The following is a 123,254-nucleotide window of genomic DNA, read 5'->3' on the forward strand; positions in this document are numbered from 1 at the left end:
GGCTGGAGAACACGTGCCTTGGCTAAAGCACATCTTCCAGAAAGACTCAAGCTTTATTTGAGGACATTTTTTTGGGCACTAAGCATCCTGCCTGTCCACATGCAGAACCTCCATATCTCTGCCAGGATGACGGGAGGAAAGCTCTGCAGCCCTTCTGACAGGGCCAGATCCTGAATCAGCCAGCAAGACGCAGAAAATTTTTCTAAACCCATTTGCAAACAATTTTCTCTAAACACTTCCGTAAACCTTCTGGGCTCTGTAATTCAACACTGACTTTGAGCTCCAGCCTTTTACTGGTGATGTATCTTGGCTTGATCTCATGCTTCCAACACTGGAAGCCAAGTTTTGAAAATTAAACTGTTGGGTTGACTATGGGTTAGATACACTCTTGATCCAAGTACAGCAGTTCTTGAATCTGTTTGTACTGATTTACAGTTAAAATAGTCTTTCAACGGCTCTTTGCAGTTTTTCCTCTTTTTCTGTCAGAAAAAGAAATAAAATAATTTCCTTCAAACTGCTTTGCTTTCTATTGAACTCTGGAGTCTTTATGGACATACATAGTTTTAACTATTGTAAGACGGACATTTCCAGAACTTTTAGGTAATTTTTTTTTTATAATCTCTGGACCTCAGGTGAGACCTCCCTCAGGTCCCTCCATGTGTTCTGTCATTGTCATACAGCCACATTATCTTTTCGTTTTATCCTTCTCTCAGCCAAGAGGCCACCAATTTGCTCCCAGCCCTCGAGGCTGCTGAGTGTACCGGCACCAAATTCAGCAAAGGGGACTTCCTGTGCCCTTAAAATAAAAGGCAGACAAGAGGCAAACGATGAAAGATTTGCCACCTGTGTCACGGGGTAAGAGTAATTTAAGTCAAATAAAAGACATATGTACGTACAAAATATGTACATGCATTTCTGGGGTTTTTTTACTGACTTGTGTTACTCCCTTCATTTTTGCCTGTCTAATAATAAAACAGCGTGTTAGTTTAAATCTAACTTAGGAAACTATGTAGCATCAGGGACTCATAACTTTTTATACTTCTGGGAACTGGCCCGGGCACTCACAGTGTTCCCACAATAAGGTGGACAGTGTGTGCTGGTGAGGCATCACATGGCAACTTTGCGATGCCTATCACTCATCATGCCCATTTTCTACTTTTTTTTTCCTAACAATTCATTATATCTCTTGGGAAAGTTACTGTACCTTAGAAAACTGTTGTGAGGGTAGAACAAGATTATTTGGTCTGGAAAGTGGAAACATGGTGTTTTGACCACTTTTCCCACCTGAAATACCAATGAAACTCAGCAGAGCCCTGCACAGTCAATCATCCTTATTAATCAGACAGGTGCTGCTCTGCTTTGCACTCATTTAAACCAGGATGTGTTTGTATTTCTCATTAATTTGTCAGCTTCCATTTGGGAAGCACTCTTGTACAATCAATGGAAGTCAGTAGGTAAACCTAAATATTTGCAGAGGCTCTACCAAATGAGATCACTTAGGCAGCTGTTGACAGTAAATGTCACTAGGATGGGAGTCCATCCTTGGAAAAAATGGATGCAAGTACATGCACGAGCGTAAGCACGCTCCTCAAACACTCACACACTCCCTCTCTATTCTGCTCCTCAGAAACCCTGGGCCACATGGACACAGCACACGTACAATACAGGAATGACGCCGAAGCTAAAGTTAAGCTTCCACGTATGAATAAAACTAATAGTACTATTTAAGTACAATAAAAACACGCAGAGCTGTGTTGCCAAGTTGTGCAAGGTCACATTGCAATGTGTTGGCTGTAAAGATTTCTAGGGAGCCTGTTTTCTTGAGTAATAGCAGTTGGAGAAATGCACTTATCTGAAGAATGAGACTGTTATAGGTTTCTGTAAATCAAACTTTAGCCAAAGAGCAGTTCTTTAATATCCATTTTCCACTTCACCACATTGACCACAGCATGCACACTGGGCTAAATCCTGCTCAGTTCCCTTAACTAGCTTGCTCAAATCAACGCTGGCACGACTGGTGCTGTGTAAATGAGGAAGATAGGTTGAGTGACTCCACGTGGGTCGGAGCAGGAGGGTTTGCTGCTGTCTGCACACAGATATTGATAATGGCATGCGTGGGCACACGAGTCCCACAGGAGGGGAGAACCAATTTTTGGGATAGATCCTACTAGTTGCAAATCTCTCTGCCAGATAGGCTTGAGCTGTGCAGAGTTATTGTCAAACCGAGCTGATGAGAGGCGATATAAAGCTGATGGGTTGTAGTGTAGAAAGCAACGAGTGCACAGCTACCACCTTCTGGGGTTTTATAACCTCTCCTACACCTTCAAGCAATGCAGACCATTAACGGGTGCTCTTGTGGTTCACAGTCACCTGGGGGTGATGGCTGAAAACCCTTCAGTGTGCTTTTGAGATGGCTGGAAGTTTTTTTCCCTTAAACTTTTCACTCGCGGTTGTCAGGACCAGGGAAACAAGGCTCCAGTCCAGCACAGCTTCTTGCCACACATGTGTGTGAAACCACCTCAGCCTCCTCCAGTTTGGGGAATACCAGGGCACGTTAAATGCAGTTGCTTCAGGAAACCCCCTCCTGTACAGAGCTACTGCAAGAAGAGGTAAGGGGCAGCTGGGAGGTGGTGCAGCAGGGTCTGACCCAAGCCCCCAGAGCCAGGAGGTTGCACAGGGAGCAGGACCCACCTCCCAGCACCGTGCTGCTCCGCAGCACCACACCGAACGCCCATGCTCTCACATGTGGGGCTGCCTTAGTGACTGCCCAGCTGGCCTGCCTATAGCCTAGCAAACAATGTGGGCATCTGTAAAGTGGTTTTTAGAGATTCTATTAAATACTATTATTCACAGGAAGCCTTAGAAAAATCTAATGCTACACTCACTTCTAAGATGTAATAGACGTGAAGTCTTTTTTTTAAATCATTTTAATGCGATCATTTGTTGGGCCTTAGGGTAAAATTACATTTCACAGCTCCCTTGTTCCCATGCTATGGTAAAAAAGAGATTGATGTCTGAAATTTCAACTGTATTTGTCTTACAAATTTGTCTGACTCCCTGGAGAATAATTGTCTCATATCATTTGAAGGCTGGTAATTCCTTTGGAATGACCTCTGTGTTATAATTACAGCAAGAGTACTAGCATGTAGCTAGGCAAAGCGAAAGTTAATGTTCTTGGTTTCTAGCTTTGTTATTTTTATTAAACTGTTCCCCTTTAAAAGAAATACCTGGAGATACGGAGTCTTACTCAAGAGGGCTTTTTGCAGATAACACAAAATGTCTTTTTTCCTGCAAAACACTTACGTGCATTAACAATTATCTGAAGGTTGCAATGCATTCTTAAAGTCATTGTGCCTTTCTGCAATATATTAGCAGAATTGGAGACCTTAACATGTCATTTGCCTCAAGATTATTTATTTTATCCCACTTCAAATGTTTTGAAATTTTCTGAATATATATTCAGCTATGGCTTATGTAATTTTTCTATCATGATATGAGACTGAACTGCCAATAACCTAAATATATCTTCTCCTTAGGAAAGAAAATCCTGTGGAGCTAGGAAGAAATCTAGAGAAAATCATGACCAGATCAAAAGACCAAGAAATTAGATGTGCACTTGCAGAAGTAACAAAAAAGGTGATGCAATTTGGCATACCACTTTGTCCTATTTGTGCTGGTCTCTGTGGACCACGGGAAAGTGCCTCCCAGCCCTCAGCCTGAGCAGTGCCAGGGCTGCTGGCAAGGGGGTGCACAGAGAAAGCCCTCCCTGCAGCCACGGGACCAATCTCACTGCCGTGCAGGCCCGGGAACATAGAATTACTGTTACTGCTGTAACCATTTGCATGCTTAAATCCTGTTGCCTCAGCAAAGTGATAAATACCTCAAAATATTATACATTATAGGTTCTATTCTATTATTGACTTACAAGGTCAATTACCTATACTAACCTCTGCTAATGTTGGTGGGAATTTATTTTATAAATATTCAGCGCACCCAGAAAGGACAAGGTGGTCAATCTGGCATGATTCTTCTCTCTAGGGGCACAACCAGCCTCTTACTTCCTTCAACAGTGGCTCTTACGCACATATTTTTGGTGGTATTTGAAGGTAAAAACAGAGTTTAGTGGATGAGGCAGCATGCTTCATTTAAGAAGTATGCACAGATTCTGCTTAATACATTTACTGCCTTATAGTTCTAAAATGGGAACATTTATCAATTTTTATAATAATATCTGAGATATTATTGGTATTTTTTTAGCCTCTGCCCACTGTGAAGCTGTGATATCTTATAGTGGACATTCATTATTTATTAACGTATTACGGCCTCAGACCAGCCCAGTTACAACATTGTCAGTGCTCTGAACACTGGAGTTCTCAAACGCTAGACTTGCCCATCTTCAGTATTAAATGATACATATCTTTAACTGTTTAATAATTACTAAAAAAAAAAAAGTAATACTCCATCTATTTTTCCTTTGTATTTCCTTGAACAATGTCCTTGAACAACATTTTCCTTTGTCCGACAAGCAAAAATTCACAATTGAGACATTCGAAACTGTCTCACGTATCTTTAGGGACAGCCCACATGACCTTATGCTTGTAGGTAACAAGAAAGTCTTGATCCAGTTTCCAGCAGCTGAGCTCGTCTCTGGTTTTTTTCTGTGTATTTTCTGATGATCCTAGAGGGTAATGCTTAGTTTCCAAGCTAGTAATGGCAGTATATAATTTTACATTTTTTGGCTGATTTAAAGCATAAATGATTTTTCTTAACTTAGAACAGGAGGGGCTCTAATTTGTGTCATAAATGGCCTAGAACACTCACAACTGTAAAGGCACAAAGTCACTAAAAATAAAGCGTCTCAAAGTCCTTTTAGTTAAATGACTTGATATATTTGTAAAGCAGTCTTGCATGGAGGCAGTCTGGTGACAGAATTACAGGAAAATGAGAAACTTTGTTGAAGCGTAATGAGAATTAATGTTTCGGCCGTTGCACTTGATGGATATGTTGGAAAAATAGTTAAAGTGCTTGCTGTGTTAATGTCAGCTGACATAACAATTGTTTCCAGAGAACCAGACTTCTGAATCCTCATATAAAGCACTGGGGAACTTGAACAACACAAAAGAATGTAAGGTTTGGAGGGAATGGGGGCAGGGGAAGGAAAGAAAAACATTATATAAGTTTAGCTACTTCCAGCTCATTTTTCCCCATTGAAATAATGAACATGAGGGTCTATCAGCAGTAACACAAGCCAAGTTTGGAGAGAGCTTCAAGACTGCTGTCTTGAGCGTAAGAACCATCCCATGTACTTATCAAACCACACCGAAAGAGTCTTTAACCGATGCCTGTACTCCTTCCTTGAAATTAAAACTGGTTTATAGGGTGAAAGGTAATAAAGACCTTGGGAAAAAAAATTAATCCCTTGACTAGTTGAAGACATCTCCCTTCACAGAGCTTGGAGGGGCCAAAAGCAGTGCAAAGAGGCTGGTGCTGTGCATGCACAGCCGCGAGGCACAAAGGCAGCCCTGACCTTTTTCTGCAGCACGAGCCCACTGCTGTCCCACTTGGTGGAGACGGACAAGGCAAGCAGTATCCCTCGGCAGCTACAGCCTCAGGCCAAAAAAACCCGTTACCTTGAAGTTTTCAGTCGTCATCCATGCTGGTGGGTGCTTCAACACCCTGGCACCAGCCATGCCCCAGGGGCCTCCAAGGGCTCCCAGAAATCCCAAATCCTTTGTAAATGCCTTTCTGTAAGGAAATGTGTCTTTTTTTAAATAAGTGCATCATATAGTTCAAGATGCTACAGAACAACTTTATTTGGTCTGGATCGACTGGTGTTTGAGCTGGCAATAGCCCACCGCGTTCCTTTGCCATAGTTATCATGTTGCACGCACTCATTAACCTCCCTGTATAAAATAATGGGCAGGATATGCATAACATTACCAGTTTTTCACAAGTACAAAGCCCACAAAAACTCAGAAGTCACCAGAAAAGAAGTTTACAGTACTGGGATAAATTGGAAGACACTATTACTATGCCAACACCAAAAAGCAGTAACTTTTCATTGTGAGGAAATAAGTGTTCATTCACACACCATGCGTGCACAAAAGCATCCTAATGGTTTCCCATAGACTGAAGACTTATTAGTGGAAAATACGGGAAAATATATCATCTCTATTGTCTCTTCCCCCCTACACATTTTGCTGAAGCCACGTAGGAGCCTCCATGTCATTTATTTGGAACTGTTCATATATCACAGTGGTGGGGGGATCTAAAACACACATTTTGTGCAAAGAAGAGCTTTGTAGTTCTTGCATCAACTCCAGCATTCAGCTCTTGTGATCCAGCACAGCTGAGATGGGGGTTTTGATGGGATGACCCTTGGTTGCCACCCACTACTTAGGCTGTGATGTGCAAGATTTTTCTTCCAGTTTATTGCAGTGGCCCCCAGAGGCAGCTGTGAATCATTGTGAAGTAGAAAATGTCCTTACTGCATGTTTTTTGGAAGGTCTGACCCAGTGAGGGCAAATCTTTCATTACAGACTTTGGGTTTTAAAGCTTTCCTGGTTCTCAGACATGGGAACCCTGTAGGCTACTGCACTCCCAGAGTACGTGCTGCTGGCATATGATGTCCTTTCATCAATTTTAAAGTAGCCAGTCTCCTTGTTCAAATTGCTTAAACACCCACAGCCTGTATTTCACAAGATAATGGCTCCGATTAGCCCCAACTGCATATATGTTGTTTTGATAATGGAAAGTCTTAGTCATCTCTAAGCCTGATAGCAAACCTCATTTAGAGGGGGTTCACCTGCCCTGTCTCTAGCATGTCCATCTTTCTTCACGTAGGAAACATGAGGAAAACAGAAGTCTGTTTCCTTGCATGGGAAACAGACTGCTGGAAAAACCAAACTCTACAGCAGCCTTGCAGCAATTCCACTCACCAAGAGTGGAAGATCATTCCTGTTTGGCAAAGGTCCTGCTGAACATCAGGCTGCCCACACCTTCTCCTTTCCTGTTTGGTACCGGTTGAATGAGCAAGACACAGCCATTCTTGTACTGCTGATCCCTCTTTCAGAGGGGTGGTGGTGGCTGTGACATTGCTAGATTCAGGCTGCAAGTTCCCCAGGCTGCCATTAGAGACTCTCTGGAGGGAGAAATTCAGGAACAATTTAGAAATTATAGACCAGATCATAGAGCTATCATAAAGTTTTCATCAGTCAATAAAACAGGCTTTTCTTTTCATAAAAAATGACTCCAACTTTTTTGTCTTATAAAAAGAATATTGATGCTGGAACCCTGAAAACTTTGTCTGAACTTTTATTCTCTCTGCTTCTCTTTTCATTTCCTGTTTTGCTTTTCTTTGTATGTGGTGAATGCTTTCATGAGAGCTTTAATGCTTTTTGATCCACTTACGGGTGAGGTGCCTCAAATAACACCTCCATGTAGCCTATCTCCGATTTCCACCAGCAGGTCACTAGACAGCCATGACCTCTTAGAAGTTATGAGAGGGATGTCCTCATTGGGCCTCTGTTTTCTCCAAAGGAGATTAAGAACATGAGATTGAGTGAGGAGAAAGATTACACTTCAAGCTCCTGCAGCATTTTCAAGGCCTCTGGAAAGAGCATCGTGAGTAGCACATACACTGAATGAACTTCTTGCTGGCTTTGCAAGAAGAAAAACATCCTTTCTGTGAAGCGCTTGTGCCGATACCATCACAAGGTTCTTTCTGTCAGGCTCCAGCCAACACACAGAGCAGATGCTGTAATTTCCCATTTCAATTAATTTCTCCTTCCCAAGTGGAAACTAGAAGCTGCTCCTGGCTGAGCCCCACCTTGCCTTGCACTGCAGTCTGCAGAAGTGCTGGTGATTTCACGGCTGAAGCTGAAGCCCCGGGACCGACTGCAGGGTGCGTACATTGTGAGTGTCTTACTACATGGAGGCCTTATTCAGGAAAGAGTTAGCAATATTTTCCCAACCTTTGTATGCTGGTTAAGCTCTTTGCAACTTAAATCTTTGTTGTAGGTAAAAAGCCAGTGTTTCTATCTGCTTGCTGTCAAGTGTCTGCTACTGACTGCAGACATTCAAAAATTAATACAGGAAATAACTGCAGAAAAGTATTAGAGATATTTTCCTCAAACTGGTGCAGCACAGGTAAGGCAGAGAGTGTCTCATATGATGTGATTGCTGTTACATACTCATTTAGCATCAGCTGACACCCATGGACGCTTCATGCACACATGCTATTCTGAGTTTTGCCCACATAAACATTTTGGGACTATCTGTCAAGAAGGTATCTGGGCAAATCAGTATCGGTCCATGAACAGAAAAAAAAAAAGAAGATGAATTTACTGCATAACTTAAAATGAATAATTCGGCCCACTCCATCTCTATCTCTGCACAGGCAATACTGCACAGCAGCTGACAGCTCTGGGGGCGATGACAGTCAGGAAATCAGCTCTCTTCTTATGACTCAAACTTTTACAATTTAATAGTAAGAGATCTAAAATTATTGCTGGGCAGTTGATTGAAAGTTGCTGTACCTGTTTTCAAAACGTTGTAAGTAAAAATTGATGTGATTTTGAAAATGGAAAACTATTGTATGGAACTCTTTAGCACCAAGAGAGCTTCCTGGACTACGGCCATAAGCTGCATTTGTTCAAGTCAATTTTGCATTAATCAGTGTGCCCTGAAGATTACGTCCTATGTTTTTTTATTTAGTGGGTCATATATTTTAAAAAGTGCCTTTAAGTGTTTTGATGAAACACATTAAAAATCCACTGTAATGCCTAGGTGGCTGACAGTGTTAATATATAGCAAGTACATTTGCCTTTGCAGTTTAAATAATCTAGGGGAGATGCTTTATTATTTATTTTTAAATTTTATCACCAAAGATCCATAATACCTGAAAATCAAATTTATGATACTTGTCTCCAATACCTTCAAAAATATTAACAAATGTTTTCCAGTCACTCAACCACAAAATCAGACTTTTAAACGAAGTTTTCCAACTAGAAATTATATAAATTATCTACTGTCCCTGTGCTCCACCAGGAGAGCATGAAAATTAGCTGAGGCAATTTTTCTGTTGCCTACAGATCACACAGACAAAGAGTACTCCAACATTTAGCAAAAATGCAAAGAGCAGGCCATAGTGGATTCCAATTTTCTAAGTATTTACAGGTCTGATGCTTTTTCTATGGCCTATCTAGACATTTTTCATTACAAAATACAGCTGGACTTCTCACAGCAACCAGATTTCATCTGAAATTTCTCATTTTTGCAAGAGTTCTTGCTGCCATGGATAGTCCTACTGTCAGCAGAAGCACACAGTCTCACCTCCACTCCTGCGTGTAAAGTTGAGTACACATGAGAATAAACGTTTCAGAGTTCAACCCTCCATTTCAAAGTTATGATAAGCATGTGTGAGTAGAGACACTTCCTCTTGAATAGAAAAAAGACAAGCACAAAGGGCAAAGCAGGGTACATCTGCCGCTTTAGCCAGAAAAAAGGTCCCGGCACCTCACATCGGCAGGGGTTGGCAATGCTTCACCACAGCTCTCCTGTGCCCTAGCTATGGAAGGAAGAGCTCCCTCTCTCACCCCAACCCAGAAGAAAGTAAATTTTCTGCCCTAGGTAGCCAGCTGCAGAGGCATAGATGGACCTCTGAAGAGGGCCTTGGAGATGACATCTCTTGGGGCACAGAGGAGATGTGTGAGCAGATGAGAGGAGCAAAAGAAAAGCAGAAGTAGCAACGGGAAGAGATGCGTACTTCAATCACCATTTACCAGAAATCCAGATACTTGGTGTATTTCTGAGGGCTCTTTAATAATTTAAAAAAAAAAAAAAAACAACAACATTTTCTCAGGCAGAAGACCAGCCCCAGGTCCCACAGTGAGAGCTGCCTTGTTCATGTCCCAGAATTGCCTGTCTGCTGAACTGAGCTCCTGTGGGGAGGAAGCCTTCTTCTGCGACGGGGCCACCATGGCAGGAAGAAAGGATGGCTGTAGGAATTCTCATGTGCTTGAGGCCAGGTAGGAGGGGCCCAAGCTGTGAATATGAATATTCAAAAAAAGTATTTCCACAGCTAAATGCAAAGGACCCGGCTTCAGCTCAGTCTAGGTTTTGAGCACAGATTTTGTTTCATTGCTAGTCTATCCAAACTAATCTGTCCATCTCTAATAATATTGCCCAGTGGGCCCCACCTCACAGCTTTTTAGTCTTTATTCAGGCTATATGCCCATTGACCTCAGCTGGGCCAGGATAAAGATTGAACGAGGACCACAAGATTCAGGCTGAATATCATAAATACCATTTGGATGTGATTTCCTATGAAAAGATCTCAAATTTTCTTTAAATAAAACCATGGAGAAGTAGGAAGATGATAACAACTTTAGCGACATAATTCAAGATAATCACTTCTCAAATGTACCCGTGAGGTGGAAGATAGGAAATGAACCTTTTGAAAGAAATACAGTCTACGTAACACACTGGGAGTGGTCAATGAGTAAACAAGTTCTAGCAGCAGCAAATTTACGTGAATACACAGGGATTATTTAGTACTTTCCCCTGACTATGAGCAGGACCACACAAATACAGGCCTGTCACAAATATATATGCAGGGAATGATGACTCCAATTCATTATATTTAGTGGGATTCCATGTGTTTTGCTGACCTACTGCAACAGTATTAAAATGCACTGGGGTGCATTTTTTAAATTACAGAGGAAATATGAGAGGAGCCTTTAAAAGCTTTGCATGTACAGCCAAGTCCACCCTTGGTGTAACTCTCCGAGTCCATACTTCCACTAAGGCTGAGACAAGCCCTGGGACTGGAGCAGACATGTTCAGTGACTGCTGTCTCATGGCAGTCGTTACAGCAGGTTTTCAAAGCTGCTCTCTAGTCATGTTTGAGTTGCTCCGATTTTGCATTATTATGCAGTATCATATCGCTCCCCATCCCCAGCAGCTGCTAGAGGCTTTGCTGAACTTGGTCAGCAGGATGGGATGGGAGAAAAGATGAGAGAGCTGCAGAGAGGGGCTTTGAGGAAACCGAATGTGAGAGCTGGAGCTCTAATAAGCTTGAGCTCCCTTATCTTGGCCAGCTCTGAAGTTGAAACTTGTGGAGTTTTCTTGGCCTTCCACGTAGGTCTGACCTATCCTCTAAGAGTATGTGGATATTTTTGGCTTTTTAGAATATACTGCACAGATTACAGATCAGAAAAATTACAGCTGGCAAAAACCTTACCTCATTTAGACTGTCTGCCTGTCTGTGAAGGATCGTTCCCTGGAGTCTGCTTTTGTAGTATTCGTAACACAATCTAGAACTAGTGAAAAGGGGAAAGTTTGTCCAGAGAAGTCTGCCATTTAAGGGAAGGGGTTGATGAGCTTTTTTGGTATTTTAGTTTGTCTGGATGAAAGACAGTAGAATTTAGACAGCTCTCCAGCACCTCTCTCTATACCTAGGCACAACAGAAGATTTCCTTGACTATTTATTTTTATGATAAGCCGTGTTTTGGACAGATCAGCTGCTAACCACCATCTGAGCTGATTTTCATCTGAGGTGAGAATTAAAGACTACTCAATGAGATGTGTATAAGGCAACACAATAGAGACTGCAATTTAGTGTTTACACTGCAGTGGCTCTTCCCACTTAATCAAAATATACAGACACACGTGAACAGCCTCCAAAATGAAACTAGAGCAATAACATGGCAATAGCAGTTCAGACAGCATAGTGTAAAAAAAAAAAAAACAAACCAAGCTCAAAACACTTAAAACAAGCTCCGAAGTGCATGCAGATGCCTCTAGCTTGATTGCTTCTAGATCACTCAGGCATCACAGGAATGCAGCAGCACTTCAGGTGGGCTCTTACAGTGCCTGCCCAGAAAGGGAGAATGTAGGCTGTAGAAATGCCTTAGGTAGCCTGCTTGTGGTGTGTGCTTTATCCCTGCTTTCCCCTACCATGTGGAGTTTGCAGGCTCAGCCCTCTGGATCCTGCCTGGCAAGTGGATGGGTTACAGAACAGCGTACCCTCCATTTGATTGGGGCTGAAGAGGGGAGTGATTTGTGCAACCGCTGTCATATCCTCAGAAAATTGTATTAAACTTCCTTTTTGCTAGGTCAAAACTCAGAAAAACTGAGAAAAAATAACATCTGTATTTCTCCTGTTCAAAATCGTCATTCAAAAGGATAACATAACATTGTACAAATTGCATGAGTCCGATGTTGTAGCTGTTTTTTAACAGGTTTGACTCTGCTTCTTTAACTGGCTTCTTCTGACATAATGCTTTCACCCATCAAATTTACCTGCTCTTAGCTGCCTTGAAAGAAACTCCAAACTGTGAGTAGTAGTTAATGCTTCTCTCTATACCACATCTGGTATTGCTTAAGGTTATACATAGTCTCTTAGCAGAGTCATTTTCCTTTCTGCAGTGCAAAATGAAACATATCTATTATAATTTGTTTCCACTCCCTTTTATCTTTTTTTTTACTGAAAACTTGGAAGAAAATATTCAAAAAGTATTTTTCTCTGTTTTTTTCTTAGTTTCTGTAACAAACAAATGTATATGAAAGGTAACCTTGAACGAAGGCAAAAGGATAAGTTTCATTGTGGTTTTGCCAAAAGCATGTTTTCCCTTATGAAAATTCTCTAATAATCTCAAAGTCTGGATAGAGATCTTACAGTTTGGGCACAGAATATAAATCCAAGCATCCCTCAGAGTCCTGCAGTGTTATGAACCAATCTAATGTTGCTGTTGGGGTTGTCAGATGATTTTGTTAAGCATGTGCTTAGCTTTCAATAAGGTGGACTAAAGGGCTTGAGTCAGGAAACGTGTTACCGACAAACGAGAGCAGCTGCATAACTCTGAGAATATATAAAAACTCAATGAAGTCAACGGGAATTACTTTTTTCCTAAAAAAGAGTCTGCAAGGAAAAATCAACAAGTGACAAAAGTTCCTTCTCTCCCATGACACTCTGTAACTGTTTGACTCTGGACTTGCCTTTCAATTTTTCCTTGTTTTGTCTCTTTTTATTTAAACTACAACTGATTTTAGAATCTGATCAGCTTCTGTAACAGAGCTGGCATCCAGATGATTAAAAAGAAAAGAAAAAGAGTTTGCTTATTAAAGTACTAAGTTTATGTTACTTTCCATTTGGAATTAGTTGGTTTTAATATCTTTCGTCCTCTAACATTGGAGGGGAAAAAATAACAAGACCCTTCCAACAATAATCCTCAGCCTAACATGGCAACACTACCCAGCTCCTAGGTCAGGTGTCTGCAGCAGAGACTCATCTGACCCTGCAGTGCAATATAGTCCAGGCACTTACGGCCCCTTTTTGCCTTCTTCATTTTTCTCCTTTAGATTTTCCACCTCTGCATGCTCCAGCCGTATCCCTGGTCCAGATGACGAATGAGGCTAAAGCTGCGGCATGTGCCATGCAGGGTACCTATCCCTGACACAGCCTGAAGGACTGTTTTAAACTCTGGTAAATTAATGAAGGCTTTGAGCTGGGTTTTAAATGATTTTCTTCCATCACATTAGCTTCAAAAGAATTTCCCTAATGGTACACCTTTCTCACTCTTTCCACAAGCAGAAGAGGTTTCTTCCAGCCCACTGCCTACACTCTTCAATGGAGTTCTCCAAACTATTTTCCATTTCTATTTCTTAATCTGGTTCTTATTTCTCCCTTTCTGAAACAAGCACTTCTCTTGCATCAGATTCACGCCATCATCAGTTCTCCTTCTCCTCCTTGCTTCTATGTTTTGTTCTGCAAGCAGATTCCCAGATGGACCTTGGGATTAGGAGAGGGAGAGAGTGACTGACATGGTCTTTCACATGGTAGATGGTGTTTGAATGTGCTTTGGGTAGCACATGGCGGTAAGTTCAAATGACGGCACATGACGGCAAATGAGAGTAAGCAAAACACACAGTAAAATACCACAAAAATGGGAACTGCATCTTCTCAATTAATTCATTTGCTTCTGCCTTCCTTAGCAAATATGAGACTTAATAACTTTATTAGGGAGCAGGGTTATTTGAAAACAGCTTCCTGGCAAGGATAAATAACACTGTTGGGATGCAGCTGTATTATTACTTGGCCCCATGGCTGGTGATTTTCCATTTCTAATGACCCATCCAAGGTTTGTCTATTTTGATCTCCAGTTTGCTCTAATAGAGAGAAAGGCAAACACTCCTAACACGTGATTTTCACAGAAAGCAGCTTCTTAATGTTGTTAAGTTTATCTGAAAAAGAAAGATAAACAGTGAATGAGGCCCAAATGCCGTTCCGGATGACCTTCATGGAATGGGGAGTAGGAGCATCCGGTACAGAGGGTGTGTGCCTTCCTTTCTACAGTGAAACTGCATTTCCTGAATATACTTTTCATGGATATAAGACATTTAAGCACCACCAGCATTACCCTGTGGTTCGTTGCATTTGTGGTACCACAGGATGATGTATTCGGAAACATCTGCAGGGAACTAAGAATTATCAAGAGGATTTCACAGAGGAAAACGAATTATTTAAAGGAGCAGCTGAAATGTATTTCTGTTCTGAATGTCCCCTAGAGCTTGGCTAGTAGGGACATTCAGCCCATAAATATGGACTAAACTCTATTTTCATAATTGATTTGCAGTTCATCTTTAAGTGCTAAGGAGGCCAGGTGGTTCAGCAGAGACTGCAGCTTGATTCTTGTACAATAAAAAGTCTGTGCATGCTGCACTCGGGCAAGTTATACCATGGACAGTTGAGGCCAATAGGAATCCATGTAATAATTCTCACTCCATCATTTTCGAACATTAGTGACTTACAGGCCCTGATCTTAGTTCTGAATTTGCCTTCGTTTTCATTGATTTTGTGATATATCTCATGCCCATTGCAGTAAATTACCGAGGTCATAAATGATGACTCATGAAGCCGAGAGTGAAGTCAATGCCATTGGGGTGAAAGAAATTAATGGGTGCTGTTGGATAGTCTTTGTGCTTTTCTGTATCTGTTTTTTGAACCTTTTCATTGCACATGGGCCTCGGGAATTTGGGGATGTGATCAAAAAAATAACTCTATGGCTCAGAGTTCTCTTGCACCTTAGTAAATGCACGGTAGGCTGAGGAAAGGAGAGATGCCAGCAATTTTAGCCATTTTTTTTAAACTTTTGTGTTTCTTAGGTAATAACTTGATGCTGGCCCAGTCATTATGGGATTACACTCCTTACAGAAGTAGGTCAGCATAGACTGAGATAGCATTACCTAAGGCAGTTATAAACTTCTAACAGTAACAATAATAATGTTGACCTGTATTTAGAACGTTTCCCCTTTGTCTTCTGTGGCACGGAAAAAGAGTAATTGCTGTCATATTTATTGACAGTACTGCTGAAGCGCTCCTCAAACTGCCTGAATGGCTGGCATTATCTTTCCTTAGGGGACTAAGCCACTCACAGGAAACAATAGTGGATCCTTTGAGAAATACTTTCCATATTGCATAATATACAACTTGGGAAAAACGCTTCACTAACTTCAACCACAGTATGTTTTTTAAGGAGGAAAGCATACTCCAACTAGGGGTAAAGGAGCTTGCATGGATTTACTATAATAAAGGGCTCTTTGATAGAATTAAGCCAGTATTATTTGTTGGCCATCCAAAGGCTGCCTGTTACCACGCACCACAGAACAGCATCATTAGTTATATGATGTGCAGCAATACGGATTGCATTGGTGACTGTGAAGTAACGATCAGTGTTTGGGTGGCTGAGGGCTGCACTAAGACACAAGACTGACTGCTGGAGTCAGGGCTTGCAGCATGAATGTGACATAAATCTTTCATAATTCTCGTCACATCAAGAGACCGTACCAGAAATGACGCCCAGTTGCCTCCTGCCAATGACAGTGTCCCAGTTCTAACGGGATACTGGGTTTTTAAGTATTATAAGGTCAGTCATAAGGCTCAGCCACGTGTGTACCCAGCAGGGGCAGCAGATCAAAGTAACTCCAAGGACAAAAAGATGTGATGTTTAAGCAGGCAGACTATTTCTACAAAGCAGGCAAAATACCTGAAAGAAGCAGACCGAGAACTGAAATGACACTATTCCTTGCTGCTTTCGGTATTTTGATGTAGCCGCTATTGCAGTGGCCAGCAGCAAAACAGCACCTGAGTGGGAAAGCGCTTGGTCACACAGTGAACCTCTGATCAAATACAATGCGAAGTGCAGCTCCTGGGATTTCCAGCATTTATAAGCCATATAGAAGAAGCATTGTTACAGAAAACTTGCCAAACCTATAGGGCCTTTTAAATTCTCAAATAAGAAGCCTAGGAAATTTATGACTGTGTTGCTAGATGTGTAGGCCAAGTAAACTGACAATGTTGATCTTAGTTGTGTTTAAATTTCTCCTGCCTTCTGGCACTTTGAGCCATAGTGGAAAGAAATCATTTACTCCTAGGAGAAACAGGCATTTGGAAACACAGGGGTACCATGGAAGAGCATTGCGAACATAAATTATGTCACACAAGTGGTCCCAGAACTGGTGGTGGGTACGTTTCCTCCCAGACACTGCGGACCCATAGTGACATGGGTGGGCACAGAAAACAAGCAGCCCCTGAATGAAATGTGCAGCCAGCCCCTGGTTTACCAGACTCCTGCATCCGTTTAAAACACTGTCGCAAGCAAAAAAAAATAAAGAGAAAACGTGAGCGTCCAAACCTCGTAGTTCCTTGCTGAAAACATGATTGTCTTTGTTAGGTGACTGGTATTTAAAAGCATTCCTTGTTTATCTGTACATACAAGTCCATTTCAACTGTGGTTAAGTTTGGGATGGAATGCAGTATGTGGGCTTTCTCTTTCTGCGCTTTTAATTGCTCTGCAAGTTTCATGTGCCAGCTCGGCACCCCCGCCCCGTTAGGGATCAGAGCTTACCGAGTGCTCGCAGAACCCGTGGAGCGGGGCAACAGAGCAGCGAGGGTGCAATCGCTTTCTCGGAGGCAGTCTGTGCCGGATGGAGCCTCTTAGAGCAGAGTAGAAGTAATCCATCTCCCTCGGAAAGATTTTGGTTAGAAGAAGCTTATTTTTCATTCCTTTATGGAGCATTTAATTTTAAACGTAGGGTAAAGACTGTCAAAAAGTCCCAAGTACTACTGTGTGTAAGAACAGCAGCCAGATGATCTATCATGTGGAAGATTACCTTGATTTAATACAAGGCAAAATGTAGTATGTTGAACCCAGAGACAAATGAAGCACTTATCTGAAAAGTAATTTTAATGAAAAAATTACGTGTGATAGATACATGTTCTTCTGGTGAAGCTTATTAAAGTCAGACAGTAAGATTTCCTGGTAGAAAGTTTCCTTCTTGTTTTTACGAACACTCAACTCTATTACCTTCTTCCCTTCCATTTGCATTTTCTTTTCACTTATTAAAAGTTTGGATCTTTTGAAGAAGAAAAACTTAATAAAGATTAGGGAGAGAAAGAATTAGAATGAGTGCCTGTGTGTGTACCAGTACATACAAAGGGAAGAGAACTTGCACTTGTCATCCGTAAGTTACGTGGATCAGCAAGATGGTACACTACAGGAGACACTTATTAAGAAAAATATGTTAGACAAAGATAGTATAAAAAATTATAATAGGTTTTGATTGCTTAAACTTGGCCTAGATCTTTAGTAAAGTGTGATTAATTTACCTGTGCATCAACTAATCTCTTAAAATCTTTACAAATCGTGCTACATTTTCAAGAATGAAAGTAGTGAAAACATCTATTTCCGTGCAATCAGGATTTTTTTTCCCTGTTTCTTTCTTTCCCTTTCATTTATTTTCTTTTATTTCCTCCTCCCCAAAAATTACTTTAGCTTGAAAAGACATGCTTGTCTTTCCTTGTTACAGACTCTTGTTCTTGTACTACACACAAGGCCTTAGTAACAAAATCTGAAACAAGAAAAATGCTCTTTATTCTCTGACCAAAATGTCGTGTGATTCTTTTCAGGAAAGACTAATCGCTGAAACTTTATTTTTTAATAAAATGAGACCTACTGTTTTTCTTTTTATTTAGTAGAATATGCTAAAAATCTTCATCAGCATGGATCAGTTTATCCCATTTCTGAGAATCGGTTTATTAAAACACATTATTATGGTTAGGCAGAATCACAGATACATTTTATTTGATATTGAGATTGAATAATCTTTCTGAAAGTTCTCTGCATGTATCGTGTGAGCAAGAATATGATGCCTGCAAAAATAGGCCAGTGAGGAAAGAAAAGGGTTTGGTGAGGCTGTGTTTATTGTTCAATAAATCACAGTCACTAGAAGCGACCTGCTGACTTCAAGTTCTTTAGGTCAAGGAACCCTTTGCTATTCTGCAACTTCACCTCTTTGCTGAGCCTCTTAATCAAAAGTGTAAAGCCAGAAAGAACATCAAACAATCAAGAGCTGGATGATTGGATTGGTTATTTTAAATGACTACAGCTATGGTTGTGACAGATTTGGGGATAGATTGCATCGTCTCAGGCTCACTAAGTAGGTTGAATAGTTTGAGCATTTTGTGAAAAACAGCCACCTCCCACAAAAAAAAAAAAAAAAGAAAAAAGAAGCCATCACTCCAAGGTACTTTGACAGACAATTAATTTACTCCATATGTAAAGCTGCGTAAATTTAAAAAAAAAAAATCCAGTATAATGACACTTCTGCTTTGCCCTAACATAAATGAATGATAATTTTTAATAGCTTTACTATATTAACATATATTTGGTGTGCTATTTATTAAGGCTTTTATCCTAATTCAACCTGGTAATTTGTCTTGGTTCTTGTGATTTTGCCTCTGCTGTTAATGACATATTCAAAGGCAAGAGGGATGTAAACCAAACTATGGCACAAAGAAGTGAAGATTAACCATGTGTAAACAGTGATGCAGATTCCTTCTCTCTTCTGTAGTTTCTGAAATGTGTGGTTTCAGTGATGGTAAATATCACAAGAGAAAGCAAGAATTAGGCAGATAAAACCAGACTCAACATCTGGGTCACTACCATGGCATTGCTTAACTTGTTTTTGTTAACCAGCTAATAATAGAAAGCAAGTTGTGTTGTCCTTTACTGGGATGGAAGCAGACCTACGAAGTTTTATGTCTGAAGGCAGTCTAGAAGCATATTGAAGCAGCCATGAGTCTGTCATGGGATTTTGTGGGCAAAAAGCCCTTGTGCTTAGGCTGCTGGAAGAAAGGGACATGGCCAGCAACCATATTCAACACAGAAAAATTCTAAACCAGAAAGGTAGCAAAGAGAGGGAAGAGAAAAGCTACACATGGCTTAAAACTCTTCTGCAATCTACAGTATGACTTGTTAATACACATGATATACTGCACAATGCAGTACCTTCATTAGGACTTGACTTGGAGTGAATTAAGACCATATGACCATGCAAGACTGAAACAGACAGATGATCTTCTCAGCCACAGTAAAAAGTAAAACAATCATTTAAAAATCAACATTGTTACTAAGAAGATTACACATGAGAACAAACTATCCCATGCTACAGAGAGCCATGATTTGTGGTACACAAATGGCCATAATTTTTTTTCTCTAGTAATTAGACCTCGGCAGGAAGCATCTCTCAAAATATTTTTTTGATAAAAAGGAACTCTTGAGGAAGAGGAGTCATGCACAAAGCAGCCCATTTTATGGAGACATTTTCCTAAATTTTATGTAAGAATTTTTTTTTTTTTTTACTTCAAGCATGACCTCTGCTTTTCTAGAGAGTAAATTCTGGGAGTAAATGAAAAACAATCATCTGACCAATCTTTATTGAAAATATGCACTTGGAAGGTCTTTCTCTAGGAACTCTACTATTAGCACAGAGCAAAGGAAAACTAGTAAGATGGAAGGCAGATACAATATGCTTCTAAATTTCCTTCAGAGCTTAAACTTCCCAGACCTACCTACTTCCCATTAAAAACAGATCAGCCTCCTTTCTATCATTAGCTGATTAAATAAAAACAAGTTAAACAACTCAATGGTAATGAATCAGATACTGGGTTCAGTTGTATCTGCCTCCCTATTTGTGGAACATATATCTTCATCACATAAGCAATTTCAAAAACTGAGATGTAAGTTACATGGTGTTCTTATCACTGACTGATCAGACATTACTGCGACATTTCATTGTGCAGAACTATGGTGCAGTATTACAGCAATATATTATCCCGATTCTTGAAGATCTTATGTGTAAGCAGAAGAAATTGGCTTTTATGTTTTTAAAAAAAAAGAAAGTGAAGAAAGACTCAGACAAACACACAGATGTTACAAGTATGGCTTAGTGTACACATTTAATTATGCTTTTTTTTTACTCAACAGAAAGTATTTTCTGTATGAAAGTTCTAATTTACTGGCTATCTAACTACCTTTTATGCCATTGGAAAAAAGAGAAAATTAATAAAAGGCCAATTTAAAAAAAAAAAATACTAAGGAGCTTCCAGAAGAATATTTGATCACTGTGTGCTGTAGGCCAAAATGTTTTTGGCTCCCAAAAAAAAAAAAAAAAAAAATCCAGGTTGAAGGCTCTGCATAGCTATTATAGTTTGACTCATTCTATTGAGGCTGAGATTATAGAAAAAAAAATATTTCTATGACTTGTTGGGCCAACATAAACAAATACAAGTTCTTTCCTTAGTCATTTGCAAGCTTATTTGGAGAAACTGTAGAATGAGGAGAATGATTGAATACAGTAATGTCAGAGGGGAACAGAATAATAAAAGTGTAATAGATGGAAATGATGAGAGCCAGGATGAGAGAGGAAGAAGACTAAAGATTGGAAAAAAATTTAAATCCATGGGGAAGTACTGCTAAGACTTATCTGCTGTGGATGATAGAGAAAATTACATTTGGTAGAAAGCTACAGTGGTCCAACTATGGCTACAAAGGATTCACTAATATGGATTTCCAAGACTATGGGTGTCTCTCTAGCCATGTTATCTGTAATAAAAACAAAAATTAAAAAAAAAAAGGTTTGTTAATGCAGTCTTCAAAGGTGAAACCTACTGAGTTGAGTGCAAAGATTTTGACCCTTTTTGTGATAGATTACATGTTCCTTTTCCCTCCCCATGTCATTGCATTAATTCCAGTCGTATTTGAAGATCTGTGTCTCCTATAGCATTAGTTTATTGATGGCCTTACTTGCATGGATGGGAAACCACTTGTGACTGTGTTCAGCTATCAGTGGTCTTCTTAGCTGGTTTTATGCCCATGCAAATGATTCAGATTTAGAGCAAAGAAGCTGCATATGGCTATCTCTTGACTAGCTGGTCAGAGATCTACCTCAGGATGGCCACCAGGAAGTACTGAGGAGCAAGACAAAACCTCCATCCAATGCACCAGCTTGTACAGATCTCATTCTTAGGTACCTAATTATTGTTGTACATCGGGTGGTGTATATTTCCATTTCACCAGATAACTGGATATCTTAAGCACCCTGCATTATCAGTCTACTCCAAAAAGCTATCAAATCCCCTGGAACCATGGCAGATGAGATTGATCAAGCTTGCTGTCAAAATGTTTTCCTGACTGTCCTTTAGCAAGTAGGAAATGAAGTGAGTCTGAGGCTGGGAGAACTGACATTCAATTCATGGATGTCAGAGTGCACCTCCAACACCTGTGTGTCATCAGTTCAAGCATAGCTTAGGCTCATAGTGTTAAGAAGTCATTTGACTTGTTTTAACCAGTAGATGTTCAGTGGTGGCAAGGAAGATACTCAAGTAGCTGATCTCTATATATTTGTTTGGAGGTAAGTGTCCACTTTATCTGGATTTTAAAAAACCCCAAACCAAACAACGTATTTGATGCTGCCTTCTCTACTGGTCTCTTGTACTTTAGTACTGGATTGAATCTTCCCTAGAGCTCAGTGCACGCATTCAGGGACAAAAGTAAGAAGGCAGAAAACTCCTAGCCCTAAGCCCTAAAAAAATTCCATAAGTGAATTAAAAGAAAAATATTAGCAGACTTGAGCCTCACCTCTTCTAAATCATCCACCCAAGGAGTTGCAAGAAGGTAGACCGCAGGACTCTCTTATATCGTAGATTGGGCCATCAGCCAAAAGACTTCTCCACCCGCCACCCCCCTTAGACATTCGTGTCTCATTAGCTCATGACAGATTATGTGGGTTTGGCGATATAATCCCATACAGCGTGACTCAATACAATTTCTTGTTATAAAGAATTTTCTTGGATGTATAGAAACTTGCCTTCTATGATTGACTATCACTGCTACTTGCAAACCAGCAGGCAGTCTGCTGGCCAATTTACCTGAGTATTTTCTCAAGTACAGTAGTTTTGCACAATTATTCTACCATGGTGGTTCTCGTGCTTATGTAAAAGGTCACATAACATGAAAAATGACAGAAACTGACATATTTTTCTCATACTCAAATGGTATTTTTTCAAGTGGAACAAGGAGTGACTTAGTAAACTAATCGCTGCTCTTTGACATACACAATGACAGTGAAATAATGTTTAAAAAGGCACTGAATGTCCCTTGCAGTGAAGCATGGTTAGGGCTTTTAGCTTTGGTTTTAGAACGACTTCTTAAAAATGAGCTCAGGTATCACATCAACTGGAGTTTTGAAATTCTGTCTTAGTCCACTAGATGGTGATCCTTGTAAATCAGGATTCAGGTACCTAAACAAGGCTCGGGCCATCAGCCACGAAAAACCCACTATCTAGTATGCCGAATAGAAAACTTTGATTACAATATGACGTGGTTTGCATCATAAACCTATACAAACAAATTCCAAAACATGTTTGCAAAATTGCTTGACCGTAGGACTGCACTGTGCCCTCAGCACTACATCAACAGGAGTATTGAGACCTAGTCACCAAGAAAATGGATCTTGATCTGTTCTCTTCTCATTGCAAATCAGTCTGCAATATCTGGGCTGCAAACGGCTTTTGGAAGCTCATAATGAAAACTACAGCAAGGCACTGTGATTATTTGAGGCTGCCTTCAACGCACATGCATTTAAGCATATTTGGTTTTCTGTGTAGCATGCACAGAATCCCATACGTAATCTTAACATAAAACAAAGGCTTAGGATATGGTAATAGAAATGTTTTATTAATCAAATATATTTACACTTCTTTGTCATCTTTTTAAATGTGTGCCTATTATTTTCCTTTAAACACAATGTAATCTTTACAGTTGATATCACAAGAATACAGCTACATGCATGACTTAATTGGTCCTTCGCAGTAAAAAAAAATGCAATTTCATGAAGTTTAAAAAACGCAAGCAAGTTGTTTACCTTTCTAATTACAGTTTCGTTATTCTTTTTATTACAACAGAGGACCCCTTCAGCATACTCTACATCTATTGGGTGGATTTATGCACTTTTTCAAATTGGCTTGATGATGTCAAAACTTCCAAAATCTAGACAAAATATAAAAAAAATATTTCATGCAGTCCTGGAGTATTTTATTTACTGGAATCTTATCCACAGAAAGGACTCTGATGGAAGAGAAGAGTGCTTTAATTGTCATTTTAAAAAAAAACATCACAGCAATTGATGACTCTGAAAAGCAATGAGGACTTATTTTTGGACTTTCACCTATTTATTCATCAGAAATCACATCATTTTGTCAGCTATAAGACAGGATCATATACTGTAATGGCATCATAAAAATAATAAACAGTAATTAAAAAGAGAGATGATGTTACCAAAAGAAAAGATATACACATCATTGTTTGTAAGTTTCTAGTGTGTAATGTGCTGTAACTATTACATTATTCCCAACTCAGCTTTCTATCATGGGAAGACAAGAAAGTTGTATTAAAAAGATCATATTTGGGGTCTATAACTGCATAAAGGACCTAATGTCTTTCTATAAGGAATAAGTGTGTGAATGTATAAAGTTTAATTCCTCGCTGGAAAAAATCAGAACTAGACATAGTTTTAAAATATGACTTCCAATGTGTTCAGGGTTGGACCAAAAAAAAAAAAAAAAAAACCAAACAAAAAAAAAAATCCCCCAAGCTTGTGTTTATTTACCAGATTACAAAACAGAGATGCCAAGTGTTTCAGAAATTCTGAAATGGCAAGCACATAATAACTACATTTAAAGATAATTGTACTACACTTACTGCTTCAGTTTACTGTGTGCAAACACATACTGTATTCATATTAGACCTAAATGTATGGTTGTTCTGTCAATACATGAACAGAAATTCAGCATTCGAGAAGTGCAGATGGGAACTTGATTCTGTTTAGTCAAAACCTAGGATGTATTTTAGCTTGTTTTACAGTTGCTATATTGTAATAGAATACCAAATGTTATCCTCAAGAAAAACCCACTATGAAATCATGGGTTTTTGCTGAATTGCTTTTGTATGCTGCCAAATCTGTTGCAAAAGTGTCATGTATAAAATAATACAATTGTTCTTAGGCATCTGGCACAACATTGTGATTTACGCAAGAAAGAATTCTTTGGAAGAAAAGAAGTAAAATTTGCAGAAATCCTGTTCTGGTGCATTTTTTAAAAAATCCAGCAAAATCTTGAAATAATTGATGTTTATTTCATGCCCATTCAGAAGAATATTTAGACACGTTTAATTAAAAACATATGAGTAAGCCTATCTATATTGAGCAGTGAACTTGCAATATCTGTAAGCACATACTTACCTGCTATTTGCATAACAGGATTCAAATATAAATCCCTTTCTGCAAGAGGCTGAGTACTCTGCGCTGCCACTAACCACATCCCCGAATGGGAGAGCACAGTTAGATAATGCAACAGCACAGTCAGTGATCTAACAGACAGTTCACACTTGCTTTTCAGAGCATGATGTATCTCTTTTCCCACTTATTCTCTCTATAAATGTCTGCCTTTTTGGGGGGTGAGAATATGTATTTGCTTGCAAAAATTATCTACAGCTGCTGTTCAAATGTTAACTACAAGCTGGTGCCTTGCCAAGATGTTACTTTACATTAAGTCTCTTAAATAAGGGAAGGTGTGAGCTACCAAGCATGAGGGTTTGAAAGGTTTAGGATCCGATTTGGGTTTTTTTCTGTTTGACTAGCCTTGCTGGGAACAAAACAATGTTCAAATAGTCACCTTTAAGTTACATTTCTTCCTACCCAGCTTCCCATGCTTCTTTGAACCTAAAAAACAAACAAACAAACAAACAAACACATTTATATAGTAGCTAAGAATCTCTCATAGTTTGGAGGATAAAATCAGGCAAGTGACAACAGAATTGCTCACTCCCCATATCTCCACACTGAGAAATAGAGCTGAAAACCTCACAGGGCCGAAGCCTCTTTTATGAGATAATCTGATATTTGCTAGAACAATGATAAAAAAAAATCTTTTTTTTCCCACAATGTTTTACCTTTTCAATGGCCAAACACAAGTACAGTAACTCTTGAAGTAATTAGCTGCAAAGCTTTGGAAACTCCAGATTCTGCAGGGTAGTTTCTGCAATATAGTAAACTAACATCCTGAAATGAGCATATCTTAGCTTTCAAATTCCTTTTAAATGCATTTGAATTTTACTGTATACTCTTTTTCTGCTTGAGCTCTTTGCTGAATTCATAAATGGTCTGAACCTCTTATTAAATTTGCAGCTGATTCTGTCTAGCCCTTTACAGAAATAGATACTTAATTCTCTACATATTTAAAATCATCCCCATAAATGGTTTAAAAATATTTAATATAATCAACGGAGCCCTTATGAGCCACCCAGCACTTCAGTTTTGGTGCAAAACTGAATGAATCTGTTTTAATCCCCATAATCTCCACAAATTTATTTTGCAGTTTTACCTTATGATATAGCATGACCTCAGAACTGTTTATGTTTTGCTTCTGGTTGGTGGTGGTTTCTTGGTTGTTTTTTTTTTTGTTTGTTTTCTTTTTTGTTTTGTTTTTTTTTTTGTGGTTTTTTTTGTGGTTTTTTTTTTTTACATTTTTATCAAACTACAGCTCTAGCATTGAGACAATCAATATATAAACAAACACTGTTGGTCTCTAAAAGTGAAAACCATTCTTTGATTAGACAAAATCATGAAATCTGAAATACATCAAGGATAAAAGCTTGAAAAAAGCCAATATGGAAATTGTTAAATTGAGCCAACGTAATGACATCTGAGCTTCTTACATTGATGCTGAGAATATTTTGGCTTCCTTTCATTCACGACTGTACCAGGCAAATTTCCATGAAGTGAATACTATGAAGCCTCCAAGCCATTTACAAAGCATCTGAATTCAGGTCTAGCTTTTGTTTTGAAGCTCAGCCCAAGTATGTTGAAAGTTTAATCTAATACAGGAGCATTTTCAATTTGATCCAAACCAACAGAGTAAAAATATCAGTGGACTACAGCTTGGATTTCTGATCAGTTTTCCTAGAAATCAGCAAGCCATTAAATCAATCATCCAGACAAAACCCATCATATTGGTTTTTTGCTCCTCATAACACAATTTACACTTAGACTGGAATCTTAAATGTTTAAAATACTTTCTACTGTCTCTGTCTTTCATAGCTATTAGGCTGAATTTGAGAGCTCTACTAGTTTAACGTAGTTTTCCCACTGGCTTCTTTATCTTCATATAATGTATATTTGCAGATATATAATATTCCTCTCCCCCCCCCCCTTTCTTTTTTTTTCTTTTTTTTTTTTTTCCAGAATATCTATGCCAACACAATGCTGTTGAATGAAACTACTTGCATGAAAAAGTGCACACAGTGTGAGGCATGAGACTATGGAAATGAAATGCCCTTTGGTCTGAGGAGGCTGATACTGACCCAGATATAGCTCTTGATCACTTCCCATCCCACACAGCAATTTCTATTACAGCCATGTCAAGATCAACTTAGCCCAGCCCAGCCAAACGTACAGATTACATCTGGGTCCTTTGAGTCATGCTACAAAAAAAGGTGCAACAATAAACAAGTCCATGTGCATTCTCAGTCATAACTATGGGCAGAAGAACCCTTGAGATTCCTCACTTTGGTATTAAATAACAATTATAAAGGCTTTTAGAATTAAAGCAATACATGGTGGGACTTGAAATGTTAACAGTCCCAAGTAACTTGTCAATTGAAATAAGACTCATCCCTAGTCATAAATAAATAATCTCTTTCCTGGTCTCACTTCCACGCCAGGATCAATATCTCTTAACATCTTACTTATTTTATTACTGCTTTTGGTTTTCTGGGACTGATTGAAAGTTGCTCAGAGGAAATCTTTGGTTTTGCTTAAGTGTCCGTGACATTTAATCATGACTTTTCTTGCAGTTTAATTCCAACCAGTCAATCAGTTAATCCACTTCAATTGATTCTGTGCTCTCTGTTATTGGCTTGCACTCATTGGGCATCCTCTGGTGTCGACTCAGCTGGGTGGCTTGTGTGAAGCTCCTCTCACACCTCTCGCACCTGGTGAAGGCAAGAGAGAAAATTGAGACCAGGGAGCTGCTCTAGGGGGGGTGATGGGCTTTGTCTCATCCTGCCTAATCAGAACAGACACTCAAAAGTGGCTTCAGATTTTACTGGCTCAAGAGGTTTAATTGGTGGCTACTTCCAAGGCCTTGATGCCTATGATGGGACAAGGCCTGTCTGATTCAGAACAGAGGAATCTGTCAATAGACAGGGGGAAGGTGATTTCTCCAGAGAGGCCTGTCCTGCTGTAGCTCTGATCACTGTCAGTTCAAATAGATAAAGAACAAAAAGAGATTTTTAGGAGTGAGCCATCAAAGAAGCAGCTTGTCTGCAGTTTTCTGCTCTGTAACCCCTAGGAGAAATTGATGACAAATAGAATTTCACCTTCTGCTAATTTAAAGTCCACAATTGCCTATTGGAGGAAGAGAAATCACAAAGAAATGATCGTTCAGTGCTAGAACAAGAGAAAACTCTTTGTTTATCTGATCTGACTATGCAGTGAGATTCATTTTAAATAGGCACACAGAGTTAGTTGTTACTTAATTATCTGAAAACATCCACACTATTTGAGAAATCTGTGTCTTGAGCAAGAACTCATAATAGTCATCAGTGTTTGCTTCACTGTCTTTTATGTTGTTTCTCTTTTTGCCCTGTCCTCTCTTTAGAGAAACATAATCTGCAACAACAATAACATGTAAATGAATTAACAAAGTAATTGAATTTCAGAGAGGATAGGCTGGCAGTTGTTGCTAGCTTGGAATGGATCCCCTATCCTTGCTCTGAAAGAGAACCTACTGTATTTAATTTCCCAAATACTGCCTTCCTAATTTGCATTCTGAACACTAGATAGGAGTGTTTGATGAGTCACAAATACAGATGCAGCAGATTCTTCTTGTATGGCACTTGTTCCAAAAGCCTCTTTTGACTTAATGGCGCTGTGTGATGTTTTATCTTCAAAGAAGTTTATCATAAAAGCATCACTACGATGAATTCTTCACCTTCAAAGGAGAAGTGAGGAAAACAAAGGGCTCAGCTAATTCATATTCATCTTTCTCTCTTCACTGATGTGAATGATAGAAAGTGAACTGTCACTGATCTAGCTGCTTACAAACAACAACAACCAAAAAAAAAGATAAAAGAAAGATATTTAGGCATATGCAGAATCGTGGAATGTTCTTCACATTAGTAATTTTTAATAAGAAAGTTCTTCTTCAAGGACATTCAGCACAGACATTACAGAGTCATTTATCCAAACTACTGTACCAATCTAAAATGTCAACATTTTAAAGTTGTGTTTCTTTGATTGTCTTTCATGGAATATTTTTAGCAGCCTGTTTCACTGTTAAAAACTGCACTGTGATCTTGACAAATGTAAAATGTCAGCTTTAATGTATCAGACCTATCAGCTCAATGAAAATAACTCAGAAGTATTGATTACTTAATGATTTTTGGAGTATTCATTAACGTCTATGTGCAGATCATCCACTCTCCAGAGCTCCTGAAATGCTGATGACACATTAGTGTACTGCTGATTGTTTATTAGAAAACTGATTAGTTACTGGATTAGTGTGTCAAAATATACTACCTTTCATTGCCTGACAAACTTGCAAATTATTGTATTATCCTTATATACATATATATATATCTATCACAGAGGCATTATAATCAATTTTAAGGCTGGGGGGTTAACTTACTCTGTATGAGATATTGCCATCTACTTGAACTTGATAGTTTTGGTTTTTTGACATCTACAAAGACAAGCACTTTGCTTGCTGAGTAATAGGAGGCTTGGATCCTTGACTAACCAAGCTGCAAATGGTACAGTTGTAAAATAACCTACAAAATCAGGTGTGGCAACACCTGGCTTGTAAGTGCCTGGCCAAATAAATGAAATATGCTGTATCAAGATGCCTAGGGGCCACATGTGATCAGAGAAAGACTATAAGGTGATCAAAAGATGGAGCTACTCATTAAAAGTGCTTGCCACGAAGCTGTGGCAGACTTACTTTCTTACCATTTCTGGAGCTTGCCTCGGAGGCTAGAGCTGGGCACCACATTCACTCAGCACCTTGCATTGCTCTTGAAAGCACTGAGCAAGGCTTGCTGTCTTTCTTTAAAATGTGGGTTCCCCTTCTTTATCCACACGCTGCTTCTGCCATGAAAGTGTTCTAACGTCCCAGCTACAGGTTCTTCTGGGACACTTTCATACACACATAGGAAAGAAGGATGCTAAAGAGAGACCAGAAAAGGATAAATCTCTTGCCACAAGCATCTGCCCTTTGGAGAGGAGGGATGTGGGAGCCCAGCACTGCCGCTGGTCAGGCTGCGCTGTCTGCACTACACAGACCTTGGGCAAAAGTCAGAATAAAGCCTTTGGCAAGGCACCTAATTCCCCTGGCATTCTCAAGTAACCTTCAGATACTGCCCAAGGTGCCTACTATTTTCTAGGCACTCGCAAAAGTGTGGATGGTGTTTTCAGGACTGTAGTTTTGGGTATATAAGTACCTGGCTTACAGGCAGGGGCCTGTATTAGGCCCCAACTCCTCTTTTCAGCGTGGTCCAGAGAAGTTGTTGCCAGATACAAACTGATAGGAAACATGAAGACAAAAGTGTCACAGCAGTCAGCATAACTATCTTGTGGTAAGTAGGAATGGGAGGAAAAGCAGGAATATTTTTTATTTTGAATTACGATGTACTCTTTCCCAGCCTGTCATAGCAGAATCACCACTGCGACGACCTGCATCTATGAGACTGGTGAGATGTGCATGCATGTTTTTGTGTGCGTGTTTCTATACTACGACCAACACGTTTAATGTTGTGTGGGAAGATTTACTAGTACCCAAGCTAGTTACAAAGGAAAAAGAGTCCACCTCTCATGCAACCACTCACAAAGTAAATACAGGGCTGAGCCCAAGCCTGGCCATTAGACAAACATAAAATTTTTGGTTTAAGGTTAAGTATTGGCAATAATGATACCTATTAACTGAGAGACAACTGAATTTCAACTTAGCCCTCTGATGGCATTTGAGAGCAATTTAAACAGCACCTGATGTAGTGTAGATCCAAAGAAGCAATTTTAAAGTCCTCACAGAATTAGATGACATCAGTGAAAACTGGATCCATGTTACCCATTTTTTCAATGTGTGGTGCTTTCATTTTAATTGTAAGGAGCAGTGTTGTACTACAACATTCAACCTCTTCAAACACAAGACTTCATTCTACCACAAGGTTTCCCTATTTGTTTGGGTGGGGATGGTAAACAAAATGGTTCTTAAATTCGCAAATGCCATGAACATCAATGAGGTCTGGATATTTCTAAAGTACTGGGTTTTCTGAGTTTGATTAGATAATCCTCATTGTCACTGGTTTGCTTGTTTGCTTCACAGTGCTTTCAAAACACTGACATTGAGGATTATAGACAGGATTGGTTTAATTCCCAAGTTTATATTAACCTCTGTGAAAGGCTTTGGGTGAAGAAAATGCTGGGGATCTATTTTAGGAAAAAATATCTTCAGTTGATATTTTAAAAATAAACAAAGATTTTATTCAAGAGCTACATTTAACACTAAATTTTAAACTCATTTGAAAGGATTAAAAATCCCCCAAATCCAGGATGTCACTGAGGTGCAACATCTATATTCAACATGAACTGAATGTTCCCCAGTTTTGCATTTCAGTAAGAAACAATGAGAAACACCTGCATTATCCCAGTCTGAAAGAATCTTTAATTCTTTTCAGTTGACTCCTGAATATTAGGTGTTTGCATAACCCTGATTCTGCATGCAAGTCCCTTAACTGATCTTTGATTTTGCTGAAACGGAAGAAATTGAGGGGGACAATTTTAAGAAAACAGGGATAGCCAAAAATTTTCCTTTTCCTCCTACGTTTAAATTTACTTAGGAGCTTTGTTCCCAGACTAGCAGCCATAGTGGAGACTTCAGTAAGATAAGAACACACAAAAACTTTACAGTGGTGAGGCTGACTTGATAGCCTGTGATGACATGAAAAGAAATCCCTTCTAACTGGACCTGCAAGTCCAGGCAATGCAGCTAAAGTTTTAACTACAGATAACCTCACTTAGCATTGTTATCTGTAACGAAAAACAAATAGAAAAGTCTTCCACCATACATACAAAGTTACCTAGGACCTACAAAGAAAGTGCCTTCTCACAGAAAAAGCTTTTTAACCAGTTATGGATTTCCTCTTAAATAACAATTAATTTGGAATATTTTAAAATACTGTCACCCTATGTTCACCATTTTTAAAACCAACTTCTGAAAATACTATGCATACGAACTTACACTTAGTGTTAGACATTGCCTGCTTCATCCATACGCACTGTAATTTGTCCAAATACCACTTACAAACATAACTGCCTTACTGCATTAGAAATAGTGAGACTGCATTCACAGTAGATGCAAGTTAATTGTCCAGTTCACTGCCCATTTTCACCTATGAAATTCAGCTTAGTAATATCTTTAAAATTATGCCTGTTATTTTTAAAATAACTTTGTAGAATTTAAATAATTTAGCACTCTCCATGCATGGTTGTTCTTGCTAATAGTGAAAATATTATTCAACAGAAGTATATATACTACCACAAATAAAGACTTTTTTGAAGTACAGAATCCCTATCTCAATGGACTTTTCAATTTTTCCAAATGTTTTGCACTTTTTTTTTTATAAGTGTACATTCAAAATCCCTTTGTAAAAAAACACTTAAAACCTAAATTGCATGATCAAGAGGCATTTGTCCCATTTATGGTTCTTGTTTGCTAGAATTTGTTGATGTTTTTTCCCCAGCTTACTTAATACTAGGTCTTGGACCCCTCCTTTTCAAAGAAGGATCTAAATGGTAATGAAACATCAAGATGAGCTGCAGCTATCTCCTTTTCCTTCAGCAGAGAGGGTGGATCAACTTCTGGATAAGTTTTCTGCCTATCCTCTCTCAAATGCAAGCAGTCCTGCATGGGAGGCATATCTGCCCTTTTGAACAGCTTGCAGGACCGGGGCATATGTGTCCCTTATCTGACTAGCAGGGATGGGAAGATCTGCAACTCCTCTTTTAGCTTCATGTGAAATTACTAGTCAGCTTGCTGCAAATACTTCAACAAGTCTTCCAGAGAGGAACTGGTACTACTGTTTCTTAAGTTTAAGGAAGAAACTAAAATAAAAATCCTACAAGAATGAAATTATGCCATACATCATAAAGAAGCAGTACAAAGCATCTACATTTTTTTTTGTTGCTGTGCCCCACAGCTCTAAGAATGGGCAGATACATCCCAGAATACTTAAATGCTTCAGCATAAGCAGGGCCAAACAAACAAACAAATCCCAGTCCAGTGGTTAATTGTAGTACATGCATTAAGCCCTTTCACAAATGAAATTGTGCTGTAGTCAAGACCATTTTGGAAAAGGGGAAAAAAATTACTAAACCAAAGGGGAAAAAGAATGACTCTAAATGGTGCAAAATAGCAGATCTATTGGAAACATGACAAAAACAGGATGTTAAGGAAAAAAATTAAGTGGAGTCAACAAGGTTACACATAAGTAACACCTTAACATTAAAAGAAATCTATTTTCCATTTTGACCCGGAAACCTCTTCCATTAATTACTAAAATCTATTTACACAGCAACTAGATAAAATCAATCTGATTGCTCTCACTATTTTTGGCTCACTTTCTATGGGCACTGAGCATTAAACAGACTGTCTCTGCAGGAGTCGATGTTTAGATGCTCGGAGAGTCTGTGTTTTGCCACCTACAACACTATCCCAGCCATGATTTCTGGTATGCAAGCTCTTCTGTGCTGGACATGCAGTATTTGGTTCCTGACTCTGTCCCCTTGCCCCCAGTAGAGACATGTATGGAGGCCATGCTTCCTTTCAGCCATATATGGAGGCAAAGCATTTCTACCGGTATCTCTACCAAGCTTGTTATGAGGGGTTCTGACAGGCCCCATGGCTGAGCTCTCTTACATTAACCAGACCAAGAGCAGAGTAACGGCAAAAGCAGAAATGGAGAAGAGTAGACAGAGGAAAAACAACCCTTGGAGAACTGGGAGAGACACACACCTTCTTCTACACTTATTTCCCTTCCACCTAGGAACATCAGGTAGCTTCCAATATAAGTTATATCAATACCTTATACACTGATATCAACACATCATTTTTCTTCCAAAGTCGGATTGTTCCAGACACAATATCTATAAAATTTGTGCCTGACAGTTCAGTAAAGACACAGACACAAATACAGAACATTTTTATTCTCTCTTGGAGAACACCTCCTGTTAGGTAGGCAGCGTCTTGCATAACAGAAGGCGAAATCCACCTAGATTAGCTGTGCTGTGGCTGAAGGTGAGCACAGAGGAAAAATTTCTGAGACTAAGGGGTGTACTTGGCTTTACTTTCAGTAAACAGAAACTGCAGAAACAAGCAGTCTCTGTTTAGTTAAAAACCATCCTGACCAGGTTATTTTTTTTGTTGTTCTTATATCTTGGACAGCTGAACAGTATCAATTTATTACGATCTTACCAAACATATGCCACAAGATCTTTACTATGATTTTACAGAACTTATGGCACAAGCTAGAGTTGCATTTTCTATGTAGTGATTCTAAGACTAAAAAAAGATGCATATTTTTTCCCCATCTTCAACCAATTCAAATTAGCTTTTATGTGAGTCTCCATCTCCCTCAGCATATAGACATCAAAGAATTGTATCAATGTCTTACAGCATAGCTTCTCCCAGTCTTGAGCATATTTTCAGCTATGGTTTGCTGGCAGCAGCTTGTCATGAGAACAATCAAGTTCTCACCAGAGGACAGAAAATTGCTCAGGGCTTGTGAGGAACCCAAACCCAAGCACAGTTTAATTCTAATTTTAACCACACCACTGTTTTTATCTGGTGGTCTGACCTTGGTTTTCAAGGGAACCTCTGCCATGTGCTGGTATGGAGCGGTGATGTTAATGACCAGCAGTGATGCATTTCCCCCTCTAATCTCAGCTGGCAAAGGCTGCTGGCTTTGGGTACTTACTTGAAGGGCTTTTCCCCAGTGTGCGTCCGGATGTGATTGTTGAGTGTGGTGGCACCAGCAAAGGCACGACCGCAGTAGCCACACTTGAAAGGCCTGTCACTGGAGTGTGTAACGACGTGGTTCCTCAGCTCTGAAGGCTGGGAGAAAGACTGGGAGCAGTGGCCACACTGGTAGGGCCTGCAACATGAAAGAGAAATACCTTGTCGTCAGTGCTTTCTATTGATGTGAGCAGGAAACCATATGGGCATGAACATCTCATCTTCCCAGTAATTTCCCAAGAGAATTGCAGATGCACTTCTCTGGGGTTTTCTTAGGAGACACATACCCAAAACTTCATGACCTCTTCAGCAAACGTGAAAGGCTTCTGCAGGAATTGACTGAGAGTCTGTGAGCATCGTGCACCACAAAACATAATTCAGCAAGCTGGTGAGCCTGCAGTTCACATTGTATGTCTGTCTCATTTCTCCCAAACTCAACATGGTACTCCTTAGTCGCAAAACCTCCTCATATACTGAAGCTAAGAGACTCCTGACATCCCCTGTCTGTTGGTGCCAGCTACAGTCTCGCCTGCAAATGCATGTCTGACTGTTACACTTCTAACCTAGGTGGATTCTGTGACTGTTCACAATTAAATTCTTCATACTGCGTTGGAGGAATCTAGGTTTTTTGAGATCACCTTTTTCATTGAGAGATACTGGAAAAAATAACCACCACATTACAATTAGCTTTCTATTCTCTTATCACTATTGAAAAATACTTGCATTTCATTAACACATTTCTCCCATCCAGACTGAAAAATGCCTTTTTTGTGATCTTGAAATGAAACCCAGAACTTAGGTTTTCAACACCACAGTTCATAAAAAATCAAACATAACAAACAAACAAAACAGACATATGTTACAAACTCAGAATCATAATAAAGAGACTGCAAACACAGAAAGAAAAGGATACAAGACAGCAAGGTGAGACAGGACTGCTGAAATGCAACAACCTATGCTAACAAAAATAAAATGTGAAGTTACAATGTCTATATAATTGTTTGGTAAAAGTGATTTAATATCAACATCCTATAGGGTTTTTTTTCCTTTTCCCATTTGATGTAAATTAGTGACAGAGTCCTGTGTGCTCATCAGGCTTTTTGTTGAGAAAATTAAGAATTTTTCTAGAGGGATAGTAATGACTTTTACCCTGCACAACATTTTAAGGCACAGCTCTTGATGTCTGCATTTCTAGAGCCAATGGCCAACACCAACTTAATTGCTCTGTCTTTAATAAATGTGTATGTTTAAATGGCTAGAAACCAAAACTAAAGGGAAGGAAACAATGGTGACCAAGCATGTACAATTCAATTAAGTGCAAAATAAAGTGAACTATCTCATTTGTCAAGTGAACTGCTTAATTGTGGCTACTTGCATCACTGAACACAAATACTATTATTTTACAGTTCTTCAGAGCACTGAACCCTGATTGTAGAATTTTTTAGCTTGATTAATAGCTCAGTATTGGTCAATAACTCAATAGCTTACAATTTTAATTACTTACATTTGAAAATCTAACTGGTCTCCAATAAGTTTGAAAGAAATATATAGAAGCTGGGGAAAGGTTACTTAACCTAGATGATGTGGCCCTTTAAAAAATACATGAATATATGTAAAATAATATTTTAAGAAAAAATTAAGTGCTAAATATCTGTTTCTCTTATTGGAAGACAAGTAGTAGCATTCCCAGTCTTCTCCTTTCTTGAAGTGCACAGTTAATTTGCACAGAAAATATTAATCAAACTTGACATGAAAATTCAAGTGCTTGTAAAAAAAAGATTATTTGTGAATGCAGACTTATTTGTTTGAGTATTTTCCAATCAAACACTTTTAGCAAAAAGAACACATTAAGATATTCTGTATCCAAGAAACATTGATTTTTTAATAGTGAAAGGGACCATTAACATCTATTAGCCCCTGGTTATCTATTTTTAACAGCTACCACAATAAATGATACAATCCCTACATAAAACCTATTAATCTTTTATTTTTTTTTTAACAATCAATGTGATTGTTACACCGTAACTTGTCTATAAAGAGTCAAAATTCCAAATCAGTTTTAACGAAACATTGTGATGCCAAGCAAAATGTTTTTACCCCCTACATTGGCTCAAAACAAATTTCTTATTCACAAAGGATATTAATATATGTACTCAGAATATATTTCACTGGCTGATGCTCAAGAAAGAGTCCTGTAAAAAATCACCTATTGTTAGATCACTTTGACTGTACTGTTTCCGTTCATCAGTATCTTGGGAGAACAACTATTAAAGAAGTCAACCTCTTTGCAGTGGATCCTTTTCTCCAGTTTACACGCAGGCAATTCTGATTAATACTAAAATGGGCAGAATAAGTAATTTTTTCAAGCTAGACACATGGCATACAATAAACAATGCTCCTTTAAAAAAGAAAGCCTATAAATGAATTGGAATACTATAACAAATTAAAAACACCGTATCTAATTTGCACTATTGCAGATTCAGATATGACAAATTTTGACAACTTTTGGATGCCATTTTTTCCAAGAGCTAAAAAAGTCAGTCAGTAAACATAAAAGTAATCATTTTTGTTCTCTCGTAATCATTTTACTGTGCTCAGAAATTTTTCTTGGCAGAAAATAAAATCAATATGTTGTTTTTTTAAAAAAAACGTGGTGCAGAAGGACTGAACATGAGCAATGTTCAGTTCAGTGAGTACAGTGACACAAGCAGAGCAGGCCTGTCTTTGATGTAGTAGTTATGGCTTCTGCCGTCACTTTGGTCTGCACTGGGACAATGAATTAAGGTGGTGACTTCTTTATAGCAGAGGTTTGTAGACAGAAGGAACAGGGACACAGTGACAAAAATGGTGGTCTTCATAGGCTGTATTTTCAAAGAGGTGTTGCTACACTGAAGGCAATCCCAGCCCAGAAAAACTCACTTCCACTGGAATACTCCAGAAAATTAATGTTTAAACAAAATGGCTTTCACATGTGAAAGCCTACATAATGAAAATATTCCTGTGCAGATGTACAGGCAGGTTTGCAAGTATGGAAATAATCAGTTGATGAAACAGGTGTACCAGGGCCTCAACGTACATGCAGACTATCTGAACAAATATTTTTTCTATAAAAATTTGTTCTTCAGCTATTATGTAGCAGAAACAACATAGTTTTTAATGTCTTCATCATTGCACTTTCTACAAAGGATCTTGTAGATCTTCCAAATATAAATAAATCTCATCAAAATCTTTTAAGCTACATTTAAGAACAGCTAAACTGATGTATACCCATGTGCAAATGAGAATGATATGCTGACAGCCATCAAAAGCAGTTATGATGTTTTTCATTGAACACCTAGCTACACATTTTTCTACTTCTCTGTCTTTCTGACTGAGCTTAAAGAAAGGAAATCTACTTACCTAGAAGCAAATTCTCCTGTCAGAAAAATTATACTGTTATCATTAAACTCATGCACCCTTGTGCTGGTTTTGGCTGGAATAGAGTTAATTTTCTTCGTAGTAGCTAATATGGGGCTATATTCTGGATTTGTGCTGGAAATAGTGTTAATAATACAGAAATGTTTTAGTCACTGCTGAGCAGTGCTTACACAGAGTCAAGGCCTTTTCTGTCTCTCACTCCACCCCACCAGGGAGTGGGCTGGGGACAAGAAGCTGGGAGGGGACACAGCAGGGACAGCTGACCCCAACTGATCACAGGGATATCCCATACCATATGGTGTCATGCTCAGCATATATAGCTGGGGGAAGAAGAAGGAAGGGGAGGACATTCAGACTTGTGACATTTGTCTTCCCAAGTAACTGTTACATGTGATGAAGTCCTGTTTTCCTGGACATGGGTGACTACCTGCCTGCCGATGTGAAGCAGTGACTGGTCTTCCTTGTTTTGCTTTGCTTGCATTTGTGCCTTTTACTTTACCTATTAAACTGTCTTTATCTCAATCCATGAATTTCTTTCTCATTTTTCACCTTCCAGTTCTCTCCCCCATCTCACTGTGGGTGGCTGAGCGAGCAACTGTGTGGTGTTTAGTTGCTGACTGGGGTTAAACTAGAGCAAACATCAATTAGCTATCTAGGTTTAGTAACACATAGAGTCCACCAGCTTTTTCTAGAGACTCTAGAGCTCATGTGATGGCTCGCTATAGGAACACAGGCCACTTAAAGTTAAATTCAGAAAGGGGCAAGCATAATGTAATAGTTTTCAGGTTTTGTAGTTATTTAGATTTTAAACTTTTCCAAGTTATCCAAGTTACATTTTTTTTCAAAATGAAATCAGTCAAGGATACTCTTTTCTCCCTAATTTAGACAATCTCTTGAATTATTTTGCTGTTTGGTGATGTCTTTTCCCATCTTACAATTTTCTCAGTTTTGTAGCTGGCTTTTTCTGGGTGAAACTACATTGTATATAGGTCCGGTACAAAATCCATGCTCCCTTGTAAGGCCTATTGAACCTCATCAAAGCTCATGCTTTGTGCAGGGGATGGGGATTCCTTAACATGCTTTGTGCATGCCAGGGTATAACAACAGAAAAATCCATATCTTTGCACGTGGAATAGCTGCTGGCAGACATTTAGATGGATTATTTTTAGATTTTTATTTGGCAAAAGTGAGGTAGCCTTTAACTATTTATCTTATACTATTCCTCTGCTAGAACAACATACTTTTCAACTTATGACTCCTAAGTATGTCCAGCCAATATAAACTTATTGTCTACATGATAAATAATTAATGGAGCGAATTATCAGTATCCTGAAAAAATCCTATCATTATTTTCCACTGAATTTTTAAATTCTTTACTTTATGATGAACAGGTTTTTAGTGAGGCCTCTTCAGAACTTAATTTGCTGTTTTCAAGGGGAACGTGGAATCCCAGCACAATCCTTAGAAGATGAATTGCTTGTAAAGGTGAGTTCCTGAATACCTGTAACTCTATAATTGAAACATTGTCAGATCAAGAAGACAAAACAGCACATTGCTGTAATTTTTCCCTTTAGAAAAAGCTAGAAAAGGGTCAGCTGAAAGCAGAGAGACTGACATGCAGTTGAAAGTGCTTCTTTCGTTGCTGAGGACTAAGAAGAAGTAAAAAACCAACTTGATTGATGTCAAGGTCTCAAAGTGTGGGACACAGGGTTCCATTGCACCCAGGGCAGGATGTCATGGTGTGGTAATGGGAAGGCCTCTGCAAAAAAAAATGAAAGCAGGGCATGTTGAAATGGGGCCAGCATCAGCTTTCAGGGCCAGGCCTTCATACAACACACAGCATTAAAAGCACAGCTGCAGTCAGAGGAGTTAGGTCACAGTCGTCCTAGTGGAAAGGTATTTTGGAGGGATGCCTTCTTCTAGCGAGTTGAACTAAGAGGCTGGAGAACAAAGCAGCACCTAAGGATAGTGGTGTCTTGCACAGCATCAGCATGGCCATGGCTGAGTTACATTTACTACCTCTGGACTTTACGTCCCCTCTGCCTTGGTGATCCCCTTAGGCAGCACAGCTACTGCCCTGAGCATTTCAGGCACCACGCAGCTGCAGTGATGGCAGAACTGGACCCACTGGGAGTTCTGGGATCATCTCTTACAAATATTTCTGGAGGAACCAGCAACAGCAGAAAGTTAGCACACTTTAAGCATTTGTGAAAAGGTTATGCAAGAATAAACATTAAATGCAGCATGATGTTTACTTTAATTGAGCAATATTTTATAGCCGCTCTACAGACGAAAACAAACAACTCTTGCTCACAACACTTACTGGTTTTAGGTCTGGTTTGGGAGATATTTAAACTAATTAATGGATTTAGGGAGAACATCAAGGTCAAAGACACAAAACCTATAAAGAAAAAGATAAACACAGAATGGGCTGAGCCATGATCTCAGAGAAAAGGATTTACTAAATTGGCAACTTCAAACTTCAAGCTCCTGTTTTTAAAAAAACTCTCACAATTTCATATTGAGGTGCTACAGTAAAACATGAGTACAATAATATCTTTTGAGTAAACAAGAATTGCAATGGCCAGATAACATTCACAATCTATCAGACATGGACACACTTATAGAGTGGATTTTCCCTCAAATTATCTGCTTAAATGCATGGTAATGAATGAAAATATATATCACACTGATGTACACATTGTACATGAAAATGTGCCACAGACGGCTCTTGGGAACCGCAGGCATCTGCCTTCTACACATCCTGAATCTGGTTGTCACAGTGAGAAAGAAGAAAGAAGTAATTAAAAGAGATTGTGTCATTATCAGAAAAGTGGTTGCTGTTAAAAAAACAAAAAAATTTAAAATATTGCTCTAAAATTGATTCACTGTGATCAAAGGCTTTTGGTTACCCCTTTCTGGAGCCCCTCCAGATAAGATTGTTGGTATTTTCTGCAACAGGGGAAAGAAAAAAAAAAAAAAAAAACAAAACCAACCAACCAACCAACCAAAAAAACAATGCCCAAAAATAAAAATAGAGGAGAAAATAGACTCCTGACTCCTGCTTCAAGAAATAGTTGCTCAAACTGCCTCTGTCTTGGCAAGGCTTAAAAAAAAGTCCCAAAGGCTCAGCAAGTCCCAGAATTCAAATATCAATGGATTTAAATCTTCACCTCCCACACTCACTCCAATTCCAATTACCATTAAGTTTGTAGAGAAGCCCTACAAAATGTAACAAGCTAAAAAAATCTTAGTGGAAAGGAACAAGTAAATTACAAGTAAACTAGTAAATAATTTTTAGTTAAATTTAATGTAAATTAAAATCATAATCTTAATCTAAAATAACAAACTCAGGAGATTATGTTAATTGTTCTCCCTATTTTGCATTAATAATTTTTAATTTTTTTTTTTAAATTAAGTCATCTGCCTGTTAACTAGGACCACTTCTTTCTTACTGCCTAATAGAATAAAGTATATTTTGGCCTTTTTTTAATATCTGCTCTCATTCAGATGTTTTCTGAAACTAAATGGCTTTAAAATAATTTTATTTTTTTTTAATTTCTCAAGCCCTGAGTAGTTTGCTTTTCCCAAATTTCAGTTCATGAATTGGACTCCTGTATAGATTCGAAGACGTTTTCCCTACACCTCATGCTGTAGGTAATCAGCATTGCTGAAAAACGAATACCAAGCCAGAGCAGATAGTCTAAAGTCATTTCCTAGAGAAGACAGACCCTGCTGCTTCAGTCACATCAAAGATACAGTGGCTGGTGTGCTCACAAATTGCTGACAATAAATGGTGAGCTGTTTATCAGCCAGAGTGGTGCTGCAGATATAGTCGAGAAAATACAAACCAGAGAGCTGCACCCAGTACTTCAGGCTGGCAAGCAGGTACTCTTTCACAAACCATACCCTATTTTGTTTTCTCCAGGAAATTTTGTACAACACTTCAGGAATTTTTCATCTGGAGAAATGCAATATATCTAAGGAACCAAAGACAACTCTTTTCCAGCCACTGTATAATCAAATAGCTGATCTACTGGTACCTGCTAAAAGACAAAAAGCTGCCTGTAATGTAAGCTCAACTTGTAATGATTTCTAACTAGTGATACGAGAATCTGGATCCTAGAGCAATTATGATCTGCAGTAATTGTTATTCTGCTAATTTCAAACACTGAATGAATTACAGTGAACTTAAACAGATTCACATGACTGACATCCCACATAATACTCTAAAGAAGACCTATTGGGAAATGCTTTTACAGCAATTATGTTGATGGCACACCTCGCAGGAACAAAGGTGGCATTACAAAACTGGTTTCCACAAGGAGTCTGCACAATTTTTTTAATGAAAACACAGAGATGTAAGCCATTTTTTCAGCCCAGAGGAAACAGATTTCACAGAACAGAGCACTCCATTATCTAGTATTTACACAACAGATTAATCATAAGTATGTATTGCAACCTCATTTAGATTTTATGCTCTCTATATAATACAAGAGAAAAAGTTTCTTAAGAATCAGATTCACAAAACCCAGCAAATCAAAGAGGAAATCAGCTAAATTAGCCAGTATCAATATTGATAAAAAGGCGTTAGCTATTATTTTTCACATATTCCTGAAAGCTTCTAGGATTCAACATTTACAACTCAGTCTTTACTTACCTCCTCTCCACCCAATCCTCCCCAAATCTGATGAATCCTTTCTCTAATCACCCTTTGCTCTCTTTGCTCCTGGGGGATCCAAGTTGTCTTCTGATCTAGATAATTTTCCTACTATGCTGTAGGGTATTCTGAGCTAAATATGCTCTACACTTTCTTGTTGAAGCTGTTCTGCATGGACAAATTAGGTAGACATGGGAGAGACAAAACAGTAAGATGTCATGAATCAGTAACCTACTGATAAGGATGTTCACTTCTAAGGAGGTATACTTAAAATCCAGCCTGTGTTCCAGGCATTATTTGACATAAGATACTTAGGAAAAAATAAATAAAAATTTTAAAATCAAATCTCTCACCTCCAAGATGACAGACCTAACTGTAGGATAGACTTATCTTCATTTTCTCTCTCCAACAAAATTAATATTTAACTATCCCTTAGAGTGCAGAACGGCCCCATTAGGAGAGACTCTTCTTGCATTGACTGTTATCTGCAGCTTGATTCTTCAGAAAGGAAAATACAAGTTCTAGTGAAGGAAAGGATGAAATCTAGGTGACAGACCTGGTTGGATGAATCACTAAAAATGTATGTGTGTGAGCCTCACAACATACTTCTTCTAGACTCCCTGACACAGCATTGTATGCTCTACAGTATGCTTAGAATGCCTTAATACTGGAAACATAACAGTCCATGTAACTTAGAAGAGTGGACCTTTTGGGACCTATATTCTTCTTTGCAGCACTTAAACTGGTGGTTCTGTCCTACAGCTTCCTGAGAATGGCATTTGTTTCTGCTAAGGGCAGAATAAAATTCAGAAAATGTTGAAAGGACTCAGTTGCATTCACAATATTATCAACTCTTTAAATTCTGTGAAGATTTGCCCCTAGCATGCTTAACATTTCTTTCTGGAAAACTGGGTTTATGCTCCAGTATCTCCACACCCACAGAGTCACACAAACATATGTGTACACGTAGATAACCACGTACACAAAAAGACACAGACATGCATACAAGCACATGCACAAACTCACTGTTGACTATTTTTTGGTAGTGTTTTGGTTACATGTAATTCACAATTAAATGCTGCTTTTAGAACAACCTTCCAGGGATTCAGCTGTTCTGATCAAACCTTCTTCACAGCTGAAGAAGAGACAAAACATGGGCAGCCTTTTTTATTGAATTAATTTGATTTTTGTCTTTTGTGCTGCTAGCTATCAAAATTGTCAAATAAACCAGCTTTGATTCATAAATAATGGTTCCATTATATTTACTGTGCCACCAGTCAGAGTACCTGAAATTTTAATTCACTTGTTCAGCTAAATTTCATCCTCAGTTCACGGCCATAAAATTCTGTATTGACAAACTTTCAAACCAACTTTGACTCTGAGGTATCTAGTCAACATTTTTCTTCTGTGTGGATATTAGTTTATTGAATAAGTGGCATCTGTTTTCCTCCACATCACTAGTAGAGTAGGTATTTCCTTTTGACAGCTTTGCACGATTTATGGCTTTGCATGCTCTGAAGAAAAATAGTACTAAGCAAAAAATTCCAATTCATTACCTCTTAGTACTTAATTAAGTTCATACACATTGCACACTATAGGTGAACCCTGAAATGACTGTGACAGCCATTGAGCAGCAAGTTAGATTATCTTTGGAAGACAGAGAGACTTTTAATTATCTTGACCTCATTTTTCCATCTACGATATTCATAAATTTTCCTTCTATTTTGCTGCCTCTATCAGATGTACCAAACCATTCTGAAAACAAGATTATATCCTTAGTTATTTCCTTTTATCTGCACATTTAGGCACCAAATGTTTTTACAAATAGTGAAGTCAAGCAATGTTTTTTATCAGCTTACTTCACACGGCTGCAGATGAATTATGTCGTATAGGGTCCTCCTAATAATGGTTTGGTTTTGGAAATGATAACAGCTTGATAAAAGAAGAAAGCAGTGGATCTGGCTATCAATAGATAGAGAAATAAAGAGAGCCTGGGCTTTACCTGTCAGGGTTCTGCGTACACACATGCATCTGTAAGAGGATCCGCTGGGTGAAAGTCTTAAAGCATTGCCCACATTTCCAAAGATGCCAGTCACTGAACTCAGAATTTAGTTGGCTTGTTGAAGTTGGGCTTGCAAGAACTCGTTGGTTTTTGACACTGATCTGGTTAAATCCTGACTCGATGGACCCAGACTTATCCAGGAGAGAAAAATTTCTGCTACACGGAGTCTGTGGAAATACTACGGATCGCTGTGGAGTGGCAGGGGACAGTTTGCTACTTTTATTAAATGGTTGTAGGGTGTCTTGTCTGGACATGGCCTCCATTACAGTCGAAGGGACATTCACTGGGAGAAAACAAGAAAAGTAAATAAGATCCTTTTTATGCCTTTTTAAAACTAATACAGTGTTCGGAGACACCAAAAAAATACCAACATCCATTTTCTTGACACCAGAATTAAGTAAATTTATTTTAACAATGCATGAAAAATGGGCTTGAATGAGACAGTGATCTGAACAGATGATGCTGATTCTGTGACACTGAAATGAAAACTCATGCAAAGGGATGTCTGAGACTGAAGGGACTCAGAGAAGCGTGACTGTGATATACTTTTATTGCACAACGCAATTGTCATCTGAACGAAAACGCTGCTGCACTTGTGATACCCTGACTCTGCATGTTGCAGTTAGCATGTCTAATTGCTATATCAACAGACAAGCATGAATTTTGAGACCATGGGGAAAAACATCCTTGCTCAGGTTCCTTGAGACACAACAGGGCTTAAATGTCTGCAGCAGCAATAGTTCCCTTATCCTTTTAAAGGACAGCACTAAGGATACCATACTACTACACCTCACAAATAGTCACACAGCCAATACAGTACAAAGCCAGTGACTTCACCGTGACTCTTAGGATTGAGGCTAACAGCAGTTAGGTCACCACAAGACAATGCAAAGTATAGGAAGATATATCTTTCTGTACCAATTTCACATCTACAAAACAGGAACAAAAATTGTTTGTAGTCCCGTGAAGGTCTTAGGATCATCAGTTAACTATGGCTTATGAGGCATTCAGATATTTCAGCAATAAATGCAATATGCTGTTCTCACAAAGAAGTAATTTAGTGCTGAATTTGGATGTTGCATGATAAGGAAAGCAGGAGGTCAAACATAGAAGAAAGTTGAACAGTTGCCTCACTCCTTGAGTATCATCTAGATCACGCAGTGAATTAACCAGGAGTTCTATGGAAAAATGGCATCAGCTAATAAAAGATCGTACTACAATGCAAAAAAGAAGTGTAATTTAGGCCACCTGCGCCCAATCTCTTCTCAAGATTTCTAATTTTGGCACATCCAAACTCAGAAGATAATGTTTTAACTGAGATTTTTAAATTAAGTATGTTGTATGCATATGTCTATGTCTACATACGTTCATACATTTAGTTACTGTCACAAAGTGTTTATATGTGTATATCCACACATAGGTACACAGCACCTACTAAATAGGCGACTAAAAACTGCAACTCTGTTTAGGTAAGTCATGATGATAGAATTCTAAGAGCAAATATGATAATTAAATTTCAGTTGGGAGCTGGAGTCATCCAACATTATTTAATATGCAACAAATATACAATACAAACTAATGTTTTGGTAATACTTTAAATAATGCCAGTTACTTCACAGAGTTCTGTTCTAATATTTTCCATCAATCATCATTACTCCAATATTATAATACTGCATGCTATTTAGTTTACTTAAGTTGAGGTCCTTCATAGGCTATTCTTTTCTGTAGTATCTGAGGACGTGATTTCTAAGTAGTTACATCCATGAGACTGTCTATCACAAGTTTCCAGACATGTAATGTCTTCTATGTCTCTTCAGTTCAAGAGGCAATTTGTATACTTTCATTTTGCCCCAACGTTCTCACACAAGAAGCAGTTCACTTTTAAAAAAAAGTTGTATTCTAAAAAGTCCACAGGAGCAATTAGATCAGGATATTAAAGACCTAAGGAATATAGACAGAGTTTGTACTGGGTGAAAATATGCCTATGCAGAAGATAAGCAGAAGGTCTACTCTGAGGGCTTAAGTGGCTGGCTCTGTACAGAGAGATGAATTTCATCTACTCATGTCAGTCTCTCTGTGGATGGAACTCTGGTTTCTCTCACAGCAAAACAGCAAGTGACAATATTTAGAGATTTTAGCCATAATGCTTTGCTTTTCAAATAAAGGTTTTGTAAGCTTCAGCTCATGAAAGAAAAAATAATATTTCTATACTGTACACTGCAGAGCATGAGTTTTATCAGCAAACATTACTGCCAGTAATTAAATTTCTTTTAAACTTTTCTCAAGCCCAGCAGATTTGAAAACTCAAGATGAAAAAGGATGCTTATTTTTGACAGTTTAATCCCTGCTATCCTGCTGTTTTATTGCTGCATGGCTCAATATTTAAGTTGCTACGTGACAGAAGTTCATCCTAGCATTACTGTTTAAGTATTCAAGTACTTGACCAAAAAGATATATGTAGATCTTATATGCAATTGATTAAGTGTGGGCAGCCACATGGTTACTTTAAACCAAAGTCAATCAGGTATCCATATTTGGTTTCTTCCACCACATAGGTACACATAGCTGTCAAAATGGAAGAGAAGTCTTTGATGCAAGTTCTAATCAAGTTACACACACACACACAGTGAAACTGAAGGACGTGCTTGGATCACCCATTCAAATTATAGACAAAGGTATCCAGCACTAGATTGCACTGAGTCTGTTATAAATTACATGCTTGATTTTGTGATTATTCCAAGCAAACTAAAAATAAAATATTGAGAAGGGATAGAAGAATGAATGGAAATGCAGATGGCCAGGATGGAATGGAGGTTCATTGTCACTTCAGCCTACTTAGACTCAGCTTGTATTTAAAGAAGCTGACTTTTACCTTTTGACTACAAGGATCTCATCCCTACAATCGGTCAGACAAAGCTTTTCTCGACATACTCAGTGGTAATAGAATGAAGAATCACCAACAAAGACCTCATGGGCTTGCAATGCATTACTGCTTTGGCAAGACAGTGTCTTGTGATAGGTCTGATAACAATGGAGATAGTAAAGAAATTGGTTAAGAATAGACTAGGAATGAATCACTTATAAGGAAGAGTTGTTCTACACACTACCACGCTATGTAGGTCTGCCATAGTGGGAAATCTGCTATTGAATTGCACATAACTGCACATTTCCAAACACCTCCTTTTATTTACATAACCATACCATGATTTTGCACAGCTTAATTGTATCCGCTTCAGGGTTTTATTTTGTACATATCAGGCTTACCTTAAATATATAACCACTTTCATTTAATATGTCTTAAAATACTCTAGAAGTATAGCTGATTAGGTATGAAACTGAAATTCTGGATTACACCGGTAGCAATGCAAGAAAGAACTTACAATTTTCGTCTTGTGCAATGCACTGGAGAGGGATTCCAAAGAAAGATGTGTAGCTGTCATTGTACCACACCAATAGCTCAGTGCCCCTAGGGATATCTATACAAGCCCGGTAGAATATATTCGACCTAATTGAGAGAAGAAGAAAAAAAATGCCTAATTTAGGAACAGAGCATCCTTTCTTATTGTACACAGTATTACAGTAGAAATCCATTGTTTTGGAAGCATTTCTGCATATAACTAAATTAATAACTTACTGTTTACTTTAAAATCTAATCTATCCTTAGGGCAGGACTTTCTTCCAGTAGCACAGGATAAAAAAGAGCTTACAAGCACTTTGTACCTAGTGTATTTTAAATACTAGGATTTTACAAGCACCAAGATTTTACAAAAAGACAGGTATTTTCTTGAAACGTCCTTTTTAAAGTGATTTTAGAAATTATACATTTTGCTTACACAGTACAAGCATCAGAGTGGTGCACACAGTTCAGTAAGTTCAGCCATTTAAGCAGCTTCGTATTAGTCATCTAAGGCAAAGTTAACATATTTTAGGGGTAAATAGACAACAGTTCTTTCATCTGAGTAAGTTTTTCTAGCAGAAGGTTTGAAGTAGCATGACATGGCCTTTCATTACAGCAATAAGCCACCAAAAAGAGAGATATTGGAGTTCTGAGTAAAATAGACTTTAGCTTAGGGAAATAAAAAGATTGGGTTAATCTGAACACACAACCATAAAATCTTCCACTGTATGGAACATGAGGGTAACATTGATGATCCTTCAGTGAATACAAACTAGTGCTACCGTAAATGTGATATCTTATCACACCACTCTGTGGGGAAAGACTGTGGATATTCCTAGACCACTGAACTGGGAGTGGAGGGGAAAAAAAGGAAAAACCTCAGCATCTCTATCATAAAAAGATATGCCATATCCAGATCTTGCACTGATGGAAATAGCTTCAGAGTTATACTTCTACATTTACCAGGTTTACATGGGGGTAAAAACTGTGAGAGATTAGAATCAGGCACTAGATAAAATAAAAATGTTATCAGTTTGTAGTGGCTTTTCCCTTAGGCTTCACAAGCAACAGTAAAACACACTCCTGTGAGATGGATAGAAATTCAATATATACAAGAAGAACACTCCACTCTCGCTGAAGGATTACATACCAAAATGATACAGTCAAAGCACCAAGAAATGACCATTTTTTATACCAGCTTATGTAAGGCAGAAAAACATCTATAGACCAAAGAAAAAATGTTAGGCCTCAACCAGTTTTCTGAGTGAAGAATTGCTACAAACGTTAGCCTGAAGTTCAAGATAAAAGTGTTTAGGGTTGGTAGGCCTTAAATTTAGACTTTCTATAAAGAATTGGCTGTAGCGATGCAATTTGTTCCTTGTATAACACTGCAGACATAAGGAGAATCTTTTACCACATTTTTCATGGCAGTGAGATATGCACTTGTCAACATATTTTGTCACCGCAAAGTGGCTCTTGGCAACAGGATCATAAAGATCAATAAAAAAGTGCAGATTCTCAATATTTTACTAGCAGCTGCAAAAATTTCATTTATCTTGTTATTTTCCTCGCTTACTGCCACCCTGTCTCAGGAGGGCACTGCTAGCTAAGCAGAATGGTTTTCCTACCCTTCTATGAATATCTGACAAAAACTCTCCCTTTTGTGTCTCCCCCTCTCCTTCCCTCCTCCTCCTCCTCTCCTCTTCTCCCTCTCTTTCTTCCCAGAGTTGAGCATTTCGTTAATTCTTTCCACTGTTACATAAAAATGAAAATCGGAGCCACGCTATAAATTACCAGCATCTCCTAACTTGAGAAAAATTGAGTCTACTTTGTACTTCACCCTTGTAACATTTCATCTCTCAGTTTGGCTTCCCTTAACATAAACACAGCAGCCCGGCAAATGAATGTGCTAAAACCAAATGACACACTTTACCGCTGAAAGAGCAGAACTGTTTTTGAGCAATGGGTGGTCTGTGAGGCTTGGAGTAGGCAGGGAAAAAAAAGTGTAAGCGTACACCGTCCCTTACAAGCGTGCAGAGCTTCCAAAACTTGCAGAAATCTCTGCATGCTGAAGTACATCAAAGGGATTTTTGCCTTTTTGGATAATATTTCCTTTGCTGACATGTATTTAGTATTGTGGTTGGATGACTCATAAAGATAGCTTCATGGCGTCCCAACGCAGTTGAAGCAGAACACATGCCAACAAACATTATTGTCAGCCTCAAAATAAAAACAAAACGTTCAGCTAAGGGTCAATCAATCAAGAGCACTTTGAAGAAAATTCCATTTAGATATTACAAATCATAACAGAATGAATTTAAACCAGCTGACTTTCTGTGAGGAGGACGTCCATGTACAATAAAAATTAAGCCGGTTTTTCAGTGTCCAACTTTTCTATTTTCTTACACTTGGATGCAGTCACTGCTGATGGATGCCAGTTTTTTAAATTGTGTTTTTGTAGTTCATTTTATAAAGATCTGAAGTAATCGAAAACAGATCAACAGAGGGAAGTCTAAGAAAAAACTCCATCATGAAAGGAGAGTTGTAAAATCCACTTAATATTGACAGATGTGTAATGACTTTCTCATGCTCACTTTTCATTTAGGTTTGTCCTCTATATATATAGGTTTGTCCTCTATATATATGTACATACATATTTTTTCCTTATTTATGTATATATGTGTGCGCACACATCACCACACTGAGAAATAGTTCACAAGATTTCTACAAAAATACTCTTTCATCACAGCAATCTTTATTCATTATCCAGTGTGTTTATTTAAAATCCAATGGGATTTTAGCTATAGATATCAGAAATTTAAGGGTATAATAAAAGATTTGTAATGTATAAATAGGATTGTTATTTTTTAACTGCAGTATTATTTAGATAACTGGCCAGAGAATAAAAAAGCCGAAAATGCAATTGAACAATTTTACCATTGTTAAATTGGAACCCTATGGGATAATCAAACTTTATATATATTTCATTTTACCTTGCTTTTTTATGGTTTATTTTTAATTTTAAAGGTACTTTAAATAAGCTTAACAGTCTTCCTAAAGAAAAGGAACTCCTCTCTCCAAAGCAACTAGTGAAAATCCGAATTGCTCACTGTGACTGGTAAGGCCAGGGCATTCTTTGATGTGCTTCCTACCACGTTTAATAAGGCCAAGCAGTTACTTCTGATTCTGATGCAAAAGGTTTGTTTATAGCTGAGATCATGTATTTATGTAATGCGTTGTCTGGGTTTTCTGCATCTGTTTGCAAATACAAAATAAAATGCACTATAGTTTCTTTGCATTTTTCTTCACATTTTAACCTTCTCTAGCCAGTGACATAAGAGGCACGAGCCACAGCAGCCTCAACTAGCAGGTGCACTCAACATACAAGCTTTTGGTGTGTAGACGTCTCATGACTGACTCTCAGAAAGCCTTCAGCTTCAAAACTCCTTTCTGGCCATTTTTCCCCTTCCTTCAGCACATGCATCTTTATTAAGGGCGGAAGATTGCTTGCATTGGCTTGCTTCTGATCAGACCGTTTGAAAACGTCCAGAGGGCTCTGCACAGTATGGCAAGCACACGAGTCACACACGGCTGTACTGTTTCCCAGGGCTCCAGGTCTTCAGCCCAGGGCAATCAAAGTTAAGCTCATCCTCACTACATTCTGCAGCTTTTGTATTGTCCTGAATGAGGGCATTCACAAAAGCCCTGCTACTGTCTTTGCTACCAAAGACAATAGTCGTGGTGACAGTTACAGACTGACTCTTCGCTAAAAATATTTTCATTTTGTCGTATTGAGTAAACCAAAACATACTTTACCTGTACTGAACCACTGTTAAGTTCTGTTCCCCACAGTGCCTTGCACATCGGATATACCTCATCCAGCTTGACTTACTGGGTTCTCCACCATCAATAAAGTGCTGCAGTGTCCCATCTTGGTCATATATCTGGGGAAGATGTCACAAGGTCAAGTAGTTAGAACAAATCATCAGCAATCATTTTCACTGCTTTGCTGGTGTCTCTCTGAGACTTTTTCAGGAATCTATTGCCATGAGATTTGTCATTGCGTATTGATGCTCTTAGAAATCTACTTGGAACAGCAGAAAGGGGGATACAAGTTTATCATGTTTCTTTTATCAAGCCAATCTTTTTGTATTAAACATACTTGTGGTGTCTCAAAGATGTGACCATGTTTCCCAAAGAATATTTGACCTATTTTGTCAGGCTGGCCTTAAATAATGAACTGCCAGATAAACAAGAAAATCTGGATTTAAAGCCTGCGTTGAAATGGCTGGAACATCTGAGCGAGGGGCAGTAGTAATCCCTAAACACGCATCCCTTCCTTTACATCGCAATTGCAGCAAGAGCTTGTATTTCAGCAACCTCACATGATACATCAGGGAGTTGTAGGATTCATAATACCAAAACAAATGAGACTAGAAGGAAAAAGAGAGTTGAAGATGCCTTTAGAAGCTCCCTCAAGACATATAAATTTTTTTTGAAGTAGTAAATGAGAAATCAGTCCTGAGAGAATCATGGTTTTCCTAAACATGACATCCTTGTTAAGGACGTGAGAGTCAGTTACAATAATTTTTTTAAAAAGAGAGTATTATGTCTCTATTTGGCACTGGATGCTCCCTCTGAAGTTGAAGACCTCTGAGGACTGTGAAATGATGAGATGCATGTTTCATGCACACCTGTCATAGTGACTGCTTAAAAGAACGTTATCTTGGAAGTGCTAATCCTCGTAAAAGCACATGGTCTCACAAAATTACCTGTTAACTTAATTATTTTGTAAACTTCAGAAATACATCTGAACAATTAGGTGCCTATCTGAAGAAAAGCTATTCTTCAGATCTTTTCCCGCTCCACAGGCACCATTTGCTTTAATAACCCTACGCCAAAAATGCCATCCCTTTTGAGATTGTCTTCTTGAAAGTACTAATTCTGCTAATTAAAGAGGAAGCACCTTTATTACATTTAATTGAATATTTATAAAGCAAGTAAATTAACAATCTTGCTTTTCTATTTCAATATCAAGAGAATAATCTCAGAAATTATGTGACTATATTCAACATTTCTCATTCATTAAAATAATATTTCCTACAATGTACACAAAAACATACACAGGAATCAGAATCTAGTTCTTAGCTCCACCACATGAGAGTCCCAAATTCAGGATTCAGCCTTGCTATTGCTTTTGACCAAGAACTGTGAGTAATTAGGACCAATATATCCATTGCTAAAGCATGAGAGACAGGGAAATCAAGTGTCTACAGAGATCCTTATCATTTGTTCCCGAGTGTCTGTGACAAGGACCAGGTGGAGCCCAGCCAGATGCTCCTAGTTTGGAGAAGAAAGATGCTACCCCGGCACGCACTGAGCAGTGGAATAAAGTCAGAGAAACCAGCAGTCCTCAGAGGCAAACAAATACTGCAGTATTGGGGATTTCATTTATTTTTCATACATGGTAACTTGTTGATTATTAGCAAGGACCTATTCGTATGTAAACATGTTAATGTGTGTTAAATACATGAGCAAAATATGCTAAACAATAAAAATCTGTAATGGAAATCGAAAAGTTTTACAGGAAATCAGCTTACAAAAAGGAAGAAAATTGAAAATTAATTACTAACAGTGCTTGGCTGGGACTATTTTGGCAATATTTATCCAAACAGTCTCAGCACAGTGTTTATTATCTACTCATTTGCATGGTGCTTACTAACATAACAATATATGGCTTAACCTGAGACAAAAACAATTCCCATAAATAAAGAGCTGACAGCTTCCTAGACCCCAGATGATATGAAACAAGAAAGACAAAGACAAATACAACTGCCATAATCAGTACTGATAGCCATACCTGGACACACAGAACTTTGTGTATACGGACAGTCATGAGCTAACACGAGAAATTAAAACCTGCCATGAAAATGCAGGACTTTCTTAGGCCTTGGCCTGGAGTAGGAAGGACTACTCTACAAGCAAGACTAAATATTTTCAACTGCTTTATTCTTGCACGTACTGATGAATCAACATCAACATGCTTTCATCTCCTTGGGGATATTACTGACATTGCAAATGGAGCTGCATAGTCAGAATCCATCCCACAGCATTCTTAACCCTGTTCTTCCACAAACGGAAACCCAGCTGTAAGGAAGCAGAAACCTTAACCTTAGAGGGAAATAGCAACATTGCACTGTATGTGTTTATTTGTCAAATTGCATCATACAGGTTAAAATCTGAAAAAAAAAAACAACCCTTAATTGATATGGTTATTATTATTCATATTGCCATCATGCACTAGTTCTTATTCATGTTACAATTTCCTAAGTCTGGCAAACACTATATAATTGCCTGAAGAAACCATCACAAGGGAGCAAATATGACCTCCCATAAGAGGAAAAAAAGCAAACTTGTAGTGCAAGTTGTGAACTCAGACATTATAACAAACTTCGTGGCTATACATATTCGCCTGCACCTGTATTACACATACATATGTACTTAAATACTCATAGTCTCTATTAAAAAAAACTACTGCAGAATCCTGTGATAAACTGATGTTGCTGAAAATCTTTTAATACCTCAGTGGATCGCTATATCCGTCTATGCTGGCATAACTTCTAACACATTGCAAGAGTCTCATGAGGCTCTGAGCAACCTGATCTAGTCAGGGATGTCCCTGCTCCTTGCAGGGGGGTTGGACTAGATGACCTTTGAAGGTCCCTTCCAACCCTAACCATTCTATGATTCTATGATTCTATACCATTTCTCCCACTCCCTGTGGAGAATGAATGTACTCTTTTCTGTATCTCACAGTAGTCATTGATCTAAGCAGTGGAAACAAAGTCAGCTATTTCATTTTTCTACGTTGATTTACTTGGAAGTGTTACTTAAACTGCTTACTGGATCTTTTTTCTCTTGTGACCCAAAGTACTTGTTAACAGTTGTTTTTGCTGAGTTTTAAGGGTTTTTTTGCTTTTGCTTTAAAAGTTTCAAAGCTTTAAGATTTCTTTTTTATGGTCTGTTCCAATTTTTGAGGAATGCACCAGACTACTGGAAGACACCAGAGTGTTCCTCCTTAGTAGTTCCCTGATAATTAATTAACTTCTTAATAGGTTCTTGACTATTTATGGGTAGTTTACTGCTTTGTTACATATCAAGAGACTCAGAATGTGGAGCATATTATTCCATGAATTTCATCCTTTGACTTTAGAATACAACAGAAACTGCTTTATTTTCCAAGAATGTAAGTCCAAAGTGTAACCAGCACAATTCAAGTTTTCTTTTTTCCATTTTTTATATCCCTTTCCTTACAAACATCAGTTTGCTCAGTAATCAAGACACAAATTCAGAAAGGCATGAGGTATACAATTAAATTTCTTATAGGGTGCCACTGTTATTCTTCACGACCTACACATGCATTCTAACTGGGAAATATGGGAAAAAGCAGATAGGATGTGAATGTACTGATACTGGTCAAATTAATCTTGTAATGGTATGCAAATATAGATTAAATATGAAGGACTGGATTTATTACTTGTTGGATTGGTTATTGACAATTATTTGGAGGCTGTAGATACTGAAACTTATAATGATAATTACAATAGCAACACATAATGGCAAAAATAATATCATTTTTAAAGCACGTAGAGTCTCATATAAGTGACGCTCTAAAATCTATGAATGACCATTACTAAGAAAAATAAACAGCAGTTGCTGGAACTCTGGCAAAATACTAAGTCTAGGAAGGACCATGTAAGGCTTAAGGAGTATTTGCAGATAAGGCAGTGCACTAAAGAGCCTCTGAGAACTCTCCATTACTTCAGTACTGACATAGTCAGTATTGCTCACTTGGATAGATGGGGACAAACATAATTCCAGCACTGAAGACTGTTGTTCCAGTTTCTGGTATAAATGCCACAGAATGTAAGAGTAAAGGAACTCAAATGTAATATCACAGCTGCAGAGAAAGCCAAGCTATGAAGCAATGAAAAATAATTTCTCAGAAGAGACAGGGAGAGCAAAAACGGTTAGCTTGTTGGAGTTCTTTCCTCTCTATCAACTCTTTCCATGGCCTACTAAAGGATTGCGCCTTTAGAAATTATGCCTGCATTTTATTTTTCCATTTACTCAAATAAAAAAGGTATTAGCATACAATTTAATCGACCTCTCATTTTCCTTGCAGGCAGAGGGAGAAAATACTGGTCCTAGAAGTGGAATTTTTCTTTGCGTGTACATTTGTATTGTACAAGTAGCTATTAGGATCATTTTTTATGTTGCAAGACATCAAAAGAGATGTGAAGAAAACCACAAAACGTGCAAGAATTATTTCTTACCATTAGCAGAGATTCTTGCTTTTTGCTGTTCACTGCTATTCTCATTCACATCACATGCATTAGGTCATAAGATTTTCAAATCACTCAGCAGTAGCCTTCTCCTACCACAAGAAGCTCTACTCTTCAGTGGGAAGAGTCAAGATAGCAAGGAGTACTTTTGATGGGTACACATAATTCATAAATAATCAGCTGTGCATTTAAAAACCACAGATGTACTCTAAACTACTGGAAATACAGAGAAAAAGGCTGTAACAGTCTGATTAAACAGACTAACATGTCAGATATGGTAGCTTCCATACAAGTTATACTCTTTCTATGACAATATATGAACCTATAAGCCACAGCAACACTGAAAGCTTCTTCCTTTTGCTGACTTGGACATCAGAACTGACTAATCTCTACATCAGGCAAATCTCACTACTCTGAGACTTTGCTTTTGACATAACAACACTACGAGATCCTTTACAGGTGAATATATCCTAGACAGAAGTTGAAAACAATGCCAAAAAGAGCAACGTTTATAAGCCTGGGTACTTAGCTGACAGCCTGTAAAAGGTGTGCAATTATGGAAGATTGCATTCTGAGAATATATAAAGCCTATTCCAGATACTAGAGAGAGCAGCCCTACTTGCATCTTTTTGTCCGAGCCAGCAAGACCCATTGCCTGACACATAATCTTCTTGATGCATCCTAAACTTTGGAGTCCAGTTTGCTCCCTAGGGTCCATAATTCTTTAGCCACTCAGACGTGTTTCTCTGTCCATTTGCTCATTTGGATGTTTGGAGAAGAAAATTACAGGCAAAAGGCCCAGGATTTGTATGTCTGCGATGCTCCTTTTTGGGCTGGTTCCACTATTACATTATTGCCTTTGAAGGAAACTGCCATTTCCTTTTTTTTTTTTAGTTTGCTTTGCAGCTTTATATTCATCCCCTTGAATAAACTAGTACTGTAAGTAAAGTTGAATACACATATGCTTGGATAGATTGGGGAGAGTGTTCAGGACACTACCGGTAGAACAGAGCTGTACAGCCATCTTAACAAACGACAAGGAAGGTTAGTTCTTCCATAAAGCAGAAGAAATAGTGAACGCTTTTATGAACAGCTCTGAGACTCACACAGGTAAGTGCACAGTAAAATTCTGTGATTTGAGCTGCTTAAGGCTGTGATTGTTCAGCAAAATGCCAATGGGCTCTAGTGTTTATTACTACATGTATACATTATGTATTTGTTGGCATTTCTAATATATCAAACTGAAAGTAAACTGGATTGTATGCATGACTTGATACTCATGCATATATTTAGGTGTTCTCATTTAGACTGGATTCTGTGTGGTACATTGATGCCTAGGTCCCTTCGAAATCAACACACTGCCAAAGGACCTCATTATCTAGAAAGTTTGAAAGGTTCAGAAGATGCTACAGGAACTGAAAGAGAAGAGACACCTGACAAAATTCCCTGAATACATTACATTGAAGGACCGTAGTTTAGGCTGACATTCAAGCTACAGCTGGATTCATATTTGATGATAACAACTTTTTGAATGCTTTTAGACTTCAAGTGTCTTTAATATTAGGAGCTGGTCATCTGATTTAGAGGAGAAGGGCCCTTCTGAATCTGTGTCTTCCACCTGTTACACACTGAATGAGAAAGCTGTGTAGAAACAATCATGCATTTAGTCATCACATCTTTCTCCTTTCATTCACTAGCTTGGTGACCAAGTGAGGTCATTCAGCAAACATTTTAAGAACAACTCTAAGTCTCGCTAGATGAAAGAAAATATAATGTACAATGAAAGTCAGAAGTAAACTACAATGCATGGAAAAGTCTCCAAATATAGTTTAACTAAAAAGAAACACTGATGTTGATAGATAATGATAACATTATATAACCACATTCTTTACAAAGACCACCTCTCACACTCTGAAATACTTTGTAAATTACATGCTTTTAGATTACCTATACAGTAAACAGGCAAATTATTCTTAGCCAGTACAAAGAAATGTCTATTCATTACATTGTGATAACTCTAACTTTGATACCTAATAAATATTATTGAATCTGTAATAATAAACTATACAGGTAAAACTAGTACGAAAAAAATAGTAGTATACATGTCAGCAACCTCATTTTACTATAAGTGGAAACATTTTGACCAGTTCCCTGTTCACCTGTATGGACATTATTTCAGAAAGACATTAGATACAAACGCTTCTCACATATTCCACTGTTGCTTGATAAGACTAACTGATTTGTTTTGCCACTTAGAATATGCCTTCAGATTATTTCTGGACAGAGATTAGAATTAAAAATATAAATATGCTACAGACAACATTTAAGCTCATTGGCTTATGATGAAATAAGAATACTTTATTTTTATTATTATGTAGATAGTGAAAGCTAGTTACCACAGTCTTTACATGTTTATAGAAACAAATCTATGTCACTAACTAGTTTCTTACTTCCAAGCGCTCCTGTTTTTTAAATAACTGGGTAATATTTTGTCACCATGTAGAAAATGCAACAATCCACTTAAAGAAAGATTTCTGCTTTTGTGATTTTTGTATTACATGCAAAATGTTGTCAACTTCTTCATACTTTGAATTAGCATGAAGATTTCCAAATGTTTCTAACTGCAATGAAGCATTCTGCACTAATATAAACTATTAACAGAATAGAAATCTGAAATAAATGAGCAAGGAGGAAACATCAGGAGGCCTCACTGGTTAAAATCAGACTAAAATGTTCTCCAACATTTGTTGGCAATAATCTCCCTGGGATGCAACACCCCTGTGAAAACGCACAGAAATACATCCCGACAGCCAATGGTCTTTAACTGCTTACACTATTCAAAGCAATTTTCTACAATTAGCCATATCTGATATGATGTGTACATCTTGTAATATCCACTTAATGTTTCTTCTCTTTAATCTAGCAGGCATCATCTAGCAAATTCTATAAAAAAGAATACTTGCCAACTAATATTAAAAGCTATTTAGTTTTAAAGTTTCTCAAAGGATTATAGCATATGAAACTATAAACATTGTTTTGAACTGTCTGTGCTAGGTGAAAGGCTTCATCTCTCACTTATACCCTAGTCCAGCTAACACTTACGCACATGTTGAGGTCCCATTGATCTCAATGGGAGTACTCGTGTGTGAAATCAAGCATCTGTGTAAGTGGTTGGAGGACTGGGGCCTTGCTCCAGAAAGTGTCAGGAGAGCAATGCCCTGCTGATTATGTGGACTTCGTTAATTTTTTTTTTTTTTTAAGTCAAGTCTCAACAGTTTGTTTTAACACTAGCCCATGGAGGTCCTGGAACAGCACAGAATTACACATAACACAAACCTGTGTTACTCAACAACAGGACAAAAAGGAGAAGACGTGGAGCAGAAAAAACACACATGAAGTTGGAAACCTGCACACATGCAAAGAAGTCTGTAAAGTGCTCTTGCAGTGTCCGCTAGCTTAACATGGCCTCCTCAGTGTGTGCTCTCGCACTCTCCTGACAGGCCCAGGGACACGACAGAAAAAGCAGTGGCACTCCAGCTATGGGCCATCCTGTGACAGAGACATTTTTGCTTAGCATTGGTATTTGCAGCCTGCTCCCTGTGCTGTGTTCCTGTGCAGCTCTTGTAGCAGGAGACCATGGGGAGACAACAGGCTGAAGTTCTCTGCAGTCTCCTTTATGGGGGATGTGGAGCATGAAGAGAAAAAGTGTTGCCAATCTAGGCTCATTAACCAGAGACCATGAAAAAAAGGCAGACTAAAAAGGAAAAGATGGTTTAAAAACAGGGAGGCAAATGATCATAGTCGAAATAACCCAAGCAGAAGACTCTCACACCAGTTCCCTGGTAGATGTGTATCCCAGTACATATATCAGGGAAGGAGTTACAAGAAGATTGTAAGGGCCTGATGCTGAAAACTCACACTCACTTGTAAAGCCTCATCAAACTTACTCAGTAATAAAGCTCCTAAGATGACATTTGGAGCCAGGGAATCAAGATCGTTATGGTCATCTTTGCTGCCCTCAGTACCTCTGAAAACATGACTGGTTTCTTTGCAAGGCAGTGACAGAGCTTTGACCATTTTCTTCCAGTTACTCAAAATCCTTAGACATTGCGAAGTGAAATATTTGTTTCATATTTTTTCATTCTTTTACAAGGTATCAAATATTCCAGAAGGGTCCTCTGTCATTCATCTGAGATGTTGCTTCAGTCTATTCCCATTCGTTCCACCCATTCAGTTGGACAAAGAATTAAAAGGACGAAATAGCTAACCACAAACGTAATGTGACAGAGGACAGTACTCCAAAGCGGCATGTACAAAAGCAAGGTTTGGTGGATTTCATCACTCAGCATCAAGCTAAGCAATGCAGCTGAAACGAGTGGGTACACAGCTCCTAAGGTGACTTACTGATAACTTGGTGACCTTAGAGAAATCACTCAGGACCAAAAGACACTCATAAATGGAAATCATTCTAAATTGCCCCAGTCCTAGTATGTGAGAAGGTAGGAAGTTACAGGGAGAGCAAGGAAGGTCTGTTGTTCAAATGTGACTCAGGCCTTACCTTACTACTGCCCAAGGGGAAGCTGACGGCACAAGGAGACAACAGGTACTGATCCCTCACTCCTGTAATTTCTGCTCAGCACATTTTCAAAACATGGTTTCAAACTGTTTTTTTTTCACAGCTTTGTGCATAAAATTTGTCTATGTGTGAACTGGCACTTCAAGGAAGGTAGCGGATTTTAGACTTGCAAATCCTAGGCTCAATGCTTAGTGATACTTTCAGACATACTAAAGTATGGCACATAAAATACATGGTACAGCTATCATTCTGTAAATGAAGCTTGCTAGATTAAGGATTTTGTTTGTTTTCACTTTGAAACACTTGGGGCTTCTCATTGTTTTCTATTCCTTCAGGATTTTTTAAAGCTCTAATACCATATCCCCTAAGCATGCCAAAAATTGGTTCAGAAAGGTACCTATTTTCTCAAGCACAGAGCTCCTAGAGACACTCTCAATTCTGTAGGAAAACAGGCAAAAATTCTTTAGCAAGTTAGACTTTAAACTGCCACTGAAGTCACTGGGACTCAAGTTCCTACTTACTTGGACACTTTGGAATCCTACATGCCTGTCTGCTTTTTAGGCAAGTAAAAGCAGATATAATTTGCTCTAACTTTCTAAGCAAGACTTTTTCCTTGAGAGAGGGAACTTTTCTATTTCCTTTACATGTGCCATGAGAGGCTATGGTCTCATTGGAAGTCAGGGGCACTTCAGGGAATCATGGTATCACTGGGGTTGGAAGGGATCTCTGGAGATCATCTCGCCACCTCACAAGAGGGATGACCTCCTCCGCCTTCACTTTGAAATTCCTGACTCATGGTTCATAGGCATTCTATGAGGAAAAAAGGAACTAAATAAAACCTCCTAATTCAGAAATTAGTTACGTGTAGAAGAACCCTTCTGCAATGAATTCCTGTCCACAAGTAACCTTGCTTCCAAGCAATGTCAAGAACATTGCTTTGTTCTGACAAAAGCATTGCTGCCTTGTGTAGTGGTTGTGACCCATGGGTAAGGGTTTGTCACCAGACTAGGATGCAAAGAGTCTAAACCTAAGTTTCCACTAGTGTGTCTGATGGCCCTGAGCAACCCACTGAGCTCCCAGTGACGGCTCCAGAAGGCAGGGAGATCTGCTCAAGTTCTGTGCCTTACCTGTCAGCCCTGTCTGTATGTCTTCTATGCTTTCCAGGATTTAAAATGGCATTAAGCACCTCTGTTCAGACTCTAGAATTGCTCTGCAGATGCCTGGGCTCAGCTCCTGCTCTGAGAAAGGTTTGTCACATGACTTACAGCAAGTATTTAAACTCTGTGTCTTGATCCTGTGGCTGTAGAAAACAGGGGGATTGATACTTTTTTTTGTGCATCATTAGTTTATCTTCACTCTTGAGTTCATAAGTAAATATGGGTAGGGACTGTCTTTACAGTGTGTGTGCAGAACATCTATCTCAGCAGAGCACCCATTCACTGCTACAGGACAGACTCCACAGATAATTCTTTCAATGTCTTTTTAAAGTCTCCTTAAGGCTCACCATAAATGAGGAATTTCAGTAAAAATGACATATTTTAGAAAATATACCTAATTCCTTTGTGAGTTTTAAATAATGAGACACACTGATATTTTTAGTTTGGAATATTTTGGAATGTCTGGAATGCCAAGTTCCCCAGATGATGATTAAGAGGTCAAGTAATAAAGTATATGATAAACTATGCCTGAGATCCTCCATAAAACAAATGAGTAATGGCTGTACAAACTGTGTCACCATGTTTTTATATCGAAAAAAAATGCCTGTGCTCTATTATTCCTTCAAATTTGTTAGACTATAGGATTGTCAGAAAACCAGCATGGTGATGGTTAGTTTGCAACTGCTTTGGGGCTGAAGTCAGAGCCAAGAAGCAGATGAAAAGGGTGCATTAAGGAGTCATGCTGGTGTGGCTAGTGGACGCACGGTGGAGAATGTGAAATGGGCTTTTTTTCTCGCCAGAGTGCAGGCCTGGTATTGGTAAGTATCATGTTAAGTTTCTTTGGAAGAGGGTTTGTTTCTGTGAGGGTTATAACATTAGATTAGAACATTGCTTGAGTCACAATCACAGGAGCCCTCCAGAGCTGTTAAGCATTTGGCATATCTCACTTATCTCTAAGGGTGGCAGGGGCCATCAATACAAAGTGGACCATCAATCAATCTGAGGTCTTCTTCAGGCATTGCCTGTCAGCTGATCAGACGAAGACTTTAGGGAATCAGCTTTTCATTATCAGGATTTGGTCTGTGATCAGAACAAGCCACTGAACCTTTTACTTTTCACTTGGCAAAAACATACACACTGGAAAAAGTCCTGACAGTTCATTCATTTTGCTCCATCACTGGAGCCAGATGATGTTTGACTGGGGAGACCCGCCCTCTTTGATGTTGTGCTCTTTTGAGAGTGCCCTGCTGTGAAAAAAATTTTCTCCTTCCAAATTAAAGAGAAATATTTCTGCGTCCAGCTGTTACATGTGACGCTTACCATTTTTCAGTGCATTGGCTTTGTGCCATCTCGCAGGCTGTGTTTCAAGCCTATCTTTTTCCTTTCTTCTCAGCAGCAATATCCACAATGTGTTAGTGTCTCCAACTTCTACATAACATCAACACCAAAAGGGAAAATAGAAGTAATATTGCATTGCTCTGAACTGCAGCAGCAATATTTACACACGTTTCTTTTGATTTTTTTTAATTAAAGCCAGCAATCATTTTACTACATGAAATAAAGGATAAAACCCTTGAATACAGTCTACCTATGAAAAGTCGACTCCCGTTTCATTCTGATTGCAGCAGACAAACCATGCTGAAGCAAAGCCTCTGTAGAATTCATTTACCAGTTAAATGAGTGTGGATGTTATTAAAACTTGTTTCATGTGTACTGAGTCCACATCAAAAAAAATGGCATCCGTTCAGCAGCCCTAGCTCTGTTTAAATTAAGACAAACTTCTCATGAAAGCTTGAATAAACATTTAGGTTTAAGTAATCAAGAAAACCTGTATCTTCTCATATTTATTAAGTGTAATTTTTAGAGTTATAAAAACTACTGTCATGAATTGTGTATACTGCAAATAAAGGGTGGACTCATCATTACAATGTTTTGCCTATCTATTGAGGTGGATGAAACACAACAGGTTCCAACTGCTCTTCAGCTCACGCTTTCCTTCATCCTTTTCATTTCCATATTTGCTGACATGGAAAAAAATCAATGTCTGATAGATTTTGACAAGCTTATTGTTGCAAACCTATGTTTTGTAATTGATCTCAGACTATGACCAGGAAATGCGGGTACTTTTTAGGGACTCATCACATCTTTACATGTGAAAAATTAAAACTTGACTGAGAGCCTCAATGGATGAGAATGGAAGCACTTATTTTGGAAAATTACGTGGATAATAACAAAAAAAAATAAGCATTTCCCCTTCAGGTACTCACATTCTAGATTCAAGCCAAAAAAAAGTATAGTCCAGAAAGATTTGACCTAGAAATACGCAGTAAGGCTGTAACCTGCTCTTCATTTGCACTACATATAACTCATGAACTCAGTTTTAAAAATTGTAGAATGATACAGACTGCAAATAAATATAAATTAGCCTCTTTCCAAGAGACTAGCATGGATCCAAGCTACATTCTGCAGGGCTTCAGTCAGTCCTCAGAAGCTGTCTGGTATCTAACAAAGACAAAGACAGTACTGGGGCTGGAGATGTCCAAGTAACACAGAGATGTTGACAGTAACAGTGTCGGTAATTCAACAGGAGGCATGTTTCCTTGTTCCTGGAATGAATCAAATCCTGCCACTCCTAAAATTACATACAACACATATATATGTTCTATGGACATTTGGATCTACGTGTTATGCTCTTCCATGACTATAGCACCTCATTACAAGAACATAATATTTGCTATTACACTTCTTCACTGTCCGTATTTCTAAATAGATTAAGCATTCTTTTCTTACTACTAATTTAAACTTTCTTTTCTATATCTAACTAGTGCTATTAAAAATTCTCTTTACTTTCCCCTATTCTCCCATCAGCCACTGTCTCATCATGGTCTTTCTTTTCTGTCCCTCATTCTATCAAGGCAGCTGAAAAAAACCCCAAGAATGCCTCATCAGAGTGAAAACCAAAGACTGATTGCAAAGGTTTGTGTTCATCTTCTTCTCTATTCCATTCTGCATTTCTTCTGTTTCATCTATAACACTATCCAGCTTACCTTTATCCTCCCAGCCTTTCTCAACTCTGCTCTCTGCCAAAATAAAAGGGCATTTTTTTTGTCCCAAACAGTTTTAAGTGAAAATATTTAGATGACTTACGTAGGCTAACACAGATGCAACAGGTGTATTTCAGAAACAGGAGAGTAGTTTCAGCAGCAAGTGTACTGGCCTTGAATGTTAACTTTTTTACAAAGGAACTCAAAGCAGATGAATTAATTAGAAATCAGTAGAACCAATGATTATAATCCATGTCAAAAATTTTAACAGTAAAATGATTCATCCAAAACAAGTTTTATTTTTCCCTCAAGTCTAAATTGTAAAAACAAAGCAAAATAAACCAGTGCTTATTTTTATTATTTTCCAACCATCCTCAAAGTTTAACACAAAGGGGAAATTAATCATTATTTAGCAGAGCTGCATGCAAAATTATTTTACTGGATATAGCCAAAACCTCACAATGTCTGTAAAGTAATAACAATAACAAAATGTTTTGGAGCAAGTTTTTGTTGGTTTTTTTTTAAATCATGTGGATTATTTCAAGATTTTATAAACCATAATAATATGTTGCATTATAAGCTTACTGAGCTTTAAAACTGAAAGGAGTTCAGAACTGAGAAATGAACTTTCTGTTAGAAAATGTAAAAACAAGGTGTTTAGATGATTTTGAATCATTTTCCCAAAGTTTTATTCATCAGAAGTTTCACTGAAATGAAAATCTTAATGCAAACACTTTTAGCTTCTCAGCATCCTCTGGAAAAAAAAAAAAAATTGGTTTCCTTGGAAAACTCCAACAATTTGTAACCAGTTATCTGTTGTATGGCAGTGATAGGCTATTAAAGGCATATATGAAAACAGTCATGGCACCTAAGAGCTTGCAATCTAAAAGACACAGATAAGCCTAAATTAATTGGGAGACCCAGAAAATGTGATGAAAGTGTAACCTTTCCCCACTTCTTTCCTGTCTCTTTCTTTCTCATGCATAATCAGAAAAAATTTCTGCTTAAATACAGGAGATTAATAGGGACTGTGACTTCACAGTTTTCCTGAGCTAAGCAGGAATTGCTGCACTTCCCCTCTGCCAGAAGAGAAAAACCTTGGGTTTCCCAGCAGAGTAACAGAGCTCTACCAGCTCTCTCCCATTCATGGAGAAAATAAACTCTGAATCCACACGCAGACAAGTTAAAACCTAAGTCCTTTCTGGCCTGCTAGTTCATTGGGAAGGTAGGTAACTGTCAGTCATAAATATTAGCCCATACATTTGAGGGCAAAGGGAAAGTGAAGGCTTGCTAATGAAAAGGTGGGAGAAGCTAAGCAATGTGGGAAATAAAAGAATACATTTGTATATTTTATGTAGGGGGTTCCTCAAAAGGAACACATTCCTGCTAATAGCAAGCAAATGAGCCCTTGTACAGCTTTTTTTTTTATGCCACATGGACTGCATGCTTACTGTATGGTGCTGACTTTCCTAACTGGCTTGACCACTACACTTGTAAGACAAAAGAATATTAAAAATAACTGTGTGCTGACTCTTAGCCATGCACTCGGATTAACTATTTTCAAAGAATTTGATGAAGCTGTAATAAAAATCAATTTATCCATAGAAAGAAGCACTTCTTGTTCTCAAATGGCAGATTTATGATTTCATGCAAACATGAATGTCCTAGTGCTCACCCTTTTTAATAAGGAGTCTTTTAAAAGACATAAAATATTTGTCCTAATGAAGTAATGGTTTCCTAAGGTTTTGCTTCTTTTCTGTACTGCCTACAGTTTTATGTCTTTGTTGAAATGTGTCACTTCTTAAATTATGATGTTTTCCTAAGTCTACTATATTCTTTTTCTAACCCACACTAAGAAAGCACAATTGTCAGACATTATGTTTTGAGGGCGAACTGACCTCCAACGTATTGTGGATAACATAAATTTCATATTTTATAGTTATTTTGAAAAGATTCCTAAACTCAAACCCCTTGGTTGCTTAGTATCTTGAACTCACTCCTCCTAACAACAGTAAACTAAAGAGGCCAATGTTTTCAGCCAAAAACCAAAGTAAAAGGTAAGAGGAGAAGATGAAAAAGTACTTTAGCATTAGGGAGTCACTGCTATTACAGAGTCAAAACCAGCTTCAGATAAGACACTGTACTGAGACAGCCCAAACAGCTGCTGCGATCCCAGGACTGTCATCTTAGCCGGTTCGAATTTGTCTAAAAACTCCAAGAAACTGGGAGTATGGGAAGAGTGAGACAGGAGAGGTTAATGCACTATTACTCTAGCCTCTGCTGACTCATTCTGTCAAAAAATACTGAGGATCATCCAACAGAATACGATGGTGTGTCAGGGTAGAAGATTTCGCTTCTTTTTCTCAAAGACTTTTTGTTCTCCAGTAGAGAGCAGAGAAGGATGTGAGTTACTCCAGGCTTCAAAGGAAAGACATTTATTTTGTCCAGATAAGTAAATTGTCTAGTAATCCCATGTGGCATCTGGATAGGAAATATATTATACTTACTAGAAAATTGAGCAAATCCTTGGAATCAAGGATGAATAAACAAACTGACTGAGAGGAAAAGACACTTACCAGAGGCTTAATAACGAGGTACATTCAGGAGCATTCCATAATTTAAAGGCTAGTTGCTCAGTAAGCAGGACTAATGTCACTTTTTAAAATATGGATGTGTGTCCTTTGTCCCCAAAAGTTTCACTGTGGTAATAATTTCCACCTCTACATCGATTCCAGTGTACAACACTGGTATAGAAATATTTTTTAGTTATTACATACTTAGCAGTGCTGCTGATATCACTGGACAGCATAAGGAAGAGCAAAACATCCGGTGGAGTCTCCCACTGCGGACACAAGTGGAACGGTGTCCTGGGATATCTGGCCTTGTGATGTGTAAGTAGACAAGAGGGGTGACGAAAAATGCTCACAAAGAAACAGTAACTTTTGCTCAACAGTGAGATATTGATTGGGTCAGTGACCTTTGCTGATCCCCATTAATACCCATCTGCATCTTCAATAATCTTGACAGCATTCCAAAAGCATGTAACTACTTTTAGAAGTCACATCATGAAATGGGAAGTAGAAAGAAGGTGACATCTGGAACAGTGCTGGACAGAAAAGGCATGGTGCACAATTTGCACATGTTCAACAAACCTTGTGTTGGACCAATTGCACAGGCAATAAGTCCAGATGCAGTCTCTGTTTTCCTGAATCTCTGGGAATTTAAGCTGCTGCATGTTTGGAAAAGCAGTTGCCATGACAATATAGAAAAGAGTGTGGCCTGTATGTTTTTCATATTTGACATCATTATATATACAGGATATCCTGTATTATACAGAGTGTCTGGCAGTCCTGAAAGAAGAAAATGACATTTCCTGTTGTCATTTACTTTTTTGCTACTTTTTCAACATTTCAGGAGATTTAACTTACATACTTATTACATCAAATTTAGTGAAAATGAAGGAGAGATTACTGTCTTCCTAGCACTCTAGTTTTGACTATCAATTACATAAATTCTAGTCACTACAGGTAATTCATTAGCTAATTGTAGATACAATTCATATTAATCAAATTCATCTTAATCAAATTTTAATACCATTTTTGTGATGTATTTTCTCCATCTAAAATGTGATTTCTCAAAAAAATGTTCAAAATCAATAAACATTTTAAAAGTCCTCCACTTATAATAAAGCTTGTAACATTGTAAATAGGATCTGAATCAGACCCAAAATCATACTGACATGAGCAACTCTCAACACAGAAAATTCCAAGCAAGAACTACAAATGCTGTCAAAAGGCATCATGCTCCACAACACAGGGCATCTGTGCTTCAGTCTCATAATTATGGTGTAAGTCCTTTAGAAGTCAGAACAAAAATAACCAGCAGCAAGCAGATAGCTGGCAGATTTTTAAACAATTGTGCTGGTGGGAGAGAAAGAGCAGGAAGACCTTACCTCACTGACAACAAATGAGTGTAGCACTTTTCACCTGGAATATTACAAAAGATTTGTATTGCACTTGAGGTAAACCGTGCCATTAACATTGCAACTCTGCTTAAACACTGTCAACTTTAATGGCACATCTACATACACTATGCACATAAATGAGAAAAAAATCCAAACCTCATCACATACATCATTCACATATTGCATACAGTCAGTCCTGAGATTTGTATTGATTTTATATCTTTGAGAGCAGAAATGAACAGGACTCAGAATATCCATCATGATGCAATTATCCCAAGTTTTTATTTTAAAACGCATCTATGTTTGGTCCCTGCCAAAATAATTTTGACTGTAAACTTGCAAATGTCTCAATTACAAAACTGCACGGATCTGAACTATAATAGTCAAAGCTCAACTGTTTTATAAATACATTTAAAATAGGGCATTAATATAAAAATCCTATATCACACAACCAAAACAATTTAATATAACTTGCTATAGCAATAACCAGACCATTTTTCCAAACAAATAGATAAACTCCATCATGTCATTTTGAACTTCTTCTGACCTTCTGATGGCTACAATTGAGAACAAATGTTATCCAAGAAAAGTATTGGTGGCTCTGTATTTGCAGAACAGAGAATGCTTAAACTAAGCAGCCTTTGCTTTAGTAGACATATTAGATGCATTGCATAGGGAGATACCAGCCCAGTTCTGCTTTCATACATATCAAGTATAATCACAGATTAGAAATCCTACTGATTTAGTGCGTATCTACACTGCAGTCAAAGCAACTGGGACAGATGCAGACAAATCCATTCCCTAGGATAGGTGTAAATTAGCTATCTGGCTCATGACAGTAGGGCAATCACAGCACCGTGGGCTGTACTTAAGGCTATTTACCACCCTTTACTGTGAGTTTCGCATCCCATAGCAAGCTCAGTATTGCTGGAGTTACATTATATATAAAGAGGAAATAATTAACTCAATTAAAGAGAGTTGGCTTGTATCTGCCCAGAGGTGCAAACACATATTTGGCTGCAATGTAACATGCCATTAGTGAATTTACAATAGGGAAAACTGACAACAAATATCCAGGCACTATTGATTATTTCCACTGTTCACACGGAGTGTAGAATTAAGTTTGTTAGTGACTTGAAGGTAGGATTTGTTTCATATAACATCAACCAGCTAAGGTTAGGTATATAACCTAACCCTATTATCCAATGTCCTTGTTCAGACAATGGGGAGGAATATGTACCGTCAAGAGGGAAATACATCATACAAGGTTAAATGACTTAGACTAGATACTTAACTTGCTGATACTGAATGTTAGTGACTGAGAGTGCAAATACGACCTGCTATAAATTGCCACACTCTCAATGGAGTTTACTAGGCTGGTGCTCAAAAAAGTCAGACATCTTTGTGTTGCTTTTATATTGGTTGCTTTCTCATGCTCTTTAAGCAAAAAAAAAAAAAAATTGTATAAACAATTTTTAGCATCTTAACATTCGAGTGTGACTATTCTAGTGCATTTTTTACTAGAAAAACAAGAATAGCTTATTTATATAAATACATTTACAAGTAAATGTATAGCATCCTATCACTCTTAAAAGTTCTTAGCATCCATTATGACTGGACTATGAAAGAAGCCTGTCAAGGAATATTGTTCTTTTTTTTTTTAATTTCAGTTTTCTTTACAAAAATCTACTTCTTGCTTTCTTGCTTTTACTTTTTCTTTTTCTTTTTTTTTTTTTTTTGGTACAGTGAACAGCAGCAACAGAAGCTTTTAGCAGAGCTGTGGTTGTAATGCTGCTGAAAGCTGCTTCCCTAAAATGACCTTTCCTACCCAGTAAATTATTCCAGCAGGGCAACTCAAAAGCAAAAGAAAAAAAAAATTTTTTTTTTTTGTCATAGTCCTCACAAGACTACTGTGTTGGGAAGGCTTTTCAGACACATGCTGAGTAAAATGTGAAAAAAAAAAAAACAATCTAAAATCATGTCACTTCCACTCAATTTTAGTTTCAAGACTTGACTGGCTGAGATGCCTCAAGTCATTCTCTGGAAGCCTTGAGATAATATGCAAGTGGTAAGAATATGAGTACGTCTGGAGCCTGACAATAATTTGCGTCGCAGCAAAACCTTGATGTTGCAAATGACAGTATAAAATAATAGAGCCTGGTGAGCCTATAGATTTCAGCCGTATCAGATGGAGAAGCAAAAAGGTTTTACTTAGACTAAAGGCTCTTATCTTTCTATCAGGAGAAAGGCCAAGGGACAGCATAGTTTCCATGTGAAAGATGGTAGTGACTCCAAAGAATCCACCACTCCATGGCAGGACCAGGTTGAACTGGGAGAGCAGGTGGGCTTCCAGCAAAGCAGCTGTGGCTCCCCTTGCTCACCTGCTCTCTCCAAAGGCACCACAGCAGATCACTCAGCAACCGCTGTGCCACCACAGCCTTGTCCCATGGCAGACATGAGTCTCTTCCAAAAGCAGAGGTCTTTGCAGATCTCTTCCTTAACAGAAGATAAACTATTGCTGTCAAAGCTGGATTTGTGGGATGCAAATTATATTCAGTCTTGTCCAAAATGAAGGATCAGCTCTGCCCTCCGGCACAGTCTAGTCAGAAAGATTTAATCAGACAGAAAGTCATCCTGGTGCTTGCAGCAGTATAAACTGACAGGAACTGAAACGCAGGCGACGGTACAGTGTATCTTCAAAGACTGAACACAGGCTCTAAGAGAAAAGATTGTGTGAAACTATGTAACAGTGTCATCTAGTGACTCTTGCCATAATCTTATTATCCAGACAGCGCAACCAGCTACAAGGCAGGCCAGTTCCTACCATGCTGGAGCCAGCTGTGCCCATACTTTCCGTTGACACTCGGTGTTCAGCTATGACAAGACTTCACGGGCAAACCAAGCGCCTGCCCACACAAATATGACATTTGCAAACAAGTGTCTTATGAGCACACGGACATCCTGAGCTGCGTATATGGAAATCCTAGAGGAATGCCAATGCCAGGCATGGTGCAGGTCCTGCCTTATGTCAAGGAAAGCATCTGTCAGGATGGTGCTGAAACACAGCTCACGATTATACCACCTAGTGAGACTCCTTTGAACTCAGTCCTCCGTGAAATCTGCAGGACGACGTTTTGCAAGGTCCTGCAGACCACCAGGGAGCCATGGACAACCGCTTAGTAGCCACTGCTGGAAGCAAGCGCAGTCACGAGTAGGCAACTTGCCTGAGATTTTTCTAACATCTGATCCTAAGACTGAGGATTATATATCTATAACCAGTGACTAAATCCTGTACTACAGCTCCGTATTTCTAAGCACACCCGCTGAACGGGAGCTAATCTGTTCACAAGGCTCATGAGAGCCCATTAGCATAACACTGAAAGAGATGTTTCTTGCTTTCATTCTTCTTGCCTGAAAGCCTCTTTCCCACATAAGAAAGCACATAACAAAGACCATTAATAAAAATGAAAAAGCTTAACTAATATACTGAATTCTTTCATTTTTAGAGTTATGAAGTTCTTCATAAAGTGTAATACTTGCCAAAGAATACAGTTAAAGGCATGAGCATTTTGTTATATTTCCATTATAATTAATTAAACTGTCAGAAACAACATTGTCTAAAGAGCATTCAGCCCGACAAACTTGGAAAATCTGGAAAATGTAATGCAAATGTGACACTTGTCTATAATTCCTCTAACAGTTTATAGGGGTATAAATCACACTGCAACCTTTATTAGCTGTTTATAAATAAAAATAAAATAGAATAAAAAATAAAATAAAATAAAATAAAGTAAAATAAAATAAAATAAAATAAAATAAAATAAAGTTAAGTTTAAGAGAATCAGATTTTTTGCATAAACCTTCAATTTCAAATCAAGTTCACCTCCTGCCTTTGCTTTACACTATACTGCTTACGTGCTTTAAATGTTACACATAAAAACTTAGTGTAAACTCCCAGAATATTAAGCATAAGTTTTGTCATTTGATAATTATTTTTTCTGATTTTGCTGTGAGCTTAACACTCAAAATTAAGTTTAAAAAAAAAAAAGCCATCCAGTTTCAGATTTTCTCATTTGCTGTTTGCACATACCGGGTACCTGAAAGATCCATGTCATCTAATTAGTGACCATCATAATAAACAGCTCAGCACAACAGGCAAATCTGAATTTTTTTTTTCCTACAACACTAACATCTTGTATTCTGTCTAATCACTGAGCTTTGCTCAGAGCCTTGATCATTGATTTGGGTGGCTTCAGGAGCAGAGTCTCAAACCTTGCTAACATTATGCGATGCAGCCTCATGTGTCACACTTGGGCACACTGCAATAACGCATCCAGGCTAGCAATACTGAAAACTCAGCTATATTGTACCATGCAGGTGCAATTCCTCATTCTGAAATAACTCAGCCCAACACCTAATTGTAGAGGGTAGATATATCCTTCGTGACCAAAAGGCACTAGCATCGGATGACCATGCCTTTGCTTTTGGTGGTATCAGCTCATCTGCATCTGGGCAAGTGTCTGTAGACTGCAATCTCACAAATAGTTCTAACTGATTCATTGTTGACAGTCCCAACAGAAAAGTCCAAAAAAAAAAAAAAAGGAGGAGAAAAATATTTAAAGTAATGCTTTTGGAGCAAGGTTAAGGCAAACTGAAGAAATAAAGAAAAAGAGAAAAGATATGCGAAGGAGGCTCTTGGTTTTAATTTTGAAACAAAGTTATAAGCACTTTTCTTTGCCAGAACAGTCTTAGAAATATATAACAAAAGGAGAAGAATTTAAAAAAATTTAGCAGTATTTCAGCTCAGAGAAGCTCTGAACCTCCTTTCTGCAATATGAATAAAAGAACAGGCTGCTCTGCTTCCTTTCCCAGACCTGATCCAGTGGACAACTTTCCGAGGGACTCCAGGGCCCAGGAATAAGCTTCCACCAGAGCTGAACCAGCACAATCTACTCCTTTTAGGAAGTGGAAATCTGAAGGTAATGTGAGCTGTTCTCATGTCCCTGTTCTCAAGGGGGACATCAGGGCCAAACTACCACTTCTTCAGCACAGCACCTCAGGACAGCTCATGTCCAGCAGTCACCTTGTGTTCCTTATTCTCCACAGTCGTGATCATTCCTTTCTCACACTGCCTAGATCCAGTTCTTCCTTTCCCCCCCTTTATCCACCCTTTCTTTCTTTTACACCTTCACAGACCTTTCTTCTCTCTCAGGCTTTTCATGCCAGCTCCACTCTGCTTTCCAAATGCAGCCATTCCTTTCTAAAACAGTGAATCATTTGGATGCCTCAACAATTCAACAACATGTACATAACAAATCTGAGAAAACAGTATTTTTCTTGTTCCCTTGAAATTCATCTTCTTTATCTGCTCTCTTCCGTGATTTCTTTTACGGCATCAAAATGAGCATGTGCTAGCTTTATGCTGGGACAGGAATTATTTATTTCTGAGGCACATGACTCCAAGGTGCTGAAAAAAACCAAGCAATAAAAACATGAGATTGAAAGAGATTCTTCTACAATAAGCTATCTTAGCTCTTAGCCCACTTCATGAGGATATGATCTAATAACAATACAATGAAGTTTGGAGGATGCTCTGGAATCCTTCACTGTATGAGTTTGGGGTCCAGTTTTACACAGGTAACAACCTCAATACAGCCACATTTAAATTTACAAGGCGTATCTGTGAGGACAACTAGATTGACATGATTTAATTTCAGACATTATTTTTTCTTCATAACCACAAAGAAAAATCAAACACATATGAGTGATGTTCAAATAAATACATCTGATACCCTCATAAAGCTAATTCTGACTTACAATATTTATAGCAAAATAGTGCAAGATTTTGTATGTGCTGTATAACCTCATTTGTTAAAAAAAACATATTTAATAAGTGACAAGCCCAAGTGAAAAATTTTATATGATACTGGATAAACCACCCAAGTAGTTAAATCAATTCCTTTCTGTTTAATTTTGCTATTTGTTTTTCTATCTGAGCTGCCAATTTTCTAACATATTAGAGAAGAAGTAGGAAAGTCTTTTTGATTGATAACAAGCTCAGATTTTTGTGTCAGATCAGTAGAGATTTTTTTCAAAGTAAGAATTCTCTATGTTGCTCTTTTGCTCTTACATTCTTAGACTATTATTCTACAAAAATTATTTAAATGCTCTTTTTTTAGCTGCTTTGACAAGAACACCAAAACAGTTCACATCACCCTTGACCCACAGGGTGTACATCATCTTGTCAACATATAAACAAACACATGATGGGCTGTATTTTAATAGATTCTGTAAATATCAAGATCCAATTCATCAAAAGGTTTGCCAGAGTGACAGCTGTGGGGGTTGTGGTGTGGGTTGCATGTCCATTCAGTGTTGTTGCAATAGGATCCTTGCAAGAAAATTCAGAGCTACTGTTGCTCTTTCTTCCATATTATTATTTCTCTGGAGCTCTGGGTTAAGCTGCAGTCTGTATATGCCACTTCATGTACAAGGGAAATATGCAGACTTCCGGGCAGAAGCCACATGGCTGGCTTTTATAATAATCCCTCTCCTCTCTCCCTATCTTTATCAGACAACTCCTCTGATGTGCTGTGCTCTGTCAGAAAAGGAGGCTGAGAGGAATTTATAAGCACAGAAACTCTTACTTGGGAGAATGAGCAGAGCTCCGTTTCGATAAGGTTTACACAGACACAGTAACTTTTCTTTGTTGGCTTCATAGCTTCGTGGATTTTAAAGCCAGAAACGTCTGTTCGATCATCTGCTCCAGACTATGCGTCACAGGCCATTAGCTTCCATCCAGGAAAAGGCACAGAAAAAAGTGGGAGGACCAGAGTGCCATGAGGCCCTGATGCCCTGATAATGGCAGGGAATTTGTAAGGCAAGAAATGCCCAGATGAACCAGCAAGCCAGGACGCCCACATCAGAAGTTGCAGAGATCATGACAAACCTCCAAGGTCAGTGGCAGCCAGCCCAAGGCATAAATATGCTAGTTGTGAAATAAAAGACTAACACCTCAAACCACTGTCCCTGGCCCAATCCCTGTGGCAATTCTCTGGCCCCAGAAAAAAGCAAAGAGAAAGTCGAATCCCCCTGACAGTTGAGGGAAGAAATTCCCAGTATGTACCCTACTGAAGATGAGACCCCTATGCAAAGTGCTACAAGGAAGATGGAAGCAGTCTTCCTCTCTGCATGTATGGCCTAGGAGGTAAAACAAAGGGTTTGGAGATTCACAGACTGTGAAGGAAAAGGCTCAGATCATCCCATGCGAAAAAGCAGAACTTGACAGATCTAATAACCTTTTAAAGAGCCAAAGTAAGGCACCTGCCTCTTTTAGCAAGATGTTCTTATGTTTAACTACTGCAAGACATATTTACCTTCTTTTTTTGAGATGCATTATTTCTAACTTCAGCTTCTAGCCATGATATTTTGTCTATCCTGTCTCATCCATTGAATAGAAAAGCCTATCTGCCAGGTTGCTTTTCTTTCTCGATACATAAGTGTCCATACAAAGAAGTCAAATAAACTCTGACCTCCTCTGTAATTAAGACACTATATTAAGCTCCACTAAGAACTTAATTCAAAGGCTTTTTTTTCCAGAAGCTTATCACCTCCACAGCCATCTTGTACTCTCTTCTCTTTTTGCACAGTTCTCTGGTTGTGTGCTCTAGACATAAGGTAACTCTTCAAAGATATTTCAGTCACAAGATGCTATTCATTTTATACAGTTTATAGCCACTATACCTCTTCTGCTGGAGAGTTAAATGCCATAATGCTCATGGACAACTCAAACACAAATTCCTACACTCATGCGCAAAGCCAAGGTCTCTCTCCTTGTCACCTGGTGCCTTTCCAACAGACTTTTCCAGGATGGAAATCTTAGGAGACTGATGTATGAATTTAAAATATTTGCCCACTTTAAAACTCCTACAATTTTTGTTTTGCTGGAATGAGGAGTAAAGTTGGAGTCTTTTTATTCACTAGCAAGTAAAATCACCATGAAACATAGAATGAAAAGACCTTAAAAATCCTGCAATCTGACACTGGGACAAAGCTCAGAAGTCCTGATTGTGGAAGTCACTCCATGGTTTCTGTAAGCTCCTCAACACCACCAGCTCCTAACATAGCTGAAGGGAGTAACTGAAAGCTCAAAATCAAGCAGTGACATTGTGGTACTAGCTTACAGCACCCAGACCTCCATTTGTACTATTTATAACTGTCATGCACACATGAGAAGAATATTCTTACCCAATTGATCATAGTTAGACACAGCAATTGATTTTTTGTGCTGTTGTTTTTTAAGTAGTGAAGTTTACTAGAGGTTTTCAAGTCGTTAATATGAAACTATTCAGCTTTCACCATATGATTTGTGAGCATGATTTGGTGTGATATTGTATTTCCTAGTGCAATGTTAAGGATACACTAAAAGATCTCTAAGAAAAGTCTTGCCTGCTCAAGAATATTCACAAAGCTACCTTTTGTAGTACTCACAAGTTTTTGAAACCTTAAATTAGATCAAATATTTAAATTCATCAACAAGAGGGTGGGAAAAATCCAGAGTAGAAAAGTATGAGAACATGAGAAAATTAGTAACTCTGAATGATATCATTTCTTAACATTTTACCTGTGGCTTTCTGTGGGATATCCACAACTCACCATCAGACAGTGCCAGCTCAAAAACTAAATAATAAATAGATCAGCACTGTGATGCTCATGAGACAAGTCTAGCCTGGTTTGTGCAAGAGTGGTAAAATTACCTGTAATCTTTGAGAACAAAGGGAAAGAATGGCAGTAATCATTGTACAAGAGCCATAGTCTGAGAGAGCCCCAGCTCTTCCTCCAAGCTGACTGGCACTACACTGCCTTGCTGTCCTGTTCTCCGTCTCCTTCAAACACATTGCTTTAGCAGCCTGCATCTGTCTGTTGTCCCAGTTTTCCCTATGATCTAAAGGTCCAATTTTTCAGCCTCAATAGATACATGAATTTGCTAAGGTAAAGTGGAAGATAAGATATCTAGCTCTCTGATTTTTATGGTGAGACCTTCAAAGAGTATGAAGGAGGGAGAAATTCAGTCAGACTTTCAGTCTGTGGCAATCTGATCCATAGATGCTGCGCTACAAAGTCTTTTTTACACAGAAATTTCTCAGCATTACTTCTTTTAAAAATTTACCAGAGAACTTAATATCAAGTTGCAACGATTGACTATAGCATTATTTAAATAAAGCAGTGGAATTAACTATTAATGTACATACAGTCCAGCTTTGCCTGTGGAAGAGAAAACTTTTTTTTTTTTTTAGAACTAGAAATGGATGCGCTCAACAGCAAACATACTGCTTATTCTCCAAATAAATTAAATCACCTTCCACACAGAAAGAGAATGCCAGTATGTTTGCCCTCTTTGTGGAAAGCACTGAGATCACTGTACATCTTTTCAGAAATCACAAAAAGCATTTTTAATGTAAGATTTTAACATCAAAAATAATAAATAATTAGTAATAAAAAATAAAATAAGAACATAATAAAAAGTAAAAATGATTTTTAAAAAAGTAAGAAAAGGTAAAAAAATAGTAAAACAAACACCATGGTGGTCTGTACCTTCACTAGGTTGGCTCTAATCATAAATTATTGCCAAGACATGGAATTGCCTTGGCTTAGCTATCACTGTTGCTGGCTGTTTTCTCCATGGATGCAGCAGTAAATTTAAATTCTTCATATCTTTCATCTCGCAAAATGGATGATCTGAAAGTAAAGTGTGACGAAGAAAGGACCATTTTCCTTGAACTTCTCCCCGCCCAGCGGCTGGGTCCGGTACAGGAGCAGTGTGCTGCTTAGCTTCAGAGAGGGAAAAAGGCCTTGTGCAAACTTCTTCAGGGGCTATCACTGTTATTTCAGATGGTGACTGATAGCAACCTGAGAGGCATTGCTAGCTATTTCTGATCATAAATACAGCACTATGACATGCAGGCCATAGAGTGAGAAGGAATAGTGTAAAGTATAGTACGTGGACCTGTAAGATTTCAGAAGGGGTAAATAATAATAGAAACTCAGAATGAAGGATTAAGAAGATTAAAGTCCTACAAAGTTCTTACAGTGATCCAAGAAGACAGTTGCTATATCTTTAAAAAAGAAGCCATCTGATTTGGCTTGGCAGCAAACACTGAAATTGTACACAAATTAGCCTTTCAAAAGTAAAGGAAAAATCTATTTCAAACAATGAAGTAAAATTTCTGCAACACTATTGCCTCTGGGACATGTCACTTTTGGGTAATTAGGGCATAAAAATTAACATTTTATTAAATAAACAAAAACCCACAAAGGTTAAGAAAAGAGACAGACAAATGTAGTCTTTGGAGGAAAAGGAGGCTGCAGACCTCAGCCTGACCCTCAGCCATCTTTTGTTGGGAATGGCAGACCCCAAGGTCAAATAGCTACTCAGCCAGAGTTACTGTCTGAGCCCACCCAGGCTCAGATATATAGCTGACTCTAATGTATGTTCCACCATATGGTGGGCTGGACACATCCCTGAGCCCACGCGGTTTCTGCGGGAGAACCCTCACTGCTGGAAATTCATCAAATCCCTAGACTGAGGACACAATAGGTACCATTCTGAACAAACAAGCAAGCTAATATTCCTAAAAAACTACCTCTTATTCTAAGAAACTTGAATCTTATCCTGGTTTGATCAGAAAGGAAAAGAGAAAGAAATTCAGATTAGAAAACATTGAAGTAAAGATTTGAACATCTATGTGGCACCCATTTTTTTCCTAAACGTCTTCATGATTAGTGTGTGGTCTAAGAAAGTGTCAATGTTCATCTTCCTTTTGGTTGTCTTTGTGATAAAATAGAATTTGCATCAGAAATTGAGCTTCCTAAACTCCTTACCTGACTTTTAAATGTGCTGGAAGACTTAAAGCAAATTCAACTCTACCGTGTTAGCCCATGAACAACAGAAGAGGTTCAGCTGGGTGAAAAGTTTTTGTCCCAGCAGAGAAACAAGACCTCAAATTTCTCAGGAAGTGCCTCTCACCAAAAAAATGCCAGAGCCAGAGTATGGTACTCAGCAATTTGCATGTTTGGGACCATGGAAAAGAGAACACTGCTGAAAACACAGCTGAGGTCTTAGCCTGGTACACTTTGTCAACTGTCCCAAAGGGTTACAGCAGCTTTAAGTGAAATTTATAAGTCTGTGTAACTTTTTGTGCATTTCTGTTAGAGCTGGTCAAAAACCAACCTGCAACCTCCACTTTTCTGCATGAAAAAAAGGTCTTGCTAAAAATCAAAATTTTTTTTTCAGGAACTTTTCAGTTTTGCTGAAGTATTCTGATTATAGTCATGCATTAGTTAAAAATGAACATATTTATTTGTATGAAATTTTAGTGTTTCTTCCTGAACTTTACAAATGTATGCCATCTAGAGGCATCTAACCAACCTGTACACCAGTTTTCCTGCTCTAAAATGGAGAATGGCATGGGTGACAATCAGATTTTTTAAAAAGTTGGTGTCTTTTTTACCATCAAATGTCAAATCTTCTCAGAATGCTTGCTCTGAAAGACAGCTCATGTTTTTTAGAGGTGGACAAATGTCACTTTGCTACCACAGCTGTCACTGAAATCTTGCTTGGTCAGAATAAAATGAATTAACACAAAACTAGGGAAATATCTGTAGCTCAGCTACACACATCTCTAATTGGAAATGAAGATGTGCTTTATTAGCAACTGATTTTACAAATAAAAGAATATAGAATCATAGAATCATAGAATAGTTAGGGTTGGAAGGGACCTTCAAAGGTCATCTAGTCCAACCCGAGTCCTTCTCATTTCTCTCTAGGTAATTGTGGATCTCTTTCATCTCCTTCTTTTACTGGAGCAATGGAAATTGGGACAAAATTCAAGCCAACTTAAAATAGAAATAAGTAGAATAGAAAAAGAAATAGAAATAGAATAGAATATAGAAAACAGAACTTTTTTAAAAAAAAATTTACTTCAATGTTAAGCTTTTTTTTTTTTTTTTGTAAAATGGTGGTCTAAAAATAGTACCAGTCAGCAATCCGTACTGCTATAAAAGTTATTTTGACAGATTGATAAAAACTAGTACCCTGCTTTCCACAGTGAATGCTGACATGGCATCAGGCAAAAAGTACATATAAATAGTTTTTAAAAAAATACTGACCTTTACACAACCGGACATTTAGCCTAGGTAAAATTAATGAGCCCTAGATTTGCTTACTTCATTTGCTTTATACACGACACTTAATGTAGGAGTAATTTGTTTTTCCAGTTTAGGACTGTAACAAGTACTTATTTCCAAATTCAGGGCTCTGTTACAGGTGAAAAACATGAAGAATAGAGCCTTCATATGACCTCTGTTTCAGTAGGAGGTTCCCATGCTCATGATAAAACCACTTTTCTCTACTTTGTAGTTCCACAGATGAAATCAAAACCTCTTTAGAAATGCCCTGGGGTCACCAAATTTGCTTGCTTATACACCAGTAGGTCTCTATAGAGAAAGTGCCAGGTTGAATTACTATTAAAATATGGAATTGTTTATGTACATCTTGCTAAATCTGTGCAACAAATACACAATGTAGTACAAACAATAAATTTATGAGTTGCAGATTTTTTACAAGATACCAAAAAAATGTTTTTCTTTGATGGTAATATTTATCTAACTAAACACAATGCACTACTACACAGTCATTGGCTATGCAGTCCTCCCTTTCTTCATGGTAAAATATTATCTTTAGGTCAAATTAATGCATTTGAACAAGGGTACCTTTCTGTTAACTGTATGTAACTGTTGTTCTACAGACAGTGGCAGACAATACGCAGGTGGCTCTGCAGTTCCAAAAGAATGGTTGGCCTATCTTGGAAAAAAATTATTTAAGAATTGTGATTAAAGTGATACTGTGTTACTCAGTCATGCCCGAAGACCTCATTAAATCAAAGTTCCTAGTGACATCAATGGCTATCTTGTCTGAGCAAGGACTGATTAACAACTGCAGGATATTAGTCCAGGAAGCTCATGATCTGCATGAGGCCGGACACAAATTAGCTTGTTGCCAGCTATGACTGCACCTCATCTATAGTTTGCAAAAAGAAACTCCTGTAATCACCTGCATTTTAAGGTTCAGGATTTACAGGTTTTTAACTTGCATATTGCATATTTTCACGCAAGTAGAAAGCACTGTGGTTTTGTGGTTGGTGACTAGCCTTTTGTGGGTTTATTGTATTTGTTTTAATATAGGAAAACTTCTGGAGCATATTTGCTTTGTGACATAATGTCTTTGTTATGTCTTGCAGAAATAATTGATCCAAATCAAGTTACTATACACTATATCTATAGGTTAATTAGAACTTTAAGATGCAACAAATAAAACACGTTATTGACTTTTACATCTTCAATAAAATACATATTTACAGCTGCAATTTGCCAAAATTATTTGCCTTTCAATAACGGATCACAAAAAGAATATGCACTACAGACTCAAGTGAATGCCTTGGCCGTCGGCAAACAAATTACAAACAGAAGAAAAAATAAGTGTTCCAGCTATCGTTACAGTCTATAAATAGCTGATGTGGTTCTCCTTTAAAGACGTGTGATCTTCTACATCAGTTGACTTTTTCAATGCATAATTGACCTTGAGATGGAGAACAACCTCATAGTAGAGTGGCTTTTCTTTTAGGGAACAATGAGTATAGATATTAGAGGATGTGCCTGTTGTCAATGATCATTGCTGAAATCTGCCTATACCACACTGGGACAATCAATTTTGTAAATGATTGCAATAATCAGGGAAATTGCCTAATTTATAAATCCTGGCATAGAGCATTTTAATGGATTCCTACATTTTAATGCTGATGCTTTCAAAGCCAAATGAATTGTTGTCCAAGCTGTCACTACACAAAATGATAAAAACATTCAGTCTTGTGGGTAACTACATCTCATGGATATTCAGACCATCAGGTACATAATCACTCATTAGTGCATTCTGCGATAGTTTCCCGTTAAAAGCCAACAGCAAAAAGCTACAGTTTCCCTATGAAAAAGCCTTCTCTGGAACCGAGGACTGAAAATAGCCAAATATTACTGAATCAGTACATTAAAAAATATCCTAGCCTTCTTTGTCCAGTTAAGATAGCACATTGTGTTACCTTTCTTCTTTTCTTTCTGTACATAAAAAAAAAAAAAAAAACAAAAAAAGAATCTTGCTTCTAGAACTAAGAGGCAGGTCCAACAGCTTTTTGGCCATGAATCACATCAGTGCACACACCGTTCGTATGGAAGGAGAACAAATGCAGGGCTTGGTGCCAGGGCTGTTGCTGGTGGGTAATTCTACCTAATCCACTCTCTAACTTGCTCCATACACTTAAGCCGGTTCCGCAGATGCAGTTATACATGGATCGCTATTCTCAGTTAAACCTTAAGCAATTGATTTCAGCCAATAGTGGGCTGCCAGTACTTTACTTACTGCTCAATCTCACTAACCTGACATTTATGGTGTACTGATTGGCCTCTGTCAGTGGTGGCGGTTGTAAATTCACTTTGAAAAGCTTTGTGTTAACAGCCTTCAACCAGGCTCTGAGACGAGTACGAGCAGGCAAGCTGACAATTGCTCGACCTCCTGCCCTTATTACAGTGAGTAAATCAGGCTTTGAGCCATTAGGCTGGAGCCTGAGGCCTACACAAAAAGGATTGACATGACTAAAGGTCAACCTCTGTCACACATGTGTAACAATTTGGATAATGGAATTCTGTAACTTATCTGAAAAAGGTGCCAAATGCATGGAAGGAAAGTATACTCTGGGCTGAATTTTCCAGCTTTTATGTTAAGCAGTTACTTAAAAGTCTGCATTTTGAAGTCCATGCATGTTAGATGCCATGAAACCTGGGGGACCAAAGCATCTGAAGCAGTGACTGAGACAGTTCTACACAATATTGAACACTGAACGGTGTATGTGGCAGTTTCAGCTTATCAAACCTACAACCAATATATTATTGGCATCAGGTATGCAACACTTTTTGGATATCCATATATCTTACTAAAATACTGCCTTTATTCACCCACTTTGAAACAAAAGTCGATAGAAATAATGCACTGTTAATGGCATCATAAATTAAGAGTAATTTCAAGCTTTACAAACTAGATTTCAACCAACAATGGAAATTGCTTTTACTAATTAATTAAAAAAAAAATAGGCCAAGTGTTTCCGTGATACAGTGATTGGATCATTTTTGAGCAACATGGAAAGGCAATGGTCAAATAAGGACAGAAATGAGCTTTTATATTTATTTGTGTTCCATTTCAGTATTTTTACATCTTACATAATAAAATCTCCAAGGTGAGATTATGTGCCATGGAAAAACAGACAGTCCCTGCATGATATGGCAATTTAGAAAATATTTTTTTTTTCTGGAATGGTGTGTGTCCGGGTGCGTGCGTGCGTGTTCCGTGCAGTCCACAGAATTATTGTTTTCAGTAACACTGTTGAGATTCTGGGGCTGTATCCAACTCCTCACCAAAGTTTATTTCAAGCTTCACTTTGTTAAATAGGAAGAGAATCAATCTTCATGCCAAATTAGATTCATTTTGTTGCACGTGTGCTTAAAATTATTTATCTGCCCAGCTATACAACAGATACCCTGTGTACATGGAATAAACATACCAAAGACATGGAAATACACAAACAGAAGGCATGAAAATGTTTTACAAAAATCACAAGGTTTCTAAAAGAAAAATCAAGACTTAGTTTAGCTTTTTGAAGAATAAAAATTATCAAACACACAGTAGCTTTTATATTTGAGATCAAACTAACTTTATATTGACCCTAAGTAAGGAATACATAACTTACAAAAGTTATCTGGAAAAATGTGATACTAAGTGATCCAGATAAGCTGCTTTATCGTGGCTTAGCACAATTTTCTTCTAAGGTACATAACTTAAAGAAGCTGTGGCGCTGAATGTGCTCTTACTGAACTTGCAGCTTAGCAAGCTACTGACCACAACATTAGTGACATCTTCCAGTAGGCAGTATGTGAACTTAAAATCCAGGTAGAAGTAAAAATTATTGTACTTTTTTGATAAAAAATAAATGCAAAGTTGGTACACCACAGAAAATCCTCAGAAAAGGCAAAACAAAACAACAACAGAAAGGCACCAGCTGTTACTCTGCATAATTCAAGATACGATAGCAATACAACTGAGGGTTTTTTTTCAAGACAAAATTATTTGAATTTCATGAACATGACATATTTGAAACAGGGCTGACAAGCAGTCTAGAATACTAGATGATGGATTGCTGAGAAACATAATTTTCACTTTAATAGAACCACGGCATGCACATAATTCTATCCCCCAGTGCTTTGCTGTAACAACGAATTTAGCCCAAAAGTACAGCCTTGAGAATCTGAATACAAATCTATCACCGTAACAGGAATGAGTGCTTCGTTTGAAAGGTAAGGATTCTCTCTGCATATTAATTTGTACAGAAATGTACCGTAGGCCTGCATGTACTCTGGCCAGCATGCACCCCAGCAAAATGCCTGTTCTTGGTCCAGATGAAGTCAAAGGCAATGTTTTCTTTGACTTCAGCTGAGGAACAAAAAGGCCAATAAGTACTCAAATAGTACTTTATTAAAATGATATGTACACTTTCTAGTAGTGCCAATTAATCCTATCCATTTAAGGGGAAAAATCAGTAACACAGGTTGAGCATTTTGTAATTACTAGCGAATGCCTTGCTACATGTATGTTTTGCTCATTCCTTTAAAAAAACCTATCATATGAAAAAGCATTTCTTCCAGAAAAGTAAAACTTAAATTAAGTCAAGTTAAACCAAAGTTAAATAGTATATTTGTCATTCTTGGACTATTCCAAGAAAAAAAAAAATAAAAACAAACTTATTTAACCTCTGACAAAAAAGAAAAAGTCAAGAAAGACAGCAAACCCCTTATCAGGCAAATGATAAAAAAAGAAACTGTAAGATTCTACCCTTTGATACATCCGTCAGCAAAAGTTTTTTCCTCTAAACTGTATTTGCAGGAGAAAAGACCATTTACAATTTAGCTGTTTCCAGAATTCACAGTTTAAAGTTTGGAGTCTGAAAAACTTTGACTACTAAAACGTATAAGCCTTTTAAACTGCTGTATTTGATTCTAATGGAATTTAAGTGTATATCGTATACATTCCTTAAGTCTACTCTTATTACATTTTGATGTTAAACAGAAAGGGGAAACCATGTGCAACTAGATTAATTTATCTCCAGGGAGTAAGGACACATTAATAATTGAGATAATGTTTTCATATATGTTGGAATCAAGTGTGCGTTTTCACTTCTTTATTAGAAAACACATTAGGGGAAAATTATCTCATTCCCATCAGTAAGACCTAATTGCTGAGAAAGTCTGTTTTCCTTGCAATAACAAAAGGATTGTTCTCATTGCTCCAAAATGGAAAAAAAAAAAAAAAAAAAAAGAGGGGAAAAAAAGATCAGAAATATTATCAAGCAGTGCTGGAATAAATGCCTGTATTACCAAAGAGAGTGTTTACTTAATACACCCAGTCCTGTTTTTGTTTTAAACAAATCAGAGTTTATTGTATTTTTATAAAATACAAGCAAACTCTGGATTGGATAGAAGTAGGCCAAAGGGAAAAAAAAAAGAACTACAACTAAAAATGACTAATATTTTTTGCTTTCTGAAGGGCTGATCTTTCTGTAAGTTATAAAAAAATTATCTTGGCTGATTGTGAGAGAACTGTATAATTTCCCATGAACACCCATAGGTGTCAAGGCCTGTTGTGAGGTAATGGAACGGTATGTAATTTACTCTGAATTGCTGTATGTTATGCTGCATGGATTACATACAAAGCAAACACTGAGTGCATGGTGGGAACACTTGTGCAGACAGACTGAAGCATATTTCCATAGCGCTGAACTATACATCAAACGCAGTGCTTCTGATGTTTCCCACAACAAAGAGAATTTCAAAAGCCTCCAAATCAGTAACTATGCTTAAAAGTCTTTGCAATAGCCCTTCTATTTATCTGGTGTACATTGAAAACAAAGAACTCTAAATGAAAACAAATATCTATCAACTTTACTTTGCAGTGCTGAGAGGAAAAAATACTAGAACGCTGTTTACAGTACTAAGAAGGAGACGTTCGCTCTATAAGGTCCACTAAGACCTAATACTGAACAACTGACCTGTGGACATACTTGTGTTTGCAGCTATCTTGAAAGGATTGGTGGAAGACAATTGACTAGAGCCACAACTTTATAAAGGGACAATGATGAGACATTCCTTTAACCTTTACAGTGGTTTAATCCACACTTCTATACCATACAAACTAACAGAATACAGACTATTCAGATACATACTTACAATTGCTTTTATTTATTTTCATAGATCAGCTTTGTAAAATCACACACACTTTCTGATTACTTTCTTTTGCTATATTTTTTTCTTTATTAAACATTAGTTCTTTGATAGATAAAATATACCAAATTGAAAGTCAAAACAAATGAGAAACGGCCAAAACTTTTAGCTAGCCCTTAGAGTATGTGATCCTTTGCTAACAACTTTTGACATTAACTGAAATAATCTGAGACCATGAACTGCCCACAATACCTTCCAAAAAACCCTAAATTAAATTATTCTTTTCAAGATAATTCACCTAAAATACACATCACCATTTTGCTAGCCAACAGGAAACCTGCATTGTGTGTTAAGAACAGAAGCACAAACCCACACAAAAACTCAGCTGACACCCATCGGTGGCCTGAATCTGGCACATACATCAGTACTATGTCTTATTTTTACTTAACATCTTTTTCTTCTTTGCTTTTGGCTTTTCTCCCAACAACCTTCCTTCTTTCATTACTTGAAAAGAATTTTTGAGTTAATCTGAAATTCTTGCCTATTTTAAAAAGATATTAACAATATTTGCAACTTAACTTGCATAAAACTGATTCATTAAAAAATTAAATGATAATATAAATATTTAAGGATAATATCAAGTCCTCTAATTCAATTTGTTTTAGCTAACTTTCAATGTTTTATATAATTTGATAATGTGGCAAGTTTATTTTATTATTTTATTCTTTTATATTCTGTTAATTAGCATAGTCTAAACTACAAAACCCTTCCTAACTATGAAAATAAAGCCTCCAACATCATTATAAGACGTTCCACTAAAAAAATTTGATTAATAATATATTCTAAAGTGCTCTCATTATAATCACTGGGTTTTGGTAGGAGTCAGATTTAAGTCTGATTTGTTAATATTTGCTATACAAGAAAAATTCCATCCCCACTGAAGGCAGAAAAAAACCCCACCTAACGATTGCAAGTCACCCAGTTTTACGGAGTACATTTAGATGTGTTCTGAGACCGATCTTTTACTCTGTAGCGTGAAAATCTCTCGCCATAATGACTCTTTTGGGTAAATAGTTTGAGACAAAGACCTTGATGTGCTATTTACTCTTTGTTTGTGTATAGGAAACGCATAGGAGCTCCTACTCATAGAAAGAAGTCACACAGATTGGATAGTATTCGAAAATAGAACATAATGATTAAAAGAAGTAATTATCTGTCCCAAAGAGCTGACAACCTAAATATTCACAGGTTTTCTGTGAGCAAGTGCTACACGCAACATGCTGGCTCCACAACACCAAGTATATTTTAAAAATCCTTTCACTTTTACTGTATAGCCACTGAAGATTGCAAAAACACTCTTCACATCCTCAAGGACTCCTTGTCAGGTTTCTAACCAGCAAGCACGTGCCCTTGTATTCTGAACATTTGGATTTGGTCTAGATGAGTAAATATCACCGGCAGATCTACAGACACATTTATAATGACTCTTCGTGGCACTTAGTCTTGAGGGAAGCAGAAGCCGCTGCTACAGAGGACTAAACAAAACTAAGAAATTACACCGTCCAGCACAAAGCAAAGAAGAAATGAATGGCAAAAGACTCGGTAGACAGTAGGCTGTTTCCGTAAATAAGAAACACTGACACACACAGGGATTATACGTATTCCTTATTAATTATTGTGTGTAAAACAAGCATATATTATCTTTTCTTTTTAAACTAACTTATCACAAGATGCTGTTGTTAGCATCTGCGTACAAACTTTACCTAAGCACAAAACTCCAGCACTTCGCTGGAGAAAATGTCACGAGCAGTAACAGCCATGGATGTCCCTGCACAGCCAAAGGAATACAATAGCAGGTTTACGATCTGTTCTGCCAAACCACAGTCAGTGTTCATCGCAAAATAAACCAAATTATCACAGCCTGAATGTTTTCATATCAATTATCAGTGTTACTCTCTCTAAGATGGTGACAAACACAAAAAAAAAAAAATAACATCTTCAGAGAACTGAAAGTGGCTTTCCCACAAAAGCACTGAAAGCATCATTAGGGAAATGCACAGTCGGTGCAGCAGGACAGCGGAACTAAGTTGTGAAGTGCTAATACCTTCACTGTACAAACAGCAGGGCTGTAGAATAGGCTCCTGCACTTGTTTTGGCAGCTTTGTTGGACTGTCTGTTGGACCCACAGCGACGGCGCAATACGCGCTCTCAACCCACATGTGCTACTTAAAGCTGATGCAGCTGGTACTGTGACCCGAGAGCTCCATCATTTTTTGTTACTCAGGTCAAAATGCAAAGAGCATTGTTTGCTGCAACCTTCAGCCTCCTCTTGCCACATCTCTCTACTCCACATCACAGCACCTGCAAGATTCTGCTCTTCCTATGCAAACCAAGTGGAGCTCTGAGGTTTTTTGGCTACCTCTAGTGCGGCAAGGCTTTTTCTTGCACTGGCCATATTTTGAAATCTGCTGGATCGGTTTATGGAAATTATGTTGTTTTTTTTTTTTCACGGCTAGTGAATGGTGCTAGTAATACATACTATTACACTCAATGTCTACTTCAAAACAATCAAATTTGACAAGGAAGGAAAGATAACAACTTACTTCCCAGAGATGCTGAGTGTTCCTGATGGCTCCTGCTTGAACCTTCTCCGGCAAGAGCAGGACTCCCTGGAACGGCCCAATCCAGGTGCCTTGCTGGATCCGCTGCGCCGCACAAATGCCGTAGGCCAGGCCAGGCACTGTGCTGGTGCACAGACACACTTCCCGGGGCAAATCCCGGAGCCACTCTGGGATCTCAGGTGGAGGGGCTGCTGCGGCGGCGCTGCTGGTACCCACCAGACGGCGCAGGGAGTGGAGGGGCCCGTGCATGGGGCACTCACCGTTGCGGTTGTCGGCACACATGTCACATCCTGTGGGGCGAAGAGGGAAAAACACCATCAACATGGTACTGTGGGACACCGCCATGGTCGCTGCGACTGGCAAGATCGTGTGGATCACACCACTTTCCCTGTAATTTTGTGGCAGCTCGGCACTCATACACACTGTGCCCTTTTGCATGTTGCTTAGGATGGTTTTCTTAATCTCTCCAAAGTCCCTAATAAGAAATCACAGAGGCTGAGCAAAAACCCTGCAGACATTTTGCAAGCCTGGTGTGTTCACAGACCTCCCAAGACTCATTTGTTTTAACACAGTTTTTTAAGATTCATTTTTTGCTAATAGAAAAACTGTTTAAACTGTCCCCGTGTGTTTCCATAAGATGTTTTAAAAAACAGTCATTACACCTTAGAAGTTCCCCTCATTTGCCTAACTCTCAGCCCAAGCGTTTAAGTGGAACAGAATTTAATTTCACCCTTATTTTAAATGAACATTTGCTCTACTTTTTACATTAACATGTGAGAGCATGCTTGTCTGTTTAGAAAATAAGATAAATATAACAGAATCTCACAAATGTCAAATCATAACATGCACGAACATTTACTTTCTTAGAGCTGAACGTAATCTTTAAATTGAAATTATGTAGCAAATATTACTGATTCCTAGCACACATTTTAAATTTTTTATGGAAAGGGAATGCATGTTCTTAGCCTGTTACATGTAGCTGAGGCTAAGAACAAGACCTGCATGTCTTGTGTTGTGAGCAGCTCCATGAAAAAAAAATTTTGTAAAAATGTTAGTTTTTCTAACTACTCTTAATAACGGATGGTGTTCTTCTATTTTGGGAAGACTCTACTGTGATTTTTCTTTTCTAAGCAAAGAAAATTTTGGTTAAATGTTTCCACTGCACACTATTGCACGTGCCATGAATGCACAACTTCCAGGAAAATGTTTCATGCTCAGGAAATCCATTTCTCTGGAGGTATGCTGAGTTAACATAACAATAAATCTATTGAAATAGGTTACCTTCTTCCGTATGTTTCACTTTCCTAGCACAGTAAAGGTTTTCATATAAAGTTGTTCCAGAAACACAAAGGAAAAACAGTAACTATGACACAGCGCTCATGTAGCAAGTCCTAGATCTTTCCCCTAATAATTTTATACACCCTACAGCCATTTTTATAAAAATAAAGCACAGTATTCACTACAGCAGCCGGAGCTTCCTGGTCTAAGCCACAGATTTAGGCTTGCTAGATTGCCTGTAACCACAGTTTCAATTCTCAGGGGAACTGACTCAGCTGTTCGTCTTTCTGAGGTGGATATACTATGTATAATGTAGGCCTCCTTCCTACAGAGCCTTCAAAGGAAAACCTTCCTCTCTATTCAGTAAAAGCTGCTAAAGGAGATTAAAAGCTGCATTTTTCAAATTACAGCCTCTATTTGCATTCTCCCATTCTTATTTTAGACACACTTTCTAAGCACTATTTCCTGTCATCCCCTTTTAAATTGTGCCGTACAAAAATGACGCACTCAGAAATATGACAATATTTGAAAGTTACACATGGAAGCTAATTTCCCTCGAAACTGCTATGCCTTCCTTTGAGTCTTGCAGGAAAGGCACGTGTCCCTCCTTGGTGCTCGCCTGTTCAAGCTCTCCACCCGTGGCATTTGTTGCGGATCTTAGCAGGGAGCAAGCAAGCGAGACCCGAGTTGTGCACTGCACTGATGGGTGCCCGTGCAGAAGAAGGCCTGCCTGTGGAGCTCGCCCCATGCCACCCGTGACATGGCAGCAGCCCAAGGGCAGTAAGACAGGGGGGAGAGGAGCCCTTGCTGCCACTGCAGAACACCAGAGCAGCTGCGGGACGAAGCCCTCTAGTGGGAGCCGTGCTCATATTGGCCAAGGAAAAAAAAAAAAAAAAAAAAAAGCCTTTTGGCTGGAGGGTTAAAGCCTTTCCTTAACAATATAATCCCTGTCACAAAACGACTCTTTTGTTGGGTTAAGCCGCAACTGTAGAGGGGTTTTGCTCGCTCAGCCACGTCAATTAGAGGTGGCTGGAGGATGAGATTTGCGGGACCCCAGGGAAAAGGTTTCTGGCTAGTCCTGAGAAAAGATTACTATGCAGCAAATATTCCTAGAGTCATTCCCAGGCATGATGAATAAAAGACAGCAAGTACATGTTGGGTTTGGCGTTTTATTTTTTTTGTTGTTGTTGTAGTTTCCACAGTTAGTTCGGAAAGTGAGGCATCACCACAACATCTCTTCTTTCCTCTTTGAAACCAGTCATCAAGAAACCCTGTGTTTCTGGCATATCCAAAGATCTCAGGAGCTGCATTGGAATTTGGCACTGAAGATCATACAGGAAAGGATCTCAAATAGGAAAAAAAGGAAAAAAAACCAACCCCAAACAGGTTTGTATGTGAGTACACTTTAAACAAATCCAGCATCTTACCACACAAGTTATAAAGAAGACATCAGACAGGAAAACTGAGGGCTTAAAGAGAGGGTGCCTAACCATGATGTCAGCTAACACCCAGGGCAGGCCCTGGCATCCGACCTGTTTGCACTGTTTGACCGACTTGTAGACGCATAACTCTCCTTCCAACTACCTGATTATTAATGGCTTTCTTGGAGACACCGTGTCTCTGTAGCAACTTACATTAAACATGCTACGGCATCTTCCTGACTCCACTCAGGCGATTTCAGTGTCAATTTCCTACATCCTGCCACCAGATATGTGTAACTTTTCACGCACACAACTTTTAGTACCTGCCTAGAGCAAAGATTTCTTCACTTTGTCCTGGCAACACAAGTGCATCAGTGTGGATAAAACATCTTGTTTCTACCTTTTCAAGGAAAATAAATTAAGAAATTGATGAGTGTAAACAAACCCTGTGTCACTGTCATTTGCCCTTACAAAAAGTCACACACAGTGATATTTATTTTCCACTATCCAAAACCACTGGTAATGTCTTAATGCTTGGCAAGTGGCAGTATCTGATCTCCTGCTGTGTTCCTTTCCCTTTGTCCTGCCAAAGCTGAAGATTTGGAAAATCGGACTTCTTCTGAAAGCGGTTTGGCTTACGGCTTGTTGATGAGAGGGAAGGAGTCTGTCTTTAACACTAAGCAGTACTGAAATACTTCTTAGTTGCATGCTTTACACATCTGTCTTTTGTTTTCATGCAATTGTACAATCAAAATTTTTAAAATTCATCAAAAATGTTACAAGGAGTGGAAACCCTACTAGACATATTTTACTATGCCTTTGTGTAAAAATTTATCATGCATCTTTTCTTCTTCTGTGAGTAGCTTTTGTATTGCGATACTTGGAAGACTTTGACCCAAGCACACTTTCAATAACGTTATACCACTCAGTTAAAGACTGTCACTGTAAGTAGTGGATTTCTCTGCCTCAGACAATGAGGGAAGGAAATCCTTAATATCAGATATGGGAAAAAAGGGAGAGCTTCAAGACTTGCACACTACTCTGTCTCACAGAAGGCAGGGTGACCATCACAGGCAGGGTGATCCTCACAGAAATATCAACAGTATCGTCTTCACGGCTACTGCAAAGTCCAGTGTGATACAGCACACCGACTTGCTTAATGATACACGGAAAAGATGAGGGGTTTTTGAGACAGAGAGTGCTGTGGTCCACTGACATCACTAGAGACGCCAAACCGGATGGTCACCATTAAGACCTACATGGGTTTGGGATGCTCACATAGAAGGGACACAGTGGAACAAGCGTGAGCTTCCCAGAGGACTGCCACACAAGGCAGGAAGGAGAGATGTACTGTGCCCTTCCTCCTATTTTGGCCTCAGAGAGCAGCTCTGTGAGTACAGGCCTCCTCCAAGGACCATGAAATTAATACTTCCACTGTCTGTAACAGCATCAGTCAAGCCCCAAATCAAGACAAGAAGAAGCAAGAAATGTGAGAAAATTGAGGGATTTGATGAAAATTGAAAAAGCAAGGAGGACGGCAGCCAGAGCTAAGTGTGTCCTGATAAAATTAGGAGATGTAGAAGTTAACGTCAGTGGGAATGCTCCATTGCAGGCCCAGACGTGGCCAGACTCTTTGGAAGGCGATCAGTTTCTTGCTCTATAGATAGGAGGATTAAGGAAAGGAAGAAGCAAGGAAAAAAAAAATTAAAATATTTCCTAGTGGAGCTCTTTGGTATGGCTCTTTTGGGAGGAGTGCAATATGTTATCATTTATCTGCCTCCATAAAAATGAATGCAGCGTAATGCCAGCGCCATAACTCCATGTCAGTACACTTAAAAGTACTAAACCTAGGCAAAAGGGAAAGGACACATCATTGCCCCCAAAACACAATTCTAAACACTCTCCAGCCTACATAACACAATTACTGCATATTTGAAAGGAAATCTGAGAGGACAAAGCTTTTGTCAGCGAAAGGTAGAGTCCAACATAGCATTTTAACCAGCGAACCAGCTGTAACAATAAATGAAAGAAATACATTTTTGTCTCAGCAATAATACGCTTCAAAGGTGCAATTATACTGGATACCTGCAGTTTGCCAGTATTAAAGAAGGGTGGCCTCTGACCCTCTGCTTCATAATTCACTGCAAGCACGCAGGTATCTGGTGCAAGCGGCCATCATTTCACAGGGTATTTACGCGCTTGCGAGCATAAATCACCGCGGCTGGCCCTGCGTCCCCGGCTGGGCCCGGGTGCCCGGCTAAGGCCGCGGGTGGGCTGGGTGAGACAGAGCCCTTTGGTTTCCTGAGGGATGGGGCTTTCCTGGGGACCACGGCCTCCTCCTGCCTCAGTTTCCTCACCGACGAGCTGCCATTACACCCCTTTTTTTTCAAAATTAATCGCAGTTTCTCGCAGACTGCCTGACCGGAGGCAGGCTTTCGGGGAGGGGGCGGGGGGGGGCGACGACGACACATGTAGCCCAGACGCACTTTCCCCCTCTGGTTCCTGTTATTTATCCGTTTATCGGCTCTAAACCCGGCTGCGGAGAGCGGGGCCGAGCCCAGCGGGATGCCCTTGGGGGCTGAGGAGCCGCGAAACCCGGCCGACACCGGATACCGGCCGCCGCCCCCCGAATCTGCCCGGCCCTTCCCGGGGACCAACCCCCCCCTCCGTCCCCCATTCCTGGGGTTCCCCCCCCACCCTCGCCCCGGCTCCCCGCTCCCGCGGCCGAGCCAGAGCTAAGCCTGGGTCTGAGCTCTCCGGCCCGGGGGTCGGGCAGACCCCATCCCAGCTCCCCCGAGGACGAGGAGGACAGTGTGCAAGGGACACCTCGAGGTCGGCTAGGGGGTCGGGGGGAGCGACCTGCTTGCGGAGCTGCTTTCTGTTGGGTTGGTTTTTTTCCGGTTTTTGGGGGCTTGGTTTTTTTTGTGTTTTTTTTTTTGTTTTTTTTTTTTTTGCGAGGCGGGTAGGGGGACGGCTTTTCCCTGCCGTCGATTGAAGGTATGAATGAATTAGATTTCCGTGTCAGGTATGAGAAGGGTAGGAGAATATTGTGTGTAGATAAACCTTGCCACCCCCTGCCCCTGAGAGACCCCCATATACAATGTAGAGATGATGAATAGGCTCTGGGAGAGGAGATCGAAGTTCAGTTCGCGCCGGCTCCACTCTCTCCTACAAAACTATAGGGCAATTAATTGTGGCTTGTCCCCTCATCCTTCATCTCCTGGTGGCACATATCGATGGAGATTACTGCTGATGGACCATTTTATCACCCTAAATAAACAGTCACCACCTTCTCTAACCTCAATCTAATATATGGCTATCTGCTCTGTTTAAGGGTGCTGGGTAACTAATGATGTAAAGTAGCTAAATCATACAGGTTACCAGCAGCCTAGAGGAAAAAAAAAATCTAAATATTCCCCACACCGATCCACTTCACGGCATGTTATATATACACTGTCTCCCCGTAAATTGAATGGGAAGAGGCGTGCAAACCCCTTGCGTGCGTGACACTTGAGTATTTTACACGGCGTATTTATGACGGTGGCAGGTTGGCCCTGCCTGGCCAAGGCAGGGAAGTCGCAGGCTTCGCACTGCCAAAGCCTCTCCCTAGCAGCGAAGATGGGGGGCCAGCCCCGTACCCCCTAAACCGGCCTTGGGAGATCTCCTCCTCGCCGGGCCGGCTCCCCTCCCCTAGCGCCCAGAAATACCCTCGTCCTGCCCGGTCCGGAGCCGGGAACAACGCAGTCCCCCGTCGCCGGCCACATTATCAGGCTTTTAACATAATCCCCTTTACTTCCCTGGAAGCAAAGACTCAAGAGCCCTAACTAGGCTTTTGTCTCTCGGTTGGTATTTTTTGTTGCGTTTTCGTTTTTCCCCTAACTAAATCCCTTCCGACTTAAAAGAGTTAACACACAGATACTCAACCCGCAGCTTCTTGGCGGCCCTCGCCCCCCTCCCCCGCCCCAGGCCGTGCCATATGCATTAATATTTGCCCACCGAGGCGCGTGTCATGGGGGTGAACCGCCGCCCCTCCATCTTTCCGTGGCGCCGGGACGGGATGGGGACTGGGGACCGACGGGGCGGGAGGCGGCCGAAAGGGATGGCACTCTTCCCTCGGGCCGACACCCCCTGGACTGTCACCTCCCAAACCGGCACCCCTGCGGCTGCACGGAGAGAACGGCAGAAGGCACCGAGGAATTTGATGGTCGCCTCTCCCGAGCGGACGAGCCCGGCGGGAGGATGCTGCCGGGGGAGCGGGTGAAGGAGGAGAGGATGCGGTGTGCCCCGAAGAAGGGGATGCTCGAGAAGGGAGGCGGTGGAGGGGGGGCATTAGGGAATGGAGGAGAAACGGGGCGCTCGCTTGGTTCGCGAAGAAGGCACACCTAAAATGAAGACGAAGGAAGCAGCCAGAAGCCTGGGGCCTGCCGCCCGTCCCGAATCGGCGGGGTCAGGCCCCGCGCCCCAACAGGGGATGGGGCCCTACGGATCGGTGTCTCTGTGCCGGGCTGGGGAGAGCCCCCGGCCCGCTCGGGCCCCCTTTGTCAGTTTCGCGGTTCCAGCGGAGCTGCCCGCAGCTGCACGCGCAGACAGCTGGGGGCCAAAGCCGACCGCTCCCCGCATCACCCGAAACCCCAGCTCTGCTCGGGTGGGGCGGGCTGCACGGCCGCACCGCTATTTCCCTGCTCCTTCGTCGCTTTCCCCTTTATTTTCGAGAAGAGGTTGCCCGAAGCAAACGCACCTGGTCCCAGAAGGCTGAAAACTCAGGTTAAAAGTTTTGCTCGAAGACAACAGAGTTTGTTGGGGATTGCTTCGCTCCAACAACGGCTGGAGAGAAAGTCGCCCTGTAAACGAGTTGGATGACAAGACTTTTTAGCTCTCGCTGCAGAGAAGAAAAAAAATAATAAAAAAAAAGGGTGGGGGGCAGAGACTGCGCTGGCAGCAGCCTGCCCCGTCCTCTGTCCCGCAACGGACGTGTTTGCTCGCCCGTATCCGCCTGCAGCACCGCGACTGCGGAGAAACGGCGCAGCCTTCGCCGGCGACCCCGCGGCGTGCTTTTTATTCCCCTCAGTCCTCAAAAATGCCTCCCCCAAATCGCCTTTTTATCTTCCTTTCTCTTATTAAAACCTTTATCTTGCAGATTTACAGAGCTGCTCCCAGAAGTGAAACACGTATTGTCTGAGCCGTTGGGCTGGTGATTAAAAGCGCATTTCGGATTCCAGTAAGTGCATGCAATTTATGAGATCCCGTTTTCTGCACCCGAGGATAGGAGATACACTAACATGTTTACTACAGGGTAAAACTGAGCGTGAGAAGTCGCTCAAAACAAAGTCGGTATCCAATACACAAAGATTTGCAACGTTGAGAAGGGGGGGGAAATCCCCACCAAACTCAGAGTCAACTTTCCTCTTGCACTTTAAGACGTACGCACGATGATTAAGGCAGTTAATTAATACACAACCGAGTTTCATGGAAACTCGGAATAAACTCCGCATCTGACATGAAATTAAACGAATCCGCGTTTTGCGTGTGCTTACAGATGGCTAGTTTGGGGTATCACTTGTGTGTTCAGGAACAGCCTTCCTTAAATAGACGTTTTGGGGAGGGGAAAGGACAAGAAAAATACAGAGTTTTAAGAACCTTAGGATAAGAGAGGGTGTCCGAAGCAATAGGAAAAAGTGCACAAGCTGAAGTTCCAATGTTTTAACCAGGACAGATCCGTGAGCGCTGAATGCTAGTAATAAATCTGGTGAATTAATGTACCTCATCTAGTTACTTCAACCCCGTGAATTTCCTCGGTTGCACAGTATCAACAGATACAGGAGCAAAAGACAGGCAGAACCAATTTCCAAAATCACAAACCTCTAGTCGATACAGATGTTTAACAATAGCGGCGCCTCCTTCAACAACAACAAAAAAAATCCCCAAAACAAAAAAAGAAACCCAACTTTTACAATTGGCAGCAGTAGGATTAAATGTTTTCTAGCCACCGAGTGCTAAACAAATTCTGACACTCGGGCAGACGACCTTTCTCGTCTAGAAAACCAGCTTTTCTTATTAAATGACCATGCCATGCTTTTCCGTGGGGGTGAAAACTAAAACCAGCGAGGTGTTAACGAGGCCTGAGAGGAAAATGGCACTCCGAGAGAAGAGGGAGGAAAACTTTTCCCTAGTCCATCTGACAAAAACTGCAACTTTTCCCCTGCCCAGCCCGAAGAAGTAATTTCTTTCTTGGTACTGGGCGAAGCCCGGGCTCTCCGGGCAGGAGCGGAGTGAGAGAAGTGAGTGGAGAGAAGGACCGACTTCACAGCGAGCTCCTCTCCACCGCTTCTGCATTCCTGTGCCCCAGCAGCCCTCTAAGAGAAATCCAGCCCGGCAGCCGCCTTCCCGGCGAAGCGTGCCTGCCGGGGACGGGCCGGGTCTGGGACGAGGAAAGCCACCGCCCTGGGGGTCCCCGCCCGCCTCCCGAGAGCCCCGGCAACGGTGCAAGAGCAGCCGAGGGGAGGGAAGGGCAGGGAGGGGGAGCATCTCCCGGTGGAGAAAGCGGCGCGGGCACAGCGTTCGTAGGCCGGCGGAGTGAGGAGGGAGGCGGGAGGGACACAGGACGGCTAGCCGGGGCACGGTACGTACGGTTGTTGGGGTCACCGGTGTGCTGGTTCAGGGGGATGATGTCCATGCGCTGCTGCCCGTACAGGTAGTAGTCCAGCTCCTCGGCCGTGCAGCGGAACCGGGCGGCAGGGCGCTCGCCGCATCTGCCGCCGCCGGCCCCACAGGGGTCCCTGCCCTGCAGCGAGGCGGCCGCTGCCCCGACCGGGGGCTCGGAACTCTGCGGCGGCCCGAAGACCGGGAGCTGGGCCACGGGCAGCGAGGTCAGGCCGGCCAGGGAAGCGGTGGCGACGCAGGAGGAGGTGGAGGAGGAAGATGGAGTGGAGGAGGAAGAGGAGGAGGAGGCGGAGGAGAGGGAGGCCGGGCGCTGGCGGAGGCTGTCAGCCGGTGGCTCGGCTCTCTCGGGCGGCTGGAGCTGGGCGAGGGCCCCGCCGCTCTTGAGCGGGCCGCTCTGCGGGAAGAGCTGCTGCCAGTGCTGCAGGTACGCGGGATCCACCTTCAGGAACGCCGATCCGCCGGGGTCGCCGGGCTTCAGCATTGCGCTGCCTGCAGAGCGGAGAGGAAGGGGACAGCAGACGTGAGACCCCCCGCCCCGGCCCCGCGGAGCTCCCCACGGGCAGACACGCCGGGTCCACGCGTGGGCTCCCCGCGACGGCTTGTCCGAGTTAGGGGTGGGGGGGCTTAGGCGGTGGGACCGCCCCCGCCCCGCTTCCCTGCCGCCAGTGGGCTCAGTAGAAGAAAAATAGAATAAAACAAAAACCTCGTCCCGAAGTGCCCCAGGGCGGACACGCGAGGAAAAGCGCGGGCCGGGGGACGGGGCTGTCCCCGCAGCGCGGGCGGGACGCGGCGGCCGGCAGCTCCGCACGCCCGCCCCGGACGGCGCCCGGCCCTGCCCGTCCCCGCGGCACGCAACGCCCTTCCCTCCCCTCTCTCCGCCAGCGCGAACGACTCGCAAAGTTGACAGCAGGAAGGAGGGGGGAAACTTCGCCCCAGGCACATGCGGGGGTGCGGAGGTGAGGAGGGGGCAGCCTTCTCTCTCCGGCCGCCCCTCATCCTCCGCGCCCGCGTTGGAGGGTGAGGGCACCCGCCCGGAGCCGCCCCTTACCTGAGCGGGCTGCTCCGGAGCGGCTGCGGCGGGGCCGGCGTGCGGAGGGAGGCGCGGGGGGAGGCCCCGGGACCCTCGGCGGAGAGGGTGGAGGGGAGGCGGCCCCGGGCGCTGCCGGCGGGGCAGCGGACGGGTGCGGCTGCGGGGGCCGGGGGGCCCGCTAGCTGCCCACCGCCGCGCTGCCTCCGCCGCGGGCGCGCATGGCGGTGGCGGCCGGGCGCTGCGCTGGGCGCTGGCAGAGCCCGGGCCGGACACGTGGGTGCTACGACAGCGCAAAACAGAAGCGTGAGCGCCGTGTGCGGGAGGGGGTGGGAGTTACCAGCGAGCCTGGACGCAGGGCCCTTTTTTTGGCAACTTCCCCCACTTTGTTCCTTGCTGAACTTTTAAAGGTGTCCCTTTCTTTCCTTCCCTCCTTCGTCCCTCCCCCTCTCCCTCCCTCCCCCTTTTTTTCTCTCTCTCTCTCTCTCTCTCTCTCCCTCCCTCCCTCCCTTCCTCCCTCCCGCCCCAGCTCCGGGAGCGCGGCGCCCCGGCAAAGACCTGCGCTTTTATCCCGGCGGAAGGGGAGCGACGGCCCCGCGCAGCTCCGAGCAGGATCCGCGCCGCTGCGCGGTCCCTAGTGCCAGGCGGACGGGCGGTGGCGGCGGTGGCAGCTCCCGGCCCAACCCGGCCGGCACTCCGCACCCCGCCTGGCTCCCGCGGCCTTGCCCGTAGGTGGGGTTTAGAGACGCTGCTGGCCCGCTTCGCTCTCCTGACACTGCCCCGCACCAGTCCCCGGGGACCACCCGGCCCCCTCGGCCACCTAGGACCTGCCCCGGGAGGTCCCGACTCAGGCGAGGGATCTCAGAGCCCTGAAGCTTCTCCCTCCCCAAACCTCGTTCCCTCGAGCGCCGGCACCTCTCTTCCCCGCCTTCCCTACTCGGTTACAGCGCAGAGCCAGAAGTGCGCAGGCGGAGATGCAACCTGTGGCGAGAAACTTCTCATCCCTAGGCACTTTTTCTCTCCTCTTTGCTGAAAAATGGGCTTTCTTCACCCAGCCATCCCGTTGCTGAGCTCACGCATCAGCGAGGACTTAGCGGCTTTTTCCAGTTTCTTTCCTACACCGTGCAAAACACCAGGCGAGAATGTCTCTTACGTACACCGCACAGTATCCCACGCGTTTCAGACAAAACGCTCACACAAAGCGTTTCTGTCACCCAAACGCCTCTCTGTTGTCAGCTATCACGCCACCACTAAACGCGCACTTGCTTACCAGCACAACGTGTAAACGATTTCCCGCCGTTTCTCCTGTATCCCTTTCCCACCCTCCATCCTCGCGGAGCCTGGGAAAGCTGCTGCTGTTTAGACTTTGTCTGCGTCGGAGGCAGGACATTTTAACACAAATTTGAACAGGGCTGGGGCGAAAAATGTTTTGACTGGCGTCATGTTGACAATGTGATCCGTCATCTGCCGTATAGATTGATAACACCTAAGTTAAAGGCAAACACGAGTACGAAAAACTCCCGATTTTCATGGGTTATGAAGTTGGCTATAAAAACCTTCTTTACGTCTTTGAGCAAGCCCATTGCGCGACATGTAATGAGTTTTCAGCCCTCTCGCTCTGTTATCCACTTTCTGAAGTTCTGAAATGCTGCCGTTCAGCTGGGGGACAGAGGTGCGGGCTGGGACTCTTCGCAAGCACACCCGCTAGTCTGCGAACGAGGGCTCTGGGGTTTTGTTTTGTTTTTTTTTTTTTTTTCTTTTTGTTTGTTTGTTTGGTTTTTTAGTGGTTTTATTTTTTTTTCCTGTCTTCACTGCATTAATACCACTTCTTGTCCTTGGCCAGCTCCTTCCTGGTCACAATTTTCTTCCGCCCTTTTCGCCTCCCTTAATTTTTTTTTTTTTTTTGAAACGCGCATCTCTGCGCTATTGTTGTTTTCCTTGCAGGACATATTTTAAAAATACTGACTTGCCTTCAATGGCAGCAATGTCTAAAAATTCGTTTCGCGCTGGAAAAACGTGATGGAGTGGGGAAAGCTCCTCGCTAATGGGCTTAAGTACATTGTCGATATCTGCACTTGCCTTGAGTTGTTAACGGAAATATTCCACGCGGGTTCGTATCAGGAGGACTCGAATCTGTTACTGTGGGTGGTGTTTTGTTGGGTTTTTTTTACAGCTAGAAAGGTAGCGCTCCCAGCTACGGAGGTGGCAAAAATGAAATTTATAGACCCCCTGACACTTCGGGACGCAGCCAGACCAGGGGGGAAGAGGAAGAACGGAGGGCAAGGCTCGCTCGCCGCTCTCCCTCGTCCCCAGGGCCGGCCGGGCGGTGGGCGGGAGGGTACCGGTTCCGCAGGCTCTGCCCGCAGCTCCGGGGAGCTGCCGCTCGCTGCGGCTGGAGGCCGGCGGACCCCACCAGCCTCCCCGTTCGGCTTCTTCTTTGGGTTTTTAATCTTTTTTTTTTTTTTTTTCCCCTTAACGACAAGCACCCCCGACTAGCCTCTCCGAAACACCACGGCTCCGGGCCCCTTTAGCCCCTCGGAAGGAGCAGAACTGGCAGATGATGTGCGAGCCGGCCTCCAGCCCCCCAGCTCGCCCCCCTGGGGTGGCTTCAGCCAGCCCTGACCTCTGGTCTCGCATCCCCGGGCAGAGCGGGCTGTGCCCGACCCCTTTTGTCTCCCCACAGTTTGCCTACGGTCTATTTGTTACTATTTCTTGTCTGCTGGTGGTTTTTTATTTTATTTTTTTTTATTTCTTTTTTTTTTTTCCCTCCTGGATGTGACTTCTGCGTGTAAAGATGCAGAAAGAAAGGAAAGGAGTTTTTAACTACTGCCTCCTCCTTCCTCTTCTCTCAGGCTTTTTCATTATTTAGAAGACGAGCGCTGAAACAAATCACATTGACCGTTTAGAAAGCGATCAAACCTTTATAAAAATCCATCGCCTAAGAATCGATTGGCGAATATTTGCTAGGAATTTGTTCAAAAGAAATAAATAAGGAGGGTAAGTGTATTAAATGCAAAGGGGGAACACGGTAGTGTTTTTCTTCATTGATTAATGACCTCTAAAATAAAACAAGCGGGAAGAGGAGCCAAGATCGATAAATTAACTACCCAAATTCATCATTTTCCCTGCGAGTTTTTTTTCTTTGTTTTTTTTTTTGTTTGGGTTTTTTTTTGTTGTTGTTTTGCAAATAGCCCTTAGGAAGGATGCCCGTGTCTTTGGAAACTCGAAGGTTTTATTTTAGGCTGGGGGTAGCAGAGGGAGCTAAACCCGTTTTAGGAAGGCATTGAATGGGGGACACCTTATCTGATTTCGTTTGACACACAATTAAAAAGTTTGCCTTTCATATTAATTAATTCTCCCGATCTGGGGAAGACAAATGGTCGGTTACCTCTGACAGGAGTCCGATAAAGGATTCAGCAGCTTTCCTTCTTGCCCTAGGCGTCTCCTCATCCCGGTTTTAAGGTCATGAGCGGCTGAGTTAATAATTCATTAATATAGACATTTATTCAGATAGGATTCACGGGGATTCGCGCTCTCCTACATCGTACCGTTGGGATCCACTTTTCCTCGCAGAGGAGGAGGAGGAGGAGGAGGGGTGGTGGTGGTAGGCTCGTTCCCGCACAGGCAGTTCGGACGCGGTACCCCCGCGGGGACCCGCCCGAGGGCAGCTCAGCCAAACCCCCCCGAGCCCTGGCCGGCCCTGGCCCCGGCTGCCGAGCGGGGCAAGCCAAGCGTGGCAAGAGCGGGTGAAAAAGCCCAAAAAAAAGCCATTTCCCCCCGCCTCTCGCCGACAGCACGGCTCCGGGGCCGGGCGAGGGCCGCGGAGCAGCAAGGGCAGCGCCGGGGCGGCGGTGGCGAACGCCGCGGGCCGGGGCAGGGCCGAGGGATGGGATCCCGCTCCCGATAGCCCGGGCTGCCGGCTGCGCCCGGCTCCTTCCGCTTAGGGGACGGAGAGCGCCCACCCGGACGGCCCGCGGCGCTCCAGACGGTTTCCCCGGCGGGGAGGGCCTGGGGGGAGGCGGCTGAGACCCCCGTGGGCCGAGCACCCGGGGCTCGCGGTGACCGGGAGGGGCCCCAGGGGGCGCCCGCGGCCTCGCCCGGCCAAGGCCGGGGGCGGGGCAAGGGCCCCGGGGGCGGCTCCGCTGCGACGCACCGACCCCCGCCCCGGGCCCGAGACCGGCCCTGGGGATCTGCTGCAGGCCACTGCTTTGGGGAAAGCAGAAAGCACCTGGCCACGCGAACTGGGCGGGGCTGGTGAAATTATTTGGCAAGGGCCACCAGGCAGGTGCCTGCCAGATGCGTAACGACTTTCTGCCACTACCGACCCGATACAGATGTGAACTAGTGACCCCTGAGGTGAAACGCTCTGTAGTCTATTACCAATTCCCCGAGCCACCACATCCCCCTCACGGGCAGATTCAAATATTTATGTCCATCAACAAAACAAACTGTGCTCCAAGCAAGGCACAGGGCAGATGGGATAAGAAAAGGAACCACTGGGTTGTAAAGACCAAGTGAAAATAAATCAAGTCAAGGTACAGAGTTGAACATAAAGACGACAAATTTGGGTTAACCTGATTCCTACTTTCATGCACAGCCCACCTGAAAGTATTTTCAATCTTGTAAGAATTAAAATAACTATTCAAATACAGGGTTTAGGATTTTTTTTTTTTTAATCCAAGATACTTTTTAATCTCTAAAGCAGTATATTAAGACAGTTTTCCAGGCAGGATTATACCATCTAAAATCCATTATCTGGGTGATAACAAGATTAGTAGGCAGAATACTTTAGGCACACATGACATCTTTAAGCTTTTGTGATTTTTTGATTCCTGCATGGCTGAGCATAAGCTCTTACATTTATTTCATTCACCATCATTTCAGAAACAGTGTAAGGGAGCACTCTGAAAGGCAGAACTCCTTTACAATACCTCACGCCAAGTTCTCCAAAACTAAGTGATCCAATATTTTGAATACTTAAGCAATACTGGGTGACTACTTCAAACTGCAAAATATAGGCTAGAGAGTTTTCTTCCACTTTATCTAAAAATAGCTCTCATAGATACGGAATCTATTAAATATGATTGTTTTCATGTGACGTGAATGATAAGGTCTGGGCAAAACTCAAGAACAGTAGCGTTTCAATGGTTAGTGTTTCAATGGTTAGTATTGTCATGTGGTTTTACCATTATGTTTGCAGAAATAAATTGAAATTATGGGGTTCTTTTTCAATTTTGGCTTAGCATGAGTCATGACTCATTTTTTTTAACAGAAAAAAAAACCAGAAAAACCTCACACTTTATGTTTCCTACTTAAGTGCTTTTTCACAACATATACTTTTCTAATAGAATCTTCTAGGCCTGCACTTTGGTAGTTTTTCCTGTTTTGTTTTTTCCTTTTTTTTTTTTTTCCCCCTTCATGAATTACCAGTGAATCCATTGACAGCCTCAGGGAACAAAAGTTCAAAGCATGGACCGTATCTTCCTTTGCCTTGCGTACCATGTCATAACAGGCTACAAAAATGTGTCTAAAATACTTGCCCTGCTAATGTTCTCCATTTTTTTTTTCTGGACTATGCCTAGTAGACGATATTTTGCTTAAAATAAGCCCATATGTGGGATTTACTTCAGTAAGTCAAATTCTGGAATACAAGTGTTCACTCTGATATCATTCTTCAGGAATAGCTATTTTGGTAAACTTTCATGCATAGAGAAGGACTGGGGGAGAGGGTAATAGCTCTTTCCAAAGAGATGCGTTGTGTGTACCATGCATACTGTGAAAAAGGTCTGGTCACAACTTTAGCACCAAGTAGAAAACTTTGGGGTGCTACAGCAGTGTTAATAAATAGCACCTCATGACCAACAGAGTTTACTAGGTAAATGAGTAAAATGGTACAGGATATGAAGATGAACTCTCAAGGAGGAATATCTAAATTAACAGTTGAAATCACTTAGTAACTACAATAGAGTCCTTGCCACAATAGTTGCTTTAGTTCAATTTCTGATGCTTTACCAGACAAACGTTTCAGTTCTTCACGTGATCAAAGTGCTTCCCATAATGTTACCTAGAACTAGGGGTTTATGGCAACTAAAGTTTGGAACTGAATCCATAAATACAGCTGCTTAGAGAATAAATTTCCTAGATAAAACAACTGGCTTTTCAACAGAGAGCAATCATACTGAAGTTGGCAATTTTCTGCCGCAAGGCTTACTTTCTGACACCCTCCAGCATTAATTATTCATGGCAAGGGAGCCAACACCAAAACAGCTGATGTATGAAAATACATGGAACAACCACACACCTTAGGCTAGATACCTGCCTAAGCCCCACATTGTGAAATCCTGCAGTCTTCCCTTCTGACTAACAAGAAGCAGTTTTTCTACTTTCCTGTTTGCCTTCTGACAACCAGACTGGCCTTATTATTTCACCTTGTGCGTCGGTGCTAAATCTATACTGGGAGCTAACTCCCTTGTTTGGAGAAAACAAGTAGGCTCTCTGTATCCTGTCACAGGTACTTAGTCTCCATCCAGCTGAACAGACATTAAAAAAAGACAACCCAAAGCTCTTAGAGATACATGATTTTGTGAGCTATTCCACATTTTGGCTGGAACAGGTTAGGTGTTCTGCTACACTAGCAATGCAAGTACTGATTCTTTGGCTTAAAAAGAAGAGATTAAAAGTGTTAGACTGGAAAGAAACACTTTGGTCACTGAGTTCAGGACACTACCATTGGAGACAACTGTGGAACAGCTGATAAGTCGAGAAAACTCAAAAAATAAATCCATTGTTTCTACTGCATGCTGTAAAAGCCCTACCCTCTCCTGTTTCCCTGAAAAATATCCTATAATAACACGAGTCTTTTAGTAGAAAAGACAAAAAAAAAAAAACAAACCAACCAACCAAACAAACAAACAAAAGCAAACCAGAATAAAACATACTGTAGGTAAAGAAACAGAAAGACAAATTATGAGATGAGCCTCTGCACTGGGAAAGGAATTGGGCAAGTGAAAATGCCCACAGGGCCTTAGAAAGTGAATACCGCCTACACAGAACAGAGGAAATAAAAATGTCTCCAGCACTCACTGGTAACCACAGGGAAAGGTTCCACTAGACCAAAACATAATGATCAGTTTTATCTCATAAATGCATAAATGTAAGAAAATCTTGACCAGATTGAGAACCCTCCAAGATATTAGCACATCAGTGTGCTTGTAGCACTTCCTGATGCTTTAAAGAAAGACAAACAAAGATAATTTATCAGAACATGATTTTGCATCAAGGAAGAGTAGAAAAAATGAGGCCAACCACCCCATCATATATATATATAGAGATATATAGTACATATATATAGATATAATGGAAGGACAAAGGAAGCAGCAGCCAGCTTGTGTAAGCTAGGACCAGGTAATGTCTGTGCTGGCGGTTTGGAACAACCATTGAGGAAAAAGAAGGGTTAAGAATCAAACAACAAGATACAAAACTCCATCAAACTTCCTGACAACAAACTATGCAAGAAAGGAGCAGAGACTTAGGCACTGGCTGTCCATGCCCCTGCTTGGCAAACTGTCTAACAGAATAGCCAGTGGCTACAAGAGGCAGAAGAAACTTGGCCAGAACGTGAGGACTCAGGTGGCATTCATTGCTGCTCCATGTGGATGACTGGGTGAAATGGCATGGACAAAAGTTTAAGCTTCTGCCTGACAACTACTGTAGACAAATCTCACATCTTTAACACGTACCAGAGCCGCTGGTTAAACCATGTTCACTTGCAAGAGTGTCAAATCTATACACGACTCATCCCTTGTAGCCACTGCTGTGATCACAAGACCTCCCCAAAGCCGGGAGCAAACCTTGGAATGCTGCTCCTCTCACACTCCACTTCTGGTACGCAAACAGTTCCTTTAGCAACATGTATGGGATATCTCCTCCCATTTAATCCCAAAAGGATTACCATTGCTGCTTCTGTTCCAGTGACAGCAGCCCACTACAGTGATCTTAAGACACATTTGTTCAGACCTTCACAACAGCATAGGGAGTCTGCAGACTACGGAATTTCATCTTCTGATGTTCTTTTATGTTGGTTATTTAATTTACAGTATGAAAAAGAGCACTCAAAACAGGTTCAACAGTTTATACAGGACATTGATAGGACAACATGTAAGTAGTAAGGTACAGGTGTTTCATATTTTGCTAACCTAGCCACAGTGTTACACTTCCGCTTTGGAATTTGTTCTTAACGTGTAAGATGCTATTGTCCTAAAATAACTTACCACATACCTTCTGAAGCTTACCCTCTTCAGACAGAAGTAGGAAAGAGAATCATATCCTTACTCAGTCCATATCAGCCAGACTAATGCAAAATACCCTCAGAGGCAGGTTAATTTAAGTCTTGTGCTGAACGGAAGGGATCTCCTGCGCTATTTGTTGTGCTGGCTGAACAGGCCGTAATTTTGAGCTGCCAGGTGATAAAAATAAACTGTAGTTGGTAACTTCTTCACATACAGCTACACTGACAAGAAATTCTCTGTGTATGCTCTTTGTGTGACACCGAAGGCTGTAATAAACACAGCCTGTGTCACTTAAAAAAGATGTGTCCAGGAGGAACTTGCAAAATGACCTCTACCACTCTACCAGAAAGGCATTTGGGAGAACTTCTTTCTTTCTCTAAGAAATTTCTTTCTCTAACAAAAGGTCTACTAAACAGAATGTGCTCGGTGCTAAACTTGAAAATTTGCTTATTGCTACCTTATTTTAGGCTAATTAATCATTAATTAATCATACAAATGCTTTTTTTTTTTTTCATTTTAAAGCTCCTGGTAAGGACTATTTTTTCCACTAGAGCCTTTATGATTTTGAATTTTCTCAAAGTTAATATTTTCAAATTATTACATTTACATTTCCAGAGAATACAAAAATAGTCAAAGTCATGTTGCCAATATAATGTATTATTAGGAATTTAAATGACTAGCAGTATATGCAGTTCAATAGAGTTTTTTCAAAAGTCAAATTAATCATTACTTGTGTTGCTTCTTTTCAGACATACAAACCCAAATTACACTTCTTAAACATGGAAGGATTACTGTTATATTTATCTGAAATTGATTCATAACATTCTGGAATGTTATCACTACTTTTGATATGAAACCACCCATTTGTCTGTTAGGACAGACTTTTAATGCATGCCAGGCAAGTCAATCAACCTAGTGTTCTCCGACATTCAAAATCTCCTACCTTTCAGAATAATTTTCTGCCTATTCTGCACGTACATGGATTATTAAAACATGACACACACTTCAATACAATGGCTCTGCTTAAGATAAAATGCTCTAAAACCCACCGATTACATTAAAACATTAACAGTGACTCAGCTTATACTATTCAATCACTTAGGGTACAACTGAGCTTCATTATAGAGATGAAACAAACTGACTCATCACAAAAATCCAACCTAATCTAAACCACAACCTGTCCTAGCCGTCTAAATTAAACTTGCAATATTTTTAAAGTTCAGATTGATTCTAGCAAGAAATTAAGTTTACTTTCTCTGTTGCCAGCTTGCCGTCCTTTCTGTTCCTGAACAGCAGATTCTAGTGACATCTCAAGGAGGTAAAGTGGCTGTGTACACTGCTGATGTCACGCTCCTGTTCTGTGAAGCTTCCCTTTCCCTGAGTAACCCTGGCATGCACCTTTTGAAATGTATTCTTCCTGCCATTTTGACGGGTAATTTGGTTGTCCACCATGCAGTCTTGCACGGAACCTCCAGAGAACCTCCACTATACGGCATATGTAAAGATATAGTAACAGTGTACAGAAAAAAAAGCAAAAAAAGTACAGATAGTGTTTTTCTGAGCACCTCTTAGTTCTTTCAGGCTGTAAAGCCTCAAAACAAAGGCTTTACATATTTAACATAGAACTGCAACATTAGACTCCCTTCAGTGCAGGCGTAATGTAAGTAGTACAGACCATAAAGAAACGTTATATTAAAACATTTCTTTTATGATTATATAAATAGTTCCAAAGCAAAAATAATAGGGCTGGAGGGAAGGAAGTATGTTAAGTAAAGACAAAACACGCACTTTGAGAAGCTCCCTCTCTATATAATTTCTTCTTTTTTCATTTAAATTTTTGGTAAGCAAGAGTAAAGAATAGTAAGAATGGGCAAATTTTGATGCCATCAGCACATCCTGAGTCCCACTGATTTCAGCAGGACAAGTGGTACAATAAACACCACTGGGCACTCAGAGTACAAAGTGTCCCTTTTTAAATCAAGCATTTACTTTCCATCTTACCATTGCTGGAAAATACTGAAGATTTGCATGCTTTGATCACATACTTTAGACAAAAGCAGTAAGAACAAATTTAATACAGATTTATGCCATGGCTAAAGACTACAGTAATTCTCTTGAATAGTGATTTGGAGAGAAAATGATTCCTCAGCTAAAACCACATGACCTGCTGAAATGACATAATCATTATTACTTCTTTTTAACTTTGTCTAATCACGTACAAAGGGCGATAACATTCACAGATTGAATTCAGAATAACCTGAGAACCTCCTTCAGGTTCAGTGGGAGAACTAAGTTTTTTTCACAAAGCCTTTGAGCAAGACAACATTCAAAACAGAATTTTGAGAGTGTGGCTTCCATGGAACTTGTCCAATGGCTACTTTCTGTAATATTTTTTGTAAAACAGAGTTTTCCAGAAAGGGAAACGGTATGCTGACGTGGGGGTAGGCAACACGGTGTTCCCTGAATACAATATGAACTTGAGTCACAAAACACTTATCTCCATTCATTTCTGTTAAAATCTGCACATATGGACAGATACAGAATTCTGGAAATTAATATGATGGCTATGTAATATGTTACCTTTGCATCCTAAGAAGCAGATTGTAAATCAACAGAGGTTCCGTCAGAATGAATAGACTCTGCATAAAACGGAGTATGATATTAGATTTATTAGATCAGGTTTAGCATGCACTAGAATTCTGGAACATATTTGCACTTGAAAAATGGCCAAGGTATATACTTGAGAAAAAGACTAGTTAGATAAATCTAAGTCACCTACTAGCATGAATAAGCACGTGAAAGTTACCGTTTCAAAAAACTAGTTATTGTTAAACACACTTAATTTCAGCTTATTCAATTGGAAGTTTACATTGTACTGAACACAGTTACTAAGCCTTTTACACCAAGGCTGGCACAATTGTTATCTGTTTAAAATCAAAGTGTGACTGTGATCAGCAAAGTGACTATATTAAAATGGCACCTTCCAGCAGCCTGGTCTGCACTGAGTCACAGCTGCTTTTCCTTATTCTGTTTTTTCTGTGATTAAAATACATTTTTTACCACTTTTAATTCCTGGTAGTTGTGCAGAATCAACACAGCTGTGGGAGAATGAGCTAGATACTTTTCCATTTATATAAGATAAGCAGATTTATTAGCTAACCTCTGATTCTTTAATCTTTATTATCTGTGATATGGTGTGAATAGAAAAAAAGCAGCTTTACTTTTAGAACACGGGTTAGGTTTCCAGGACTGGCTGTATTGAAGCCCCTCAAAAGAACAAATGCAATACAGAAAATCTAAGAGACAATGAAAAACACAACTTTCATTACACTATGTTTACAGTCACTTAAAAGCCATATTTTAAGCATTTTCCCATATAAAGTCTGTTGAAAAAAAAAATCACTAGTATTTGATATCTTGAGTGCTTGATTACTGGACTCACCTAAACTATATTTTTTATTAAATATACTAGTAATATTTCATACATTCTTACAAATCTTGGAAAAAATGACCCAAGAAGAATGGAATTAAGATACAATTTTCCTAACCTTTTAAGATTTCACTTTCTGCTTGAGGAAAGTCAGATCACTTACTGAAATATCCCAGATAATTTCAAAACATTCTGGAGAATAGATGTTGACATTAGGAAGACTTGACTATACAAAACATTTAAAATATTATAATCCACAAAGAGGAACGAACCAGTATTTTGGCAGTCTTTTTAAGAAACGCAACAAATACCGAATGCAAAAAAAAAAAAAAAAAAAGGCTGAGAATAACACCTATTAGTTGCCTACAAGATAAGAGCCAGTAAAAAGGGGCATTTGATTTACAAGGGAGGAATACCTTGAGCATCCATAAAGAATGCAAGCAAGGAAACTAGGTGCAATTCCTTTCTGGAATGAGCGACTAGTGATGTAGCCTTAGACATCTTAGTTTTACATTTAAAGAAAAGCTGCTGAAAAGACCAGTGCTAACAGGCGCTGTGCTGCAAAATGGAGCGATCTAACACCTGAATACCTAAGTGGAACTGCCAGACTGTATAGCATTAAATTACATCTGGGCAAATGAATACACAATTGACAGTGCTGTACACATAGAATGACCTGGAAACGAGCATTTTGCAAAAAAACATCCAAGATTTGCACTGAGACAGATAGAGACTAAAAGAAACAGGACCTAATCCTGTTTATATTCTGAACAGTGTGTGTAAAACTATGTCATATGACTAAGTTGAGACAGGATGGCTGAAAAGCCATGAGCCTTCAGTAATGATACCCCTTTCTTCATGATACTATACACTGATAGCTTGGTTTCTGTTCCCAGACTAGCTGCTCTTGCCAGTAATATAATAGGCAAACTTCCCTGTCTGCAACAGTGCCTCTACAGAGATACTAGTTCTAATGCATCTTTGTAAAAAGTTTTCATACCTCCTGCAAAAAATGGTGGTATGTGCTACGTATTACATCTGTTAATTGAATTACAGTGAATAGACCCATGCATGGACCAGGAGAGTTGGCTGTTAACCATCAGACGACTTCTGCTTGCCTGCTTTGTGCTCTGGTATGCACAAGATACTCCTGAGCGTGTGTGCCTGTGAATATAGGCATGAGAGAGAGGTACAGAAAGAGAAAGGCAGAGTGACTATGCGTCTATTAGATCTCAATGAAAATAAGAGCTAAATCAATTTGGGTTGCCAAGAGACCTAATATTCTATTATGATCAAAATAATGCCAAAGGAAATAGAGAGGTCAAGCAGCAGCAGCAAAAAATTCATCATCAGTCAGGGTATGAAGATCAAAAATAAACTCTTAAGAACATTGTTTCATGGTGCAGAGGACAGGGTCCAGCCTGAGAGGAAGCCAAGAGACCTTCTTTGAAAGATATTGCCCCATTTGCTATGTGTTACAATCACTAAAATAAAAATAAGAATGATGATTGAATATTAAATGGCAACACGCTGGATATGCTATTAGTAACAGATTTTTTTTTCTTAAAAAAAATGGACTGATAATTGTTTTACTTTGTAGCATTATTAAGAAGTTCTCCACCATCAAAGAAAGATTAACAATGTGAGAACCCAGAGGGATTAGAGAATCAAGAAAAACTGTAACTGTTTAGACCAAAGATTTGGCAAAACATAATAGTGCCCTGAGGTGCTGGAGCATAAAATGCCAAAAGTATTTGTAGCTTGAGAATTGTGACAGGCTCAAGATTTAGAATTACAGAATTGTTAGTGTTGGCAGCTTCGTTAGAGGGCAGCTGACTCACAATGATCTTAATTTTGTTCTCAAAGCGGGATGTGAACAGTTCACAAAGTTCTGTTGATGAAGGAAGAGCCAGATTAGACAGCTTCCCTGCAATAAAAAGTTACAAGAGAGTAGGGCAGTCTGCCCGTTCAGCAATTAAGTTGGAATAATAAGCAGATCTGGCTTGTTTCAAAACATCTCTGTACACATTTATATGGTCCAAACTTGTAAGTGTACATTCAGTCAAGAAGTCCTCAAACAGCATTTAACTTGCAGCCCAGAACATTCACTTTGAGTACATCTGCCAAAAAGAAGTCTAGAGAAGTGGTATGCCCTTTAGGACATTACAAGGGTGGTTCAGCTATTATATATCTAGGAGAAAATCTGGAACTCCATGAAGCAATCAGTACTATGACAGGAAGCTGCTTTTGTCTGGCAGAAAATTATCTTCATTTAAAAATGAATAGAAAGGTAAGGCATCACAAACCTTATTTAAGTTTTACTCAGACTTTTTTTCCATTAAGATATTATGGAATTGGGCCAAGAATAAATGGTAAGACATTTGACACTGTACCCCATGAGATCCTTGTCTCTAAACTGGAGAGAGATGGATTTGATGGACAGACCACTTGGTGGATAAGGAATTGGCTGGATGGTCGCACTTAGAGAGTGGTGGTCAATGTCCAAGTGGAGACTGGTGAGGAGTGACGTTCATCAGGGGTCAGTATTGGGACTGGTCCTGTTTAACATCTTTGTCAGCAACATGGACAGTGGGATAGAGTGCACCCTCAGCAAGTTCGCCGATGACACCAAGCTGTGTGGTGCCATCGATACGCTGGAGGGAAGGGATGCCATCCAGAGGGACCTTGACAGGCTGGAGAGGTGGGCCCGTGCAAACCTCAGGAAGTTCAACAAGGCCAAGTGCAAGGTCCTGCATATGGGCCAGGGCAATCCCAAGCACAAATACAGGCTGGGCAGAGAATGGATTGAGAGCAGCCCTGAGGAGAAGGACTTGTGAGTGCTGGTGGATGAGAAGCTCAACATGAGCTGGCAATGTGCACTTGCAGCCCAGAAAGCCAACCGCATCCTGGGCTGCATCAAAAGAAGTGTGGGCAGCAGGTCAAGGGAAGTGATTCTTCCCCTCTACTCCACTCTCATGAGACCCCACCTGGAGTACTGTGTCCAGTTCTGGAGCCCCCAACAGAAGAAGGACATGGACCTGTTGGAGTGAGTCCAGAGGAGGGCCATGAAGGAGCACCCCTCCTGTGAGGGCAGGCTGAGAGTATGGGCTGTTCAGCCTGGAGAAGAGAAGGCTCTGGGGAGACATTTTTGTGGCCTTTGAATATTTAAAGAGGGCTTATAAGAAAGGTGGGGACAAACTTTTTACGAGGGCCTGTTGTGATAGGTCAAGGGGTAATGGTTTGAATATAGAAGGAGGTAGATTCAGATTTAGACATAAGGAAGAATTTTTTTACAATGAGGGTGATAGAACACTGGAACAGGTTGCCTAGAGAGGTGGTGGATGCCCCATCCCTGGAAACATTCAAGGCCAGGTTGGATGAGGCTCTGAGCAACTCGATATAGTGGAAGATGTCCCTATTCCTTGCAGGGGGGTTGGACTAGATGACCTTTGAAGGTCCCTTCCAACCCAAACTATTCTACGGTTCTATGATTCTATGACAACAAGGAAAAAGAAATAATGGCAATTAGGATGTCCTTCACAATTTTTATCGACAAAGCCTCTTATCAATATCACTAATATAGCAGAAGGCTGTCCTCCAGACGAAGAAATCAAGTCAGTGAAAAAAACAGGTCTTGATGCTACATGGAGTAAGTGTGGGTTTAGACTTCATACATTAAAAAATATTCTTTGAAGTCAACGGAACAAATGTCACATGAGCAGCTAAACATATGTGCAGTACTTGAGGGGCTGTTGTTATTTGTCCCAGGACATAAACATAATTATTAGGAGGTAGAATTAAGACACTGGAATCTCCCATTCCCACTGCCTCTGCTTTTTACAGCCAACCGCAAACAGAGATTGTGCTGTCACATTTCATTCCAAGCAGCTGAAGAACAAATGACTTTATAAAGCACTGTCCACACCTCTGGCACTTCTGAGGTGACAATCTATGTCATTTATATTGTTTTCCTTCTAGTGGGCTGTCTAAAAAGTTGCTTAACTGATGTTAGCAGTGTTAAACTTTAAAGATAAAAGGGATGAGAATTATGAAGTACGATGGAAAAATCAGACATGCAGCAAGAGTGTCTGAAATGAGCTCAATAATAAGGTGGGGAGAGAATAACAAAAAAGGTAACCCACCCTAGAGAAGACACGGAGAGAAGCCTGCATCATAAGGGAAGCAGGCTAGTGGCTAGACAAGAAACATGAGCAGGAAAAAAAGTTAAAGCAATGCCTTAAAATGATACCATTGCTGACAGTGTAGGACTGAGGCAGACTGACGACACAGGAAAGTGGATTTACTTTATTCCATGTCTGCATTTTCTATGACATGTCTGTCCCGAATAGCTTGTGATCTCAACTGATCTTTCAGAAAGTCCCACAAAGACAGACAATTTGATTTAGACTACAGAAAGCCTTGAATGCATGTTCTGCAGAGGAATTCTGTGCTGTCAGAGGATACTGCACAACCTGTAACTTTAACATTCGTGGTGATCTTGATTCTGTGCTTCAGCTACAGCCCTGTTTCTATTATGGTATTGAAATAACCAGAAAGCTTAAACCTGGAAAACAAATTCAAACAGCAATCCATACACCATCATAAGACATACACAAAATTGTTCCAATGCAGTAAGAATGTCCCTCTATCACAAGGGAAAGTAGGCTGGGAGGGAAGATTCAGGAGTCATAGATATTCTTCAGCTACCCTTGCTTGTTGTATGATGTGTGTGGTGTATATATGCAATAATAATTCACAGTGAACTAGCGGCATTCACCTAGAGAGGATGGAGCACAAAGATTACAGCTTCATCTAAAAGACTGAGAAAAACTGTGCAGCAGTTTCACCAAATCGCAACTGGTAGTAGCCACAGTACTGTTTATTTTATTAATTTCACAGTGGAAATTCATTCAGGGAAAGTGGTCTAGAAGTGAATCAATTTCCTTTGCCTGTGCCCTTAAATCTGATGAATAGTGCCTTTGGTAAAGCTCCTGAAAGTCCTATTCGTGGCAGCTAGATCACGGAGCGCAATCTTGTTCTTAGAGCTAACTCTGAGAAGGGGACATTTAAAATTTGGGGGTTTAATGACATATTGCAAAATCTTTCCTAAATTGCCTCCACATTCATATAGGTTTTGCCTTGTTTCTCTTACGCTTTTTCCATATTAATTACTAGCAGAGAATTCTTCAGTTACTTCTACATGATGAAGAAGAGGATAACGTTGCAGTTTGTTCTGTTTTAGGAAACTGAGCAATTTGCTTCACCCTCAATGGCTTCAGTGTTTATTTTTACAAGATTAAAGACAGAGTGCATATGGCAGTAATTCTGGTATTCCTTCTTGTGGAGGAATCATACCGAACAGTTGGACACACTGGGAAATCATATTACTGTATATTTTATCATCAGAAAGAGTCGTAAGCAGTAAGTGATACAAGTTCAAACTCTCAGTAAAAACAGCAGGTTAATAGAATCACAGAACATTTGAGGTTGGAAGACACAGCTGGAGGTCATCTGGTCCAACCCCCTTCTCAATCAGGGACACCTACAGCCAGTTGCCCAGGACTGCGGCCAGGTAGCTTTTGAATATCTCATAGGATGGAGACTCCACCACCTCCAGAAAACCTTTGCCCGTGCTTGGTCACCTTCACAGTGACAAAGTATTTCCTGATATTCAGAGGAAGCCTACTGTGGTTCAGTTTGTGCCCACTGCCTCTAGTCTTGTCACAGGGCACCACTGGACATAGCCTGGCTCCGTCCTCTTCACATCCTCCCTGCAGGTATTTATAGACAATTATGAGATCCCCCTGAGCCTCCTCTTCTCCCAGATGAACAGTCTCAGGTCTCTCAGCCTCTCTGCATAGGAGAGATGCTGTAGCCCCTTCATTATCTTTGTGTCCCTTTGCTGGCTTCTCTCTAGTATGTCCACGTCTCTCTTGTATTGGAGAGTCCTGAACTGGGCTGCAATCATCCACTCCAGCACTAAAACGGCATTTAATATAAACTTTTAAAATGAAAATTATGCCAAATTGTAGCAGGCTTTCCTGTTTTGGTATATTATTAAGAATATAAATTAATAATGTATCTTTCATCGATACTACAAGAGTTCTGAGGAAAAAAGCAGAGTGGCAAGAAAGATGTTAGCGAGAATTGTGCATTTGTGAGCACAGCTGCACGCTTTAGCTCAACTACCTGAATGTTTTGATCAAAACAAAGCCAACAGCATAACTTACCACCAAGGTAACTCTTAACCTTTTTGTCTCAGTCCTCAGTTGTGTGAGGAAGAGGAATTCACTCCTATTCCATTCAGAAAGCCTGCTGCAGTCAGCACCGTTCTGTAGACATAACCTGATCCCAGAAGTGGTACAAAAGCAGACAAAAGGAAGCTGGCAACAGCACGGGAGTGCAATGTGGGCCAAGTCACCACCAGAATCTACAACAAATCCTGAGAGGAACTGTGTTGTTGAATTAGCCAACTGTCTTTGCAATGCTTTGGAAAGAAAAACACAAAAGCATTTACGTATCTGTTGAGTGGCAAGGAAATAGGTACAGAAAGGTCCAACAGACAATGAGATCATGGAATTGAGTCTTTCCTAGATAGCTACCTGGTATATTTTAGGGTGCATCTACATGTTCTGTTTAGTCTTATGTAACAACAGGCATCTCTTACTGTCCTACTTTTCTACTCTGTGTCTTTCCTTCACCAATATAAAACTGGATCTATTAATTATGAACCTTTAAAGTGAACTGTTTTGGTTCAATGATCTACAAGATAACTAATCTACAAAAACAGAAGAGTACATTCTCTATCAGATTAGCAGGTTTATTTTTTAATTTATTTTATATTTTTTTAAATTTTATTATTTTATATGACGTAAAGGAGTGGATAGAGCTTGCCACTTGCAATATACAGGAAGAGAGAAGAAAGAATGGGATCACCTCTTTTTGGCAACAGCCTACAATTAAGTCAGATTAGGTGCAACACAAAAGGTATCCTCACAGTGAATAATTAAGCTTCTGAATCTGGCTTCTGAATCTGTTGCACCTACAAGGACTCCCATCAGCTTGGTTTTTCTTTATACCACATCACAGTCCCTGCCTCCCCTCAGTCAGACTTCTCGCTGATAATAGCATCTCATGGGTTATGTGCTAGGCCCTGTACCATCTCTGATTCTTACACACGTATCAGTTCCCCTTTTAAATGACTGGGGAAAAGGCCTTGAAGAAAAGCAGATTAAAGTGTGTAGACTATGAAGCAATGAAAAATAACTTGTAGCTCCAGTTATAGAGAAAGAGGATAATTTCATCAATGTTATTCATTGTCTAACCCCCAATAACATACAGTAACATGCAGGGGCCTAATGTACAATGAAGGGCCAGTCTTACCATTAGCAAGTGAGTACTCAGACATGTTACATTTTCCTCTTCAACACTGTTTACTGTAGAGATCTTCTGCTGAAAAGTTTTCTGAGTAATTATGAGTAAACACAAAAGGTCTTGATCCAATGGTCCTTCCACTTCCCCTGAAAATCAATAGGAAACGCTCCTTTGATGACCTTTGGACGTAATGCTATAATGACAGCCTCATAACTGCAGATACATTAAAGTTACATTCTGGGCTGATGAAACCACGAAAACTTTTGGGAATTCTTGTCTTGCTGAATAATCATCGTTCTTGGCCCCTAGACATTACATTCAGGAAGGGAAAAAGGGGTCAGTAAAAGTGACTGAACTCCAAAACCAGCTCCCTATCTACAGCACTCATCCCTCAGGCTACTGTTCTGCCACGCTGAGAGAAGAGCAAAACAGATCTACCATTAGTTTTTGGGTGTCTCTTGACTGGCAACTTCTCTAACAGCTACTTCAGTCCCTCTGCAGAAAAAAATCCTTTCGTCTCCAAAGAGTATTCCAGTCTAATAAAAGAGATTTCTCCCTATTTCTCTACATTTTTCTCAGAAGTTCAATATTGCTACTCCTGTTTCCTATGTGGTTCAACTAAGGCAGGAAAATGGAAGTTAAAATCATGGAAATATGCAATCTATAACTACATTAACAAAAAAAGGTTATGCCTACACAACTCATGCCAATAACTGTTGAAAATAAAAAGCATATTCACCCTTGACATTTTTTGAACTTGTTTCTTCCTAAACCAAAGTACCTTAGCTATATCCTATCAACTAGACTTGGAGTGAAGACTGCAAATTATGTCATCTCTTCTGATCCTTACTCCTTTCAACATCAATGGTAGTAGCCACTAAGGCTATGTTTTGTCACTGGGAAACTTTAATAACACTTTTGTTTTGCCTTCAAGTGAAAAAGGAAACAGAAGGCAGGACTAAAAATATGATTTCTGAGTGCAATTTGGCCTTGTTCTTGTTACTTTCTTCAGTCTATCTTCTTCTGTTGGGATTTCTTGAGGGAGAAAAAGCATACAAAATAAACATGAACTGCTTGTCTTTTAACTGATTCTTCTCTTCATAATTATAACCTTATTTCCAGGACAAACTAGAGTTAAGTCTGTTCTCCAAGTCCTACTGAATTTATCACACTGGTCATGTGATGGGGCTAAAAGTGATGTGTAGTCTTTAAGCACACAAGATATGATGCAGTTGAATATAGTGTTTCCTGGTGCTGTGGTGATACTGGTCTGAAAGAGATCAACACACAGTTCTTGACATCCAACTTTTACTCCTGGTTTGAGGTCTCTTGAAGTCAATGGCAGCTTTGATGACACCTGAAGTCAGGCCAGGCATTCAGCACTTCTGTTTGCCCACTCACTCTACTCCCATGTGCATTTTCTGGCTACTTATAAAAGACAATTCATTTCAGAGTTTCTTGCAGCACTTTCTAGGTTGGTACGTAAAATTCCAAGGCTGTTTTGAAAGCCAAAGCCTGAAAATACCAAACTCTCTTTTCAACTGCCAATATATTTATGAGAGAATTTGAACTGCCACTGAAGCTTCTGAGCTTTTAGAAGTAGTTGGGTCTTGGTCAGAGATGGCTGTGACAGTGTGTGGAGCATTTTTCCTGCTTCTCAGTCACAGAGTCCTCTTACACAGATTATAGTAATTTCTCCTGCTCCAGGACTGGCAGCTGCCAATAACTGGGATCTGCTACCCTTTAAAGTTTGTAGGAATACTGTTCCTAATAAAACAGCAAACAGCTCATGATCTATAGCTATTTATAATCATAAGTGATCACTTCTGAGTTCCCTGAAAAGGCAGCTGTAGCTGTTTGGAAAGACACTGGAGTATGTAAAAAATCTCTTCTTCCCTCCCCAAGCCAATTCTGAAAAATGCTTCCTTGAAGCCCAGAGTTCTGTTAAAAACCAATTATATTATTCTGAAATACAACGCCTTCCAAACACATCCGTTATTCAGAAAACAAAATACAGATAATTTGCAACTGGTTAGTGGACTACAGTTTTAGAATCAAGCAAGTAATTTAACTGATTTCAACTATTTACCCAGAATCCTGAGCATGTGCTCTGTTTTATAGCCATTACCTGCATGATTTTACTGACAGTACATGATGTTACTGACAGCAGCAGCCAGGATTACTCATGCCAGAAGCTTGGGGTTTTATTTTGTTTGCTTGTTTGTTTTTTTTTTTGTTGCTGGTTTTTTTTTCCCTGTTGTTTCTTTTCTGTTGTTTTTGTTTGTTTGTTTGTTTGTTTGTTTGTTTGTTTGTTTGTTTTTTTTACCCAAGGCATCGCTTTAGCTTCTTTAGCTTTGAGTGCCTGGGAAGATCCTTTGAAAACATACCTTTTATTAAATTTGCTTGTTTTGTTGACATTACTGCTAGGTAGATACAGAAAGGCAACATTAGTAGGTGACAAAAGCAGAGCTTTAGGGAAGGACAACTGCTTTCTACCTCATTCAACTCACTCAGACAATTCATGACTTTGAAGATGATCCTATTGGAAAAGTAGATGCAAAGCCAGATAGGAGCTCAGTGACTGATGGGCTCCTAACAGCCTCAGCCAGTTAGCTTCAACTGAAGCAGCTGAGATTTTTTCAAGATCTCAACAAAATTCACTGTTTGCTTTATCAGGTCCTTGCCCAGCAGAGAGAGACAAAGTTTCCAGGCAAGCTAAATGTTAAATAAGGCATTTGTAGATACTGACACTACCTGGTTATCCAATTTCAGACAGGATGCCAAGGCTTCACAGAGTGACACCGACGTCTGTATACTACTGGAAACAGTATCTCAGACAGGCAGTCAAAGCATCATCTCACAGCACAATTTTGACCTTGCTCTGACTCAGGATGAGCTAGTTGCACTTGATTTCTTGTCAGCATCCTGATGTCTTAATAGCGGAGGCAATAGCATCCACTGGAAGACAAACACAGTTGTCATATTTTACTGCTGGAAGTGGCTCCAGTGAGGGCTTGTCACTTACTCTCCCAGTGGTAACTTTTGAAAAATACAGAGGGGGCCTGTAACTAAGCCACTGATCTCTGTGTAGCAATGAGGTAGGGATACAAGTCACTGTGCAGGCAGAGGAGCTAAAACTTTTTGTAAATCTCTGGAAAACAGTCAGTGGGGAGGGAAGAGAAGAGAAGAGAAGGAGAGGAAACCTGAAGCCTTAACTTCATGTTTATCCCAGCTTGTCAAAGTATGAACTTGCGCCTGTCTTCTTAGTTGTCCCTCACGGATGACTTGCTCCTGTCCCAGCTTTCACAGAGGAGTTCTTTCTGATGAGTTGATCTGAAAGTCACGGTCACTTTATTTTCCTCTAGATTTGGGACACCTGACAATTTTGCTTATTCAGGTCATGGCTGAAATACAACTTGTGATAATATCTGTAGTCATGCGGATCTATTCTAGGTCTGAGAGAAGAAGCATGTATCATGCCTCTATCTTTGAATTCGTAAGAGGTTCAGACACAACTATGGATAAGCTTCATTTAATCAGATCATAGCTGTGAAATATCTCTTCTACCACTTATACCTTCTGGCAGAAGAGACTGCATGTGGACACTCTTAGTCTCACTAGAGAAAGGTCCTTAGCCAAGTTGATCCTTACAGGCTGCCAAATGTACAAAATCTACACTACCAAACGTAAAAATCC

The 123,254-nt window shown here is 40.0% G+C and overlaps 1 protein-coding gene across 1 annotated transcript; it reads right to left on the minus strand.

The window, feature by feature from the left end:
* Positions 1–24,715: 24,715 nt before the first annotated feature.
* On the minus strand, positions 24,716–100,069 carry PRDM6 (PR/SET domain 6). The gene is made up of 7 exons (XM_086770732.1): positions 99,407–100,069; positions 90,063–90,370; positions 51,818–51,945; positions 47,985–48,109; positions 44,545–44,887; positions 34,428–34,604; positions 24,716–27,389 (listed from the first exon to the last, which is right to left on the minus strand). The coding sequence occupies exons 1-7, from the start codon at positions 99,918–99,920 to the stop codon at positions 27,275–27,277; spliced, it is 1,710 nt and encodes a 569-aa protein (XP_086626858.1). The 5' UTR covers positions 99,921–100,069; the 3' UTR covers positions 24,716–27,274.
* Positions 100,070–123,254: the final 23,185 nt, after the last annotated feature.

Source organism: Chlamydotis macqueenii, chromosome Z (genome assembly GCF_036417535.1).
Source record: "Chlamydotis macqueenii isolate bChlMac1 chromosome Z, bChlMac1.mat, whole genome shotgun sequence".
Taxonomy (NCBI): Eukaryota; Metazoa; Chordata; class Aves; order Otidiformes; family Otididae; genus Chlamydotis; species Chlamydotis macqueenii.

What these genes read in the sequence shown, in the direction of transcription:
- PRDM6 (XM_086770732.1), bottom strand. Translation starts at nt 99,920, where the DNA reads ATGCTGAAGCCCGGCGACCCCGGCGGATCGGCGTTCCTGAAGGTGGAT. An exon ending in CACCGGTGACCCCAACAACC is followed by an intron (nt 90,371 to 99,406) that starts GTACGTACCGTG and finishes TTCGCCCCACAG; the next exon opens with GATGTGACATGTGTGCCGAC. An exon ending in TTAACAGTGGTTCAGTACAG is followed by an intron (nt 48,110 to 51,817) that starts GTAAAGTATGTT and finishes TCTCTCAATTAG; the next exon opens with GTCGAATATATTCTACCGGG.